The sequence below is a fragment of the Zingiber officinale genome, chromosome 8A (genome assembly GCF_018446385.1).
Source record: "Zingiber officinale cultivar Zhangliang chromosome 8A, Zo_v1.1, whole genome shotgun sequence".
Lineage (NCBI taxonomy): Eukaryota > Viridiplantae > Streptophyta > Magnoliopsida > Zingiberales > Zingiberaceae > Zingiber > Zingiber officinale.
The window spans coordinates 117,695,813-117,839,991 of NC_056000.1; the positions used below are offsets into that span (position 1 = coordinate 117,695,813).

Sequence of the window (144,179 nt, forward strand, 5' to 3'; positions counted from 1 at the left end):
ATAGGTTATGTATAATTTAATATTTTGGATTTTAGTGTACAAAAATTTAGGAACATAATAAGTTAGGTGGAAAGACATAGCGAATAAGAAAGATGACATGGGAAGGTAGTCGATAGGCTCGGTGTATTCGAGAGATGAAGAGGCGCAGAAGAGTACATCAATGGAGCGAGAAGGACTCATGCGGTGCATCCGAGAGACTAGAAGTTGGGAAGGAAACTTGCTCAAGGAGAAGGCCGAAGTTGGGTTTAGGTGAACTCAACTCTGGACGTTCGAAGCATCACCCAAGTAAGCGGAACGAAAAATGACCAATGCTGAAATTGACCATTTAAAGCGCCTCCAATGAATAGTATTCAAGGCGCCTCACATGTGACTAGATGCACCTCGAATGAACAGTAGCCGAGCGGCTTCAGATCAGTTGGAGGCGCCTTCGATGAAGCAGAACCATTGCGAAGTGGATAAGCATTGGAATCCAGCTAAGCAACATCCAAGAGGCACTTCCAATGAACTGAGAGTCCTCCATTTAGACAGATCAACTGAATGTTGCCAAATTCCATCTATTGGAGGCGCCCCAGTCAATCGAGGTGTCCCGAGTTGTCACGTCAGTAAAACAGTCATTTCGATCAGTGCACTATGAATAGTGTCCTGGAGTTAGGAGTTTAAAACACACTCAGTATTCATTTTATGTACTTCATTTTAGGTTTCAACTGTTATAAAGGACTTCTCCACCTTTGACATTATCGAAGGAGTTTTCTACCAATGCTTTTAATTATCTTGGATTAATAACTACCTAAGTTGTGAACAAGTAATAACTTTGCCCCCTTATTTCTTTTTTATGTTATTTTTTATCTAATTAATTAGTGTATCCTTGCTAGGTAAAAAAGGAAAAAAAAAATTAAATTTTAATTGCAGGTTGTCTATTCACCCCCCCCCCCTTCCTCTAGCCAGTCCACCCGATCTAACAAATGGTATCAGATCCCAACCGCTTTAGAAAGACTAACCGTCAACTAAAGCAACAAGGAGATGACTAGATCTAGCATGTTCTTACCAAAGTTCAAGGGGGAGTTCCCGCTTTGGAAACATGTATAGAGATATTTTTAAAACTAACTTTAATATTCTTTTAACAATTAAATATGATTTTGAAGTACCAAAGGACGAGAATGGAGAAGAAAAGGAAAGGCATCTGTGGAACACAAAGCAACAGACCGACTTTGTGGCCAACGAAAAAACCTAATTCCACTTTTTGAGTGTATTACCACCTCAAGAAGTCAACCAAATCGGTTTCTACAACTCCGTGAAAACACTCTGGGAAAAGTTTTTGGAGTTTCACGAAAGAACCTCGGAAACTAAGTTGGCTAAAATAGATGTGCTAAGGAACAAACTTAGCAACCTCCAATTGGAAAATGGAGAGTCAGTTGCTCAACTGCACTCAAAACTCAAGGAGTTGATCACCGAACTCATTAACCTTGGAGAAACAATGTCGAATTGGGATTCTCTCCGATATGCATTAAATGCACTTTCAAGAATCTCGGATTGGATATCGATAATAGACTCTTACTATATTTCTAAAGATCTTGAGGTAAATTCCTTAGAAAGTTTATTTTCAATTTTAGAATTACATTAATTTTGATGTACAAGACTGAGGAAAGAAAATAAGTCGAATCAGAACTTGGTATTGTAAGCCAAAAAGAATGAACCGAATTCGGAGTCTTCTCTCGATGAAGATGAAGAAGCATTTATGGCAAAAAAAATTTTTAAAATTTTTAAATCTAACAACTTTGATAAGAAAAAGCAACAAAGCTATCTCAGCGTAAGAGAACACTAAGTGCTACAACTACCAAGAAGAAGGGTATCAAAGATAACTATCCAAGATTAAAAATCAAAGGGTTAAGAAAGTCCAAACACAAGAACCTCAAAGCGATGTGGAGTAAATCGTAGTCATCTATGTCCGATAAAAAAGAATACATCGGACTAGCATTGATGGCTAGTCACCAAAAATCAGATGATGAAGACACCTTAACGGATAACATCAATGAAGGGAGAACATCCACTTATGAGTCTTACACAGTAAGTGAGGTACGACTCTTACCTTCCAACTAATTATATGATGTTATTAAAATGTTATCTAGAAGTCTATGTACAATTAGGACTAAATATATAAATTCAAAGAAAGATTATGCATACTTATTAGAACAATTTGATAAAATTTAAACTAAAAATACAAAATTAAAAGAATAAATGGGAAATTAAAATCAGAAAAAAAAATTGTATATTCAAATTCATACGCACGAGAACATAATTTTTGACTTTTTATTGAACTACATAGGTAAGTTTCTAAAATTACCATCACGTAGGGTAGTTTTAAAATTACCAAATCACGTATCCATTTCTAATTTTATCCTCATTAGTTGACTAATTTTTTAGATCAATCAAATCAATTTCGTTTGGTACAAAATCATCGAAATTTTGAGTAAATCAGTCGACTGATTTACTTTTTTTCATTTTTTTTTCAAAATTAATTTTAGATAAAATTGGTTGATGGACCAAACGATATCGGATTGATATGAAACTAGTTCTTATATATTCAGCTATCTCTCCTGATTATATCCATGCTCTCAAACGTCAATTTGGCATTTGCTACATCAGTCAATTTTGCTCAAAATTAGCTGTTGAACCAAATGACTTCGGATTGACATGAAACCAGTTTTTATGTATTCGTTTAACTCTTCTTATTATATCCCTGCTCTCAAATGTCAATTTAACTTAATAAATTGAGAGCGATGATTTTTTGAACATGAAAATGTTTGAAAAATTCAATTCATGTTAAAAAAATCGGCTGATAGACCAAATGATCTTCGATTGACATAAAACTAGTTTTTATGTATTTATCTATTTCTCTTGATCATATCCATGCCCTTAAACATCAATTTCACCCAATATATTAGGAGCAATGATTTTTTGAACATAAAAATATTTGAAAATTTCAATTCATTTTCAAAAAATCCGACAGATAGACCAAACGACCTCAGATTGATATAAAATTAGTTCATATATGTTCGTCTACCTCTCTTGATTATTTTTATATCCTCAAACATCAATTTGACTCAGTATATTAAGAGTAATGATTTTGAATATAAATTAATTTTTTAAAAATATTTTTATGTTAAAAAAATCATTGTTCTCAATAATTTGAGTTAAATTGACGTTTGAGGACATGAAAATAATTAGGAGATAGACAAATACATAAAAATTAGTTCATGTCAATCTGAGGTCGTTTGATCAATCAGCTAATGAACAGGTAAAATTGACTGATGGATCAAAGGATCTTAGATTGACATGATGTAGGACTGTAAATAAGGTAGGGGGTGAATAGCATTTTTCAAAAATCAAGAGTCAAAACAAATTATGCAGCAGAAAAGAACAGAGATGAAAAACAAATGCTAACACAGATGGTTTTACTAGGTTCAAAGCCTGTGACGACTCATACTCCAAGGTCCACACTCATCGAGTGCTTTCGTTGGGCAATCTACTAATAGTTTGAAAAGATACAATAATGAAGTACAAGGACTATATATGAAAGATTATCGGCAACAAAGAAAACTAAGTAAAGCTTGATGTCCGGTTGTCGATGGAGTGTTACAGCATCGTCGGAGCCTTTTTAAAGCAGTGCTCAGGAAGGAAAGTTATAGCAGATGATGTCCTGAAGCTGTTGGTTGAAGGCCCTTATATAGGGCCATTCCAAGCGCCTGGAACCCCGCCGAGCACATGGATCGTTGACGTGGGTTCGACCAATCGTCGCGCTATAACTCAGCTTAAAGATAACTTTTCTAGTCCGGGCACCTGGACAAACCCTAGGCGCCCAGACTGTCTATGTGCCTAGCAGGCCTCCCCGGCGAAGCTAGTTCAAGCACCCGGACTAGCTCCAGGCACCCAGACTATCCTTTTTCTCACTTCTCGTTCCTGCAAAAAAGAGTTAGTCTAGGCAAATAAAAATATATTTATCCTATAAAACAAAGTTAACATAACTCACCAAGATAGTAGTAATAATTAAATTTTGTCTCCTTGAGACCAGGATCTAGTTAGGGTCTCAACTTAGGTTTCCCAAATAAACCTAAGTTGGAGCGACGCCTACAGTTCTCTTAACCGAGAACGCGCCCTCACTGAATCTCTCCTCTAGTTGCTTACCTCCACTTACCAATACAGTCACTTGACTTGCCTTTTATCCACCAGGTCTTCCATCCAGTTGTCAAGTCTCGCGGACCCAACTGGAGTTCGACCGGTTGTCAAGTCCCGCCAACTCAACCAGACTTTCCGCCAGATATCGGGTTCCACAAACCTATCTGAACTTCACACCAGCTATCGGGTCTTGTGAACCTAGCTAGATTTCAGTCTGGTGTAAGGTCCTCCAAACTCATCAACTCCTGTGCACTTGGTAGAAATGTTAGACACACATCACATCTAACTTTAACCTATTTATCATATATCAAAACTAGATTATTAGTGTAACATGTACCAACACATGAAACTAGTTTCTATGTATTTGTCTACTTCTACTAATTATATTCATACTCTCAAATATCAATTTGACTTAATATGTTAAGAGCAATAATTTTTTGAACATGAATATATTTAAAAAATTTAATTCATGTTCAAAAAATCATTATTCTCAATATATTGAGTAAAATTGATATTTGAGATCATGGAAATAATCAGGAGAGGTAGACTCACATATCGGAACTGGTTTCATGTGGGGTCATTTGGTCCATCAATCGATTTTGGATAAAACCGATTGATGGACCAAATGACCTCGTACTACAAGAAAAAAGCCTAACAACAACGGTTTTTCATCGTTGTCATAGCCCCTTTAGAACTGTTGTTAAATGTTGTGTTGTTAAATGGGGTGCCCAAAGATAACAGTATTTAACCGTTGTCTTTGAAGGCAAAGACAACTGTTTTACAACAGTGAAAAATAGTTGTCTTTTCCTTCAAAGACAACAGTTTTTCACCGTTTGAGTGTGGGCTTTAATAACAAGGCCTTCAACAATAGTTTTAAACTACCTATGGCAACAGTAAAAAAATCATTATCTTTTTTTAGATAAAAAATTAAAAAAAATAATATACAATTTTTCAACATTATAAATCATTCAAAATACTAAATTTCAAAATAAAATTTATATACAATTTTCTAACATTCAGAAACAATATCTATAACATTCTAAATAAATTTCATAAGCAACCAACAAAATAATAACTAACAACACTACTAAAACAAAGGTAGAGCAACATAACACAAGATTTTTTACTTGGATGTCGATGAATAGGTGGCACTGCAGCTCCTAGTGCTCCTTAACTTGTTCTCTCCATTTTTTTGGCTTTTCGGTGTTTTTCCTAGTACTCTTGAGTACACCTGCTCAAATAAAGATATATATTACAAATTAGAAACCAAATTGTACATCAGATTCTAATTTCACTTCTTAAATGTTACATAATCATAAAAATCATTTGATCTAGTCATCTAACGGAAGTGCAAAAGGCGTTATCTATGTAACCTAAATGGTAACCTCTTTAAACAATATGGTAGCTCTTAAATTTCTTATGAAGCAGAATTTTCATTCGCCGTCACTGCATACAAAACTTCCATTATAAACCATGCAAACGTTATTTTTCCCAGTGATAAAGAAATATCAAATTCTAAAAGGGATAATTTAATGCAAACATTTCCACACACTTCATGTGATGCTAAGGAATAAGTCATACATTAAATTATAAAAGGGACCATTAAAGGAAAGAATGCCTTAAATTCCTAATCAAGTATCTTTTTATGTTGTGCACAGTGCAAATTAACTTAAAAACTCTTCAAGTTTCAATCTGTGCCCTAGTCAAGTTGTCATCAAGTTTGAATTCCTAATTCTTCCGGCGATAGACAAGTAACCAATGATAGACACTTACTTGCCACACACTTGGTTCATATTTCTCAATCAACCCAAGGTCTCAAAGGTGTGCTCAATCTCAAGAGAAACTAAGCAGTCATTTCCCCAGCAACCTAACTCGGTCTCAAAGGGGTGACTTGCTAGATTTCACTCACGACAACTGTTTTTTATATCCCTTATTCATTTTTTTTATATTTTTTCACACCTTTTTTTTTCATAAGTATTTGCATCGTACAAATCTTATTTACAAATGTACTTTTAGCACAAATTTTGGGATATTTTGTTTTTTCCAAATGAGCTTACATGAGTTGAGTCTCATCCAGTAACCAAAATGAAATTTGAGAAATCACCATGGAAACTAAGTACTAAACAAACAAGATGAATCATGACTATTTCAATGATATCAACCATTCAAGCATCAAGTATAGGTGTAGTGAAGATAAGATTCTTAAGGTCCAGCCAAAACTAAAACTTATCTCCATATGATACTTAGCTTATATCATGCTACCCAAGATAAAGAAAAGAGGTACGTTAAGCATACTACTAGCATCATTTACAACATCATAAATCTAGATAATAAACGTGCTAACATTTAATCTTGAAGACAAGAAAACATAAAAATGGAGTTTGATGTTCTCAAGATGTATGCCACAAAGAATCAAAACAAAATGCAAGACATAAGCAAAAACAAAAACAAACAAAGCAAATCAAATGCATCTAATGCATCCCCCCAGACTTAAACTTCTCATTGTCCCAATGAAAACTAAAAACAATGTGGAGGAGATTTTAAGAGAAGTTACTAAGTGATGAGCTCCAAATGGTTGACATTCATGTTTTTAAAGATACTCCTCCATCCAATACTCGCATTCCTCCACAACTTTGAATTCTACAATAATAAGATAGACAAGAAAAATTAAGTAGAGGATACATGTTTATTATAAAGAGAGAACTAAAGACATAAAAGAAAATAAGGAAAATGAACTTGGGTTGCCTCCCAAGAAGCCCTTGTTTAAGGTCATTAGCTCGACCACCTCATTAGATTCATCTAAATCTTGCTCTTGGAGGGGTAAGATATTTCAATACCCTCCTACCAAGGGCTCTTATTATAGAGGAAGCTTTCAATATAGGAGTTACAAAGTAAAGTATAACTCTCTCCATCTTCGTCTTCTTAAAAGTTTTTTCAGGTGGTCGAAGATGGTTCAGATTGAGCTTCCAATCATTAGCCCAAGTGAAATCTGTACATGCAAAGAAAGTACAAATCTCCCACAAACATATTAGATAAGATAGAGTTATAACCATATTAAGATAAGTAGAATAAGAAATAAAAATTGAATCACATCCAACAAACTCAATGATAGGTACCTCTATAAAATTTTTCAAAAGATCACAAGAAATATTAACCTTAATTTGCTGAGATATACCTGAAATTTCTAAACATGTAGATATGACTTCCTCTGAATCAAATGATGGTTCTGGCACTGGCTCAAGTGTTGATGATATCAATGATGGTGATTTTTGAGACTCTGTTATATCTACATGAGTCCCTACACATTGGTCCACAACATGCTCAATCTTTGCAACTCTTACAACATCTAAGGATTGTGTGGACAAAGGAGGTGATTCTTAAGATGCTGTTTTCACAACACAGCTCCCTACACATTCTTCCAAAACATCATCATCAACACATACATCAAAAAATAAACCAACATCTATATCCTCAATAGGAGAATCAATAACAAGAGGATCAATAACTTTACTTGCAGTTTTAAGTTGATCTACCACATCACATTTATCATCTGAAAGTTCAATGTCACTATAACACCCTATAAAATTTGGAGGTAGATCTGAAAACTTATTCACCACTGCATTATCAATAAAATCCTCATCTGAAGAGTCTTCATCTTCATATACCTTCAAAAATCTGCACTTAACCTTACCAGTGTCATAGAATTTTTTAAAGTCATTGTTCTCATTGACCCCCACTAACCTTTGTGGAAAAGGAACCCTTAGTGAAGGTCTTGGGAAAGGTACTTCTAATTTCTCATATTCCCTTTTAGCTTGTGGAGGAGATTCAACTTGCTTATCTTGTGTTGGTATAATCAATCGTTGAGGGAAAGGTACTTGTGGCATTTGGGAACCTCCTGGAATAATGGAACTGAGTTCATGTGGTCTTCTATTGTTCATCTCCTCAATTCTAAACATGTCCTTCTTCAGAAGTTCTTCATGATTTTTTCCAATTCTCAACCCAACATCGTCACACTTTTCACTAGATCTTGTCTGCGAAGGAGGGGGATCTTCTTTAAACCAATTTGAAACAATACTTTCAATCTTTGCCCCTAAATGTTTGAACTCCCCGTTCTGTGACTTGTGATTTTCAAAACTCATAGACGGTTGAGTTACAATTTGTTTGACAGACTCTATAGCATTTATGGTTTGCACTTCTTGAATGTTATGAGGGAAATTTCATCCAACTTATGTTTGACCATTCATGGAGGTTCAATGTCACTTGATCAATTAACATATATGCTTCATCTACACTTTTGTCCATAAAAGAACCTCCAGCTGATGAATCCAATAAACTCTTGTCTGAGAAAGAAATTCCCCCATAGAATATGTGCAGGATCAACCATTTTTCAAAACCATGATGAGGGCACTGTCTTAGAAGACTCTTGAATCTATTCCATGCTTCAAATAATGATTCTTCATATGCCTGAGCAAAATTTGTTATGCAATTCCTCATATACACTGTTCTGCTTGGAGGAAAAAAATGATTCAGAAATTGCTTCTCCAATTGTTCCCTGTTGGTGCAATCATGCCCTGGAAGTTTCAATGTGTTGACATTTATTTAAGTTTAGGTTAATACGGTGGAACTAACATGCATTGTGAGTTTGCAGGAGGAGTTTCTTGCAGGTCAGAAGACCAGATGCAAGAGAAGACCAAGAAGGTCGAGGACTGGATTCTTGGCAAAAAGAGTTCTTGCAGGTCAGAAGACCAGATGCAAGGCAAGAGAAGTCCAAGAAGGTCGGGGACCGGATTCTTGGCAAGAGAAACCTCCTGCAAGTCACAAGATTATGTGTGTGATAGGCTCACTGTCAGAGATCGACTGGAAAATCAATTCAGACATGGCTGTGCGACAAATTACCTCTGAATCGATCAGCCGATCGATTGAAGGTAAGGCAATCGATTGGCTGATCGATTGGTAAAGTTCTGCGCAGCACAGAATGCGTCTGGATCGATCAGCCGATCGATTCAAGGTACTGAATCGATCGGCCGATCGATCCGTGAACATTCTGTGCGAAGCACAGAATCATTCTGAATCGATCAGCCGATCGATTCAAGGGATTGAATCGATCGGCCGATCGATCCGTGAACATTCTGTGCGAAGCACAGAATCACTCTGAATCGATCAGCCGATCGATTCAAGTTATTGAATCGATCGGCCGATCGATTCACGCAGCTGTTAAATTCATGAGCAAGCGTTTGAATCGATTCAAACGCTGCCCCAATCGATCCAAGTCAAATAAAAGAATCTGCACCGTTGATCTTGACGCGATGGCTTCCAACGGATAGTTGTGAATCGATTGGAATATGACCTCAATCGATCCACGGCGACGGCGGCGTGAGAAACGGCTAGTTTTCTCAACGTATAAAGCACGGAAAGAAACGGGAAAACACATACAACAAACACTATACTGTTCCATTGCTCTCCAGGCTTTTTGAAAGCTCTCAAGTGATAAAGATTCAAAGCAAAGGGTCCAAGCTCCTCTCTACTACGTACTGAAATCTCACCTGCAAAGAAGAAGCTGGTTAAATCTTGTAATCCTTCTCTACTTCTTCTTTGTAGCTTTTGTGATATTTATTTTGAAGAAAAGGGAGAGGTGTATTTCTGTTAAGGTTTCTCCACCTTCGGTGTGATTCCGAGAAGGAGGGTTTTCGATAGTGAAAGAGTGTGAGTGGTGTGGATCCTTGGATTAGTCACCTCCTTGAGGAGGTGGATACCAAGTAAATAACGGTGTTAGCATTGCCTTCAGATTTCCGCTGTGCAAAACAAAGTTAATCAGAAAAAGAAGTGAGCCATTCACCCCCCCCCCTCTAGCTCAACCGATCCTAACATTCCCAACTTGTAATACTTTGAGGATGGAGAGAATATAACCAAGTCATTGCTTTATCCTTGATACTAAAAGGAAATGTCATCAATCGATCTGCATCTGCTGACACTCCTTCACATTTCACCATATCACAAATCTCTAAAAATGTTTCAAGATGCAGATAAGGACTTTCTGATACTTCTCCTCCAAATTTGTGATCTTGTATCATGAAAATTAACTCTGGGTCTAGTTGAAAACTTTCTGCTTCGATTTGAGGTTGCACAATGGGAGATAAAAATCTTGCAGAAAATGGTGTAGAAAAATTTCTCATGGGCATGCTTGACATGTTAGTGCTCAGGGATATTCAAGGGAAAAAAATTATAAAAAGAATCAAAGACAAGTAATAAAATGCAATATGAAAAGCAAGAAAGAAAATGTAGAATTTAAATTGTAAGCAAGAAAGTGCATAATGAAAATAAGAAAGAAAAGACAAAAGGAAAAAGGAAAATATCTAGAATAATTCATATACTAATCAACTAATGTGTTTATAAGTTCTTGTTATTCTTAAGGCCTTTACGACGTTTGATCTTCACATACACAAGAACAAGATTGCAAGATGTATTTACAAAAGAAAAAGAAGAAAGAAACTAAATCAAAAGAAAAACAGAGAAAAGTTAGACTAGAATGTTAGAAATAAAAAATGCAGAATTAGAATTGCAACAAAAAGAATTGAAAGGAATGTTATACAAGAAAGGAAAAACTTATGAAAACATAATTCTAAAGATTAGTTACAACTGTGCAAATGAAAAGAAAAGTTATGTTATGTTTAGGCTAACTCAATTGATAATCCCTAATGTTATAATGTAGTCCCCGGCAACGACGTCAAAAACTTGTTGACTCTCTGCAAGTGTACGGATATGCCGTAAGTAATAATAAAAGATATCGAATCCACAGGGACTGGAATAAGCACTAAAGATGTCTTAACGCGAGTAAGCTAAACAACCAATCAATTGATTTACAAAATCTAAGTGTAACTATGAAATGTAAACAAAGAAATGAAAGAATAAGAAACAAGAAATAGGGCAACAATAAAGGGTATGTTCTAGGAGTTTTGGTTTCGTTGTAAGGATTGTTCAATGTAAATGATCTACCAAATCTTATTCCTCAATTGTCCACCATTTGTAGAAGGTTGCCGGTTCTCTCTTGTAATAGATAACCGGCCTAGGATTGAAATCTATACCTAAATGTGATCAATTAGGAATGAACCTATGTTGTCCTTACACGGGCTTGCCTGTCACGTGCACCCCTGGGAAAATCAACATAGAATCCATCACTCCTCAACCGCATTAAGATATATATAAACACATACAATCTATCCTACCTTCTTGAAATACCTAATTTCCCCTTCAAGATTACCCCTCAAACATCCTTACACGGGCATGTTCCTGTCACGAACGCCCCTCGGAAAATCGAATGAGGTATTACCTCTACAAGATCCACAAGATATTCAAACATTCAATCAAGCATGGTAATTAAGTCCTAATCACAACAATCCACACAAGAAAGAATAAACACAAACATGACAAAATCATAGAAATAGGAAATTGACAAATCCACAAGAGTTTTACATCAAATCATCCTTACAATTACTCCCTCCATCCTAGAACAAGAAATCTACTCTATAAAACAAGGAAAGAAACCCCAAGACATGAAGATTACAAGCATTCTTACCCCTCAAATCCAAGAAAAGAGAAAAAGAAAACTTATCTACAAAGAAGAACGTCTTCGGATCCAATCCTTGCTTTCCTCGGAGTCGATTCGGTGAAGATCTGCCCTTAGATCGCCGGAAATCCCTCCAAGAATGGTAAGGAACGCCCCAATCTTGTTTCCCTACCAAAAGGGAGAAGATCCCCTTTGAAATGAAGAAGAAACCTTTATATAGAGGGGTAAAATCGAGCGCCACACGACCCCAGGACCTGGTCGTGTGTGGGACATGGCCTGGCTCACTCCCCTCTTTGCCTATCTCACACGACCGTGTGTGAGACACGACCATGTCTGGCTGTGCCACCACACTCCTTTCACGACCGTGTAGATCCACACGGCCTGCACTGCCTCTGGCTATGGAGGTCTTGCACAGGCCGTGTGAAGCACACGGCCAGGGCATTCTTGGCCTCTGGAATTGTTGCACGGGTCGTGTGTAGCACACGGCCAGGGCACTCTTCGGCTCTGGAGGGCTTACACGGTCGTGTAGTGTACACGGCCTGCCTTCCTCTGGCTTCTCATCTTGGCACGGTCGTGTGAGGTTCACACCGCCAAGGCCACTTCCTTTCCTGCTGCAATTACACGGGCAGTGATCCACACACGGCCTGGGAAACCCCCCTTGGCAAGGCCGTGTGAGGTACAAGAATGATGCCTTCCTCCTTTGCTTCGCTTGCAGATTTGACCTTGAACATGAAACCTTCACCAAATTCGACTCCTGTATACAGAAAATGCACAAAAGCAGATCTCCGAACAAAAGGAGTAAATATGCTAAAAGGAAAGTTGGAAGTACGAAAATACGTAGATAAAACATGTACAAAGTATGTGAATGTGCGTCAAAATATGCTAAACAAGTGTATACAATCTACGCACATCAGCAGGTGGAAACCCCTAGGGGGTGATAACCCTAGGTCATAGGGGGTGGTAACCCTACGTCCAAGGGGGTGTTAACCCTAGGTGCAAGGGGGTGGTAACCTTTAGTAGAAAGTCTTAGCAGATCGAAGGCTTTGGGAAAAAATCCTAGAATCGGAGACTCTAGGTTGAAATCCTGGTGTCGCGAACTGGGTGAAAGTCTGGACGGGTCATGGAGCGGACGTCCAGCATGAAGACCGGAAGCTTCAGACGCTGAGCAAAAGTCCAGTTAGTCTGGAGGATCAATCTGGCAACACGTAACTTCTCCTGAGAGGAGTAGGTGAGGACGCGTTCCCTGAAAAGGGAACAGTAGGCGTTTGGTTTGACTTAGAAGTCAAAACTGGACAGTCAGAGGCTGTCAAACTTTAGTTTTTATATATTATTTTATGTCTGGACTAACTTTATTTTGCAAAAAATAAAGGGCTGGAAAAAGCTAGTCCGGGCGCCCGGAAGGGGTCCGAGCACCCCGAGCTGGTCTAGGTGCCCGGAGTAGGTCCAGGTGCCCGGAGTCGGTCCAGACGCCCAGAACCCTAAAGTTATCGCTAAGTTGATGTGGTGCGCATAGAGTGACCGAGTCACATGGTCCAGGTGCTCGGAGGGGTTCGGGGCGTCCGTAACAGCCTATAAAAGCAACTTCGACCAGGAGCCTCAAAACAACACAACGAATGACTTCTACTTCTTCAAGTTGCTCAAAAGATGATCCGACAAAGCCGTAACTCGACTCCGACGACCGAAAGCTTTGAATTCTTTATTTTAAAATTGTCAGTATAATTTCCATTACTGCGCATTTAATCATTGTATTTGTAAATTTGTGAATTTATCGTGATTGCCCACCGAAAACACTCTTACGTGCAGGTCTTGGAGTAGGAGTCGCCATAAGATTTGAACCAAGTAAAATATTGGTATTCGCGTTGTATCTTTTTACTTTTCCACTGCGTATTTACTTAGGCTACGTTTGGTTGGGTGTAATGTAATCAAGCTTGTAATGTAATCAAATTTGTAATGTAATGTAATGTAATCTTGATTACATTACTATGTTTGGTAATATAATGTATGTAATCTTTGATTACAAGGGTGATTAAATTCTTTTGTTTGGTATCCATTATTTTTTATAAGGAATGTAATTCATATTATTATAAAATGACAAAAATATCCTGCGACTTCTATCGACGGGTCGTCGTACCTCTGTCGGAGCTTGCGTCCGGTGACCGATGAATGTCGGTCGGCGATGGCTGACGATCGGCGGCAGGTGACCGGCGACGATGACGGCGGTCGGCGATCAGCGGCGGCGGCGACCGACAACCGGCGGCGATGGCTATCGGCGACCGACGGCGGCGGCGGCCGGTGACCGATGGCGGCGGCGGTCGACGATCGACGGCGGCGGCGGCCGGTGACCGATGGCGGCGGCGGTCGACGATCGACGGCGGCGGCCGGCGACCAACGGCGGCGGCGACCGACGACCGACGGCGGCGGCGGTGACCGGTGACCGACGGCAGCGGCGGCCGACGACCGGTGACCGACAGCGGCGGTCGATGACCGGTGACCGGCGGCGGCCGACGGGCGGTAGACTAACTAGGGATATATTCGACATTCAAATTTTGGTTAAACAGTGACCTCGGAATATAATCAGATTACATAGTATTTGCTTTGTAATCCATATTACAAAATTTCACTACCTTTTGTAATCGAGATTACATTACATTACAGGTTTAAAGTTAAAACAAACAAAATAATCAGCCTTTTAATGTAATCTTGATTACATTACCTGGCAGATTACACCCTACCAAACGTACCCTTATAGTTTTATAAAATGAACGAATTAGCCACAAGTACTATTCACCCCCCTTCTCTAACGTTTTTCGATCCTATATTCTAGACTACAAATAATAAATATTTTTAAAGTGTATGATACACAACTAATAACATAAAAAGAGAATTGAAATTAATAACCTCTTAAAATTTACAGATACAGACTAAAAGGGAAATTATACATAAGCAACAAAGTATTCAGTTGAAGGCAAGTAAAGCAAGGAAATTCTTTTATAAAAAATTGAAATGCCCATCTAAATTTACCTACATGAAAGAGTTGATAAGGAACATATCAGAACAACATTACTACAAAAGAAAAACATCTATATTATGACTAAGATAAACAATTGTGCTCATAACCTTGGTTAATTGTGTATTACAAAGATCTTCCTAGCACTCTGGACGTTAATCAAGTTGCAAAGGTTGTTTTCCTTCAACATTATGTAGATAAGGCGGTGGCTGTGAAAGCGGCAAGGTGGCAGCCACCACGTGATTAGGCCACATGAGCGGTCGACGTCGCTTGTGAAGTCATTGCCTGATTAGGTCCCGCAAATGACCGTCGTGGTGCGATTAGGACACAACGGGTGCTATGGATTATAGGGTGAAGAAGAAGGTCAGAGAAGTGTTAGAGTGTATACTAAAAGTTTAACTTTTTGTATAAATATTTAAGAATCACATTAGTCAAATGTCTACATTTATACGAAATGTAGTTGCCCATTGAATTTATATTGAAGATAATATTGTGTGAGGAGACACACAGAAGTTCATGTTATCAGTTTCTTATAAATTATAAACAGTTATTTACAACCAAGATGGAATGAGACAAACTATTGAAGTGATTGTAGTGTAATTAGGTATTAATTTATCTTGACTAATAAATTACACTAATACACTCTGAGTGTATTGAACAGAACCATTTGAGGTACACTAAAATCATTCAAAGCATTCGAAAAGACTTTAATACTCTTTTCTTGGAGGCGTTGATTGAATAGACAGGATACTCTAGTCCGTAATTTATGGATCAGAGGATGATCCACTGATTATAATTAATGGATTATAATTGACTCTATCTATTTAAATAATTTGGTCCATTAAAATGGATTCAATTTATAAAATGAACTATCTTCTTATCTGTAAATTATGATCAGAAGATCGGCGCTGTTGATTGAGAAGGGAAAAGAATATCTAACGAAAAATAAATCATTCGAATAGAAAAGGAATAGCTAAGAATGGAAAAGAAAACCGCGGAAAGCTTGCAGGAAAAAAAACAAAAACAAAAACAAAGCCGGAGGCAGGCTGGCGGCCCAGCTCGTCACCGCCCGACAAGACGCTTTGCCACTCATTTGGTGCCTGAACATATCCGTAAAGGCCTGCATTGTGGTCGTAGTTGGATTTTGTCACAATGAATTCGTCGAACATTTGTAAGCCACTTCAATGCGACGCTGGCGCTCGAAATACTCTGCGGCAAGCTGATGCTCTTCGTCGCTGACTCGTTAAACCGCGAGCAATTTGTATCTATGGTTTGTCTCTTGCATCGACTCATACCAGATAATGCCAAGTCCATGGAGATCTTCGATTCACTCACTATCTTCATGGCAAAAGGACTTAACGCGACCATCGAGTTCGACTGGGCTCCGTTCCGGTGGAGTCCAATTCGGACAGCGCCGAGGTGCACAGAGTCAGAGACGAGATCGTCCGAGCGGGATTGACCCGGAAGCACGCGAGAAGCTGGCGAGGAGCCGACATATCGTCTTCAACGCCTACCTTTGGTGGATGAGCGGAACCAAGACCATGGTCCTGTATCTTTTCCGTTTTAATTCCTTCCAAAGTGTCCTTTTTTCCTCGCCGAGATCTTGATGTTCTCCATTAACGTCGATTTGTTGTCTGCCAGAGAGGGTTGTTCGAAGTTGACTACTAAGAAGGTGGCGGAGATGAAAACAGAGGAGGCCTACAGGCTCGCGCTGCGGTGGATGCGGAAATGGGTCGGGCAGAACGTGGACCCTCGCGGAAGCAGGACGTTCTTGGTCAGCATGTCACCTACTCATTCTCGGTCGGTAAGTTTGGAGCCTCGATCGTCTTACAACTTCATCTCGGTCAGTAACTTTGATTCATGTTGCAGCAGCAAGGAATGAGGAGGTGAAGCAGGGGGAACTGCTACGACGAGACAAGTCCAATCAGGGACCAACTGCACCCGGGAGGAATACGATAAAATATCTCATTAATTAACTAGTCTCATTAAATATTTACTCTCAAATATCCTCACTTTCACAATTAAATATTCCACCAATCAAATATTTATAGACCCACGAACATTTTATTAATTTATATTTAATTTTAAGAAAAATACAATACAAAACATATAAATTTAAGAAAAATATTATATCATACAAATACATATACATGTGCAAATCATATTAAATTAATAAAATACATAATGATAAACTACAATTAATAAAATAAACATGAAGCGTTTAAAATAAACTATAAAAATTAATTACATATTTAATTTTTTTAAGTTGTTCACATATCGCTAAATGATTTTGAGGTTATTCATCTGTCATACATCGTGCGTTCATTACGAGGAGTTGATGTCTTTGGATGAGTTGATCAACTTTCTTTTGTTATTATACTCTTTCAAATGTGTCATTGATTATTTCATAACCTGATTCAATTCATCAATTAAGCATACTCTTCCTTTACCTTGCCTCTTTACTGCCTTCTGTCCCATTGGACGAGATCAGATTTCTCTATCATATATATTAACAGTGATGTTAGGATTAAAATAGTCAGTATGTGCACCTAATGATTTTGATGTTCTTGCTTTCTTTGTAACCTGTCACTCTGAGGATTGAGGAGCATACATCAGACTATTTTCACGATACTTCACACATGTTCATATTGAAAAGTAGTTTTAAAAGTACTCTTGTATTCTTCATGAGCTCGCACCATCAAATCCTCATCACTTCATCCGCTTGGTCGATCATTATACCATTTATTGTAGATTCTATTGTGTCTATTTACTGTTGGATCGCGAAGGTCGGCTAGAAGGGAGGTTGAATAGCCTGAAAATAAAAAAACAAACCCTTCTCGAACTCTTAAACTAACACTTGCATAAATTAGCTAAACAGAAAGTAAATCAGAAAAGACGAGACACCAGATTTGACTTGGTTATAACCGGGGAGGTTGTTAATCCAAGGAAAATGATCGTACTAAAAACTTCTTCAGGCAGAGAAGCCTTATACAACGATGAAGAGCAAAAAACAGAAGCTTAACTACAGAGAAAACGTACAAGTGTAGAAAGAATGAATTGCTTGAGTTGATGAAAAGCTTCTGGACCAAGGCTATATTTATAGCCTTGGTCGGGGTGCCCCGAAGAGATTCTGGATGCCCTGGGGGATAAAACTTTATCCCCCAACGTTCAGATCGCGATTGACGCGATCTAGTCAAAAAGTCAACTCGGGGCACCCGAAAGGGGTCCGGGCGCCCCGGAGGGGTCCGAGCGCCCTGGCTGGAAAAGTCAACCCCGTTGGCTTTTTCCAGCGGGGGTCTTCTGCTCCGGCTCCGTTCGTCTCAGACCGAGTCTTCCGCTCGCTTGGGTGATCTCTATCATCCGGAATAGGGCTTACCCGAACCCAACTTCCGGTCTTCTCGAGCAGGCTTCCACTCCGGCTTCTTGTCCCTCGGAATCACTGCGTACTTCCTTCTCGTCCGCCAGTGTACTCATCCGCAGTCTTCGTCCCTCGGTCGCACCCCGTGCCGACCTTCTCGCTAGCTGCGTCTCTTGCTCCTCGAGCAGTCTTTCGCTCCGGCTTCTCGTCCCTCGGAACCACCGCACGCTTCTTTCTCGTTCGCCGGTATACTCTTCCGCAGCACCTCGTCCCTCGGACACATCGCATGTCGTCCTTCTCGCTAGTTGCGTCTTCCGCTCGACTACCTGTGCTCCTAAGCTCCTGCACACTTAGACACAAGGTTAAAAACACACAGGACCTAACTTAACTTGTTGATCACACCAAAACAACCTTGGGGTTCCAACAATCTCCCCCTTTTTGATGTGAGCAACCCAAGTTAAGATAGGGTAAAAATAGACATGAAAATAAACTAACTAAATTTGCAATTAAGTGCAAAAAGATAGAAAATTTAGATTTTGGTCTACCTCCCCCTAGACTTATACTTTTCTTTCTCTCCTTTTGATCACATAAAAAATGGGATTCCGAAAAAAATCTAAGGGTAAAAAAAAATTCTAACTTTCTTAAAAAAAATTCTAAGCTGAATAAATTCTAAATTAGAGAATTTGCAATAATTTTCAGCAATAATATTCTAAGTTAAAAAAAATATTTCTAAGTAAAACTTTAGGTACGAAAATTTTCTAAGGAAAAACTCTAAGTATAAAAAATTTCTAAATAAAGCTTTAAAAAATTCTGACTTAAGAAATTTTACAAAAAATTTGAAAATTATTCTAAGTAAAGGTTTTAAGCAAAAATTTCAGAAAAATGTTTAACTTTTATGTAAAAGTTTTATGCAAAAAAAAATAAAAAATGTTTAACGAACTTTTCAAGTTAATTAAACATTTTATTTCAATATTTTAACTTTCGGGTCGTAGCGAGATACTAGGCCTTCTTGGTTATTGGAGCAATAACCACTTCCTTAGACAAAACCTCATAAAGAAATTTTTAATGTCTAATTTTCTCACTGAAAGCTCTAAATTCGATTAAAGATTTAAGTTAAATAAGACTTAGGAACCTAATATAGGTTCTGACCTACTGGATTAACTAGGAAATTCTTAGGGACATTTTTCTTTGAAATAAGTCTAATCTGTCCCTTATGATATCGAAAATACCAATTTAAATCGTTGTATTTTTTAAAATATATTTTATTTGAACATGCATGATTTTTTAGACTATATATTTACATTTTCAAATTATTATTTTCTGATTTCAATTTTTCATTTTCTAATTTTGATTTGTCTAAATCTTCTAGAGGGCAAGATTTAGCTAGTATTACTTTAAAATTTTTATTTTATTTTTCTAATTTGCAGCAATCTTTTGCTAATAATTTAGTAAATTTAAAGAGTTTATCGGGAGGAAGAGATCGTACCTGACTTACCTTGTCGATCTCGTTGTCCGTGTCTCTCCCTAAAGTGCTGCTTTCTTCCGACATAGCTCCCCTTCATCGATGCTCTCGATGCTCATTTCGGAAGAGCTTGAATCACAATCGTCGTCTTGATGACTCGCCATTAGTGCAAGCCTGGAGAATGCATCGACTTCCGATTCGGACGACGTATCGTCCCACGTCGCCTTTAGGGCCTTATGCTTTTGGACAAGCTTCTTGCCTTTTTCTTTGTCCTTGTTCTTTAGCTTGGGGCAGTTGTCCTTGGTGTGCCCTTCTTCGTCGCAGTGGTAGCAGCGGATGGTCCTTTCCTTTTTTCCCTTACGGATGGTTAGATTTCCTAGATTTACAAAGATTCTTAAACCGTCTTACCACCATTACCATTTCCTCGTCGTCAAGAGAAGACTTCGACTCAGGTTCGTCTCTCGATGCTTTGAGGGCGACATTGTACTTAGGCTCCTTCGTACTTGCACATCTTGACTCATGCACTTCAAATGTCGAAAAGAATTCTTCTAATGAAATTTTCTCTAAATATTTCGAAATGTAAAAAGCATCTACTAGTGACGCCCATTTTGAATTTCTCGGAAAAGAATTTAACGCGTATCTTAGAGAATCTCGGTTATTTACCGTCTCTCCGAGATTCGAAAGTCCGGTGATGATTTCCTTTATCCTTGAGTGCAGATGTGCAACTGTCTCGTCTTCCCCAAGTTGTAGGCTGGTGAGTTGGTTGCAGAGTAGATCTCATTTTGCGAGTTTTTCTTCGGGTGTTCCTTCGTGCAGCTCAAGGAACTTCTCCCAAAGTTTCTTCGCGGAGTCGTAGTTATCGATCCGGTTGACTTCTTGTGGCAAAAGAATGGTTAGTAGATGATACTCAGCTTTGCCGTTTGCCACGTAGTCGGTCTGCTCCTTTTTCGTCCAGTGGTGTTTCTCCTTACCTTTTGGTGCTGTAAAACCAAATTCCATAATTAACATTAAATTGAAATCAGTTTTAAAGAATACCTGCATTCGCTTTTTCCAGCTAACGAATTCCCCTTCGAACTTCGGTGGGTAGATAGTTGGTCTAGCCATTATCTTTGCTTCGATTGGCGGTTAGTCTTCTTGAAGCGCTTTGGCTCTGATACCACTTGTTGGATCGCGACGGCCGGCTAGAAGGCGGGTTGAATAGCCTAAAAATAAAAAACAAACCCTTCTTGAACTCTTAAACTAACACTTGCATAAATTAGCTAAACAGAAAGTAAATCAGAAAAGACGAGGCACCAGATTTGACTTGGTTATAACCGGGGAGATTGTTAATCCAAGGAAAATGATCGTACTAAAAACTCCTTCAGGCGGAGAAGCCTCTTACAACGATGAAGCGCAGAAAACAGAAGCTTAACTACAGAGAAAGAGTATAAGTGTAGAAAGAATGAATTGCTTGAGTTGATAAAAAGCTTCTGGACCAAGGCTGTATTTATAGCCTTGGTCGGGGCGCCCCGAATGGATTCCAGACACCCTGAGTGGATAAAACTTTATCCCCCAACGTTTAGATCATGATTGACACGATCTGGTAAAAAAGTCAACTCCGGGCGCTCGGAAGGGTTCCGGGTGCCCCGGACTATTCCGGGCGCCCCGGTTGGAAAAGTCAACCTCGTTGACTTTTTCCTGCCCGGGTCTTCTGTTGGGTTCGTCGGACCGCGAAAACCGCTTTTTCACGTCGCGGAAACCCCGAGTCACCCAAAGCCATGGATCTCGTGCAAAGATTCGTAAACAAAATTATCGAAAAACCTTTTTCTTGTACGAGTTTGTAAAAACTTTAGATCTACACTAAAGTTAAGATCATTACCCTTGTAGCGAAGCCCTTCGCGTTCCCGCTTGTCCAAGATGTCGCCGAATCTCTAGTTGTCAAAGTAGACAACCTCTATATGTATCCACACGGACACAAGTAGAAGGAGATGACCAAAACACAAGGTGTGCTAGCACCAATGGAGTGTTCGGCCAAGGAATGGGAGAAGGAGAAGAGAGAGCACCCAAGGGAGAAGAAGAGTGAATCAAATCAATGAGAGGAAATTAAAAAAAAACCCATTAGCCATCAAGTGGCCAGCCACTCTAGGAGGTGTAACCCCCACATTAATTCCAATTAATGTGGAGACCATTAAGAGTTGTAACCCCCATGAGGTGGCACTCTAGGATGATGTGGATCAACACTATTGGTCCACATCTTGCCACCTCACTAAATGACATGGCAACAAGTGTAACCTCCTCATTTAATGTGGGTCGGCCACATTAAATGCTATGGAGTCTTGTAACCTCCATGAGGTGGCACACATTGATGATGTGGAGCAATCCTATTGGTCCACATCTTGCCAACTCACTAGTGATGTGGTAAAAAAGTCAAGTCAAACATGACTTTTTCTCTTCCTCTCAAATCAAGTCAAATTTGATCAAATCTCTCTCATGGTTGATCTAATCCAACCATATGATTCAAGCCAACTTAATATAATGAATCTAATTCATTAAATTAAGTTGATTTAATGAGTCATAATCTAAATTAGACTCATTGAATACATGAATCAACTTGAGTCCAAATCAATTAGCCCAATTTGGATTACTCTTAATCCAATATGATTCATCAAATGAATCTAATCCTCTTGGTTCATCATATGAACCAAATCTCCATCTAGTTATCCTTAGTGTGTGACCCTATAGGTTCTTGTAACGTTGGCAATGCCCTAAACCCATTTAGGAGCATAAGTAATGAGCGGTATCTAGCAACACATCATTACTACCCAAGTTACAAGAATGTCGATATCCGACATCACCTTGTGACTACCAATTGTGACTCCTCACAAAATATGTGGCATTGTCCTTCTATCCTAGACATCTAGATTGATCAATATGAGGCATAGTCCGTGTCATCCTCTAATCAATCTAAATCTTGAACTCCAAGTAGACTCACTCGATCAAATGAGCTCAACATCTCATGTTGACTCATTTGGGCATGGCCATGCACTTAGTGGTCTCACTCTATCAAGAATACCGATGTCGCTCCCGTCATATGGGAGGGATAGATCCCATCTACATTACTCACATCCCTCTACATAATTCGTTATATACCCAGTAATCGCCTTTATAGTCCACCCAGTTACGGGTGACGTTTGACGAAACCAAAGTACATAACTCCTTATGTAGGGATCCATGGTGACTTCAGGTCAAAGGACTAATAGTCATACTAATAGCCACATGAGAAAGTATATGACACTCATATAACGATCCATGATACTTTCTCATGGCGGGTCATTCAGTATACATTCTCTAATGCATACCCATGTATTCACTGATATCTCTATATACATGACTTGTGAGATCAAGTCATCGAGCTGACCTACATGCTAGTCTTATTGTATTAACATTGTCCCTGAATGTTAATACTCGACTAGGAATGATTTAGAGTAGTGTTCCCTATATCATCTCACTATCGATTCAACCAATCGATTGATATAGGTAAGAACCTTTCTACTCTAGGACGTTACTATACTTATTTTATCTGACACTAATACAAATAAGCATAATAATCAAAAACCAAATGCCTTAATATATATACATGAATGTGATATACATGAGTCCATACAATCATCAAATGATTGGCTCTAGGGCTCTAACTAACAATCTCCCACTAGCACTAGTGCCAATCAGTATAGGCTCTAAGGCCTAATGACCTAGTGTGACCATCATGCTTCCTCTGTGCCAAAGCCTTGGTCAAGGGATCTGCGATGTTAGCCTCTATAGGTACTCTGCAAATCTTCACATCTCCTCTATCGATAATCTCTCGAATGAAATGGAAACGTTGTAGAATTGTTGTGAACTCTGCCAGCTCATAGCACTACCATTCAAGCAAAACACGAACCTCGACTGTGATCTTTAATCATCCTGATCGGTCTGGAAGCTAGCATCACTGTAACCCTTTACAGCTAGCTTATCATTGCCTCCATATATCAAGAAATATTCTTTAGTCCTTCTTAAGTACTTAAGAATATTCTTGACCGTTATCCAGTGACTTTCACCTAGATCTGACTGGTATCTGCTAGTCATGCTCAAAGCATACGAGACATCAGGTCGAGTACATAGCATGCCGTACATGATCGATCCTATGGCTGAGGCATAAAGGATCTGATCCATGCGGTCTCTCTCCTCTCTAGAAGAGGGACCTTGAGTCTTCGAAAGACTCATGCCATGTGACATCGGCAGAAATCCCTTCTTGGAGTTCTGCATGGCAAACCGTAGGAGTACCTCATCAATGTATGTACTCTGACTTAGGCCAAGCAATCTCTATAGATCTGTATCCCAAGAATGCGGGATGCCTCACCTAAGTCCTTCATTGAGAAGCAACTCCCTAGCCAGGTCTTGACAGACTGAAGCATAGGGATGTCCTTCCCAATGAGTAGTATGTCATCCACATACAATATGAGGAAGACAACTATGTTTTCTACAACCTTCTTGTAGACACAAGGCTCATCTTCGTTCTTGATGAAACCAAACTGTTTGATCGCATCATCGAATCGAAGATTCCAGCTCCGAGAATGGCCTCTAGCCATTTCTTGGAATCTGGTCTCATCACAGCTTCCTGATAGGTGGTGGGCTCATCCTCTATGAACACAATGTCATCATGATCAGACAAGAGAAATGAGTATCTCTCAGGCTGACGACGTACCCCATCAGACCTGCGAAGAGGTATGTCTACTTGAACTGGTTGTTGTTCCTCAACTCCTTGTGGAACAATATCATCCACAACACTTTGTGGTTCCAGTTCAACTTCCATCGAGGCTCCAGTGCTATCGTTCGCATCTTGAACTTCTTCAAGATCAAAGGTACTCTCACTAGTCTTTCTAGAAACAAAGTCCCTTTCTAGAAAGACCCCAGTCTTTGCCACAACTACCTTGTGCTAACTGGGAATGTAGAAGTAATATCCCTTAGTTTCCTTGGGATATCCAATGAAATAGCACTTGTCGGATTTGGATCCTAACTTGTCTGAGACTTGACGTTGTACGTAAGCCTCACAACCCCAAATCCTCATGAAAGACACCTGGGCATCTCTCCCAGTCCATATCCTATATGGTGTCTTTATCACGGCCTTGGATGGAACTCGGTTGAGAATGAAAGCTGTCGTGTCTAGAGCATATCCCCATAGATATGTTGGAAGATCTATGTGACTCATCATAGATCGTACCATATCTAATAGGGTGCGATTCCTCCTTTCGGATACACCATTCCATTGTGGTGTTCCAGGAGAAGTGAGTTGGGATAGGATCCCACACTCAGCTAGATAATCACGAAACTCATGGCTTAAGTATTCACCACCTCGATCTGATCGAAGTATTTTAATACTCTTGCCAAGCTGGTTCTGTACTTCATTCTTGAATTCTTTGATCTTTTCAAAGGATTCAGATTTATGTGTCATCAGGTACACATAACCTTATCTACTGAAGTCATCAGTAAATGTGATGAAGTATCTATAACCGCCTCTAGCAGCGACATTGAAAGGGTCACATACATCACTATGTATGAGTCCTAACAAATCAGTCGCTCTCTCACTGTGCCCACTAAAGGGAGTCTTGGTTATCTTGCCTCGTAGGCATGACTCGCATATCTCATATGATTCAAAATCAAATGAGTCCAGCAAACCATCCTTATGGAGCTGGGATAAGCGCTTGTCATTTATATGACCTAAGCGACAGTGCCAGAGATAGGTTTGGTTCAAGTCGTTCGATTTGAACCTCTTGGTACTAATGTTATAGATAGGGCTCTCAAGGTCTAGAATGTAGAGTCCGTTTATCAGAGGTGCACTACAATAGAACATATCTTTTAAATAAACAGAACAACATTTGTCTTTTATTATAAAAGAGTATCCTTTCTTGTCTAAACAAGAAACTGAAACTATGTTCTTAGTTAATGCAGGCACATAACAACAATCGACTAACTCTAGTACAAGCCCAGAGGGCAGAGATAGAAAGTAAATCCCTACAGCAACAGCAGCAACCCGTGCTCCATTGCCTACTCGTAGGTCCACCTCGCCCTTTGTCAATGTCCTGCTATTTCTCAGCGCCTGCACATCAATACAAATGTGAGAAGCACATCCAGTATCTAATACCCAAGATGTAGAAATAGATAGATTGACTTCTATAACATATATACCTGAAGTGGAAGTCTCACTTCGCTTCTTCTTAAGATCCTCCAAGTATACCTTGCAGTTCCTCTTCCAGTGCCCGGTCTGACCGCAGTGGAAGCAGGTAGCATCCTTGGCGACCCCTCCTTTAGGCTTCAGTGCCTTGCCTTTGCCCTTGGTTTGGGACTTTCCCTTACCTTTGGGCTTGCCCTTGCCCTTGTGCTTCTGTACCATCAGAATGGGCTTAACCTTCTTAAGGTTAATCTCAGTAGTTCGTAACATACTAAGTAGCTCGGGCAGTGGCTTGTCAATCTCGTTCATGTTATAGTTGAGAACGAATTGACTATAGCTATCCGGCAAGGACTGCAAGATCAAGTCAGTGGCCAGCTCTTGGCCAAGTGGGAACCCCAGTCTTTGTAGGTTCTCTATGTACCCAATCATCTTGAGTACATAAGGACCTACGGGAGCCCCGTCGCACTGAAACAGTGCCTTAGAGATCTCAAATCTCTCATGCCTCGCTTGTCCCTGATATAGTTGGCGAAGATGCTCAACCATATCGTAAGCGCCCATCAACTCGTGTTGCTTCTGAAGCTCAGAGTTCATGGTCGCGAGCATTAGACAAGACACATCTAATGCGTCATCTTGATGCTTCTTGTAAGCATCCCGGTCAGCTCGCGTGGCAGTGGCAGGAGGAGCCTCCGGAATGGGCTGCTCCAGAACGTACAGTTTACGTTCCTGAGTGAGAACCATTCTCAAGTTCCTGTACCAGTCCAGGAAATTCGCTCCGTTGAGCTTGTCCTTCTCAAGGACAGATCGCAGGGAGAAGGAATTCGTGTTCGATGTCATGGTTATCTACAACAGAAAATTTGTAGAAATAAATATCATATTCTTTAAAAATCATTTAATTAGACTTTTAATTAAATGATGCTCCCACTGAATTCTATAATTCTTATGGGACAAGATCCACATCATATTAACCCTTGAGTTCGCTTTGGCTAATACGCCCAAGGCTTAGTATGATCGGTAGGTAACGATTACCAATTACATCTCTATGCAACTCTTGTTTATAGAATCAATATCCGCATTTATATTAAAACTCGAGTTAGCTTTGGCTAATATGCCCGAGAGTTAATATAAACGTGATTTTGTCCTACCTTTCCAACTATTGGAAGAATGCCTACAGTTGACTCGATCCAACCGAGTAACTAGGAATACTCAATCTAATTGAGTTTGTATTCACCCATGCGTTGATAGGCGGGACCAAGATTGTCCCTCCGTACCCTACCAAGATAATATGTATTGCTCTACTTTGGCAGATTCAACAATACATGTGATCGAGGTAGTGATAGGTATCACGGCACGGTTAGGCATTTAGAGTTGGTTCGATCTAGATCTAATCTAATCGAGAAGGATGCATCTTGTGCACGACTTAGATATAATCTAATCACAAGGGTGCATCATGTGCACGACTTAGATCTAATCTAATCGTTAAGGCACTAATTGATTAATTAATTATTAAACATGCATCAGATACATAACAATTAATTAATTAATCTATTTGTGATTTAGTCATGGCCCTACTACGATCTTCTCAAGCCAATGAGAAGATCGAATGGTCAACCTAGGGTCAATAGCTTCTCCAAGCTCCTCCCTTTGACCACCTTGTGTTGCTCGTGCCCGCCTCGGAACTCCGTCTCGTGTGGACCCTCCACCGCTCCAATTTATACATTACAATTTGAAACTCGAGTTACATTCGAGTCTAAATCTAATTTACAACCAGAATAAGAGAAAGGCACGACGCGCAGGCCGTGGGGGAAAAAAATAAAAATACAGCACACACAATCATATGACGGCACGCAGGCCGTATTATGAATTACAACACAAATACAATCTTATTAGGTATTTTCGGCCATGACTATCACAAATTAATATATAATTCAAAATTATATATTTTTCATAATTTTTATGTAATTTTAAAATAATTTTTACAATTTTTATGAGTAAAATTTCCCGGCGGTCCCGTTTAGCGATTTCGGGCGCAATCGCGGAACGGATCCCCTTGCGGGGCCCAGGGGCAGCGCCCCTACCCACGATCTAACCATCGCGAGGGTTCCTTTGCGATCCAACAGCACCTAAACCCGCTGTCCCAAAATGATTTGGGTCGAGACATTGCCGTTTCGGAAAAATCTTCCCGGCGGGTTCGTTTTTAGCGATTTCGGGTGCAATCGCGAAGCAAATTCCCTTGCGGGGTTAGGGGGAATGCCCCTACCCACGATCTAACCATCGTGAGTTGCTCCTTTACGATCTAATGGCACCCGACCCCGCTGTCCCAAACGGATTTGGGGCAAAACGAAGCCGTTTAAAAGAAAACTTTCCGGTAGCCAAGGCCTACAAGTGCCGAGACACTTGTGCTTCGCTTCTACGGAAAAATTACTCATAAAAACTCTAAAAACTCAATTTTTACAGAAAATCACAGAAGGTATATTTTTCATAAAAATACAAACGAACTCGTACAAGTCTTTGCACGTGGCTCTGATACCACTGTTGGGTTCGTCGGGCCGCGAAAACCGCTTTTTCGCGTCGCGGAAACCCCGAGTCACCCAAAGCCATGGATCTCGTGCAAAGATTCGTAAACAAAATTATCGAAAAACCTTTTTCTTGTACGAGTTTGTAAAAACTTTAGATCTACACTAAAGTTAAGATCATTACCCTTATAGCGAAGCCCTTCGCGTTCCCGCTTGTCCAAGATGTCGCCGGATCTCTAGTTGTCAAAGTAGACAACCTCTATATGTATCCACACGGACACAAGTAGAAGGAGATGACCAAAACACAAGGTGTGCTAGCACCAATGGAGTGTTCGGCCAAGGAATGGGAGAAGGAGAAGAGAGAGCACCCAAGGGAGAAGAAGAGTGAATCAAATCAATGAGAGGAAATTAAAAAAAACTCATTAGCCATCAAGTGGCCGGCCACTCTAGGAGGTGTAACCCCCACATTAATTCCAATTAATGTGGAGACCATTAAGAGTTGTAACCCCCATGAGGTGGCACTCTAGGATGATGTGGATCAACACTATTGGTCCACATCTTGCCACCTCACTAAATGACATGGCAACAAGTGTAACCTCCTCATTTAATGTGGGCCGGCCACATTAAATGCTATAGAGGCTTGTAACCTCCATGAGGTGGCACACATTGATGATGTGGAGCAATCCTATTGGTCCACATCTTGCCAACTCACTAGTGATGTGGCAAAAAAGTCAAGTCAAACATGACTTTTTCTCTTCCTCTCAAATCAAGTCAAACTTGATCAAATCTCTCTCATGGTTGATCTAATCCAACCATATGATTCAAGCCAACTTAATATAATGAATCTAATTCATTAAATTAAGTTGATTTAATGCAGTCGTAATCTAAATTAGACTCATTGAATACATGAATCAACTTGAGTCCAACTCAATTAGCCCAATTTGGATTACTCTTAATCCAATATGATTCATCAAATGAATCTAATCCTCTTGGTTCATCATATGAACCAAATCTCCATCTAATTGTCCTTAGTGTGTGACCCTATAGGTTCTTGTAACGTTGGCAATGCCCTAAACCCATTTAGGAGCATAAGTAATGAGCGGTATCTAGCAACACATCATTACTACCCAAGTTACAAGAATGTCGAGATCCGACATCACCTTGTGACTACCAATTGTGACTCCTCACAAAATATGTGACATTGTCCTTTTATCCTAGATATATAGATTGATCAATATGAGGCATAGTCTGTGTCATCCTCTAATCAATCTAAATCTTGAACTCCAAGTAGACTCACTCGATCAAATGAGCTCAACATCTCATGTTGACTCATTTGGGCATGGCCATGCACTTAGTGGTCTCACTCTATCAAGAATACCGATGTCGCTCCCGTCATATGGGAGGGATAGATCCCATCTACATCACTCACATCCCTCTACATAATTCGTTATATACCCAGTAATCGCCTTTATAGTCCACCCAGTTACGGGTGACGTTTGACGAAACCAAAGTACATAACTCCTTATGTAGGGATACATGGTGACTTCAGGTCAAAGGACTAATAGTCATACTAATAGCCACATGAGAAAGTATATGACACTTATATAACGATCCATGATATTTTCTCATGGCGGGACATTCAGTATACATTCTCTAATGCATACCCATGTGTCAGCTTGATATCTCTATATCCATGACTTGTGAGATCAAATCATCGAGCTGACCTACATGCTAGTCTTATTGTATTAACATTGTCCCTGAATGTTAATACTCGACTAGGAATGATTTAGAGTAGTGTTCACTATATCATCTCACTATCGATTCAACCAATCGATTGATATAGGTAAGAACCTTTCTACTCTAGGACGTTACTATACTTATTTTATCTGGCACTAATACAAATAAGCATAATAACCAAAAACCAAATGCCTTAATATATATACATAAATGTGATATACATGAGTCCATACAATCATCAAATGATTGGCTCTAGGGCTCTAACTAACATCTTTTGCTCCGGCTCCGTTCGCCTCAGACCGAGTCTTCCACTCGCTTGGGTGATCTCTGCCATCCGGAATAGGACTCACCCAAACCCAACTTTCGGTCTTCTCGAGCAGGCTTCCACTCCGGCTTCTCGTCCCTCGGAATTGCTACGTGATTCCTTTTCGTCCACCAGCATACTCATTCGCAGTCTTCGTCCCTTGGTCGCACCCCGTGCCGACCTTTTCACTAGCTGCGTCTCTTGCTCCTCGAACAGTCTTCCGCTCCGACTTCTCATCCTCCGGAACCAACACACGCTTCCTTCTCATCCCTCAGAACCACCGCACGCTTCTTTCTCGTCCGTCGGTGTACTCTTCCACAGCGCCTCATCCCTCGGACGTACCGCGTGTCATCCTTCTCGTTAGCTGCGTCTTCTGCTCGACTACCTGTGCGCCTAAGCTCCTGCACACTTAGACACAAGGTTAAAAACACACAGGACCTAACTTAACTTGTTGATAACACCAAAACAACATTGGGGTTCCAACATTTACGATCTTTTTCAGCGAAGCCCAATGTGATTTTGTTTTCTCCGTAGTTTTCTTTTTAGCTCGCTTATCTCAATTGGTATTGTACTATGTCACCACTCATTTCCAAAAAGACTCATTCTTCTGAGCATTACCAACTACTGAATCTTCACTCATAATTGTATAGGCCGCTGTAAGGAGCTTATCATCTGCTACTGTCCATATTGGTCGCTTGCTATGGTCTTCATCTGATCCGTTGCCCATCTCTGGTGCTCGATTGAGAATAATATTATCAGACCCTATTTCAGATGAGAATAGAGGAAATTGTGAATTGGGGACTGCATAAGGTATTTCTATACCTTTATCACTGTCAGTTGCATCAACACCGGCTCTTCTTGATTCATTTGATTGAATCTCTGGTGATCGAAGCAGATTAATTTCATGAGATGAGGCTTACATGAAATATTGACTACTCTGCCAATATTCTGGAGGATATGTATAAAACGGAGCTCGAGGGTCGTCACTCAAAGAATTTGGATAACTTTAGAAATTATGGTAATATGGTGGCGGGGTATGGAAAAGGTTGAAAATTTAGTGGGTGTTGAGTGGGAAATGGAAATTAAGGATTGAGGAAATTGGGACGAACTCGAGAACTTTCTTCATTAGAATTTTCATCGATATTTGGAGAGCTGAATAAATTCCTAAAATAATGACCGAAATTTTTATCATTTCACTCTAAATTGTTGGTAGACAATGAGTATGGAAGTGATGAAAATCGATGAAAGAAATGATGTATATATAGGGGGGAAAATGAACATTGCTCAACGTTCGGAAAAAAATGAACATTGCTCAACGTTCGGAAAAAAATGAACATTGATTAATGTTCGATTTTAATTTTAACGTTCAACATTTGATTTCTTTCCACGTTCGATTTCAATATTATCCAACGTTCGATTTCAATATTACCCAACATACAAAACATTAATTAATAAAATAAAATAAAATAAAATATGATAGCCCACCTATTGGTGGGCCTGACACAACGGAAAATCACCGGACACAAATTTGTGCTCGGTGATTTCCAATCACCCCTCAAATATCCTCCATAATGGGAAATATTTAAGGAGGGGGGATATTTGGAGAAATATCTTCTCCAAATATCTCCCATTGGAGATGCCCTAAGAGAAGAGCAAGTCATTCTGCCCCAATTTGGGCAGATGAAAAAAAACCCAATCCACAGACATATTTATAGATCCATCAGTTCATTATTTGATAACAAATAAATAGAGAAAAGGAAGTGTAATCTATATTTTCTCGTGAAATAAATCGTGTAAACTTTTCATGCGGAAAATTTTCCCTCATTTTTTTACATCCGCCCTCCTAAGTAAACAGGGCATGAATGATATTTTTTGGACCTAAAATTGGGTCGTTACGAATTGCACTCACTAACAAATATAGATCTCTGAACGAGATTCAATTTGATATATTACACGTCATGTGGTTCAATCTGAACCAAAAGTTATGATCTATTAAATTTAACTTAACATTCACATTATAACAACTACAGTTTTGTATCTTCGTAATTGCTACAACTCTGTAACAACTATGAACTAATAACTGCTACAATGTGTTGGGACACTCCGAAAGCTAGAGGGGGGTGATTACCTCCGTTCACTTTGTTGATAATAATTTACAGCGGAAAACTCGAAGCAAATGCTAACGCCTTGATTTACTTGATATCCACCTCAACGAGGTGACTAATCAAAGGATTCAACCCTTCCTCACATATTCACTATGAAATAACTCCTTTTCGGAAATACTCTGGATGTGAAAAAATCTCATACAAGCTCTTAACAAGAATACAATACAAACAAGAAGTAAAAACAATAATACAAATGAAAACCTTTTCTTGCTTGATCTCTCGTAACTTGCAAATACCTCTTGAATATTGGAAATGCAACAACACTTGTCTCAAAAAATCTTCAAGACCCGGTGACAATGGTAGAGATGATATCGGAGAGAAGAGTTTTAAGAGTTGCGTCAAAAACACCCTTTATTTGTTCGCTTTAAGGTTCCTAATAGATTGGGCTTACCATGCCGAATTCCTATTCAAACCTGTGCAATGGTCATATTCCCAATCGATTGGAGAGACTTAATCGATCAACTGATCAATCCAGAGCGCCTCTGTACTCTTGTTGAAAATTTCGAGATCGATTAGGCTCCTTCTCAATTGATTTAGCCTCTTTTCTGCATCATCGTGAGAAACCAGCCCCAATCGATCACTTGATCAATTGGAGTGACTTAATTGATCCATGGATCGATTCAGCCACGTTCTGTGCTCTCGCAAGAAGCACCTCCAATCGATCAACTAGCGTAGCCCCAATTGATTGGATCATTTATTGCTCGCGACACTTCCCCAATCGATTAATTGGACCATGGCTTAATCTATTTCTCAATAGATTTATCGACTTTGACTTGCCTAACCAAGTTTAAGATTTCCTTGCCCAACATCCGATCAACCTTGACCTGATGAGACATTGTCATCAAGTGTCCGGTCAATCTTTTGACATTCTTAGATTTTATCACCCCGTGACAAGTGTCCGGTCAACTTTGACTCACTTGTCGTCTCATGCCAAGTGTCTGGTCCTTCACAACCCACTTGGAGTTCGGAACACTAGATGTCCAGACAACCTTAACCCTTGTACTTGGACTTGTTGTCTTGTACTAAGTGTTCAGTTCTTTACGACCCACTTGGACTTCTGAACACCAGATGCCCGGTCAACTTTGACCCACTTAGATTCCACTGTTTGGCTTCACTCACCATGACTTCCTCACTGTCTAGCTTCACTCACTAGAACTTTTCACCACCTAGCTTCATTCATTAGGATTTTTCCACCTGCCTTCACTCACCAGGATTTCCCCACTATCTAGCTTCATCCACTATGACCTTTGACCTGACTTCACTTATCAAGATTTCCCATTGCCTAACTTCACTTACCAGGATTTTTTAGTTGACTTCACTTACCAAGACTTTTCCCACTGTCTAATTTCACTCACTAGAGTTTTTCTCATTTGCCTAACTTTACTCACTAAGACTTTTCACATGACTTGATTCACTAGGACTTTTCGCCACTCAATATTAACCAACTTAAATTCTCTTTCTTCTACCAACCTTTCCATTGATCTTATCATTGCTTAACTTTATTAGGACTTTCTCAATTAAATATTTAATTAATCTTGATCTACTTAATTTTTTATCAATCTTTTATCGTCAACTTCCCTAATATTGATTTTTTTTTTTTTTTAAAGAGAGAGAGTTTTTTTTTTAACAATGTTTTTTTGCCCCATTATAATACGGACCAGGTTTTTGATAAAAAATTAAAGTGAAGTGATACGTCAATGATTCCAAAAAATAAAGGTGGTCGATTTTTGCCCATTATAATAATAGTTAAATAAAATTATTTTCAGTATAAAAAATAATGATTGAATGTCCTGATTGTTTAAAAGAAAGAGAGTTTTTAGAGATTTTTAAATAAAAAAAATCAAGAGAATAGATTAAATAAACATGTAAAGCAAAATGGTGCGTTTTGGAGGGAACGCAAATTGGGCAATTCCGTTACGCGCCAAGTCCCGCACGTTTTACCCTCCCACTGTTTCACCGAATCACATAACCACACCCTTAAATTTAATAACAGGGCAGCTGCTGTCCCATCTCTCCGTATCGATTTATTTCGAAAGGCGAAAGTGCGGAACCCTTCGCACGCTGCTGCAGATGGCGAAACCCTACGATTCCGGCAGTTCCTCCGAGGGAACCCCATCGAACGGCTCGATCGCCTCCGAGGAGGAGGCCAGGAATGGAGCGGAAGCCAACATCGAGGAGGAGATCGACGAGGAGGAACTCGAGGCTGTCGCCAGAACGGCTGGCCCCGACGACGACGAGGCTAAGGATGACAGCGGCGAGGAGGACGCCAGGGAAGACGAGGACGATGGCGATGAGGATGGAGAGGAGGTAAGGTTTGGTTTGGTTGCTTGTGCGTTGGATTCTGATCGGTGCCACCGTGGGGTTTCCCATTACTATGGACCAGTGCATTTTATCACGGACCTGTGCTCGCTGTAAACAAAATGAACACATCTGAGTTTTGGCCATTCTCTCGTGCGCTTGATGTGGTTTCCTGCCGTTTACAACTGATTGCTTTACCCCAAGCTCTTTTGATTTATAAAATAGGCTAGGGTTGCAAAAGACATTATATTTACATTGTTTTTTAGGAAATGATTTTTTTTTCTTAAGATTTAGGGAGGGCTAGGTTCGTCTGGGCTTCTGATTGATGGAGGAAATTGAAGGCCGGAGCAGCTCATTTATTCTTGGAAAAGGAGGGCAGAGTGGGGGGAGCGAGCCAATGCATCAACGAATACATAGAGTCGGCAGATAGTCATGCCTACATGTGAATTAGCTTCTAAGGTCGAGCAGTCCTCATTTCACTACAGTGTTTTTGAAAGAATGCTGGGTTAGGCCAACCCGAATGGTGTGAGTTGCATGCAGGACACCTGCACATACAGTCATCATCCGACCCTCATCCAACTAGAGGGACTGAGAGATTGATAGAGTATAAAACTCTTCTTCAAGCTTTACACTATTTTGATCGTTCAGAGGGCAATCAGAGTCACTAAATGAATCCCTTTGTATCTTTTGGAGGTGCTGGTCCAATTTATATGTTTCTGATCTGGCGAGCTTAAACTATGTTTTAACACTTGGAATCAAGTAGAGTAGGGTTGCTAGGTTTATTATTATTGCTATCATATAGTTGTTTTTCTCTTTTTGAATTTCAATGGAATTTGTTTTGTTTTGGTAGAATTTTCTTCTATGCCTTTAGTTTATCACACTTCATGGGGTTGTAAGCATGCCTCATATATGATGACTTAAGCCATCATGTTCTTTTATCTCAAGGATGATGGAGTTCCTTTGGATCATATTGAATGGTTGCTTGACATTTCTGTAGGAAAATTCTGAAATTGGGAAGCGTGAAAGAGCCAGATTAAGAGAGATGCAACGGAAGAAAAAGCAGAAGATTCAAGAAATGCTTAATACACAAAATGCTGCTATTGATGCTGACATGGTTATTGTTCTTAAACAATTATTATAAATAATAATGCTTGCTATTGATTGCTTTCTACTACATCTTGATTCATTGATTGATATTTGATCAACTTCATGGCATGATTCTCTTTCAAGTTCCATCTTCTAGTAGATATAGTATCACAAGTAATGAAGAAAGACAGTTTCTTGTTTAAATGACAGTTTCCTCAATTGTAAGCCTTCACTGTACCATGAACAAAGTTAGAAATGCTGATAGCAATTTAAAAAAGATTATTAAATTATATTTAGAACATAACTATAGCTAAGAAAGCAATGAAGGAAATGGAAACACATAACATCACCTTTCAAGGTTTATAGTTAGGTACCAAGTTATGGTCTGGAAAAATGTGTTGCTAGGCATGTTGCTGCTTTTTTTGGTAATTGAGAATGTTATTCTTCTTGTCAGTTCGCGAATTTAGAATCTTGTCATTGAATTTGAATGTCTCTATGAAGAAAATGGAAATGTGACATTGTCTTCTAAGGTCATGGTTGTTAGTTTATCAGGTTACGGTTCGGAAAAATGAGTTGCTGGTGATATTTCTGTGTTTTTTTGGTAAACAAAAAAATTATTGCTTTTATTAGTCAAAACCTTGCAATTGAATTTAAATGTCCTGGTTACATGTTAAATTGCAAAAAAACAGATCGCACCATTTGTAGATTATTTGGTTGTCAAATTACTTCTAGTTTCATATGGAAATTTTTTTCTGGTTCAATTTTTTTGGAAATAGATGTGACTTCTTGCCGATGATGTTATCATGTACGAATTCACAAAAAAAAGAACCACATGGAACATGTCAAGGAACCTTGCTGATGTATCTTTCACATGCACATGTATTTCTGCTTTCCTACACGTTGATCTTTTTCCCTACTGCAATGAATCAGTGCACTATTTCACATTGCCTTTTATGATATCTAAGCACCTAACATATTTCCCAGAACAACAAGGGAAAAGGACGTTTGAAGTACTTGCTGCAACAGACTGAGATCTTTGCTCATTTTGCAAAGGGTGCCCAATCTGCATCAGAAAAGAAGCCAAGAGGAAGGTAAGCTGCAAGTTTTGAAACTCTTCATGACAAGGTTGTTGAAGTGAAGTAGAAGGAATACATACATTCTTCACTAGCCAATTTACGAATATAATCCTTTTGCTATATTACGTTTATGAGATTTATTATCATACTCAGTTGCTATTCAAAATACAATATAAGTTAGAAATTTGTTTAGTTGTATCTGTACTTGTGACTAGTTTTTATCCTTCCCATCTAGTTTGCCTTGGATTGTTGAGTTATTTGATTCCATGTTCTAGGGGTTCATGATTGACTAATATTAGTTTTATTGAAACATTTTTCTTGTTAAATTGTTGACACTCAAAACAAATTTTAAATTTGCCACTTCCACTCGTTCCACATTTTCTTACATGTGCATGTGATGAACTTATAAATTCGTTCTTGATTCTTTCATTTTAGCTGACTAGTGGAGTAATGGTTAGCAATTATGCATTTAGATTTTTCATTCCAACTGCATGGTATATTTTTAGTTTCAAGAAAACTACGTGGCTTAATTGGACTATCTGTTCACCTTCAATGGTTTGTCTAATTTTGCTTTTATGTCAACTTAAGTTAATGGCTGCTGCTTGTTATTCTATTGGCTAACAATTTGCCATGTTGGACTTAATTCTAACTATAAGCCTTAAGATTTATTTTAGACTTTAGCAACAATTAAGTTTTGATTGATATATGTATCATTATTCTTTATGTAAGAAGACTTAAATTTATCAACCATTCGTTAGAAAATTTTCATATATATATATATATGTATGTATGTATGTATTTTACAATCGTGCTCACAAGTGCACAATTTATTACACTTGTTTATCTAAGATTAAGAGGCAAATTTTCATTTCAATTGATTCTTCTATGGTTCTACCTATGCTTCACAAACAGCTTTTGATTATAACTGCTCTCATGATCTATTGAACTATATTTAAATTGTTTATTTCCTCTACTATTTATGAGATAAAAAACTATGGACATATGCAACACTGCCTTGTGAATTTGTAATGATTCCAGCAGTCCCCCCCCCCCCCCCCCCCTTAAAAAGTTCTCATGATCTCTTGTTACATAGCTAGTGCTGTTCATGGTATTTAATGGTCTGAAGAAATCATTACTGCTCCTACTACCCAAATATGAACTATGCAGACTGTTTGACTATTATTTATTCAGAAAGGTCTCTAGTACTAATTTTGTATTTCTGTGATTTCTGATGCAAAAATTAGATTAAAATGAAGAATTAGCTCTCAATACCAGTTGAGTTATATGCCTGCAAACTTATGCTAAAATTCATATGTGGCCTCTTGTGACTAGCTTTTTGAACTATCTGTAGAATGAAAATTAATTACCTAAACTAGATCCTGAATATGATTGGCTTTAGTGGCCATAATATGTATTTATCCTGAGCAATATAGAAACTGCATAACATTTTGTTAAAGCTGCTGAATTTGCTCTTGAATATATATTCAAATTTACTTGTGGAATCCCAATTGAATCCCATATTAGCTAAACTTGTTATTGCATTTTGTTATTATGGAATATTTTAAACTTAACTCTTTTCTGGGTAGATTTCCCATCTTCATAATTTGTTTGTCTTGTAAAAAAGTTGTAATTAGTTCCCCACTTTTCAGGGGGCGTCATGCATCTAAAATAACAGAGGAAGAAGAAGATGAAGAGTACCTTAAGGAGGAAGAGGATGCTCTTTCAGGTGCCGGAGGGACCCGTTTGGTCACACAACCATCTTGTAAGATATTTGCTCTGCTGAGATCTTTTTCTTATTAAGTCCATGTTGTCATTCTTGTTATTTTATTACTTCATATATATATATATATATATATATATATATATCAGAAAACAATAATCTATATTATAAAATGATAATAGTAATATAAATTCAATTTTATTACTTTATATAATAAAGGCAATAGTTTTTAATATATCTTTTAGTTATTTCTTCTATATTAATAAAATATGATAATATTTGAGATTTTAAAATATTATGTTATTATATAAAAACAACAATAATATGATATATTAAATGTAGTAATAGTAATAATAAAAATAATAATAACAGCAACAACAACAATAATTATTATATGAAATCGCTGATAATATGATTAAGCTAATTAAATCTACTATAATTATTTGTATTATTTATTTTGCTATTTCATGAATATAAAACAATTCAGTTATTGGCTATATTGATAGTCTATTGTCTCAGGAGCAAGATTTGGTTTAAACTCAACAATAGTATTTGACGAAAGCATCCATTTGTAATATCTCAGATTTTAGTTTATTTAATCGGTTATTTTTACTGATTAGCATATGATGTAAATTTTGACCTTCAATGTTCATCCTTTAACTACTTCTGCAGGTATACAAGGAAAAATGAGAGATTATCAGCTTGCTGGATTGAATTGGCTAATAAGATTGTATGAAAATGGGATTAATGGAATTCTAGCTGATGAAATGGTACTGCAAAGGAAATATTTTATAATCTTGATCTTAGTTTATATCCACTTATTTTGGAGCATTTGCTTTGTTTTTATATTGAAAGTATATAGCCAACAATCTATATTCCTTTTGTTAGGGTCTTGGAAAGACATTGCAAACCATCTCTTTACTTGGCTATTTGCATGAATTTAGAGGAATTACCGGTCCTCACATGGTGGTAGCACCAAAATCTACTCTCGGCAACTGGATGAGGGAGATTCGGCGATTCTGTCCTGTTCTGTCCCCTGTAAAATTTCTTGGGGATCCTGAAGAAAGAGTCAGTCAATTGCCTAAACATGTTTCTCTAATTTCTGCAGATGTCGTTTCATTTTCTAGCTGCAAGAAACTGTGTGGGTATATTTTTAATTTGTTTGTGCTATTTGACAGAGACATATTCGTGAAAATTTGTTGGTGGCTGGGAAGTTTGATGTGTGCGTAACTAGTTTTGAAATGGCTATCAAAGAAAAGAATGCTTTAAGACGGTTTAGTTGGCGCTATGTGATCATTGATGAAGCTCATCGGATAAAGAATGAAAATTCCCTTCTTTCTAAAACAATGAGACTTTATAATACTAATTACCGCCTTCTTATCACTGGAACACCACTTCAGGTAATCAATTATTTTCTTTTGGCTTAGTATAGTGAGAGGGATTCCTTAAAGCTTGGTGGTTGTCATTATTATCATCATCAATCCATGTTTGTTCCAATTATTTGGGATTGAGCACATGGATCTTATTCCTCTGCAAGGCTAAATCACTTGTAATATGTAAATCAATTAAGTCATTTTTTAAAGAATATATTGGTTCATATTTCATATTGCTTCTTTTCTTTCATCCTCCAATCTTTTTAATCTAGTTTACATTTTTAGGTGTGTGAATTTTGGACGTTCATTTTTGTTACTTTAGCTCTTGTTAATATTTTATGTATTTATTAAAACTGAAATGTGCAAATGTTTATTTCATTTGTAATATATCCAGAAAGATAGATGTTAACTATCATCAAAATAAAAAAGTATGATGGTTTTTATTTTTTCTAAATTGTTGGGACACTGTCATACTTGTGACTAAAAGGAATTGTATGGATTGATGTTCAAAACATTAGTTCAATAATCTGATGTATGATTAGCAATTGTTCCTTTGTGCAGAACAATCTGCATGAGCTTTGGGCTCTTCTTAATTTTCTGCTTCCTGAGATATTTAGTTCTTCTGAAACTTTTGATGAATGGTTCCAAATATCTGGAGACAATGATCAACAAGAGGTTGTTCAACAACTTCACAAGGTGTGTTTTCATATATCCATTAATGACAAATCAAGATTATGCTACTTCTGATCTATGTATATGTAAATGTGGGAGCATTTCTTCACTTACAGGTTCTTCGCCCATTTCTTCTGAGAAGATTAAAATCCGATGTTGAAAAGGGTTTGCCACCAAAAAAGGAAACTATACTCAAGGTAGGAATGTCACAAATGCAAAAGCATTATTACCGGGCTTTGCTACAAAAGGATTTGGAGGTCATTAATGCTGGAGGGGAGCGCAAGCGTCTTTTGAACATCGCTATGCAATTGCGAAAATGTTGCAATCATCCATATCTATTCCAAGGTGCAGAACCTGGACCACCTTATACAACTGGAGAACATCTTATTACAAATGCAGGTAACTCCAAATTCTTTTAAGGTATTTTTACCTCAGTTGAAGTATGATAATTTTACTATAGTGATAATTCCTTGTTTTCTGAACATATAGTTGTTTTTGCAGGAAAAATGGTCCTGTTAGATAAACTGTTGCCTAAACTGAAGGAACGAGATTCTAGAGTTCTAATATTTTCACAGGTTTATATCAATTGGGTCTTCAGTTTATCATTTGGAATTACATGCAAAGCCTGCTATTTTCACTTTTAATCTATTTGAAACTTGTGATATTTAATCTTTGTTGTTTACATATCTTGTTTGTCATAATCAAACTGTTTTTTTCCAACTTGTTTCATATATAGCTGCCCAGTATTTGCTTCTAATGCTTGTTATTTACGTATCTTGTTTCTCATAATCAGATTTTTTCCTCTAAATTGTTTCATACATATCTGCCCAGTCTTACTTGCAGTAGAAGGTAACATATTAGTGTTTTATTGATTTAACACAACTGTTTGTGTTGTAATTTAGATGACTAGACTTCTGGACATACTGGAAGATTACTTGCTATATCGTGGTTACCAATATTGCCGGATTGATGGGAATACTGGGGGAGAAGAACGGGATGCTTCAATTGAAACATTTAATCAACCTGGAAGCCAAAAGTTCATTTTCTTGCTTTCTACAAGAGCTGGTGGATTGGGAATTAATCTTGCTACTGCAGATGTTGTCATTCTCTATGATAGTGACTGGTATTCCTCTTCCATTATGTGAATCCTGTTGCTACATTTATGCTCATCACTAAATTGTTATGGATACCTCTACTAGGAATCCACAAGTTGATTTGCAAGCACAGGATCGTGCTCATAGAATTGGGCAAAAGAAAGAAGTTCAAGTGTTCCGTTTCTGTACTGAGGTATCATAATATTTCAGTTTAGTTTAACAGTTTAACGATGTTTTTGAATCATTTGACATATCTAAAATGCAGTTTGCAATTGAGGAGAAAGTGATAGAGAGAGCATACAAGAAGCTTGCACTTGATGCCTTGGTTATTCAACAAGGACGATTAGCAGAACAGAAAAGTAATGATTTTTTCAAAGAGCTTACTAATGTGGTTCAAGCAATTTATCCATTATCTATCAGTTTTTTTGTTTCTAATCAATAACTTCCTCGATGCAGCTGTTAATAAAGATGAACTTCTACAAATGGTTAGATTTGGTGCTGAAATGGTTTTTAGCTCCAAGGACAGTACAATAACTGATGAGGATATCGATCGTATCATAGCTAAAGGAGAAGAAGCGACTGCTGAACTTGATGTGAAAATGAAAAAGTTTACAGAGGATGCGATAAAGTTTAAGATGGATGACAGTATGCTGATTCCTTTCTGATAGCAATTCCTAGATATTTCCTTGGATGACTTATGTAATTTCTGTTTTTTGTTACAGCTGCTGACTTGTATGATTTTGATGATGAGAAGGTATGTGTGGACTTTGAAGTATACCTAGCTTCAGTTTTATTGGACTGACAATCAAATTTGCTGATTAAGGATGATAACAAGGTTGATTTCAAAAAAATAGTTGCTGATAACTGGGTTGAGCCATCCAGGAGGGAAAGAAAACGAAAGTAAGATGTAATAGTGTTTGCAATTTTGTACATTGGTTGAAGTCATTGTGTCTAATGTGCTACTTTTGATGTTTAGTTATTCTGATGCTGATTATTTCAAGCAAGCAATGCGGCAAGGTGCTCCTACAAAATCTAAAGAGCCACGCATTCCCCGTATGCCTCAATTGTAAGTTAGCTGATCTTACATGCTCACTTATGTATATGGTGCTATCTATCTCAGTAAATTTTGTTCTTGTAACATTTCAGGCACGATTTTCAGTTTTTCAACACTCAGAGGTTGAGTGAGTTGTATGAGAAAGAAGTTCGATATCTCATGGTGTGTTCCTCTTGTTTTTCTTTATTCCAAATCACTAAAAACTGTTGATGTAAGTTTTAATTACTCAAATAATATAAATAATCACCTAAGCTAAGGATCCTCAAGTGTAAATATAACCTTTTGGTTATTTATAATTTTGACATGACATTCATTTTTTTCCTGCATTTTTTTTTCTATTTTTTTGTAACAAGGTTATTAATGCTGTTGCTGTTGTTTCCTTCTAATTTCAGCAATCTCATCAAAAGAATCAGTTAAAAGATACAATAGCCGATGAAGAGGAACCTGAAGGTACTAGAATTAATTTGCACATGTATACTTGATTGATTGATTAATTAAATAAATTTGGTCATGTTGTGGGCGAAACAGATTTAGGAGATCCATTGACTGCAGAGGAACAAGCAGAGAAGGACCAACTGCTTGAAGAGGTGAGTTCATTAGGCAATACTTATGCATATAGTGCCCATCCTTGTTATATAATTTTCCTTTTTAGGGCTTTTCATCTTGGACAAGGAAAGACTTCAATGCTTTCACTCGAGCATGCGAGAAGTATGGCCGGAATGATATAAAGAGTATAGCATCAGAAATGGAGGGGAAAACAGAAGAAGAGGTGGAAAGATATGCCGATGTCTTTAGACAGAGATACAAAGAATTAAATGGTATTTTCCCCTCAACCCACTTCTCTTCGGTCTATGCAGCATCACAATTCTGAGTGCCTCTATTTATTTTTGAATTTTCAGACTATGATCGCATTATTAAGATCATTGAGAGAGGTGAGGCAAGAATCTCACGAAAGGAAGAGATAATGAGAGCAATTGGCAAGAAGTTGGATCGTTATAAGAACCCTTGGTTGGAGCTGAAGATTCAGTATGGCCAAAATAAAGGAAAACTGTATAATGAAGAATGTGATCGTTTCATGGTAATTAATCTCTCTCAGGGCTTTCCAATTGAAACTTATACTTTCACATCTTGACCTTTTGTGTTAATTATTTTAGTTGTGCATGGTACACAAACTTGGTTATGGCAACTGGGACGAGCTCAAGGCAGCATTCCGTACCTCACCCTTGTTTCGGTTCGATTGGTTTGTCAAGTCTCGAACGACTCAGGAACTTGCCAGACGCTGTGATACCCTTATACGTCTAGTGGAGAAAGAAAACCAAGAATTCGATGAGCGGGAAAGACAAGCACGGAAAGATAAAAAGCTCTCTAGGGTACTCAAATGATTTTGTTCTTCTGATTGTGTCGACTCATGGCTCTTGCAATTGTTTTGGTCTAATAATTGTCTTCTGTTTCAATGCCTTTTCAGACACCAACAAAGCGGTCGTCATCAAAGGGCCCGACTATGGAGACTCCTGCTCTGACTTCCTTCAAAAAGAGAAAACAATCATCCATGGATGACTACATGAGCTCGGTAAGCTGCTAAAATATATACAAATCGCTACCTTATGACTGGTTGTGGGAATAGGACTTTAATGTGCCCCTTTTGATTTTGTTTAGGGGAGGCGGCGGCGATGAGGCTGTGCTAATCTTATTTTGGAGCATGATGCAGCTGCAAACATTTTGTCAATGTGAGAATGGCATATCGATCAGCAGCTTAAGATGGGTAGAAAACATATTTATCCCCCAAGAAGAAAAACGAAATATGTATGCTAATTTGTATCTTGGCATTTTCGTTCCTTTGCCTCTGCTGAGGCATGAACGTGATGGCATTCCACTATTTTGCCATCTAGTGGGTGTTGGAATGCATTGTTTTTAAATTCAGATATTTAACTTTGTTAACCGATTAATCTTAGTGATGGGTCCTGTTTCACGTAAGTTTTTATAATCTGCTACGGTAAATCTTTAAGCGTCTTGTTGTTTAGTAGTTAATGTTTTAGATTTTTTTATTCCACCGGAGGAAATCATGTTTTGTTGAAGTTGAGATTTGACCTGGGTGTTTGGGAACGGTGAATGCGTGTTGACCGCGAGCGGTGCCATTAACGGTGAATGCGTCTTGTAGGAAGGAAAAGAAGAAGAAGAGAGGCAGAGGTGAAGGTAAAAAATGAGTTGGCCTTGTGGATCCTTGCAGTCGTGAGTAAGGTTGGCCGCGAGCGAGATTGTTAGTGTGAGGTCGTCGATGAATATATAAAAAAAATCAAAAATATTTATGATGAATCTTAAATTTCACTATTTATTATTTTATAATAGATAAATGGATGGATCCATTTGTGCTGTGATTGTTCTGTTTGCCAATCCACCAAAATTCATTAAGAAACAAAAATAGTTTAAAAAAATAAAGGCAATGCTGAGGCCCTGAGACCAATAGGTCTCGGATTCTATTCTGCTTAGTTCGGATAATTTCCTAATTTATTTAGGTATATTTAGATTACGTTGGGTTCTTTTTTAGAAATAAAAATATATGAATCATAATATTATGAAATGAGAAATGAAAATAGGAATCATAATATTATAGAATGAGAATAGGTATAAGTATTATCATTCTTAAAAATAATATTTGATTAGTTGAATATTTTCTATCGAAATGAATTTAAATTTTCTTTTTTACCCTTAGAGAAAAATAAGAGAAAAAATTAGATATGCGAGAACGTTGAATGTGAGAGAGAAAATATGATAAGAGAGAATGATGAAAGAAAAGTGTGATGAGAGAGAAAATAAGATAAAAAGGAATAAAAAAAGAGAAAGTTGAGAAAGTGTGATGAGAGAAAATGAGTAAGGAGAATGTGATGAGAGAGAGCATGGTGAGAGAGGATGAGGAGAGAAAATGTGATGAGAGAGAAAGTATAATAGGAGAGAATAGAGAGATAATAAGTGTGATGAGAAAAAAATGAGGATAGAGAGTGTGATGGAAGAAAATTAAGGAGAGAGAAAGCATAATGAGAGAAAAAGTATGATAAGAAAAAAAAAGATCAAAGAGAGTGTGATGGGAGAGAAAACATGGTGGCAAAAGGCGAATACGCTCGCCCCCAGCACCCTCGCCAACTTGTCCCAGGGCCAACACGATGATAGGAGAGAAAGAGAGAAAAATATGATAAGAGAAATGAGGAGAGAGAGTGTAATGGGAGAGATTAAAGAGAGAGTGTTGGTGCAATATCCTTTGGGTCAAGGTTGACCTGGTTGACTAAGCTTGAGAAGGCTCAGACTTGAGTCTTGATGTTTGAATTTCGATGTTTGACAATACACGGAAACTGACAATACATGGAGATTCCAGGTGCAATCGTTCATTTAAGGAGATTGTTGGTACAATTCTCCTCTGGTCAAGGTTGACCAGTTAGATGTGAAGAAGAGTCAGGTAGGTCAAGACTGACTGGATACATGGTTGGGAAGTCCTAGTGAGTGAAGCCAGACAGTTGGAAAATCATGGTGAGTGAAGTCAGGTGAAAGACCTATTGAGTAAAGCTAGGCAGTATGAAAATCCTAGTGAGTGAACCTAGGTGAAGGTCCAGGTGAGTGAAGCCAGACACGTGGAAATCCAAGTGGGTTAAGGTTGATCGGACACCTGGTATGGAGAAGTCCAAGTAGGTCAAAGGGTTGACCAAATACTTGGCACGAGGAGAAAAGTCCAAGTGGGTCAAAGGGATTGATCATACACTTGGTGAGGAAGTCTTAGCAGGTCGAGGGTGACCAGATGCTAGGCATGACGTCCCAACAGTTCATGGTTGACCAGATGTTGGGTTTTAGGGGCTTAGGACTTGATTATGGCAAATCAAGTTGGATCAATCAATCAACTGATTGATTGAATCATGCCCAATCGATTGGTTGATCGATTGGGCTGTGTCCCGCGACAAATCCTTCTCTAAATCGATCAGTGGATCGATTGGGAAGTTGACGTCGTCGCACAGAAGCCCTCCCAATTGATCACCTGATCGATTGGGAGCCTCCAATCGATTGGGTGATCGACTGGGAGCCTGGAAATCGCGCAAGACATGTGAATCAATTGGACAATTGATTCAAGCAATTTTCAAGAGCACAGAGGCGCTTTGGATTGGTCAAGTGATCGGTCCAAAGCCTCCCCAATCGATTGAGAGCAATACAATCGATTGGGATCCGACCGTTGGCGCTGGATAAAGTCGTTACGAGCGTCTTCTTCAGCACAACTTCGCCTGATTCTTCTCCGATTCTTAGCAACTTCTCCACAGGGACTCACGCCAGTTCTTGAAGCATTCTTGGAGCAAAGATTGTTGTCCTTCCAAGATCAAGAGGTGCTCAACACAAGAAGAAGCTAGGGTTAGGGTTTATGCTGTAAATCTTGTAAGATCTTACTTGTATTTGCTTCCCTTTCTTTCTTCTTGTACTGGGAGTGTTGTAAGGCTTCTCCTCCTTCGGTAGTTACCGTAAAGGAATATTTTCATAGTGGAGAGTATGTGTCGTGTGTGAATTCTTGGATTAGTCACCTCTTCTTGAGGTGAATATCAAGTAAATCATTCGTGTTAGCGTTGTATTTTTATTTCTTGTATTTTCCGTTGCCTATCATCACCAAGAAGCAAGACGACAAGCGCGACGAGCTATTCACCCCTCCCCCCTTCTAGCACATTTCAACCCTAACAAGTGGTATCAGAGCGAGGTCGCTTTTCATCGGAAGGGGCAACAAAGCTAGAGGGTGAAGAAGTTGAAGCAAATTCAAAAGTCGAAGACTTCATTAAAAGGCTCAACTTCAAGATGGAATTCCGAGATGGACTCGGATTCGACACAGGGGTGCCTCCACCATTCACAATGACGAGCTTTGATTCTTGGAAATCAAGAATCGAAAATTTCTTGATGATGGAGATAGAGCAATGATTTGCTCTAATGGAAGACTTCGAAGCTCCAAGAAATTCAAAAGGCAAGATCCTCAAGAAGAGTAAATGAAGCCAAGAGCAAATTCAAAGGAGCGAGGCAAATGACAAAGTGACCAAGCTATTGGTCAATTTATTGCCAAGCAATATTTTGGCTCGAATTGGAGAATTTAAGGATGTCAAGGAGCTTTGGAGAAAATTGGCAAAGATTCATGAGATCCCCTCCACTATACCAAATCAAGAAGAATCCAAAGAAGGTGACTCATTGGAGCAAGACCAAGAGGAGGAGGATTCCGAGGTTGAGAGATGCTCAACTTCCGAAGAAGAGGTCCAAGAAGCTTCATCTTCAAAGGAATGCAACCAAAAGAGCAAGGAAGGAGCATATTCCTTGTTCAATGTACAAGATGAAGATGAAGAACCCTCCACCTCTAGGATTGAGGGAGAGAGACCTTCATTGACACCGGATCAAGAAGAAGGAGAAGATTCTGCATCCGGGTCAAGTGGAGAAGAAGATGATGCATCCTCCAAAAATCAAGAGGCATCAAATGGAGGATCAAGTGACATCCCTACACATGAAGGTATAATTATTTCAATTAAAAATAAAAATCATATTGTTTTCTTTGAGTGTAGGGAATATGGACATTATAAGAGCAAGTGCCTAAAATTGGCCAAGAAGAAGAGTTAAGTGACACCTGAGGGCAAGGAGAAGCCCAAAGAGACCGTGCCCACAACAAAGAAGAGCAAGGAGCACATTGTGTGTTTCTTGTGTCATCAAAAAGGACATTATCGGAGCCAATGTCCAAAGGGGAAGAAGGCGGTCAAAGTCAAGGGAGGAAGCACAAGTCAAGGGGGAGCTTCCAAGGTAAAACCCAAGGTATCATTTATTGAGTCTATCCCCTTAACTCATGGTAAAAAGCATGCAAATTCTAGTTTATATCATTTTAATGTTATTTACCATAAAAATAGGAAACATGATAGCATGAAGAAAAATCATGTAGCTTATCATGCTAAAACCACACCTAAGGTTAGTAAGATAGTTAGATAACAACTTAGGCAATAACACTAAGAACCTTAGGTATAAACCTAAACCTAAAAATGCTCAAAGATTTAATGAAAAACCAAAATCTAGGGATTTATGGAAAGAAAATCAAATCTTGAGGTAAAGACTTTATAAAATGGAAAAGACCCTAAAAAGGATGGGAAATATCCTAAAAGGGCAAAATGAGCAAAACCTAGGTCTAGGAGTACAAAAGTCATCCAAGGGTTATAGAGGTTTGGGATACAAACCTAAAATCAAAAAGGATGTGTCTTCTTATCATAGAGTTCCATATAGCTATGGAACAAGTCTAGGTCTAGTGGTCAAGTCAAAAATACTAGAGAAGTTATCCCTAAGAGTATTTTTGCGATAAATGTGACTAAAAACTTCAAAGAAGTCTAAGAAAGTCACTAAGAAGGTCACAAGGGAAACAATCCCTAGAGTTGACTTAGAAAAGGTGACCAAGGCTTCTAAAAAGCTTAACAAGGTCATTAGGAAGGTATCTAGGAAAGTTATCTCTAGTGAGTACCTAGAGCATCCAAGGAGCATCAATAGGTTTTGGGTTCCTAGGAGCATTTTCTCTACCCCTTAGATGGGTTAGAGAGTGTCAACTCTAATTGAAAGGGCAGTTAACCCAACTTTGATGAAGTTGACACTTGGAGAGCATTTTCAAGGATATTATTAACTTTTGAAAATGAAATGGATTTTCTTTTACTCCTTAAAAGAGTAAAATGTGTCATAATTTGAAAATTTTGATTTTATTTTAAATTGACACAAATCGGGAAAATATAATAAATACCAAGTTAGGTTTTTGGTATTTTCTTAAGGATTTAAAGGCAAATCTTATCCTTAATTTAAAAATTTAAAGTTATTACTTTTTGAAAGAGTAAAGTGTGTCAAACATTGAGGAATATACTTAATTTTAATTGTCACAATTTAATCATGGGTTAAAGAAATGTCAATTTGGATTTTGGTATTTTCATGAATAGATAAGGGGCAATCTAGGTTAATTTTAAGTTTAGCTAAGGATTTAAGGACACTTAGATAGATAATCTAGGTACTTTATTTAAGCTAAACTACCATGCTTTGTTTGCCCATCACATGCCATGACATCATTTTTGCATTCATGTTTCATTATGAAAAATATAAAAATACCATGTCATGTCATACATACATCATGTAGTTCTAGCGAATTTTTCTTTTGAAAATTATTTATTTTGATGTATGCCATAGCACATCATGCATTATTTTTAATTCCTTGTAATTAAGGACAAATGACATTTACTAACAAGTAACATCCTTGGTAAATGTTCAAAATTCTTAAAATGCCTAGATAGAAATGCATGATCCCTAGTTTAGGGTAAAACCAAACTTTACATCTTACAAAGACTTATAAGGTAACTTGTATGTGTTTTAGTGCATATTAGATACAAGTGAGATGTTAGGATGATGAACAAAACTTAAGATGTTGATTTAGTGCATCTAATTGAGTTTTGGATTCAGCAAAACACATAGTTATGTGTTTTCCAATCATTGGGAAAGCTAATGTATAAGTCATGTGCATTGAGCCTAAAGAATATGGTTGGATATTGGTTTTGAAAATCATTTTAAAATGCTTTTGGAAACCTTGGTGAAGACTATCTTTTGATAGTAATCATCATTGAAAAGTTAAACACAAACTTGAAGAAAACACTAAAGTTTTTACAATTTTTCAAGTTTGTATCAATTTTTAAAAATAGGAAGTATTTTCATAGAAAACTATTTTTCCTTGATAGTATATACCCTAAGTAATGTCTACACAAATTTTCATGATTTTTTAGAATTTTGTAGAATTTTTGGGGAGTTTCTAAAGTTCGCTGAAATTAACCTTCAGAAAATCAATGCTTCAATTGATCACCTGATTGATTGAAGTGTCTCAATCGATCGGGCGATCGATTGAGAAAGTGTTTTATGCGAACAAAAACTCAGTGGATCGATCCACACTGCTTCAATCGATCTATTGATCGATTGAAGTGCTGAATTTGGATGGGAAAGTTTGTTTTTAGCATTTTAGACCATGTTGAGTCTAGGTAACCATTCCTAACCCTTCAAAACACATTTGTTTACATTTAGGGGGAGTGTTCATGATGAAAATAAAATTGGATTAGTTAAGGAAGACTAAGTAGAAGTTTAGGTTGAGGTTTAGTTTCATTATTGAATTTTTGAACCTTAAAACTTCTAAATTTGGGTCTCCTAAAGATTTAGGAATTCCAAGTCATTGTTGGTGCAATGACAGAAGTTATGTGCATGTCTTTAGGGGGAATTACTCTTTAAGGACATGAAAATTTATTTTCCAACACCATTGAAGGTGGTTAAACCTTCATTTTGAAAAACAATGCTCAAGGTTGAGCATTGAAGAGCAATGGAGAGTGGATATCTTCATTGTGGGGTTATGGATGCTCTAGGATGAGCATCATAACGTGGAATAGTGCTCCAGGGTGAGCATTTAATACAGTGAAGGGTATGAGACCTTCTTTGTTGGATTGGTTAGCGCTCAAGGGTGAGCGTTGAAGATAATAAAGGGTATGAGACTTTCATTATGATGTTGTGAACAACAAGTGAAATTATGAACAACCGTGTAAGTAATTCAGGGGGAGAGTTCTTTTTGATGTGTGCTCATAGGGGGAGAATGTAGGGTTTAAGTTAAGTCTTCATTACCTAAAGAGGGAGTTTGCCCTCTAGGAAAGGGGGAGAATGAAGGAAACTCATTCATGCCTTGCCATGAAACAAAGTTGAGGCTATGGGATTACCCTAACTTAAAGATATTGTCAAACATCAAAAAGGGGGAGATTGTTGGTGCAATATCCTTTGAGTCAAGGTTGACTTGGTTGACTAAGCTTGAGAAGGCTCAAACTTGAGTCTTGATGTTTGAGTTTCGATGTTTGACAATACATTGAGATTGTAGGTGCAATCGTTCATTTGGGGGAGATTATTGGTACAATTCTCCTCTGGTCAAGGTTGACCAGTTAGATGTGAAGAATAGTCAGGCAGGTCAAGACTAACCGGATACTTGGCTGGGAAGTCCTGGTGAGTGAAACCAGGCAGTATGAAAGTCTTGGTGAGTGAAGTCAGGTAGTATGAAAGTCCTGGTGAGTGAAGCCAGACAGATGGGAAATCCTAGTGAGTGAAGCAAGGCGAAAGTCCTGGTGAGTGAAGCCAGGCAGTTGGGAAATCCTGGTGAGTGAAGCCAGGTGAAAGACCTAGTGAGTGAAGCTAGGTAGAGGAGAAGTCCTGGTGAGTGAAGACAGGCAGTTGGAAAATCCTAGTGAATGAAGCCAGGTGAAAGACCTAGTATGTGAAGTTAGGCAGTATGAAAATCCTAGTGAGTGAACCTAGGTGAAGGTCCTGGTGAGTGAAGCCAGGCACGTGGATTTCCAAGTAGGTCAAGGTTGACCGGACACCTGGTATAGAAAAGTCCAAGTAGGTTAAAGGGTTGACCGGATACTTGGCACGAGGAGAAAAGTCCAAGTGGGTCAAAGGGATTAACCGGACACTTGGTGAGGAAGTCCTAGTAGGTCGAGGGTGACCAGATGCTAGGCATGATGCCCCAACAGGTCATGGTTGACCAGATGTTGGGTTTTAGGGGCTTGAGACTTGATTATGACAAATCAAGTTGGATAATCGATCGATTGAATCATGCTCAATCGATCGGTTGATCGATTGGACTATGTCCCGTGACAAATCCTTCTCCCAATCGATCAGTGGATCGATTGGGAAGTTGACGCCGTCGCACAGAAACCCTCCCAATCGATCACCCGATCGATTGGGAGCCTCCAATCGATCGGGTGATCAACTGGGAGCCTGGAAATCGCGCAAGACATGTGAATCGATTCAAGCAATTTCCAAGAGCACAGAGGCGCTTTGGATCGATCAAGCGATAGATCCAAAGCCTCCCCAATCGATTGAGAGCAATACAATCGATTGGGATCCGACCGTTGGCACTGGATAAAGCCGTTACGAGCGTCTTCTTCAGCATGACTTCGCTTGATTCTTCTCCGATTCTCATCAACTTCTCCACAGGGACTCACGCCAGTTCTTGAAGCATTCTTGGAGCAAAGATTGTTGTCATTCCAAGATCAAGGAGGCGCTCAACACAAGAAGAAGAAGCTAGGGTTATGGTTTATGCTGTAAATCTTGTAAGATCTTACTTGTATTTGTTTCTCTTTCTTTCTTCTTGTACTGGGAGTGTTGTAAGGCTTCTCCGTCTTCGGTAGTTATCGTAAAGGAGTGTTTTCATAGTGGAGAGTGTGTGTCGTGTGTGGATCATTGGATTAGTTACCTCTTCTTGAGGTGGATATCAAGTAAATCATTCGTGTTAGCGTTGTATTTTTGTTTCTTGTATTTTTTGCTGCCTATCATCACCAAGAAGCAAGACGACGAGTGCGACGAACTATTCACCCCCAGCACATTCCGATCCTAACAGAGAGAACACATGATAAAAGAGAAAGTATGATAAGAAAATATGATAAAAGAGAGTATGATGAGAGAGAAATAGTATGACAATGAGAGCTGCTTTTCCCACCCCCGCTGACACCCTTCCCTCCCCGGGCCCACCATAAAATTCAATTATATTTACCATTCTATCCTTTTCCTTATTCCTCTCATTCACGTTTCTTTTATTTAATTTTTTTAAGTTTTGCTTTTTAAACTAATTTTAGTTTTTATCAGTTTTATTTTTTAATAATTTTTTTATTATTTATTGAGTGGCAGTGCTTTTACCACCTCCACGTTTTATTTTGTTTTGTTTTATTTTATTGTTTTTTGTTTTTTTAATCAGTTTTTTTATAATTTTAATTCTTTTTAATTCTTTTATTATATATTTATAATCTTTTATTTATTTTTTAATCGTAGATTTTCACACACACTCCCTTCTCAGTCCCATCATATTATTTACCTTTATATCATTTTTTTAAGTATTTTTTCGACAAAGAAATCATGCTTTTTTTATATTCGTAATATGAGATTGGATCTTTTATCCCCAATTTTCTCTGTCCTCCTATCATACTCGTCATCTCAAGCCCACTTCCAGCGGCCTCTGGTCGTCACCCCGACCAGAACTATACCCTAGGGGAAGGTGAACCCCAAGGGGTTGCTATCAGGGCGATCGACGTCGAAATTTAAACAGGGACTCATATCACCGACAAAGGAAAGTTTACTTAAATCCGGCCGAATTTCGGGATTGATCGTGTCGATGGCGACCATATTCACCTTCCCCTTAGGATATAGTTTTAATCGGGGTGGCGACCGAAGGCCGCCGGCGGTGCCACCGACGATGGGCTGGGGCAATGAGTGGAATACGGGGACAGGTGATATTGAGATAGAGGATTCGATATCTTATAATCTTTATTTTTTTTTAATAATAAAATTTAGGAATTATTATTTATAAAAAATTTGAAAGTAAAATATGGATAAAAAATAAAAAAAATAATGAAAAAAATAATAAACAAAATTTACTTAAAAAAATAAAATTAAGGAAGTAAATAAAATTGAAAAAAATAAACGGTAAACTAAAGAAAGTAAATAAAATTGGAAAAAAATAAAATAATTTGTTATTTTAAAGGAAAGGGCAAAAAAGTCATTTAACAAAGGAGAGAGAGGGGGGTGGGCTGTCAGAGGGGGTGGGAAAAGCAATTTACTATGACAATAAAGGATGAGGAGAGAGAAAGTATAATTAGAGAGAAACTATGATGGGAGAGAATGGAGAGAGAGAAAGTGTGATGAAAGAAAATAACTAGTGATAGTGTATGATGAGAGAGATTTAGGAGAGAGAAAATATGATGAGAGAGTAAATGCGATAATAGAATGAGGAGAAAGAAAATATAACAAGAAAGAATAAAGAGAAAAAAAAATGATGTTAAATAAAAATTGAATAAATATATTAAACATATTTTGATCTAAAAATTAATTCTCATTCTTATTTCTATCAAAACTTAAGAGAGGAATTGAGTTTAATCCGAATCCATATTTTTAAATTTCATTTTAAAATTTTAATTTTATTCCCATCAATTAAATATAAAATTTAGAAATAAATTTATTTTTTCCATTTCTAAACCCCTAAATTAAAAGTAAGCACCTCTGGAGTCAAAGCTCAGGTCCCGTCAGACAATGCGCTCAACTCAAGTCTTCTGTTCTCTTTGGTTGTAATATGAGTAAATATTGTACTTGTATCCTAAAAAAATAAAACAAATAGAATGCTCACAAAAAATTTATATATATTTTTTGAAATAACGATTGAGAAAAATTTATCTCAGCGTAACATTAAAAAAATAAAAACAAAAATTAATTTAGAAAGTTTTTATTTAATTTAAATTTAAATTTAAGCTGCATGGCATAATAATATTATTTCCATATAACCGTTAATTTGAGTAGAACTAATATTATTTTCATTTAACCATTCAATATAAGTTGACTAAGTAATTTATCTCCCTTTATATAATCTAAGGATAAATTATAAGGGATATCTAACATGAGTGTAATCATCTTTTATTATAATATTATCAGGACTATAAATGAACTAAATATTCATAAACAAATTTAGTATTTAATTTGATAAGAGTTTATTTATGTTCATTCAATATACACAACATCGATTAAATAAATAAGTTTGAATAACTCGTCAAACTAATTATAAAAAAAATTAAACATATATGTGTTCAGTTCTTTAATATTTATGAATAATATTCATAAATAAAATTCATGAATAATATTCATAAATAAAATTCATGAATAATATTCATAAATAATATTTATGAATCATAATTATTAATAAAATTCTTATCAACATCTAAATAAATAAAAATTTAAATTAAAATAAATAAATAAATTTAAATGATTAAATTCGATCAAATAAATAAAAGTTTCAATCATTTTATAAATTTAATTCATTTTAAACTCCATTCTCACTTAGTTAGATTACTTTATCAAATAAATTTAAACCTCCTAAAACTTGCCTCTGACTTGTTTACAGCTATTTCCGTTAGTTTTTTTTTCCATCAAAGAATAATGAAAAAGTAACATTGAAAAAATTTATCATGTTTTTCTTCCTAAAAATAGGATCCTCTACTTTTGTAAGTTATCCTACGATCATGATTTCTCTAAGTCATGAAGCAACGGTCAGATCCCTTCTCATGAGCAAGAGCCCTTCAAAAACCCCTGCTACGGTTCTCTTCCTCTGCCGCTCCTCGCCGCCTCCAGTGTTACGAGTGCGCCGAAGCCGACGATATCGGACAAGGTACGGAAGCCATTGCCTTTCTTTCCTCGCCGTCATGGATTCCTCCTTTGCCCCTCTCTTCTCGATGATCTTCCACTTTAATTTTCTTTTGGCGTCCTATGCCTTAATGATGTTTGTTTCGTAGTCGTGGAATCTGAACCTTTTTGTCTATTCGAGATGTTCTGTTTCGCTAAGATTTCATCTTGCATATGCGGCCCCCTTGTACTTGTTCTTCTACTGCGTTGTTTTCTCGTATGTAATCAATCTTTTTGATTTGGTGATGCAGGTTGGTGCTGTTGCGATGTTAGTGTTGTTTGAAACCCCTGCGGGGTTTGCCTTGTTCAAGGTTTTGGATGAAGGAAAGCTCGACAAGGTCGAGGTATGGATGGGCGTGTTCGGTGTTCCTAATTGAAGTTGCAGATTTTGTCTAGGAGAATGTGTTGACATACACGCTTTATCTTTATGTTTTACCATTTTCCATCTGCTATTTCAGGATTTATGGAAGGAGTTCACAAGTGCAGAGTCAGCTAGAAAGGTCACTCGCTATATTGCTTTTTCTCCCTGACTGTAAATGTTCACTACTGATTAGGTTCTTTCCTACTTTGTCGGGAATGCCCATTATGGAACGAATGGTTTCACCTGGGGAGCTAATTTCTGTCTTAGAGCACTTTAGATAGTTCAAGTGGCTGGATCGTGTTTGTTATTCAGTTCTTTTTCTGTTGCCATAATGAGTTTTTGAAATAATTTCCCTTCTTTTTGCCAGATTGTGAAGCTGCAAGCTTTTAATAAATTTGAGAACACTTCGGATGCATTATCTGCTGCAACCTTATTGATTGATAGCAAGCCCAGCAAAGGCCTGAGGAAGTTTTTACGTGCTCATTGTGATGGTGAAACCTTGGCTGTGGCTGACTCAAAACTTGGCAATGCAATAAAGGATAAATTGGTTAGCTAATTAAAGAGCTTAATCATGTTTGGCATACTAGTTTTACAATCTGAGTTTTGCATTCTATGGTCTGTAGAAAATTGATTGTCTTCACAACAATGCTGTGATGGAGCTGATGAGGGGGCTCAGGAACCAGCTGACGGAACTCATTTCTGGGTTAGCTGTACAAGATTTAGCTCCAATGAGCTTGGGATTGTCACACAGCTTATCCAGATACAAGCTAAAATTCAGCCCTGATAAGGTTACTCCTACTACTTTGTAGCTTATGATTTAATGTGGTCTGGGTATGTTCTTCAATTGCTTTTCTACTTCAATTCCTAGCAAATATATTAATGCTGAATACAATAACATCACCTATGAGGAATAGATTTGTATAAAACACACCTCTGTTTTTAATATCTCATTTGGTTTACATTCTTGATTTTCTTGGCAGGTTTAACTTAACTGAAACTCAATTTATAAAGAAATACAGAATTTTGTGCATGTATAATTCGATCCACCTCTTGTAAACTGAAACTTTTCAAAATCTTGTGATTATAAAGAAAGTTTGTTCTGACATCTGTTTAGGTTGATACAATGATAATCCAAGCTATTGGTTTGTTGGATGATTTAGACAAAGAGCTCAATACCTATGCCATGAGAGTTCGGGAATGGTATGGATGGCATTTTCCAGAGCTTGCTAAAATTGTACAAGACAATATTCAATATGCAAAAGCAGTTAAGTTGATGGGCAACCGTACAAATGCTGTTTCACTTGATTTTTCTGAGGTAAAACATGAGCTCTCTAGCACAATTACTGAAGGAAATTGTGTTGTTTCCACTGCAAATAATTTCATGTTCATGTTGACAGATACTGTCCGATGAGACTGAAACAGAGCTGAAAGAAGCAGCAGTGATATCGATGGGAACTGAAGTTAGTGATTTAGACTTGGTTAACATTAAGGAACTCTGTGATCAGGTGCTAGCTCTTTCAGAGTATAGAGCTCAGCTTTATGACTACCTGAAAAGTAGAATGAACACAATTGCACCTAATTTGACTGCTCTTGTTGGGGAGCTGGTTGGAGCACGCCTTATTGCTCATGGTGGTAGTTTACTGAATCTAGCGAAGCAACCTGGAAGCACAGTTCAGATTCTTGGTGCTGAAAAGGTATGCCTTCTATTTTTTTTTTTTATCTCACTTTCAAAAATGCTTGCCTCAGTGTAATCATCGATGTGATAGATGTGAGAGAAACTATGATGAATAGTGTGAGTTTGGTGGGTGTTGTGGTATTCTTGATGGATGATGTATTTGAACACTTGTTCAGCAAAGTATGGTTTCAATTATTCTAGGTTGGATTAAAATACTGATTGATCATTTATGCTTTATGTGACTTCACAAATGGTTGCTTTCAGAATAATTTTTGGTGGCAATAAGCTTGTTTTCTTCTGTAATTGTTGAGTTTGGTTTTATTTAGTAGGAGATAAGTTGCTACTCTTTTGATATCTCTCCCAATTCTTTGAGTTATCTGTAATATTTACCTATTGTTGCTGGTTTGTTCCACGTGTAGTTTAATTGTTTACAGTAGGAATGGATCTATAATGACTATTCTTAAGACGCAAGATGTGAAGCTCTATGAATCAGGAGGAGAACCTTTAATGTGGTTTCTCTTCCTAGATTTGCATGTCTAATTATTAAGGCAGAGAACTAAATTTTACTCCTTTGAGGCAAGGACATTGTGCATGATTCTCCCAATAGTCCTGCATATCTTGGAATGGGTCATATGTTCCAAATTTTCCTTCGGGAGTTTTAGGCTTTTAGTGAAAATGAACAATAAATAAAGTGAACACTGAAATATTTGTCTTATGGTCACACAGTCTCATTGTGGCATATGCATTCTTTCCTATCTTATGCACACAGTTTAATGACCATTTTGTTCATCTGCATTCGATTGTTACAGCTATCATTTCCATTCAATTTTGCAGGGGTTGATCCTTAAATGCATGATTGTCTCCACTGTCTTTGTTAGAGGAATTGCTTATAATTTTAAGTTGGTTATTTCTACCGTCTTTGAATTTTCCTTTTTGTGTTGACCTGGTTAATAATGGTTGTTTGGTGACATGCAGGCATTGTTTAGAGCTTTAAAGACAAAACATGCTACACCAAAGTATGGCCTTATTTTCCATGCATCATTAGTTGGTCAGGCAGCTCCAAAAATCAAAGGGAAAATATCTCGTTCTCTTGCTGCCAAGACCGCGTTGGCTATTCGGTATGATGCTCTTGGTGATGGTCAAGACAATAGTATGGGATTGGAGAATCGGGCCAAGGTAAAAAATTATAAAGGATCTCATTCCTCGGACAAACACATGGAGCATGCATTGACATTTCTAAAATTATTGAATAGCTTGAAGCACGCCTTAGGGTCCTTGAGGGCAGAGAGTTGGGTCATTCTGCTGGCTCAACCAAAGGGAAGCCCAAGATTGAATTCTATGATAAAGATCGAAAGAGGGGTGCAGGGGCCTTGATCACTCCGGCAAAGGTATGGATGGTCTTACTACCTTCACATTTATCAATGTATCTCTTTCATACTACATGATACGTTTCTTATGTATATAGATTGGCCTTCTTGATGTTTTTTGTCAGAAATGTTGAGGAGTGTTTTTGAAAATTGTTGCTGCAAATCTTATCTGTGTGTCTTTCTCAATGTAGACATACAATTCCTCAGCTGATCTTGTCCTCAGTCAAGCAACTGACCCTACTCCAACGAAGCCTGCTAGTGAACAGGAAGCAGCACTTCCAAAGAAGAGGAAGCGCCAGGAAACAGAGCCAACTCCCACTGAGAAATCAACAGATGAGGCTCTTGCAAACCAGGCCAAGGATGAGGGAGAGAAGAGAAAGAAGAAGAGGAAGAAGTTGACTGAGGTAGAGAACAGTGATTCACCAATTTCCAGAGACGAAGCAGAAGAGCAAGTTAAAAAGAAGAAGAAAAAGAAAGCTAAGGTAGAGAACACTGACTCGCCAATTGGTGGTCCAACTTCCAGAGACGAAGCGGAAGGGCAAGTTAAAAAGAAGAAAAAGAAGGATTCAAAGCAGGAAGCTGAGTTACTGCACCATCCACCACTCGAAGAGGAGCCAAGCAAAAAGGAAAAGAAGAAAAAACATGTTGAGGAAGAGCAGGCACCCGGTGATACGATTCAAAAGAAAAAGGAAAAGAAGAAAAAAGACAAAGCAGGACACTAAACCTTTTCATTTTTGTTCCAAGCAGCGGATATGCCTAGTGAAACATTTCTGTAAATCGTTCCTTCTTTACATTTGTCATGCCGTCTTATCTGTGACATTGTCTTTCACTTTGGTCTGCGATATACAAACAAAGACCTCATAGCGAGCCATGAATTTCAGTTCTTCGGTGAAAGAGTGCCATTCCTTTCGACTCATGATTCGGTGCCCGCTATACTGTTTGATTCTTAGTTGAAGAATCTGCCTAACTGCATTCATCTTTCTTGCAGTGGCATCAGGGCACTGCAGTGTAAGGTGGAGTACTGAGGAAGGTAAAAATAGATGTTTGTTCTGGTGGTGGTCTTAATGTTCACTATTTTGTACTACATATGAAATAATTGATAAGATTAAATTTCATCTCTTTTTTGTTTCTCTTCTGGTCGGTGGTTGGTTTGGTCCTGCCAAAGATTTTTTTATCGGTCAGGATAAATTTCACCAAGATAAATCAAGAAACGCTAAACCATCTCTTAGTTTAGTATCATTGTATGGAAACATACTGGTTTGCGTATGGATCAGTTCGTTTTTTTTTTATTATTGCCTAGTCCAGACGGCGATTAGAAAAGCAACCAAATCAAGAGGAAAGCTTTTAAAGTCTAACGCCAACTTGTTCCTTCTTCCCTCCCTTCTCGTGGAGCTTTCGATGCTCATGGCGAGGCGCAACGATAGCAACCCTTTCGAGGAGGAAGAGGACGTCAATCCCTTCGCGGTGAGTCACTCCTCCATTTACACCTCCCTTTTCTGTTCTTTCACTCGGTAAGATTGTTGTGATGTCTGATTGTGTCTTTGTCGTGGAGGTTTTCTCTTCCACTAGAAGCATTTGGTGGCTTAGTCTAAGAATTTCGGTATTCAGGCTTGAAAAGGCACGTTTTTTACTATGTTTTTTTTGGTCTTTTCAGTACGATATGAATATGTTATTCTTAAGCTATTAAACGTTTCTGGGTTAACTTATTTGGTGAATAGAGGAAACGTTGAATCACATAAGAAATACTTCAGCGTCCATTAAACATTTACATAGATGAGTGTTGCCTTCTAAACTTCGCAATCTAGTTATGATGTTTGTTCTTGAAGGCATTGGTCTCTTGTATACTCTATGAAATTAAACAATGGTTATTAAGTGGAGTCTTAATCTTTGTAGCTAGGAGAGTTAATAACAGTTTTTAGTATGTTTTATTTGTATTTCGAGACTCAATCCCACTAAAAAATACAGCAATAAAAGCTTAAATACCACTTTGATTGTCCCCCACTAATGATTAGTCTCTAAGTCTGGTATTTAACTTCTATACTGTCAATAGTCTAGTCTCGTAAACTAGAATCTCGAAAGAATTGCTTGAACCAAAGAGTAAATAAATATAAGTACTTTCTGTTCAAGACTATTTTATCTTGTATGACATCCTATGCTCAATTATTGTTTTAAGGGAGATGCAAAGTCATCTATGCAACTCAAAGGATCTTTACTGACTGCAGAATCCACCAAGTATTCCTCCTGTGTCAAATTCCAGGCTTTTGCCGCTTCCTTCAAAACCTGCTGGTTTCTACAATGACTATGGAGCCACCATTGATATTCCTCTAGATACATTGAATGTAAGTGCAAATTTCAGAGTACTGTATTCTTAATGAAAGAGACATACAAATAAGTAAACCTTGTGAACCTGTAAACAGAGTTCTTTTGACAAGGACAAAAACTTATTAGGCTAAGAGCTCAAAGGTGCTTCTGTGCATTTCAATATGTAGTTGATGCATGAAAAAGTCATTTTGTCATTGTTATGTAGAGTTGCAGTAACATTTGTTCTAAAGATTCAACTTCTTGATGTCATAATCTATTCTGGTCTGTTGTATCTTTGCATGCTTTGTTAGTGTATGCTTTTGTTATGCTTTCATAACTGTGTTTTCATATAGGCTCTGAAGAAAAAGGAGAAGGAACTTAAAATCAAGGCAGAACAACTAAATAAGAGGGAAACGGTATGTTTATGATCTAAATGCTGACATGCGAGACTCATAGTTAGGCTGAAACCTCATGTTAAGTGATCATCTGTCTTTGTTGCATCTTATTGTCATTTGTGCTGTGTGGCAATTCATTCTGTCATTCCTCTTTATTTTTGCCTATTTTAAATGAATCATGAAACTTACTGGCTACATGGATATGTTAGGGAGGTCCCATGGACTTAGTGTTGGCAACTGTTGTTTCTTCGATAACAATTTTTTGTATATCCGTCTAATTCGATTTTATTTTATAGGAACTTAAACGCAGAGAAGAGGCAGCAGTTCACGGTAGGACCTTCATGGAATCTAGTTTTCTAATTTTTGACATGCTCATGTTATATTATATTTTCATTTATCTAATAACCTCATTATTAGTGATTAAAGCTAATGCCTCTTTGTTTTTATTCCCAGCTGGTATTGTGATAGAGGAAAAGAACTGGCCACCATTTTTTCCTATTATACATCATGATATTGCTAGTGAGATACCTATCCACGTGCAGCAATTGCAGTATGTTGCATTTGCATCATTACTAGGTATGTCTTGGAAAGAATCTAAATAAAGTGGAGAGTCTCAGATAATCCACTCTTCTTAGTAATGACTAATGAGGTATAACTGGGCTGGGAACTTCATCCAGTTTTTTTACTTCTACAATAAATAACATTTATGGATTCAGATTAAGCTTTCCAATGTGGAATTTTGAAGGGTTGGTTGCATGCCTCTTTTGGAATTTTATGGCAGTTACAGCAGCCTGGATCGGGGGTGAAGGTGCTAAGTATTTGATGTTGTTGGATGTATAACTTACTTTTTTTACAAAAGTGATTTTATTTAACCATGATGAAGCTGATTTTGCTTGCTTTGTGGCTAGGCGTGAAGATCTGGTTCCTTGCCATCATCTACTTTATTTCCGGTGTTCTTGGAGCTTATTTCTTATGGTATAGACCTCTTTATCGCGCAATGAGGTACTTATCAATTGAGGATCGATTGACTATCTATGAATTAAAAATGTTACATGTCATGCTCATGTTTTCCCATCTTCTACTAAGAATTCTGTATTGTAAATTGTTCTTTTGTTGGATTTAATTCCAGCACAACACTAGGTAGGGCTGTAAATGAACCAACCGTTCATGAACAAGCTTGGTGTTCGGCTTGGTAAGAGCTTGTTTATGTTCGTTCAATATACATAAGATTAATTAAACAAACAAGCTTGAACAACTTGTTAAGCTAAACAAACAAGCTTGAACATATATGTGTTCAGCTCGTTAACGTTCGTGAACAACGTTTATTGTGGCAAAAGGAGAATACGCTCGCTTCCAGCGCCCCCGCCAACCCGTCCCAGGGCCAACATGGAGGAGGTAAATCACGGGCGGCTACTAGCCTTTGGAATAGTGACTAGCACATAAAAAAAAACTGTATTAGTAAACTTTTTATAGTGACCGATACCACCGCCGAAACGACCCCTTATCAGAAACCCCCGAGGGGATTTTTGGATGAACGGTACCATTTAATTGATAAGAGCCTGCGTAGGGGGGTGCTCGAACCTGACACCTCAGTCAAAAGGTACAACGTCATAACCAGAGTCGTGAACAACGTTTATGAACAATATTCACGAACCATATTCATTAATAAAAAAACTCTTTTCAATATGCTAAATAAACAATAAAATAAAATAAAATAAATAAATTTAAATTATCAAACTCAATAATCAATCAAACAACTAAAAGTTTCAAACAATCAAACAAGCTTGAATTGAAAGCTTGATAACATCTAAATGTATCAATCTCGAACCAAACTCAAGCCAAGCTCGAACCAAGCTTGAATTGAGAGCTTGATAATATCTAAATGAACCAAGCTCAAGTCAAGTTTCAAACAAGCTCAAGCTCATAAAAAATAAACCAAGCCAAGCTTGAATACTTATTTCAAAAGATTGGTTCATTTTAAGCTCGGCTCGGCTCGGCTACCTTATCAAACAAGCTTGAACACCCCAAAGCTCGGCTCGACTTGGCTTGTTTACAACCCTAACACTAGGGACTATTTTGATTACCTTCAACTAAGAAAATTTTTCCTCTTCTCTCTCTTTCTCTAGTGCAAATGCATTTGGTTGCTTGTTCATTTAAGCTTTATAAGCTACAAATATGAGTGCAGCTTAAAATGGACATATATCATATTTTTACCATGCAAGTAGCATCAAAACTAATATTAAATATACTATAAATTGATTTGTTTTTTTGAATTTGTTATTTGTATGGAAATATTTTTTTTTTGCTTGTCTGTTTCACAATGTTGTAAAATAAGTATTAATAAAATCAGTTCAAAATATCTAATAGTTTTAGACAAAATATGTATCTAAAGACAAATTATTGTAATGAATTTGAATCTGTTGTTATTTTACTAGCATTATTGCAGCTATAATTCATTTGCAACCAACCAAACAACACTGTTGCAAATGTAATTTGCATCATTTTCATTGTTATAGAATTTAAAACACTTACATGGACTTTGCAATGGATCATGTAGGACTGAAAGTGCTTTGAGCTATGGATGGTTTTTCTTGTTTTATCTGGTATGCTCTTTCTCACTGTTTGCATATTCATTATTATGGTGCTGTTTTATCAGCAAGATATAGATTCCTTAATGCATCTAGTAACTTATCTTTGCCGCAGCTACATATAGCATTTGTTGTTTATGCAGCTGTGGCTCCTCCAATTATCTTTAAGGGAAAATATCTGGCGTAAGCTTCTTTTTACTTTGTTTACTTTTTGTTCTTCTGATTGAGGCTAAGAACTAGTTCATATTCTTGTAATGAACTTGGAAATACTATCTTAGATGCTTATGTTACACTTACATTCACTAATTGTAGTACTGATCTTGTAAACCGATAGTAGGATCAGCACATTAGTTGACTTGATTAACATGAATAACATTCTGATCTTAGATTTCATTCTGATTATATGTAGGTGGATAAATCAGTTGAAACAAAGAGTATATCGGTCTAATAATTTCTTATGTGTTGAAGCTGAATGCTATTGATAGGACTATCATTTTACTCCTAAGGAATTCTCCTTTGTGTGTCTGTTGCAGAGGAATCCTTGCCGCGGTGGATGTCATTGGTGATCATGTTATTGTCGGGGTCAGTTCTAAATTATTCTGAAGATGCACCCGCACTATTCATTTACTGATTCTGAAGATGCGATCATGTTATTGTCGGCTCATTGTTGAAATGCTGTATCGAGCCGGCTTCTCTTTATATTTGTTATTTTTCTTCTAACCATGGATTCTTCCATTTTCTTGCAGATCTTCTACTTCATTGGTTTTGGAATGTTCTGCCTAGAATCATTAGTCAGCATCTGGGTCCTTAAGGTAATACCCTCCTTAATCCGTATTATGTGTCGCTCAGTTCTCTGTTTCAGCCTAAACTATGTGTCGCGATTAACATGTTGATTTTACAGAGATGCTAGAAAACATCGAGAAACACTTTTGGTGCATGATTGTTGTTTGTAATGCTTGTAGCAAGTAAACATGTATTTCCGAGGGGGCGGTCAAGCTGCAGAGATGAGACGGGAGGCAGCACGAAGTGCCAAGAGAGCAGCGATATGATCGATGGACGGACTTTGCGGGTAACCGACAACGAGAAATGTGATAACGATCGGGCAAAATTTCAAATCTTTTATGTTCAATTTTCAGTTATTAAACTGTACTTTGTGTGATCTATTGTAGTTTTCAGTTCTAAATGTGTTCTATCGAATCATCGTCACCTCTGCTGTTCAATTGAGCCTAAAAAGTAGGGAACTTGGGCCGAATGGGCTCTCGCGCTTTGTGCTTTGATGCCAGAGGAGACAGAGAAAAAAACTAAACGGTCGAGAGGATGACGAAGGAAACTAAGCAGCAACGACCCCAACAATGGCGATGACACGGACGACTGAAACCTTGTGACATCGCCAGTTCCAATGCCAATCTCCAGCTATAAGTCTCGTCCGCATTTCCATAGCCATCAACCGACGAGGAGGAGGAGGAGCTCAACCGGTAGCTATGCACCTTCAAAATGGCTATCGGCTCGACACCTCCATCGACATCCCCAAGCCGGCGGGCTTCGCCGGCCTGCACTTCTCGGAGCTGATCTACACCGTGACGAAGAAGCAGAAGGTGGAGGAGCATTGGGTGTCGCAGGATGTGGATCTGCTGCATCGGATAACCGGCCACGCGCCCAAGGGGCGCGTGACCGCCGTGATGGGACCCAGCGGCGCCGGCAAGTCCACCTTCCTCGACGCCCTCGCGGGCCGCATCGCCAGCGGCAGCCTCCAGGGGAAGGTGACCTTGGACGGCCGTGAGATTCACCCCAGCCTGATGAAGCACGTCTCCGCCTACGTGATGCAGGACGACCGGCTCTTCCCCATGCTCACCGTCTACGAGACGCTCACGTTCGCCGCCGACTTCCGCCTCGGCTCCATCCCCATCCAGGAGAAGAAGGAGAGGGTGGAGAGGCTCATCGAGCAACTAGGGTTGACGGTATGCCAAGTTTTTTTCCAGTCAGTCAATCAGTCGAACAACTTCCGTTCCGAGTCCATGAACTTCACAAATCGAGCATGCTCTCCTTGCAGTGGTCCAGGAACACTTACATCGGCGACGAGGGGACGCGCGGGGTGTCGGGGGGCGAGCGGCGGCGGGTGTCGATCGGGGTGGATATCATCCACAAGCCGGCGCTGCTGTTCCTGGACGAACCCACCTCGGGGCTCGACTCCACCAGCGCCCACAGCGTGATCGAGCGGGTTCATAACATCGCCCGCGACGGGAGCACCGTCATCCTCACCATCCACCAGCCGTCGAACCGCATCCAGTTGCTGCTCGACCATCTCATCATCCTAGCCCGCGGGCAGCTCATGTACATGGGCGCGCCGCCGGACGTTGGCGCCCACCTCGGCCGCATGGGACGCAAGGTCCCCAAGGGCGAGAGCGCCGTCGAGCACCTTCTGGACGTGATCCAGGAGTACGACCAGTCGGAGTACGGCGTGGCGGCTCTAGCCGAGTTCTGCCTCACCGGGCTGAAGCCGCCGCGCATCTCTGACGAGGCATACTTCTCCATCTCCAACGTGCGACAGGCAGGGGCAAAGGAGGAAGAGTCGGTTGCTGGTGGAAGCGGAGTCCATCGCGGAGGCAATGAGTTCGATCATAGCTTGCGAAGCCTCTGGGCCTCCGGCCGGTCACCCTGGAGCGACAGCCATGGCGGCAGCGCTATAATGGACGCGCTTCGCCTTACGCCCTCTCGGCCACGGAGGCCGCCGCATCCGCCTAACAAGTGAGTCTTCTCCCGCAAATCACAAACTAATTTGCGGAGATGATTTCGAGCTAATTCCATTGCCAATTGTCGTCCGATGTAGCCTCTCGCCGGCATACTACTTCTCGAAGGAGATCATGTCGAGCACGCCGACGCCCCACAGCAGCGACTACACGGTGAACGAGGACGACTACCTAACGCCAAACTTCTTCGACGGCGGCGGCGGGCGGCACGAGGCGGCCCGACCCAAGTTCGCGAACTCGTACCCGGTGGAGATTTGGGTGCTGATGCGGCGCAACTTCACGAACATCCGGCGCACCCCGGAGCTGTTCCTGTCCCGGCAGATGGTGCTGACGGTGATGGGGATCATGATGGCTACCATGTTCACGCATCCTAAGGACACGCCGCAGGGCGTGGCGGAACGCCTCAGCTTCTTCATCTTCACCGTCTGCCTCTTCTTCTTCTCCTCCAACGATGCCGTGCCGGCGTTCATCCAGGAGCGGTTCATCTTCGTGCGGGAGACTTCCCACAACGCGTACCGCGCCTCCTCCTACGCGCTCGCCGGCCTCATCACCTACCTACCCTTCCTCCTCCTGCAGGCGGCCACGTACGCCGTGATCGTGTGGTGGGCGCTCAGGCTGCACGGCAGCTTCGCCTACTTCCTCCTCGTGCTCTACGCGTCGCTGCTGGCCACCAACTCCTTCGTCGTTTTCGTCAGCTCGGTGGTGCCCAATTTCATTCTGGGCTACGCGGCGGTCATCGCCTTCACGGCGCTCTTCTTCCTCTTCTGCGGCTACTTCCTCAGCAGCAGCAGCATCCCGCGGGGATGGAAGTGGATGAACATCATCTCCACGATGAAGTACCCGTACGAGGGATTCCTCATGAACGAGTTCGTCAGGGACCGGGTGTTCTACCACAACCCGCTGAACCAGACGCTGCCAGTAACCGGCGCCGACATCCTGCGGCAGATGTCGATCAGCCGAGAGGAGGTGCAGAAGTGGCGGATGGTGCTGTACCTGGTGGGGTGGGCGGTCATCTACCGCCTGTTCTTCTACTTGGTCCTGCGCTTCGGATCCAAGAACCAGAGGTCGTGATCATGGTTCACAGAACGCAAGATCGATTTGGGTAGAATCGGATCGGTCGGGTGGGATCGGATAGTAAATTAAACAATCCTACCAAAAATCTTTTAATTGTATGGTACATTATTAATAATTTAAAAAATATATTTAAAAATATTGTTTATATATAAATAAATTAATAATATAATCTAAATAATAATAATAATAAATAAAAGATAAAAATAATCTAAATTATAAAATAATTTAAAAGATAATAAAAAATTAAAAATCTTTTTGTGTCTTAAAAGACTTTAAATAACAAGCTGTTATGAGTTTTTTAACTATAGATTTCTAACAGACTATGATTTAATATATTCACAATTTTATCGTGACCCATAGATATATATTATATATATAGTCACAAAATCTATCCAAGCACCACTCTTAAAATAAAAAAATCTTTTTGAGTATTTAAATAATTTTGAATGGCCTTTTGATTTTACTCAAATTTAATTCTATTACAGTAGTTTTTATTAAAGTCGCTGCACATAATAGTTTTATTATAATATAAAGTAATTTGACCATAATTACTTACAATTATCAACAGTGAAAATAAGATTACTTTTAAAATAAAAATAAAATAGACCACATAATTTTGACCTTTATTTTTTGGAAAAAAAAATAAAGAAAAATAATAGAGTTGTAATCGGTGCGGTGATAAATTAATAAATATATCAATAGCCAACAAAAGGCCGCGCTAATTTCTCCCTCGAGCGTCTTCCGCCCTCCGGTCTCCTCGTTTCCTCGCTTCCTCCCTAACCCGAAGTTCAACACGCCAGAGGAGGAAGAAGCATCGAGGATAGAGAAATTGCTCGTCGCAATCCTCCATTCGGCCGTCTTCGTCCACAAAAGAGCTCCTTTTCCTTCCGCTCAGCTCTCATTTTGTCACAAAGTTCGTCCTTGGAGGCCAGTCAGCCAACCAAAAGGGGGGCAGAGAGGCCTCAGGCAAGGAACGAGATCCCTTGCGTTCCACCTCAATGACATGCTAGGCCTCGGTGTTTGTTGAATTTTGGCACATTTCGTGGTTTGGATTTCTTCTTTAGGGTTTGGGGATGCCTCTCCTTTTCGGTAATTCGAGCCGTGCGTTATAGGTTTGGATCTTTTGCGCCTTCACGGAAGAGAAAGAATCCATCTTTGGCGCCTTTTGATTCCTAGTTAGGCGTTCAGGCGTTGGTCGTCTCCAGTTGCGGATTTCTGATGCTTTCTTTCTGGCATTGGCCTTTTGGAATCTATCCATTCAACAGGAGAACATCGAAATAATATTTATGAAAAGTGACCATATGGTTTTATCATACGATAGCTCAAGCTTATGATTCTGCGTGATTAGTATCTATCCATTCACGGGTAACTTCAGATGATTCTTGGTTCTGGACATTAGGATCATGACTGAGAGATTTCTTACTTCAAGGAAGGACGTCAACTGATCTTCTGTGTAAGGCATAGGTGATATTCTGAGAGCTATTCGGCAAGGACAAACTTATGTCATGAGAATGGTAGCATATATGTACAGGCTGTATCAGAGAGATGATGGCCTTAAGCAGGAATGGTATGATTGTTGGATGTATGATTTTGTTTCTGGTTATTGTTCCACAACTGTCAGCAGGGAGACAATTACAGTTCTTCAGTTTGACTCATTATATGGTAAGAAGAAGGCTTCAATGCCATTTTCATGTTTCTATGATTCATATTCTTTGTTGAATTATAACTAGAATTATAGTTTAGAAAGCATAGCTCTTCTATAAACTTTAACTTGATATGATGATGATGCTTCATTGTGAAGAAGTTTGTTGTCTATCAATTTATGATTTTCTAGTTTTTTGTCTGGAAACGGTATAAGCTGTCAGTCAGCATGTCATCTTGAAACTTCATCTATAGTTAATATGTCTCATTTGAGCTACCATTAAGCCACATCATATTTGTTTTGTCCTTTAAAATTAATTATAAACTCTAGTTGACATCTAGTCATTGTGTGCTTGGATTATTGTCAATAGATTAGAAGTATAGTTAGGCGAGGTGCGGTCTGTGTGCTTCAAATCAATTACAGTGTGTACCTTCAACAAGCCACTATAACTATTCAGGGATATTGTTTATGTGGACATACAAGTAACTATTCAGGGATATTCTACACTAATATCATATCTGTGTGCCATTTAATTTTCTCTGTTGGTAATTATTTACATTTGAGAATTGGATTTCTCCTACAATCAAAACCCAGAAGGAATCTTCAGGATTTTTTCAGCCCCTGATAACAAAAAGAGATGCCAGTTGTGTGACATCCATCTCAATGAATGTGTCATATGATTTTCTACTGATCCAATAATCTCACTATAGATATTTGATGCTGATGATTTACAATTATGACAGATAGAAAAAATGTTGCTTGATTGTGGTCTGCAATTGGAAGATATAAATGAGATTATTAACAATTGTCGATTACCTCTTTTGGAGGCCTTTGTCAAAGATTCTAAGCATATCTATGTAAAAGCTCGTTCACCGACAGGAGATGCCCAAGATGAAGCTGCAACTTCTCTATGTTCACATCTTCCACACTATCTTGAAAGTTTGAGAAAACAGAGCCACCAAGCTCTTAGTTCACTAGAAGAGAATGGCTATAAGAACTTGTATTCTTGTTATCTTGGCCACTTACTTGGACATCCTTCAAGACGGAATCTTTCTGGTCAATCTGCAACAGCCGGTGCACCTGTTTCTCATGCTTCAGCTGCATCACCATATACTGCAAATGGATTTGATCCATTGCCTTCCCCTCCCCCAGTTCCTGCAAGGAGACAAACTCCTGATGTACTTCCAACTCATGGTCACATATCCTCTTCATCAAAATTTAGCATGAGTGCAGAAGAAAATTTGCCACCAGAGACACAAGAGACCATCAACGAGACCATTTTTCTTGCAGTTGTTTTAAGCGTAACTGGGACATCTTTTTTTGCAGTAATTCTCTTCATCATATATTACAAATGCCGTAAGAAAAAGATTTTTTTACGTTCTAGCTTAAGAGATGACAGTCCACTCCTAAGTCATAGTTTGAGTGACCTCTCTGGTATGGAAGTTCATTTGCTTTGTACTTTTGGCTGTGACCACAAAGCTCAACGGCTGATTTCTTTTTATTATGGTTCCAGGTTCTCCACAAAGCCCTACAAGCTTAGTAAGCTTAAAAGGGAAGAATAAGTTGGAAGTTTCATCCCATAAATCCGAACCAAAACATGATAATGCTTCCTTGAATGTTGACTCAACTGAAGACTCAAGATTTTCCAATTCATTAATAGATCCCTCTAGTGTGCCTACAAATGTACCTTCACAACTTCCACAAACTCAAGAAGGGCAGCCATCACCACCACAATCACTTGCACCTCCATCTACTACAGCTGTAACCCAGCAACCTCCACAAACTCCTCCACCACCACCACCACCACCACCTCCACCATCACCTTCTGGTCATCCACCACCACCACCACCACCTTCTGGTCATCCACCACCACCACCACCACAACCACCACCTAGTGGTCATCCACCATCGCCACCACAACCACCACCGCCACCACCTTCTGGTCATCCACCATCACCACCACAACCACCACCTTCTGGTCATCCACCATCACCACCACAACCACCACCTTCTGGTCATCCACCATCACCACCACAACCACCACCACCACAACCACCACCACCTTCTGGTCATCCACCACCACCACCACCACCACCATCACCTTCTGGTCATCCACCACCACCACCACCACCTTCCGGTATTCCACCACCTCCTGGATTTCCACAATGTCAAGGACATCCACAAGGTCCATCTGAACAATCCCCTCCGCGAGCTTCAGGACCTCCACAACCTCCAGGACCTCCACAACCTCCAGGACCTCCACCACTGCCTGCAGTGGCTCCTCCAGTTCAAAAGGACGATCCAGTTGCTAGGTCGCCGCCACCACCACCACCACCCAACAAAAAAGTTGGTACCCCTTCGCCTCCACCAAACTCTTCTACTGCTCCCCTTCCACCACCCCCAAACGCAAGAGTGCCACGGCCAGCCCCACTTGGACTAAAACATACTTCATCAAGCAACCAAGCACCAAAAACAAAATTGAAGCCATTCTTTTGGGATAAAGTTCATGCAAACTCTGATCAATCAATGGTGTGGGACCAGCTTCAGTCTGGTTCTTTCCAGTATGCTCCTTGGTAACTTATGTTTTGATCCTTCGTGTAATCTTATACTGATGTTTCATATTTAGGTTTGATGAAGAGATGATTGAAAGTCTATTTGGCTATACACCTGTTAATAACTCGAAAATTGTTGGGAAGGAGTTATCATCAAAGGTCCCCGTTCAGTTTGCTCGAATACTTGATGCCAAGAAATCCCAAAATTTGGCAATTTCATTGAAGGCTCTGAATGTGAAAATAGTAGTAGTCCGTGGTGCGCTCTTGGAAGGAGGTACACTTGAAATTAAATAGAAAATTGTCTTCAAGAACATTTTATGCCAATGTATAGGTACATTTTGCACCTGGTTTAGTGTTTATGAGGCTGGTAGGGATTTATACTTTAACTAGCTTTGAATAATAAATAAAATCCTCCTACAACAAAATTTTCTTGAGCAATTTGGATCTGTTGAAAAAATTTGTCCTCTTATGGTGGTGACTTGCAAAGCTTGAATTTGTTTTTTTTTTTTGAAAAATTGTTTGTTCGTTTGCTTGGTAAGATGAATGCATGGGGCTATTAGAAGACAAAAGTAATGATATCTGGAGAGCAAGTAAAATTTCACTAGATGATAATATGAAAGAGAATCAGTTGACATAGAATGGGCGTTTTCAAAGTCAATAATGGATTTATAGTTAGCACAGTTGAATGGATTATAGTGGAAGTTGAAAGGGGTAGAGGGAATTAGAGTAGTTAAATTAGATAGACTTGAAACATATTCTACATATAAACTTTTGGCAACTTTTTTTTGTGTGTCCGTGCAAATGTGTGTATGTGTGATAAACAATCTTTTCTATAGTCCTTGAATCTGTGCTTTCTGAAGTCAAAGTTTGTCTTTGACCTACAGCCCTAGCATGATGTTTTTGGCTGCCGAAATACATATTTCAACACCCAAAATGCCTGCAATGAAGTGACACAAATGTTTTTGATTCCCTTTATTAACCATTTCCCTAAGATCACTTCTTCTATTCTTACATCTTTTCATTTGATTTTTTGCTCTTGTGAATTATCTTTCACCTTGTACAGACTATAACTTGAATGTTCTCTTTTTAACCTTACAAGGTTTTTGACATGTACCTTAAAAATTTGAACTTTGTTATCCATTGTGATGCGTTATCTGTTTTTTTTTTCTAAAGAAGGAAATGAGCTTTCTGTGGAGTTACTCCAAACATTGCTCAAGATGGCTCCTACAGTTGATGAAGAGCTGAAGCTTCGATTGTATACAGGAGATCCCTCTGAACTTGCTTTAGCAGAACAGTTCTTGAAGGCTTTACTGGAAATTCCTTTTGCTTTCCAACGAGTAGATGTACTACTTTTCAAGGCTTCTCTGCCAGAAGATGTTTTAAATGTCAAGCAGTCATTCTCTATACTAGAGGTAATATCTCTTGTACTATTCAGATGTCATATTACAAAATAGTTGTTTGTTGAATCCCAAGATTGCCTAGAGCAACATGACCAGGTGAAGATACATAAAAAAAAAAAACTTAGTATATGTGCTTATACTCATGTTGAACATGTATATATCGGTAAACTTGTATTGGAGAATTCTTTAACTAAACTTCAGTTTGGTTACATTCAATGATGACCTTGAACCACACAAAATGACATCCTTTTGCGTCTGCTATGCTTTTGAAGTTTTATTACATGTGTGTGATAACTAAGTTTCCAAAAATGCTTCAAGGAGATATTGGATATAAGCTATAATATGTCTACCTCTATTATTTCATTAATGCAATTATTTTTTTTAGTTTTCTCATTTAGTTGTTTGTAGTAGGGCTGCAAATGAGTCGAGCCGAGCTTGAGCTTGGGTCGACTCGAGCGAGTTTCTGAATTTGAGCTCGAGCTCGAGCTCGGCTCGACCATTTAATCATGGGTTCGAGCTCGGTTCGAAAACAGTGAACTTAAATGTAAAAACAAGTGTGCACAAGCTGGGATTCGAACCTTCAACCTCTAACAATCTTATGAAACACTCTAGCCACAAACACCTCCTCAACTTATTACTTAACTTTAAAGTAGTAATTATTTTAAATATTAAAATATTAAATTAGCCGAGCTCAAACAGGCTCGACGAGCCTTCGAGCTAGTATTAAATGGGCTCGAGATTGGCTCGAATATTAAACGAGCCGGCTCGAGCTCGAGTCGAGCTCGGTCAACTCCGAGCTCAAGTCGAGCTTTGACCGAGCAGCTCGTGAACGGCTTGACTCATTTACACCCCTAGTTTGTAGTACTTTATAAGGTTGCTTGTCTTGATACAAATATTTTAGTATGTTAATCTATCATTTTTGCTAGCTTATATGACTTAATGATGTTTATGCTAGTGTTTATAAACTTGTAAAGCTACCATTATTTGTGCTTATCATTCCTTCTATTAAAATTTAACAACAAATTTTCAAACACGCAAACCTTTGGTTTTTCTTTACAGTCGTGGTTATGTTCCATAGTTGAGCAGTATCAGTCAATCGTCTAATGAGTTTCTTTTCATCAGTGAAATTATAAAAATAAACTTAAAAGACTTCTCAAGAATACCACTCATGTTGATTATATCATCATATAATTGTTTTTTCCTACTTATCTATTACTATTTGTATAGGTCATTCGAATCACATGTTCTTTTTTTTTTACCCCATCTATTATTTTCAGATGGCTTGTGGAGAGTTAAAAAATAATCGTCTGTTCTTGAAGCTATTAGAAGCTGTTCTTAAAACTGGCAATCGTATGAATGATGGTACCTTCCGTGGGGGAGCACAAGCATTCAAGCTCGATACACTCTTGAAGCTTTCAGATGTCAAAGGAACTGATGGCAAGACAACACTGTTGCATTTTGTTGTCCAAGAGATAATCCGATCAGAAGGGGTGCGTGCTGTTCGCCAGGCAAGGGAGCGAAGTGGGAGCATCTCTAGTGTCCATTCCAGCGATCTTTCTGATGATTCACTCCACGAATCCGAAGACTACTTCCGTAAACTTGGTCTCAAAGTTGTTTCAGGCGTCGGAGATGAACTTCAAAATGTCAAGAAAGCTGCAGGTCTGGACGCTGATGCATTGACATCGTTGGTAGCAAGCCTTAACCACAGATTATCAAAGACGAAGGAATTCCTAAATACAAGCATGAAGAGTCTCGAGGAAGAAAGTGGGTTTCATAACACGCTAAAGAAGTTCTCCTCGGAGGTTGAAACTGAAATCACTTTCATTTCAGAGGAGGACAAGAGAATAAGATCTTTGGTGAAGAAAACCATCGACTTTTTCCATGGGAATTCAGCCAAGGACGAGGGGCTACGATTGTTTGTAATCGTACGAGACTTTCTTCTGATTTTGGAAAAGGCATGCAAAGAAGTTAGAGAAACACCAAGGAAAGTGAAGCAGCCAGCTCCGACTCGTGAAAACTCGTCGTCATCACCCATGCCCAGTCCAAAGCTGCTGCTTTTTCCGGCGATCAAAGATCGACGTGTGGACGGTAGTTCTAGCTCAGATTCCTCGAACGATGAAAGTTGATTGCCCGACCTCAATTTGAAAAAAGGTAACATTTGATTTGCAGTGTGCATACCAACCTTTAGTTATTCTTTCATGATTGAAAAACCATTCTTTAACTGGATCTCGCCATTAGTTTTCTTAAGCACTGGCACAGGATGCTGGAAACTACCACCTTTTGGAAGACGCTGGCATTGCTTAACGATCAACATCCGTTACGATCCAGAAGCAAAATCTAGGTCGCAGAACGTTGAAGAACCACATCTGCATGCCTATGTGCGGTCATCGACCCCATGGCATATTGGAAGCAAAACTAGAAACACACTGAATTTTGTTCTTGAGCCTAGCAGTTTGTGCATGTCTAAAAGTGTTAGTTTGCAAGATTTTTGAATCATTTGTATGATACACGTGATGGAGGACTGGCGTTTTTGTTTCATGCCATCGGCCTTTGTTGGCACTGCTGTGTACCATGTAAGCAATGTCAGAGCTAAGTGATGAACATGGTTTAGATACGTTGCTGCTCTTCTTTTTGTGTTCTTGGGAAAGGTCAATAGGCTATTTTCTCTCTCTCTCTCTTCATATTATCATCGAACATCATTCCATTTTTTTTCTAAAAATGTTAGATTTTTTTTTAAAAATTAATATTGCTTAATATTATATTATAAAAATATAATTGTTACAAATATATTTAAGAAAAAAATAAAATAAAACCGAGGTACAAGTGGTAGATAGTGTCATCGGCCATGATCACACCATTCACCCTCACTCCCTCAAAGCAATGGTACGATAACATGCCCCCGCGGGCTGGATCAACCGGTTAAGACGTGACATCCTTGTACAATAAATTGTAGGGTCGAAGGTCCACGGATGTGCACTGGATGAATAATCTGGGCCGGCTGTGTTAAATTCCGGAGACACCATGTTTTAATCGGGCCAGTATTCACCGCTGATTTACTTCTTCCTAGGATTTCTGTGGGATCAGGCCTAGGGGGCCGTTGGGCGGCGGGACCTACCTTTTTGCACAATGGTACGATAACAGAGTGTTTTCTCATCTTTCGTGTTGGACGGATTATCTTTTTGTCACGTGATAACAGTGTGTTTTCCAGGATGAGTCACAGTTTTAACAATTTAAGGGATGAATTCTTTTCAATGATGATTGACCTGAAAACGCTAGAGTAATGAATCTCCATAAAATGGTTTTCATAGCGAACCGAAAGCTCAGAACTCCAAATCTCTCCGTCTCTGCTCGAGAGGCCGGTGCTGATCCGTGGGAGGAGGAAGGGAAGATGTGGTGCTACGTGGGGAAGGCCACCAAGTTCTTCTTCTTCGTGGTGGTTGTGCTGCTGGTGGTGGGCCTCGTCCTGGGTTTCGGCCTCCTTGGCTGTACTGGGTCGAACAGCAGCAGCCACGTGCATGGAGGCTGCGACGGCCGCAGCTGCCAGCCCGCCTTCCCCCAACAGGTTCCGGCCACGGCTTCCCAGCCGCCGCTACTCAGTCCGCCGAATCCCGCCGCCGTAACCCTGCTGCCCGGCTCGGTCTAGCGTAGCTGGAGGCCGGAGCAGAAGTCCTACAACTGCATTTGCTTTGCTTATTTAGTTGTTCTTGAATCTTGAGGCTTCAGTTTTTTTTAAATATTCTTTAATATTTTATTAATAATTATTTAATGAAATAATAATTCAGAAGGGTAAATATTCCTGTCTTTAAAAGAATCAATTCCTAAATTATAACATTTTAAACAATATTTCAATTTAATTATCGAGGAAAAAACAGCTTACAATGTAACAAAATAAATAAATAAATAAATAAATAAATAAATAAAGTAGCTAAAAACAAATAGATAGAGTATCCATCCATAGGTTTGTTTGATTGGTTGTAGTTTGAGCAATATTATTGATCTGGTGGTAAGGTGGGACCCTCCCGGCAGGAGGTTAGAGTGGTCAACGTCCTAGGCAGGCGTCCGAGCAGGTGAACTACCTTCTCGATCAGCAAGAAGAGCAGTCGGGCCGACACTTCAACAACTCCCGACGCTTATAAAGCTCAAGTAGGGAGGTACGAAGGCCGAGTAGCCGTCCCGCTCGGCTAAACAATATATGCAACCTCGACTCGGCAGACAAGGCTCCCTCACCCGATGGGGGACCCCGGATAGCAGAGCATTGGCCGAGCGGATGTTCGGCTAGGCCATTGCATCACCCGGACGGTAGACCGGTCGAGCGGTTTTCCTGCTCGGTAGACCGATCGAGCGGCACTCCCGCTTAGCCCAATAAAAGACAAAAGGAGCAGTTGACGATATCTCCCTACGGACCAGTGTCATTGACAGGCAGCATGGTCAGGTAGAGAATCGTACGGTGGAAGCTTCCACTGCGACGTCAGGGATATACTCGGGCTGTTAAGGTTGTTAGGATGTATACTAAAAGCCTAGCTTTTGGTATAAAATATTTATCTAGAAATAAGAATCACATTGGTCAAATGTCTACATTTGTGATAAATGTAGTTGTTCAATTAATTTATATTGTAGATAACATGGTGTGTGGTGTCACACATAGAAGATCATGTTATCAGTACCTTATAAATTATAAACAGTAGCTCACGACCATGATGGAAAGGAATAAACCATTGGAAGATCGTAGTGTAATTAGGTGTTAATTTATTTTAACTATATAATTACACTAGTACACTAAGAGTGTATTGAGTAGGACCATTAGAGGTCGTTTCTTTTATACTGACTTTATAAAGAAACAAAGACCTCAGTTATTATGGAAGTGTGTGCTCTTAATCCTAATATAATAACAAGCACATATATTTGATATTTATTTCTTTAATTTATCAATGGGTGAGATTTAGTTCGATAAATCAATAAGCCCGATAAGTTGGGAAATGATATCACTTATAGTGTGTGTTGTTGATTATAGAAGGAAACTGTGTCATAGTAATCTAGGTTAAGAATGTCCCCAAGAGGAGCTCATAAGGATTGCCATGTTAAACCTTGCAGGTGGACTTAGTCCGACATGACGATGAAGTTGAGTGGTACTACTCTTGGAGCTAGATATTAATTAAGTGAGTTGTCAGTAACTTACTTAATTAGTGGACATTTGTTATCTTAAACACAGGGAGACTGACACACTCATAATAAGAAGGAGCCCAAAATGTAATTTGGGATTGGTGCGGTAGTTCAATAATAGTTCTTTAGTGGAATGAATTATTATTGATAAAATTAAGTTGTGTGTTCGGGGCGAACACGGGATGCTTAATTTTATCGGGAGACCAAAAACCAATTCCTCCTCTCGGTCCCTATCGTAGCCTCTAGTATATAGAGATTTATACCCACCGCATACCCACCTTCTTACCCATCCAATGGGGCCGGCCAAGCTAGCTTGGAACCCAAGCTAGGGCCGGCCAAGACCAAGTAGATGAGCCATGTAGGTGGCCGTCCAAAGCTTGGGTCCCAAGCTTAGGTTGTCGGCCACTAGAATATTAAAAAGGATTTTTATTAAAATTATTTCTTATGTGGATATCATGATTTTAAAATAGAGTTTAAAAATTAAAAATTTCCTTTTATACCTTTCTACAAAAGATTAAGAGAAGAAATTAATCTCTTTCCTTATTTGTAGTTTAAAAGGATGGTTTTAATTTTTGGTAAAAACTTTCCTTATTTGTAAATCATCTACATGTTTAAAAAAGAGTTTAAAATTTAAAATCTTTCCTTATTTGTTGATTAAAAGAAGATTTTAAATTTTAAGAAAACTTTCCTTTTTAATCATGTTCATGATTTAAAAGAGAGTTTAAAATTAAATATTCTCTTTTATAAGTTTCTACAAAAGATTAAGAAAAGATTTGATATCTTTCCTTATTTGTATATTAAAAGAGATTTTAATTTATAGAGATAACTTTCTTTTTATCGACATGTTTAAAAGAAAGATTTTAATTTATTAAATTTTCTTTTTATAAACCAATCATAAAGTGATAAAAATTATTGGAGAAATTTTTATAAATTTCCGGAAGCAAATAATGAAGTTTTAATTAGTGTTTAAAATTTTATTTGCTTGGAGATATTATTTGTTATGGCCGACCATTGAAATTTGAAAAGAGAAAATTGTTTTAATTAAATAAATTTTTCTTTTCAATGACAAAAGAATTAAGGAAGTTTTTATTAAATTTTCCTTATTTGCCAAGACCAAGGATTATAAAAGAGAGGGTAGAGGAGGCTTCAAGGTAAAGGACTCTATTCTATTTTCTCCCTCTTTTCCTTGGTGTGGTGGCCGACCCTTCCCTTTCTCTTCTCTCCTCTTGTTGTGGCCGAAATCTATCATCTCTTGGAGCTTGGAGGATGTGGCCGGATCAAGGAAGGAGAAGAAGGAGAGAAAGCATACATCCCTTGGAGCTTGGTTGGTGGAAAATTCTTCATCTTTTGAAAGTTCTTGTGCTTGGCCGAAACTTGAAGGAAGAAGGAAGAAGGTGCCTAGGTGGTTCTCATCTCGGAAGATCGTTGCCCACACAACGTCCGAGGTTAGAAGAGGAATACGGTAGAAGATCAAGAGGTCTTTCTAAAAGGTATAACTAGTAATTTTTCTTTCCGCATCATACTAGTTATTTTTGGAAATAATACTAAATACAAGAGGCATACGATTCTAGTGTTTCGAATTTGTTTTCGATATAGTGTTCTTTTGTTTTTTTTCCTTGTGATTTGATTGTTCTTTTCGGTTGACCTAAAGTTATTTTAGGAAATTAAATATTAGCTTTTCTTAAAAGGTTTTGTCTAGTCGGTGGTGGTTGCTCCCATATCCAAGAAGGCCATGTGCCTCGCCACGTCAGTACTGGGAATTAATTTTGGAAATTAATATTTAATGGAATTAATAACTTAGGTGATTTGGATCAAACGTGTTAAGTTCCGCAGGAGATCCAAGTCAAAACATAAAAGAACAAATAGATTAAGTTTTGGATCAAACGTGTTAAGTTCCGCAGGCGATCCAAAATTTAATTTAAAAGAACACATGGTAGCTAGGAAAAGGTTCAGACCTTTGTACAAAATTTTTGTACAGTGGAACCTCTAGGTTTTCCGAGTAGCAACCAACAATTGGTATCAGAGCTAGGGTTTTGCCTCTGTGTATTTGGTATTAGTTTAATTATGCACATGCTATACATAATTTAGGCAGGATAATAGTAGGATGTGCTAATTTTGTGGATGCAGGATCCAACTATTATGGCTTATAGTTATTATGTGTGTGATTGGACCCTTGGACATGTCAAGGGAATTTTATTGTGTGTGCATGATTGTATTATAAAATACAGCAGGAGCTGTATTTAGTTTTATTAGGATTTTATTTTTTGATCTAGTTACATGTACATTCCTTTTATGGAATATAGGATCGATGGATGTAAATTTTATTTTATGTTCGATCTAGTTTACATGTACATTCCTTCGAGGAATATAGGATCGAAAAATGTAAATTTCTATTTATGTCGCGGATCGAATCTTGCAAGGCGTGGAACCTTTTGAGGACCAGAGGCGCAGCGGAACAAGGAGCAAGATGGATGTGACAACTAGACCCAGTGGCGGTGGCCAAAGATGACAGCAGCTAGGGTTGGCGACACACGGAGGACAGCAATAGATAAAAGCCATAATAGTTGAAAATTAATTTTTCTATTTATTGCTTTTTATGCTGTGACTGTGTGTGCTTGTTAGTATGCATGTTAAGTAGACTAGCATAGTCAAAATTCCTCACTTTAAATAACTAAGTGGGAGAGGGATTTATTTTTAAATAAATTCCGCGGTCTCCATTACTCGTTTATAAGTGATGCAACAAGCTTGCGCATTGGCTATGAGTGCCTTCCTCCATATCGGATGAGCTTGTTTGCGGATCACTAGATTAAACTTCCATTTTGGATGACTATAGGAAGTTAATTAAGAGCATGTGATCTTCCCCATCGGAAGGGGCATAATCTTATTAACGGACTTAGTGTCAAGTAATGGTATACACTTAGACACGTCTAATAGTATCCTCCCTATCGGAGCCACTGCTATTATTTGTGTGACCAAAGAAAACCAACTATTAATTTGTCAAATAAATAGGTTGACAAGATAATAAAATTAAAAACCCCTCTTACAAATGTTTGATTTTGTATACATCCACACTATCGTGACATACAAAATTCACGGTGTTTGAGGTAATTTTATTTGTCATAAAGATTTATTGACAAGATAATTAATGGGTAAAACCCTTCTCTTACAAATGTTTAAATTTTGTATACGTCCACACTATCGTGGCATGCAAAATTCATGGTGTTTGAGGTGTTGGTGAATTTAAATAATATTGTTTGAGGAATCAATGTTATTTTAAATTCAAAAAGGTTTTGACCAAATATTTGATCAAAGACAGATCAACTATTAATTTTATTCGTCATAAAGTAAAGTTGGCGAGATAATAAAATTAATGAATAAAATCTCCTCTTCGATTTTGTATACGTTCACACTATCGTGGCATACAAAATTCATGGGGGTTTTAAGGAGTTGATCTTGACAAAATATTTTTGTGATTCTTAGGATTTAAAATGTTTGTCAATTCCCTAGTAGTCATACTATAGAAAAGACTTAGTAGTCCCAATTGTAATGATTGGAAATAGGACTTGGACATTAAGGTAGACTGTCTTCTTAGAATTAAGAACAATATAGGTGTATTTAATTCATTAGTTGAAACATGTTTAGTGGTGTTATCTACCATAACCTGGAGTGTAGATACAGATGCCATTAATCATGTCCGCAATTCATTGCAGGGTTCCAGGAAACCCGACAACTAAATGAAAATTAAAACACCGTCCACATGGGCACTACTGTAAAAATGGTAGCTGTTGCAGTGGGAGATACTTATCTTTTGATAAGAATAAAACATGGCTTTTTGAGTAATTGTCTTTACGCACCAAGTTTAGAAAGAACTAGTTTTCAGTTTCTAAACTATTCAAAGAACTTGATATTCTGTCTCTTTTAATAACAAAGTTGTTATTAAGAAAAAGAGGGAAGTTATTTGTTCTGATACGTTGGTTGGCAATTTATACATCCAATAACTCTCATGATGCAACAAATGGAAATTAGTAACACATCTTCTAACTTTAAGAGAAAGTAACCTTCGGAAATGAACCAATTATATCTTTGACATCTAAGGCTAGGTTATATTAACTTGAGTAGGATTCATTGGTAGCTGATGAACTTTTGGGTTCATTAGCAGTGGAAATCTTTCCAACCTGTGAGTCTTACTTGGAAGGAAAAATAACCAAGAAGCTTTTAAGTCTAAGGGGTAAGGAGTCAAAGATATGTTGAAATTGGTTCATTCTGATTTGTGTGATCCTATTACTATCCAGACAAGAGGTATTGAATATTTCGTCTATTTTATAGACAACTATTCAAGATACAAATAAATTTACTTAATGTACCGCAAGACTAAGTACTTTGATTAGTTCAAAGAGTACAAGGCTGATGCGGAGAAATGTTAAAGTAAAAGTCACTATGGTAAGATCGTAGTGGCAAGTACCTCTTGGGAGAATTTAGGAGTCACTTATCAGAAGTAGAGATTCAATCCCAACTAACTGCACCTGGTACACCCCAACAGAATGGTGTAGAAAAAGGAAGGTATAGGACTCTTATGGAAATAAGTAGATTGATGAGTTATTTAGAATATTACCAAAATCATTTTAAGGATATACTCTGGAAACGGAAGTGAATATAGTACCTTCCAAAGACAGAACTCTCTACTCATATAGAATTGCTGAATAGGCGTAAGCCTATTTCGAAGCATATTCGGATTCGGGTAGTCCAGCACATATGTAGAAGAGAGACAATGATAAGTTGGACAGTAATTCACTTGTTTGTGGGTTATCCTAGAGAAATGAAAGTAGGTTTATAGTCTTAAAAATCAGAAGGTCATTGTTAGCATCAATAATCGATTTTTAGAAAAGGACTATGTAATAAACCATGTGCCCATAAGAAAATTTGTTCTTAAGGAAATAATAAAAGACATGTCTAATCTAGTACCAACTGTACAAGATGAGATACCACAAGGAAACTGCAACACGTATCACAAATGATACACAATTACAGAAAGTGCCTTGTCGTAGTGGGAGGGTTGTTAGGCAACCTAAAAGGATTCATATTTTGGGAGAGTTTTTGGACTCGATCCCTGGAGGACATGAACCTGATCTCCAGACATATGACGAAGCACTCCAAGATAAAGATGCAGCATCTTGGCAAAGAGTAATGAATAATAGAATTAGAATGTATATATTCTAATAAAATCTGGAAGCTTGTAGAACCACCAAATGGTGTAAAAGCCTTTGGGTGTAAAAAGGTCTATAATAGGAAAAGAGGGATAGACAGGAAGGTAGAAACTTTCAAAGCAAGGCTTGATGAAAAAGGAAACTTTTTCACTGGTAGCTATGCTTAAGTCTATCCGGATTCTTTTATCTATTTGGCAAGTGGATGTCAAGACAACATTCTTTAATGGAAGTCTTGAAGAAAGCATCCATATAAAGCAACCAGAAGGGTTCATTGCAAAGGGCTAAGAGCATCTTGTCTATGGACTGAGGCAAAGCTTCAAGGTCTTGGAACATCCGGTTTATCAAAGTAATCCAGACCTATGGATTTATTTAGTAACCGGATAAGTCTTGTGTATACAAAAGGTGTGATGGAAACGTGGTGGTATTTCTTGTACTATACGTAGATAACATTTTTGGTAGTTGGAAACAATATCAAAATGTTGTCAGAAGTAAGGGTATGGTTGTCCAAACAATTCGATATAAAGGACTTGGGAGAATGTATATATTCTTGAGATCAAAGTAATAAGGGATCACAAGAAAAGAATATTTTACTTATCCCAAGCTTCATATATCGGAAAAATCCTTGCTCGTTTTAAGCATGCAGAACTCTAAGAAAGGTTTCTTACCTTTTAGGCATAGAGTAGCTTTATCTAAAGAGATGTCTCCGAAGACATTAAAGGAGATAAAGGACATGAAGGCAGTTCCTTATGCTTCGGCAGCTAGACAACCTAATGTATGCTATGCATGAGATCAGAAATCTGTTTTGCCAAGGGCATAGTTAGCAGATATCAAAGTAACCCTAGACAAGGACATTGGACTGCAGTAAAGCATATATTAAAAGTACCTTAGAGGCATTAGAGATTATATGCTAGCTTACAAGGCAGTTAATTTGGTTCCTGTAGGTTGCACGGATTTTGACTTCCAATCGGATAGGGACAATAATAAGTCGACCTCGGGGTTTTGAGTTTACTTTAGGAGGAAAAGTCATAACTATGGAAGAGTGATAAGCATAGGTGTTTTTCTGGACTCCACCATAGAAGCTGAGTATATGGCAAGCCTCTGAGGTAGCCATAAAAGTTGAATGACTTAAATAACCTCAAGATAGACTTAGATATGATTTCTAGTTTGTCCAAAGATGATTACAATTTATTGTAATAATAATGGTGCAGTAGCAAACTCGAAGAAACCATGAGTCTATAAGGCAAGTAAACACAATAGAGCGCAAGTACTACCCAATACGAGAAATTGTATAACGAGGAGAAGTTGTTGCCGCCTAGATTGCATCAGATGATAACCTAAGGTCCTTCAGGAAAGAGCTTTTTGAAAGGCATGGGAATCAGATGTATGGCAGCAGATATGACAGCTTAGTCTTTTAGTATAAGTGGGAGATTGTTAGGATGTATACTAAAATCCTAGCTTTTGGTATAAAACATTTATCTAGAAATAAGAATCACATTGGTCAAATGTCTACATTTGTGATAAATATAGTTGTTCAATTAATTTATATTATAGATAACATGGTGTGTGGTGTCACACACAGAAGATCATGTTATCAGTACCTTATAAATTATAAACAGTAGCTCACGACCATGATGGAAAGGAATAAACCATTGGAAGGTCGTAGTGTAATTAGGTGTTAGTTTATCTTAACTATATAATTACACTAGTACACTAAGAGTGTATTGAGTAGGACCATTAGAGGTCGTTTCTTTTATACTGACTTTATAAAGAAACAAAGACCTCAGTTATTATGGAAGTGTGTGCTCTTAATCCTAATATAATAACAAGCACATATATTTGATATTTATTTCTTTAATTTATCAATGGGTGAGATTTAGTTCGATAAATCAATAAGCCCGATAAGTTGGGAAATGATATCACTTATAGTGTGTGTTGTTGATTATAGAAGAAAACTGTGTCCTAGTAATCTAGGTTGAGAATGTCCCCAAGAGGAGCTCATAAGGATTGTCATGTTAAACCCTGCAGGTGGACTTAGTCCGACATGACGATGAAGTTGAGTGGTACTACTCTTGGAGCTAGATATTAATTAAGTGAGTTGTCAGTAACTTACTTAATTAGTGGACATTTGTTATCTTAAACACAAGGAGACTGACACACTCATAATAAGAAGGAACCCAAAATGTAATTTGGGATTGGTGTGGTAGTTCAATAATAGTTCTTTAGTGGAATGAATTATTATTGATAAAATTAAGTTGTGTGTTCGGGGCGAACACGGGATGCTTAATTTTATCGGGAGACCAAAAACCAATTCCTCCTCTCGGTCCCTATCGCAGCCTCTAGTATATAGAGATTTATATCCACCGCATACCCACCTTCTTACCCATCCAATGGGGCCGGCCAAGCTAGCTTGGAACCCAAGCTAGGGTCGGCCAAGACCAAGTGGATGAGCCATGTAGGTGGCCGGCCAAAGCTTGGGTCCCAAGCTTAGGTGGTCGGCCACTAGAATATTAAAAAGGATTTTTATTAAAATTATTTCTTATGTGGATATCATGATTTTAAAAGAGAGTTTAAAAATTAAAAATTTCCTTTTATACCTTTCTGCAAAAGATTAAGAGAAGAGATTAATCTTTTTCCTTATTTGTAGTTTAAAAGGATGGTTTTAATTTTTGGTAAAAACTTTCCTTATTTGTAAATCGTCTACATGTTTAAAAAAGAGTTTAAAATTTGAAATATTTTCTTATTTGTTGATTAAAGGAGGATTTTAAATTTTAAGAAAACTTTCCTTTTTAATCATGTTCATGATTTAAAAGAGAGTTTAAAATTAAATATTCTCTTTTATAAGTTTCTACAAAAGATTAAGAAAAGATTTGATATCTTTCCTTATTTGTAGATTAAAAGAGATTTTAATTTATAGAGATAACTTTCTTTTTATCCACATGTTTAAAAGAAAGATTTTAATTTATTAAATTTCCTTTTTATAAACCAATCATGAAGGGATAAAAATTATTGGAGAAATTTTTATAAATTTCCGGAAGCAAATAAGGAAGTTTTAATTAGTGTTTAAAATTTTATTTGCTTGGAGATATTATTTGTTATGGCCGACCATTGAAATTTGAAAAGAGAAAATTGTTTTAATTAAATAAATTTTTCTTTTCAATGACAAAAGAATTAAGGAAGTTTTTATTAAATTTTCCTTATTTGCCAAGACCAAGGATTATAAAAGAGAGGGTAGAGGAGGCTTCAAGGTAAAGGACTCTATTCTATTTTCTCCCTCTTTTCCTTGGTGTGGTGGCCGACCCTTCCCTTTCTCTTCTCTCCTCTTGTTGTGGCCGAAATCTATCATCTCTTGGAGCTTGGAGGATGTGGCCGGATCAAGGAAGGAGAAGAAGGAGAGAAAGCATACATCCCTTGGAGCTTGGTTGGTGGAAAATTCTTCATCTTTTGAAAGTTCTTGTGCTTGGCCGAAACTTGAAGGAAGAAGGAAGAAGGTGCCTAGGTGGTTCTCATCTCGGAAGATCGTTGCCCACACAACGTCCGAGGTTAGAAGAGGAATACGGTAGAAGATCAAGAGGTCTTTCTAAAAGGTATAACTAGTAATTTTTCTTTCCGCATCATACTAGTTATTTTTGGAAATAATACTAAATACAAGAGGCATACGATTCTAGTGTTTCGAATTTGTTTTCGATATAGTGTTCTTTTGTTTTTTTTCCTTGTGATTTGATTGTTCTTTTCGGTTGACCTAAAGTTATTTTAGGAAATTAAATATTAGCTTTTCTTAAAAGGTTTTGTCTAGTCGGTGGTGGTTGCTCCCATATCCAAGAAGGTCATGTGCCTCGCCACTTCAGTACTGGGAACCAATTTTGGAAATTAATATTTAATGGAATTAATAACTTAGGTGATTTGGATCAAACGTGTTAAGTTCCGCAGGAGATCCAAGTCAAAACCTAAAAGAACAAATAGATTAAGTTTTGGATCAAACGTGTTAAGTTCCGCAGGCGATCCAAAATTTAATTTAAAAGAACACATGGTAGCTAGGAAAAGGTTCAGACCTTTGTACAAAATTTTTGTACAGTGGAACCTCTAGGTTTTCCGAGTAGCAACCAACAAAGGTATGACGTCAGACACGCTTTTCGGATACTTCCTTTCCAGGTATACTTCGGGAAGCGTGCATCCCTTGAGAAGCATGCATGCGCCTCCCGGGAGCCCTATATAAGGACCCCTAGATTTCGACGGAGGTATGTGTCACTACTGTAGCTACAGTTACGCTTCTCCTTATTCTCCACTTCTTTCTTTATTCTTCATTCGCTTGCCAGTGACTGACTTGAGCATCGGAGGGCCATCGCCGGGGAACCCCTCCCTGGCTAGGTACTAACGACTTGTGGTTGTAGGCTCAGCTCGTTAGAGGTCCACGTCTTCATTCAGCATCCAGTCAGCGTGAGCGCCACCCTCCCAGTGTTCGTCGACTCACTCTCGGACAGGATCAAATTTGGCGCCGTCTGTGGGAACTCACCTGAATCCGAGCGAAGGAGATGGAAGAAGCTGGACGTCTCCACACAGTGACGCTCACTCTAGAGGAACTTGATGCGCTCATTCAAGTATGAGTGGCAAAGATAGCCGAGCAGCAGCAGCAGAAGGCACTAGCCAACCGGCTGGCGCAATAAGCGACATCGGCCTCGGGAGGCCAGGCGGTGCACGAGGACCGGCCGGAGCAACTCTCCATGTGGGGACAGAACAAAATGCCGACTGGGACTCCATGAGAGGTTCCGCCAGCGCCTATTCCGTTTCACCGGGACCAAGGCTCCTGTGGAGGGCAGCCGGGTGGTCGGTCGCTAGCGAGGAAGATTCTTTTGGCCGGGTATTTCTGACCGACTCTATAGGAAGACGCCGCTCGGACAGTAGCTAATTGTCTGTCCTGCCAGAAGTACCACCACCTCTCCCATCGGCCGACTGAAGAGATGAAGGCTTCCACTGTGTCGTGCTCGTTCAACTAGTGGGGCATGGATATTGTGGGACCCTTCCCTATGGCGATCGGTTAGCAAAAATTTTTGCTCGTCGCGGTAGACTACTTCTCTAATTGGGTTGAAGCCGAGCCGCTGGCGAAAATAACCGAGCAGATGGTCCAAAAGTTCATCTGACAGCATATCATCTGTCGGTTTGACATTCCGCGTTGACTAGTCTCAGATAATGGTAGACAGTTCGTCGGACGGAAACTCAAGGAGTGGTGCGAGGAGTATGGCATCCAGCAGGCCTTCACCTCCGTAGCGTACCCTCAGAGCAACGGGCAGGTTGAAGTCGCCAATCGAGAGATCTTGCGGATTTACGAGTTCAGCTCGACCACATCGGGAGGAGCTAGGTGGATGAACTCCCCGACGTGTTATGGGCAATCCGCATGACCCCTAAGGAAGCACGGGGGTAACCCCATTCCACCTGGTGTACGACGGTGAAGCGATCGCCCTGATTGAGATCGGAGTCTAATCCAATCAAACACAACATTACGACGAAGACAACGCCGAACGGATGTAACGCCCGCCCCTCCTGCTAGTAGAGACGGGGTTACTTTCTACATACATACGTACATGAATTTCATAAAAAGAAACAGCGGAAGTAATTATTTTCTTTTCATTTAAAACACAACTAATCATACGAGCATGCTTAGCATAGTTATGAACTTAGAGAGAGTCATAATCCATTTCTAACATAAGCATAAGTAAAGTGATCATGCAAGACATCAACATGAATTAAGCAAAGTTCATATCAATCCTAAATCAACGTAAGCAGGTCTTTCTTTCTTAGCCAAGCCACCACCACACACATCTCCTGCCCCTCCTGCTGCTCCTTTAGTTCATCCATCCTTTACCTTTATTTGTGGTACAAGGAAAATAACTATAAGCACACAAGGCTTAGTGAGATTCTTTCCTACTCACAAATAAAACATGTCATAGCAAAATCATACAACATATAGCATGGACACATGAGCATCTAACCAACATATCATGCAAGAGTATCATATCACATTTTAACATAGCATAAGAGAGAACATTATATCATACCATATCATAGCAGAAAAGAACATCATGTCATGTCATATCATCAAAGAAACATCATGTCATATCATGTCATAACACAACTGAAGAGATCATATCATATCATAACGTAAAGTAAGCATCATGACATATCATATCATAGCATAAAGAACATCACATCATAGCATAAAGAATATCATATCATATCACATCATAACATAATCATGTATGCAATGAAAAATGTCCTTTAAAACATGAGTAATATCATGTGCAAGATGCTTTTAAAAATAAAACATATCATATAATACTTGAACATAATATCATCATGAGGGCCCGACTTATACCACATACATACATAAATGCGCGCAATCCCTAGGACAGGGTAGCTATCCCCAAACCTACTAGGGATCTAGGTCCGTTCATAGTTCGTCGACCTAGGGGCGTACTAAGGAGCCCATCCCTTTACTAGACCCATTCATAGTCCGTCGGTCTAGGGGCGCTTATGGAGCCCACCCTTGGTACAAACCATACAAAGTAAAATAACATGTCATATAATCATAGTATATCATATTCATGTCATTCATAGCATATAATGTTCATGTCATTCATCATTCATCATGTTCATGTCATTCATAACTTAACTTAGCATGAAGAGTGCTCTTAGTCCCACTTGATAGGGAAGCAACTCTTAGGCCTTTCACTTAGCATATCATAAAGAGTGCTCTTAGTCCCAACAAGTAGGGAAGCAACTCTTAGGCCTTTCACTTAGCATATCATAAACATACGTGCTTGAGCATATAGCACATCATAGGAGACATTTTAAATGCATGATTCATAAGCGTACATAGATGAACATATATCATATCATGGGAACATAATCATGCATGGAACATAAGTTAATATCTCCTAATTCATATAATGGCATGTGAAGCACATAATGAGTCATAATTGGGTCTCAATCATCAACCTATCATAGGTGGCCGAACCATGTAAGGAATCACCTAGGTTGAAAGCAACATACAAGCATATGAACCCTAAACCAATTTCATATCATTTATCATAAGGAACATCATGAGCATTTTTAGTTTAGGTTCTAAGCTTCCTAGGTCTACAAACATGTTGTGGCCGAAACATACAAGGCCTAAACCTAGGTTACAAATAGCATATAAACATGTGAACCTTAAACCAATTCCATATTGTTTATCATAAAAAACATCATGAGCATTTTTGGTTTAGGTTCTAAGCTTCCTAGGTCTACAAACCAAGATGTGGCCGAAAGTCATGAAGTGTGAAATTAAGTTCTAAACCAAAGACAAGCATAAGAATATCATGTTATCTTCATATCATATCATAGGGAAAAACATGAGCATGTTAGGGTTGAGTTTAAGCTTGTCTAGCCATTTTAATCCTAACTTGGCCGAAAGTTCCAAGCATGAATACCTAGTTATAACCAACATAAAATTCATAAGTACATCAAGTTATCTTCCTACCATATCATGAGGAAGATCATGAGTAAGTTGGATTTGTGTTTAAATTTTTCTAGGCTTTTTAAACTTGTCATGGCCGAAACCCTAAGGTGGGGTTCATCTAATTCCATGTAACATACAAGCATGAAACACCAAGGAAATATTCATATCATGTCATAAGAAAAATCATAAACATGTTAGATTTGAGTTTAAGCTTTCCTAGGCTTTTAAACTTGGCATGACCGAAACCCTAAGGTGAGGTTCATCTAATTCCAAGTAACATACAAACATGAAACACCAAGAAAATATTCATATCATGTCATTAGAAAAATCATAAACATGTTAGATTTGAATTTAAACTTTCCTAGGCTTTTAAACTTGGCATGGCAGAAACCCTAAGGTGAGGTCATCTAATTCCAAGTAACATACAAACATGAAACACCAAGAAAATATTCATATCATGTCATTAGAAAAATCATAAACATGTTAGATTTGAATTTAAACTTTCCTAGGCTTTTAAACTTGGCATGGCCGAAACCCTAAGGTGAGGTTCATCTAATTCCAAGTAACATACAAACATGAAACACCAAGGAAATATTCATATCATGTCATTAGAAAAAAAAATCATAAACATGTTAGATTTGAATTTAAACTTTCCTAGGCTTTTAAACTTGTCATGGCCGAAAGTTGTAAGAAAACTTCCTAGGTTTTTAGGCCATTTAAATCTATGGAAAAATCATGAGCTACTTGTACCACATGTGAGGGAATACTCACATCCTTTCGCTTGTGGTTCCTAATGAAAATGGTACCCTTGTGAGGAGGAAGAAGAGAGCTCCTCCTTCTAGCACTCCATTTTTCTTCTCTTGCTTGGAAGGGGTAGATCTTGAAGGTTCCTTCTTGTGGATTAGTATTCTTAGGAAGAAAGACCTTAGGTGGATTTCGAAATTAGGAGAGGGAGAGCTCTAGGTTTCGGCAATGGTGAGGAAGGGAAAAGAAAGAAGAAAATGAAATCCCTTTCTTTCTTTCTTCTTTATGCTAAGTGGGAGGAAGAAACAAAGATGAACTTTGCCTTCCCTTTCTCCTTAACTCATTCATATCATTCCCTAATGAGAATATGTCCCCATTCATCCCCTTAATTTCTTCAAATCCTATCTCCTCTTCATTCCCATGAAAATGGAAGGGAGAAGAAGAGAAAGACAATTGTCTTTTTGCTTGTTCTTAATCAAGAGAAGGAGAAGAAAGCTACTTGATATTTTCTTGTTTCCTTCTTGATTCTGTCCGAACGATGAATCAACGGACGCTGGGCACGTGGTGCTCTCCAAACTGCTGATGTAGATCTTCAACCGGTCGTGCGGACCTCCGACGAACCTGCAAGGAAATCGGGCCGGGAAGGGGTTCCCGGCGGCGATCCTCCGACGCTCAAGTCAGGCAAGTGGACAACAAAGAGGTGGCTTCGAATATCAAAGAACGCGTACCTCAGGCGAAGTGTGAGGCCCTCTATATAGAGCTGTGAAGAGGTTCACGCACACATACCAAGGTGAATACGTGTCTTCTGTCCATACCTTAGTATGGACTTGTCAGAAGAGCTTACCTGACACCATACTGCTATAGTTTGAGCACCTCCTTGATGGGACAGAAGAGCCTTCCATTGTATGATTCTGCGTATGGCCTGGTTGTTGAACATGCCTATTGTCAGAGAATGTTCCTTTGTCCTTTTGTCTCTTCTCTCCCCACGCCGAGCGTCCAGCCGCTCGGCAGTCCCATCACGTCCGACCGGACGCAGGTACTGGTCCGCTCGGGATATTCCTGGTCGTGTGCTCGGCTGAGACTATTCCTTCACATTGCTGCTTTATGTCTCTGCCGAGCAGACCACCCGCTCGGCCTAGTGACCTTGTTCACCATGAGCGTCGGAAACCCGCTTCCCCATCGGGTTATCTTTGATTCCGCTCGGACCCGTTCGACCCGTTCGGCCGGCTGACTCGACCCTTCTGACTCTTGACTCCTGCGTGTCGTTGACCCTTTGCCTATGAGGGCCCCATGGCCTTATCGCCGGTTCACTTGCCTCCCCTTCAAGTCTAGTCGAAGGAGGCGATAAGTCCGACTGACTGGACCCCCGGTTTGACATAGTAACAACGCTCGGACGGTCTGTGGAATGCTTATCCGTTCGGCTTACATTCGTCATCACGCCCGTTCGGTGATGTCAACGGATGGACGGTCAAAACTGGTGCCTTTGGGATCCCCTCGGAATGCGTGTCAAATCTGCCCCATTAAGGCAGAGCACGCGCGCTGCCCGCGGTAATGGAGCTCATTAAATGCACCCCATGCGGTAGCGCCACGTGGCATCTCTAATGCCGTCAGCGTACGGCGGCGACGTTACCTCCGATGGGACAACCGCTGTTTGAAATGGACGGTTAGATATGGGCATTGATCCTCGTGACCTGCATCCAACGGCTGAGGCCACTTGGGCCAATCCTTATAAAGTCCTCTCCTTCTCCTCCGCCGCGTTCCTGCTTTCGCGTGTTCCACAACTCTCCCTCCGGTGACCTTGTTTCTCTGCGTCTAGGCGATCTCCAGCGCCCTTGCAACCCATTTTTCCGATCGTCTTCGTCCTTGTAAGCTCAGTTCTCCTGTTATTCCATCATTCCTTTGCATCGTTCTTTAGCAGTTCCTCCTTCTGCCGTCTGTTTTCTCGCTTCTTTCCGTCTTTTATCGCGTTTACTCTTCCGACCATGTCGAGCACTTCACAACCGTCGGCCTCCGCTCCTGGTCTTTGGTATACAGCCACGGAGAGTCGGTTTGATGAAGAAGACGCACTACACCTCATGCGTACTTATGAATTCCCCACTGACCTTGAAATAATATTAGCCACTCCTTCCGATCGGCCCAATAACCCGCCGTCCGACACTGTTTGCTTTTCCTGGGATCAATTTTTGGCCGGCCTACGGTTTCCCCTACATCGCTTCATTTTGCAAGTATGTAATTACTTCCGCCTCCCGCTCGGCCAACTCGTCCCGAACTCCATTAGGCTACTGTTCGGGGTGGTGATTCTGTTTAAGCTGAACGATATCCCTCTGGATCCCAAAATCTTTCATTACTTCTACTATCCAAAATAGTCCGAGTGGGGCACCTTCATTTTCCAAACTAGGATTGGTTTTGTTATTTTTAGCAATATGCCGAGCTCCAACAAGCACTGGAAGGAATACTTTTTCTATGTGCGCTTCCCCGAGCTGCCGACTTTCCGAACAAAGTGGCAGACCGCGGTGCCGACCCAACCAGAGCTCGGCAAATACAAGAGCGATCCAGCCTACCTCCATGCAGCCAACCGCCTGGTCGGTCAATGATACAACATTGATAAGCTGATACTTAAGGGAGTGATGTACTTGTTCGGCTTATCTCCTGTTCAGGCTGGCATTCCCTGCAGCATGGGTAAGGATTACTCTTTACCTTTCTCCTTTGCTCTAACTGATTTATTTTTCTTTTCCGCAGCGGAGATCATGTGGCGTGCTAAAGCCACCGAGCGCCTGAAGTTGAGAGCCGCTGAGATTGAGGCGGCCTCGGGGGCTGAAGGGACACAGTCCGCCCCTGAAGTATCAGTCGCTAGGGCCCCCGTGCACGAAGCCGTTGGTGACGCTACTTCATCTGCCCCGGTCGAGGCGGAGATTCTCCAAATTGACGACGTTCCACTGAGGACCCGGAAGAAACGCCGGGCGGACCCACCTCCACCCTCGGTTCCTTCTGGTGAACAGCTTTCGGAGCGGAGTGGTATTCCTCCCGAGCGGGAAGAAGGGGGCTCCGACGTCCGTTGAGGCGCTCTCCTCGGAGCGAACACTTTCCCAGCTTGGCTTGCCCGTGGCGATCCCCGAAGTGGAACCAACTGATTCCCTCCCCCGCACCCGCCGTCGCCTTAGGCGCTTGGGTGAAATTTCTACTATTGGGGGGCCTTCCGATCAGGCAGCTGAGACCCAGGATGATCCGAGTGGCCTTCGGGTGATCAAGACCGTTATGCGCTTTCCCTCAGAGGAATATCTTTTGGCGGCCGATCGACCGGCTAGCCCCGAGCAACAAATTACCCTAACAGGACATCTTGCCAAAGTTTGGGGGGATGCCCGGATTCGCGTCGCGCTCATGACTCCCAGTCAGTTGGGAGACAGCAATCTACAGCAGGCCACTGAGGTATGTTCTTTCTCCCTTGGTGTTCCTTTTCAACCAACCTTTGCCATCTCTTTTTCTGCGCAGACCTGGGTGGAACAGATTGCAATTAGCAATCGCCTGGCTGAGCTGGAAAACGAGCTGAAAAAGCTCAAACTCTCGGGGGAAGTCAGGGGCAGTCATCCGCCGAGCTGGAGAAGACTAAAAAGCTTTTGGAATCCGAGCGGCAGAAGTCTTCTGAGCTGACGGCGGAGGTAGCTCGGCTTGAAGCTGTGGTTAAGAAGCGTGACCATGACATAAAGCTTGCGACAAACCGAAAGCTTCAGGCCATCTCAGACTTGGATATTATGAAGGTGGAGAACCGGGGGTTGGATCAACGCGTCAAGGAGTTGGGCACTCTCTTGTCCACCGAACGGGAGGGTCGCGCGGCCAATCAGGCTAAATTTGAAGGGGATTTGAAAGATCTCCAAGCCGCCCTTGACGCTTCCCGAGCCACGCTCAAAGAATATCAAGACGGGGAGCCTGGCCGGTCGGCTGAAGTGCGGAAAGCTTTCGCCCGCTCAGACGAGTTCGGTGAAAAGTTCAGCGACAAGCTGTCTCTAACTTTTGAAGAGGCTATCAAGGTGGTGGTTGATTATTTGAAGATTAAGGGCCATCTACCCGCCGAGCTGTCCGTCCCCCCAGAAGATCTGGCTGTCATGATGGGCTCTATCCTCGACGCCCTTTTTAATTTCGATGAATGAGGAGTATTTGATCCATTTTTTGTATGTCGCCGTTCGGTGCAAATACTCTTGCTATTACTTCTTTTGTCTGTCTGCCATTCGACGTAAGTGAACTCTGTTTTTTGTTTGTTATTTGATTGCTCGACCAGTATTCATCCTTAACCTTTGTTTCGGCCAGAATTTTCTCACGCTAAGTATTCTTTATAAGGGAGCAGTTCGACCGTAATATTCTCGCCTTAATAGCAGGACCTGTTACTAGTCGACACTTACAACCGGGTCGTACCATGCGAAAAGCTATCCGTCTGGATGGTTTATAGATGCCGGTTCGTCTCTCGATTTTTAACGTTGGAGCTCGACGGTCTTCCGGCCGGAGGGTTTATAGACGCCGGTTCGTCTCTCGATTTTTAACGTCGGAGCTCGACGGTCTTCCGCTCGGAGGGTTTATAGTCGCCGGCTCAACTCTCGATTTTTAACGTCGGAGCTCGACGGTCTTCCGCTTGGAGGGTTTATAGTCGCCGGCTCGACTCTCGATTTTTAACGTCGGAGCTCGACGGTCCTCCGCTCGGAGGGTTTATAGTCGCCGGCTTGACTCTCGATTTTTAACGTCGGAGCTCGACGGTCTTCCGCTCGGAGGGTTTATAGTCGCCGGCTCGACTCTCGATTTTTAACGTTGGAGCTCGACGACCTTCCGCTCGGAGGGTTTATAGTCGCCGGCTCGACTCTCGATTTTTAACGTCGGAGCTCGACGGCCTTCCGCTCGGAGGGTTTATAGTCGCCGGCTCGACTCTCGATTTTTAATGTCGGAGCTCGACGACCTTTAAGGCTAATTTTAACATTGCCATTCGGCGGAGATCTTTGCCATCTTATATCATTTTGCTTCCTGCATTACAAGGACATAGGTGACTAAAACATATATAAAATTACATCAACGCACCTCTCACCCAGCTCGGTGCGGCTGGAGATGATTCGCGCTCCATGGTCGATCCAGCCGCCGTCCGTCTTCATCTTCCAAATAATAAGCACCCGAGCGGAGCTTCTCGATGAATTTGAAGGGGCCCGCCCAAGGAGTCTCCAGCTTGCCAACGTCGCCGACCGGCTTTACTTTCTTCTAGACAAGGTCGCCAACTTGGAATGCTCTGGGGATTACGCGCCGATTGTAGTTTTGCTTCATCCGTTGCCGGTACGCCATCAGCCGGACGGACGCCTTGGCTCACTCTTCATCGACCAAATCCAGCTCCATGTTCCTCCGCTCGGCGTTATCATCATCATAATTCTAGATCCGGACGGACTCGACCCCGACTTCGATCGGAACAACCGCTTCACCGCCATACACCAAATGGAAAGGCATGACGCCCGTTCCTTCCTTTGGGGTCGTGCGGATGGCCCATAAGACTCCTGGCAGCTCGTCCACCCAGCTTCCTCCCATGTGGTCCAATCGGGCTCGAAGAATTCTAAGGATTTCTCTATTGGTTACTTCCGCTTGGCTGATGCTTTGTGGATACGCCACGGAAGTAAAGTGTTGTTCAATGCCATAACTTTTGCACCAGTCTTCGAGCTGCTTCCCCGCAAACTGTCGTCCGTTATCAGATACGAGCCGACGAGGGATGCCGAAACGATAAATTATATGCTGCCAGATAAACTTCTTGATCATCTGCTCGGTGATCTTGGCTAGTGGTTCGGTCTCCACCCATTTAGAAAAATAGTCGACAGCCACCAGTAGAAACTTCCGCTGACCGGTCGCCATAGGAAATGGACCCACAATATCCATTCCCCACTGGTCGAACGGACAGGATACGGTAGTTGCTTTCATTTCCTCCGCCGGTCGGTGGGAGAAGTTATGATACTTATGGCAGGAAAGGCACGTCGCGAAGGTCCGAGCGGCGTCTTCTTGCAAGGTTGGCCAGAAGTATCTGGCCAACAAGATCTTCTTAGCCAACGATCGTTCGCCCGGATGCCCTCCGCACGATCCTTGATGCACTTCTTAGAGGATGTATGCCGCGTCTTCCGAGCTCACACATTTCAAAAGCGTGTGGGAGAAAACCTTCTTGTAGAGTTGGTCTCCAATGAGCGTGAACCGACCGACTCTCCTCCTTAATTGCTAGGTTGCTTCCCGATCATATGGTGTTGCCCCCGACCGAAGAAATTCTATGAAGGCCGTCCTCCAATCGCTCGGAAACTCGAGGCCCTCCATCCGGTCGGCGTGTGCCACCAAAGATACTTGTTCAATTGGCTGCTGGATGACGACCGACGTTATTGAGCTTGCTAGTTTGGCTAACTCATCTGCCGCCTGGTTTTCCGCTCGGGGTATCTTTTGGATAACGACTTCTCTGAAGTTGGCCTTGAGCTTTTCGAAAGCTTCAGCGTAGAGTTTGAACCGAGCGTTGTTAATCTCAAAAGTGCCAGAGAGCTGCTGAGCGGCCAACTGAGAATCTGAATGCAGCATCACCCGACCGACCCCCACATGCCGGGCGGCCTGCAATCCGGCTATGAGCGCCTCATACTTCGCTTCATTATTGGTGGCTCTGTAATCCAGCCGGACGGATAAGTGCATCCTTTCTTCTGGGGGAGAGAGTAGTAGCACGCCAATCCCGCTCCCGAGCCGAGTGGATGATCCGTCCACAAATATTTTCCACATAGCTTCGGGCTCTGGCCTTTGTACTTCGGTGATAAAATCTGCCAAGGACTGCGCCTTTATCGCCGAGCGGGGTTGATACTGAATGTCAAATTCGCTCAACTCCGTGGTCCATTTAATGAGCCGTCCGGACGCTTCTGGATTCAACAGCACTCTTCCCAATGGGCTATTCGTCCGGACGATGATAGTATGGGCCATGAAATAGGGATGGAGGCGCCGAGCGGCGAGGACCAAAGCTAAAGCCAGCTTCTCGAGTCCGGTGTAGCGAGATTCTGCGTCCTTTAAAATATGACTTAAGAAATACACGGGTTCTTCTCCGCTCGCCCTCACTAATGCCGAGCCTACTGCTTGCTTGGTTGAAGATAAGTAAATGCAGAGCAGCTCACCCACAGCTGGCTTGGCTAGCACGGGTAAAGAGTTCAGATATGTCTTCAATTCTTCAAACGCCCGATCGCACTCCTCATCCCAATGGAACTTGGTAGCCTTGCGCAAAATTTTGAAAAACGGGAGACTCCGATCGACCGTCTTCGAGATGAATCTGGACAATGCTGTTATCCGACCGATCAAGCGCTGTACTTCCCTCAGATTTCTTGGGGGCGGCATATCTTGTAATGCTTTCACCTTGCTGGGATTCGCCTCGATGCCCCGCTCGGTCACTATGTAATCCAAGAAACGCCCGCCCTTTGCTCCGAACAGACACTTCTGAGGGTTCAGCTTAACTCCATACTTTCTCAGCATTCGGAAAGTCTCCTCCATGTCTTTGAAGAGATCGGCCGATCGGACGGACTTGATGAGGATATCGTCCACGTATACTTCCAAATTGCGTCCGATCTGCTCCTTGAACACTTTGTTCATCAAGCGCTGGTAAGTTGCTCCCGCGTTCTTCAGTCCGAACGGTATCACATTGTAGCAGTACGTGCCGTCGGCTGTAACGAAGCTAACCTTCTCAGGCGAGCGACACTTGATGGTAGCCCTGATAGGCGTCGAGCATGCATATCAACTCGCAGCCGGCTGTGGAGTCCACCAGTTGATCAATTCGGGGTAAAGGATAAAAATCCTTTGGGCATGCTTTGTTGAGATCCCAGAAATCGATGCAAACTCTCCACTTGTTGCCTGACTTGGAGACTAGTACCACGTTTGCCAGCCAGCTTGGGAACTGAACCTCGCGTATGTGGCAGGCCTCCAGGAGATTTTTGACTTCCGCTCGGATGATGGCATTTTGTTCGGCGCTAAAGTCCCTCTTCCTTTGCTTCACTGGCCGAGCGTCCGGTCGGACATGTAGCTCATGCTGCGCTATACTTGGTGAAATCCCGGGCAACTCATGTGTCGACCAAACGAAGACATCACAGTTTTTCTGGAGACATTTGATTACTCCCTTTATCTGGCTCGCCTCCAGATCGGCCACAATGAATGTGGTGGCCTCCGCTCGGGTCGGGTGAATCTGCACTTCCTCTTTTTCTTCATACACCAAAGAGGATGGTTTTTCAGTTATGGCATTTACCTCGATCCGGGGTGCCTTCCGAGCGGAATTGGCTTCAGCTCTGACCATCTCGACGTAGCATCGCCGAGCTGCCAGCTGGTCTCCTCGTACTTCTCCCACTTTATCTTCCACCGAGAACTTGATTTTCTGGTGGAAGGTGGAGACGACCGCTCGGAACTCGCTGAGCGCCGGTCGCCCCAAAATGACGTTGTATGCTGAAGGAGAGTCGACCACGACGAAGTTGGCAGTCCGCGTCCTTCTGAGCGGCTCTTCTCCCAGCGAAATAGCCAGTCGGACTTGTCTGACCAGCAGAACTTCATTGCCCGTAAACCCATAGAGGGGGGTTGTCATGGGCAGCAGCTCGGCTCGATCAATTTGTAGTTGGTCGAAGGCCTTTTTGAATATAATATTGACCGAGCTTCCTGTATCAATGAAAATGCGGTGAATAGTGTAGTTGGCTATTACCTCTTTGATGAGGAGAGCGTCGTCATGTGGCACTTCGACTCCCTCCAAGTCCCTGGGCTCGAAACTGATTTCGGGCCCACACGCCCGCTCTTGGCTGCAGCCGACCGCATGGATCTGAAGCTGTCTTACGCTCGCCTTCCTTGCTCTGTTGGAGTCTCCACCGGTCGGCCCCCCAGCAATGATGTTGATTTCGCCTCGAGAAGTGTTACTTCTATTTTCTTCTTCCCGAGCGGATGACCTAGGCTGCTCCCTAGACCTCCGGGGATTATCCTCATGCCTCGGAGTATGATGCCGCTCGGGAGTCTGTCTATGCCGCCTGTCGGGTATCATCCGATCGGCTTCGCGAGGGCGTTGTCGCCTGTCGGATGATGGCGATCGACGGTGGCCACCTCGGGGCACGGGGTGGGCGATCAAGGGAAGACTTCGACAGTCTCTTGTATTATGCGTGTCTGTCCGGTGAAATGAGCAAAACATTGGGGTCCATACCTTCTTTTTAGGTTTGGGCCGCTCGGCAGACACTTCTTAAATGGCGTGGGATCTTGCATGTTGCTGGGGGCGGGATGCTTCAGCTCGCGGTCCTCTGGGCGGCTGATGAGCAGTGTGTGGCTTCCGCTCGGCGGGGGGCGCCCGCTCGGTTGGAGTTTCCTTCCTTCGGGCCGCTTGGGCTTCCTCCACATTGATGTATTCATTGGCTCACTGTAGCATATGATCGTAGTCTCGGGGCGGCTTCCGAATGAGCGAGCGGAAGAAATCACCGTCCACGAGGCCTTGCGTAAATGCGTTCATCATTGTCTCTGAGGTGGCCATTGGAATGTCCATGGCCACCTGGTTGAATCGCTGGATATAAGCTCTGAGCGGCTCTCTGGGCTCTTGCTTGATGGCGAACAGGCTAACACTTGTCTTCTGATAACGCTGACTGCTTGCAAAGTGGTGGAGGAAGGCCATGCGGAAGTCTTTGAAACTTGTGATGGATCCGTCCGGCAGCCTCCGAAACCACCGTTGAGCCGATCCCGAGAGGGTGGTAAGGAAAACCCGACACTTCACTCCATCGGTGTATTGATGAAGGGTAGCTGTGTTGTCAAACTTACCCAAATGATCGTCCGGGTCGGTGGTTCCGTTGTATTCACCGATTGCCGGGGGCACATAGTGCTTTGGCAGAGGGTCCCGCAGGATGGCCTCTGAGAATTGACGGTTGATCCGCTCGGGGGAGGCGTCCGCCCGAGAGACCTTGCCTTTTCTGTTGTCTCGTATTGGTACTTCATCCGATGAAGATCCTCGATCACGATTAACTACTGCGGCTTCAGGAGGCGTGCGGAATAGGGCTCGATGAAATGGAACCGTGGCATGCGGTGCTTCCTCTCGGCCCCCTGATGCTGATGTCGCTTGCTGCTCAATCCGCTCGGCTTGCGACTTCTGCCTTTGTTGTTCCATAAGCTTAGCTGCTCTTGTCTCGATCAGAGCGTCGAGCTCCTCGGTGGAGAGCATCACCGAATGCGGTCGTCCAGCTTCATCCATTGCTTCCGATCGGATGCAGGAGCGTTCCCACAGACGGCGCCAAATTGATCCTGTCCGAACGATGAATCAACGGACGCTGGGCACGTGGTGCTCTCCAAACTGCTGATGTAGATCTTCGACCGGTCGTGCGGACCTCCGACGAACCTGCAACGAAATCGGGTCGGGAAGGGGTTCCCGGCGACGATCCTCCGACGCTCAAGTCAGGCAAGTGGACAACAAAGAGGTGGCTTCGAATATCAAAGAATGCGTACCTCAGGCGAAGTGTGAGGCCCTTTATATAGAGCTGTGAAGAGGCTCATGCACACATACCGAGGTGAATACATGTCCTCTGTCCATACCTCAGTATGGGCTTGTCAGAAGAGCTTACCTGACACCATACTGCTACAGTCTGAGCACCTCCTTGATGGGACAGAAGAGCCTTCCATTGTACGATTCTGCGTATGGCCTGGTTGTTGAACATGCTTGTTGTCAGAGAATGTTCCTTTGTCCTTTTGTCTCTTCTCTCCCAACGCCGAGCGTCCAGCCGCTCGGCAGTCCCATCACGTCCGACCGGACGCAGGTACTGGTCCGCTCGGGATATTCCTGGTCGTGTGCTCGGCTGAGACTATTCCTTCACATTGCTGATTTATGTCTCTGCCGAGCGGACCACCTGCTCGGCCTAGTGATAACCATGATTTTGCTACATTATTTTAATTCATAATGCATGTTTTTATTGGACTATTCACAGCATAATCTTACATTTAGATTGCATTTCATAATTTGCATGTGATCTTGGACTTAATTATAAATTAACCTATTTTCATGGTATTTTGGTACTAATATTTGTTTATTATTTTGTAGGCATCAAAAGGGTCATGGACCCGATCAGATCCGACCACATTTGAGCTTAAATTTAGGGCAAAATGAGGCGATCACATCTTGGAGCTATTTGGACCGTTCATCTTCAATCAAGCAGATCTGAGCCATCCGTGGAGGATCTGGTCCATCCGAGCTACAAGGAAGCACATCACAACCATAGATGAAGATACAAGGGTTTTGATCCATATCTGAGATGTCTCCACCGTTGATCAAGCCCTGAAAGATTTGGACCGTCCGATCAAAACTGAGGAGGTTTAAAAGCTTCGCGTGAGAAGCTACAGTCGGGCTCGGTCGCGATTTTCGTCTACAGTTCTTCGTCTTCTCCGTCGCAGCGCCGAGTTCCCATTCCTCAATTCCAGATCCAGATGCCAGCGATCTTCACCGTCGGCAATCTATGAGCTGACGGCGATCATTGTCCGAGGTCATAGAAGCGGCAGGGGCGTTTTCCAGTCCGCGCAGTTGATGTTCTATCCATTTTCGTGATTCGGATGCAGGGGCGTTCTCCGATCCGCGATTTACATCATCAACGGAGCTATAAGGGTGTTCTCTGAGGCTTCGATCATACTCTCGTTCTCCATTCCATCCGCAACTCCAGAATCGATCTGATCAATCGATTGGTGTCGCAAATTCCAGAACACAGCGCTGTTTCCTTGTGCATTGTAAACTCCAGCCGATTGTGAGCTATATGGGCGTTCTCTGAGGCTATGAACGATCGGTTAGATTAGTTGGAAGTTCGAGATCTGTTGCTGATTGCCACAAGGGCGTTCTCTGAGGCAATTCTGTTGACAGCAGGATGAAGAAGGCTTGCGGCGAGGTTTTGGGTTTGTGGAATGCCATAGATTAGGTTTTCTTTATCTTGTCCTTGAATTGTTCATCACTTTGCTCAGATCTATGATCTGATTCTTTTCTTTGCAATTTTCGTTTGAATTCTTGGCTTTGCTATCAAATTTCCTTTTGATTTCTGTAATCCAAACCCCAATTCAGCTACTTGGTGTTTTGTTTGAAATTCATTTCTGATTTCTTCATGTTAACTCTGATTTGTTTCTTTAGATTGCTGCAATTGTTAGATACTAACTATTATTTAGATACTAACTAGTGTTTAGATGCTAATTAGTGTTTAACTAATGTCTAGTTTTGAATATTCATGTTACTAACTTGGTTTTGCTTATTTAGTTTTAATTCTTAAATGTGTGATCAAACTCTTGCTTAAGATATCAGAGTTTATTGATTGGGATTAAGTTTGAATGTTGGATAATTCACTTGAGTTTTTAATTGTTTACCTCCATAATATGTTGTTGTTGTTAGTTAGTGAGAATTGAAGACTTAGTGAGTGGATTAAGTGTTGAATTTAATTGTGATAGAGATTGAAATATAATTTCTGAATTTAGCAAGTGAATTAAGCTCATGATGTTCAAAGGGTAATCGATCTTGTTGATGGAGAAATCAATTTGAATCAATTCTAGAATTTGCACACATTCACTAGTATACCTTGGAAAAAATACGACTTGGGACTCCATACTACATCTCTTATTTTTAGTTTTGAAATGTTCCAATATTAATTAATTTGATGCACCACGTGACATGTAATATGGTTGACACCACCTAGCGACCTTGTTCACCATGAGCGTCGGAAACCCGCCTCCCCATCGGGTTATCTTTGATTCCGCTCGGACCCGTTCGACCCGTTCGACCGGCTGACCCGACCCTTCTGACTCTTGACTCCTACGTGTCGTTGACCCTTTGCCTATGAGGGCCCCATGGCCTTATCGCCGGATCACTTCTCTTAACCATATTCTTACTTTATCTAAAATTTCCATCCCCTTTTCAACAATAATCCATAATGGCCTAGTGGTCATTCTATAACTCCTAAAGGTTGCCATTTAATAAAAAGGTTCAAGGTTCAATTCTTGACTTCACCTCTTTTCTTTTTATACCTTTTTGGTTTTATCTCCCTTTTTATTCTACAAAAACAAAGGATACTCACATATGTATAACTACTAGTTTTCGTGGGTGTTACAGCGGAGGCTTCTGGAGCTGGACTTTGTAGATGAGACGCGCGATAAAGCAACCGTTCGGTTGATGGCTTATAGGCAGAGGATGAGACAGAACTACAACTGACGAGTGATTCCGAGATCGTTCTAGGTCTGCAACCTTGTGTGGAAGAAGGTGAAGCCAGTCGGCGACGTCACTAAGTTAGAAGCTCCGTGGGTCGGACCTTTCAAAGTCGTGGAGAAACTCCGCTCGGGTGCCTACTACCTAGAGGATCAGGACAGGCGGCAACTAGAATGTCCCTGGAGCGCGAACCATCTCCAGCCGTATCGAGCTGGATGAAAGGTGCGCCAATGTAATTGAGGTTACTCTCCATTTTTCCTGTTTCCGTTGGATGCAGGATTGGAATGAAAGAAGAAGGGTTACCAAAATTCTCGTCGAGCGGCGACGTTAAACCATGTCTCCATCAGCGGTCGAGCGGCGACCTTAAACCCCGATTTTCACCAAATCGTCGAGCAGTGACATTAAACCCATGTCTCTATCAGCGGTCGAGCGGCGACCTTAAACCCCGGTCTTCACTAAATCGTTGAGCGACGACGTTAAACCCACGTCTCCATCGACGGTCGAGCGGCGACCTTGAACCCCGGTCTTCACCAAATCGTTGAGCGGCGACGTTAAACCTATGTCTCCATTGGCGGTCAAACGACGACCTTAAACCCTGGTCTTCACCAAATCGTCGAGCGACGACGTTAAACCCATGTCTCCATCGGTGGTCGAGCAACGACCTTAAACCCCGATCTTCACCAAATCATTGAGCGGCGACATTAAACCCATGTCTCCATCAGCGGTCGAGCGGCGACCTTAAACCCCGGTCTTCACCAAATCTTCGAGCGGCAACATTAAACCCATGTCTCAATTGACGGTCGAGCGACGACCTTAAATCCTGGTCTTCGCCAAATCATCGAGCGGCGACGTTAAACCCATGTCTCCATTGGCGGTTGAGCAGTGACCTTAAACCCCGGTCTTCACCAAACCGTCGAGCATCGACGTTAAACCCCAGAGTCGAATGACGACTATAAACCCCCGAGTTGATCGACGACCTTAAACCCAAGAGGTATGATCCTAGAGAATGTACCAATAACAAAGGAATGATTGTAGCAGCCGATCGGGACTATACAGTCGGACACTAGTAAAAAGACAACATATGGAGAAAGATTACAAAAGGATTTCATTGATAGCAAATCAAACATTGCCGAACGACAAGAGTACATCAGAGCTTACCAAAAATATTTTCTACAGACCCCTCGCTCACTCAATATAATTGAAGGGTTCGTCGGGAATGGACTCGAGGAGTTGGATACGATTAACATCATTGTCAGACAAGGCCTCTGAGACGTGGCCGTTCGCCTTTAGCTGGCTGAGCGTCACATCAATGGGCAACTCGAACGATCGGACAATCTGATTGGTCGCCTTTACCAGAAATTGGTCCGAGCAGAGGTACTGTTGCCTCAGGACCGCGAAGTGGCCTGGTTCAACCTCCTGATAGGTTTTCAGTGCAGCACGGGAGGCCTCCAGTTCCTCTTCAAGGTGCTTTGCTTGATCTTGAAGTTCAACCTCCTTAGCCGAATGACTCTCTTGCTCGGCAACCAATAGGCTCTCTGCATTATTGAGCTTCTCGGCCGATTGATGAGCCTCTTGGTTCTTCTGTTCCAGGTTGGCAATGACCCGCTGTTTCCTTTTGGAAGCCAGTTCTAGTTTCCGGTCGTAGGTCTTCAGTTGCGCCTCGATCTGGCCCAGCCTACTAGCCTATTCGGTCGACTTCTGCTGCTCCGCCGCAAGAAGTTGTTGGGCCTTGTCCAGGTTGGCCTTCAGGCGAGCGATCGATGGCCCCTGGGAAGAGGAAGCTTCTCTGGAAATCTTGAGCTTCTTCAGCTCGTCCTCCACTTGAGCCAGCCACTGGCATATGGCGATGTTCTCCACCTAGAACTGCAAGCAAGCATTAGTGCCGATCGGAGGTAACTCGTGAATTGATAGTTGAGAATACTAATCCCGGTGGCCATTTCCAGATGACTATCGTCAAGCGCGCCGGGGGTTTCACCGCCACTCGTGCCCTTGTCTCCTCCTAGATACGGGCGAGCCGACCATGGATATAGACTTGATGCTGAGGAGAGCTGGGCTGGTCGCCCGACGCTAGAAGGTCCTCTGTCGGAAGGTGAAGCGTGGCGGTGATGGATCGTCGCCCGGTCGGTGCCGATTGAGCGAAGGCTGTCGGGTCGGAAGCTTGGGCAGGGGGAACTGGAAGGATGGCAGACCGTGTTATCTTCTGCCTAGCCGGAGGCAAGGAAGCGATAGGCCGAACGACGAGTGGCTCTAGTAGCTCAGCCAAAGATGGAGTCTGATCGGAAGAAGTAACCTCCACTATTGTAGGAGCAACTGGAGAGGAGGTGCCTCCCCCCGCAGAGGCTTGTACGACCGAGGTGGCGGAGCGGGAAGGTGCATCCGTTCGGCGCCTTTTTCGAGTGAGCGATACGTCATCGCCCGAGGAGCCTGAGCCTTCAGTACGGACAATGGGTGGCACTTCTCGGACTGGGCGCGGGTCGGTCGCTCCTCCTACGTCGGGCGTCCGTTCGACGGTCCCCTCACCCACAGTTGGGGTCTCACCAACCGTACCCTCCTGTGAGCCGACGGGAGTCAAGACGAGCCGTTCCATCTCCTTGACTGCGTCAATCTCGGCATGCTTGACCTTCATTATGCCAACTGGCCGAGCGTGCATCATGATGTCAACTGCAAGAGAAGAAAAGAATCAATTAGATTCAAGGGAAGAAGGTTGAGAAATTTCATACCTAGGCTGCTCGGGAGCTTCGTTCGGATTGGACTCAGCCTGAACACGTACATCACACCCTCCGACAGCAACTTATGGATATTGAACTTCAGGCCGGCCAGCATGTTTGTAGCATGAAGGTAGTCCGGTCGGGTCTTGTACTTCTCCAAATCAGGTTGAGTAGGAAGCCCGACCTGCCATCTGGTCCGGAAGTTTGGCCGCTCGGGGAGTCTCAAGAAGAAAAAGTACTCATTCCAGTGTTTGTTGGAGGAGGACATTTTGTCAAAGAAGACCATACCAATATGAGATTGGAATAGGTAAGTGCCCAGCTCGGACTGTTTGGGGTAATAAAAGTAGTGGAAGACCTGAGGGATCAGTGGAATGTTGTGCACTCGGAACAACACTACCACGCCGCACAACAGGTGAAAGGAATTGGGAACGAGCTGGGCGAGCGGGACACGAAAGTAGTTGCAAACCTCGGTTATGAAGGGCTAGATAGGAAACCGAAGACCGACCACGAATTGGTCTCGGAAAAAATAGACCGTGCCCACCGGCGGGTCATTGGGCCGGTCAGACGGGAAGGCTAGGACTATTTCGTGGTCATAGGGGATGTCAAAGGCGTTTATCAGACTCGCGGCGTCGCCCGCGTCGAACCGAGTCTCCATTGTAGCATACCAGAGATCGGGAGCGGGGTTGGACAGTTGCGAAGAGCTCGCCATTGTCGGGAAACGAAAAGGCAAGAGGTATGAGGAGAAAGATGGCCGGAAAACACAGAAAACTAGAAAGGATGGTGGCAGAAAAGGAGCAGCGGGAAAGCAGCAATGGAGAGGGAGAGGGAGAGGGAGAGGGAAAGCTTACGAGAGGAAAGCTTACGAGAGGGAAAGCTTACGAGAGGGAGAGGACCACCGCGAGGAGCTGGGGATCGCCGCAGCAAAGAGCCAAGGTTCGCCGGAGCAAGCAAGTGCACAGTCGTCGGAGCAAGCAAACACACAAATCGCCGGAGCACACAGCAGGCACAGAAGCCGACACCTTGACTTTATAAAGAATAGCTCGGCCGACCAGAGCCGTCTGATCTAGGGCATAAAAGTCAAAGCGCACATCCAGCTGTTGAATTCAAACTGCCAAATGTCACATCAGCAGCTGCCACCTTGGACATGCGGTGGCTGCGGCAGCGACGCGTGGCACCCTCCCACAAGGCAGCATTTAATGGGCGTGGGCGCGTGCTCGGCCTTAATGGAGCTGATTTGCGCATCTTCCGAGGAGATTCGGGCGACATCAGCATTAATCGCCCGGCTCGCGCCCCTCCGGGAACGATGAGGAAAAAAATACCCAAGTACAAGGGCTCAATTTGCTGATTGGAGGATAAGGATCAGTCCTACAAGGGCCGAGCGAGATTCAACCCATCCAATGGTTGATCGACCCATCAGTTGCCAGACTAGTCCAGTCAGTCGGACTTGCATCCTCCTTCGATTAGATTTGAGGGGGAGGCACGTGATCCGGTGGTAAGGTGGGGCCCTTCCGGCAGGAGGTCAGAGTGGTCAATGTCCTAGGCAGGCATCCGAGCGGGTGAACTACCTTTCCGATCAGCAGGAAGAGCAGCCGGGCCGACACTTCGACAGCTCGGTCAGACACCGAGCTTCCGACGCTCATAAAGCTCAAGGAGGGAGGTATGAAGGCTGAGCGGCCGCCCCGCTCCGCTAAACAATAGATGCAACCTCGACTCGGCAAACAGGGCTCCCTCGCCCGATGGGGGGAGTCGGATAACAGAGCATTGACCGAGTGGATGCTCGACCCGGCCATTGCATCACCCAGACGGTAGACCGGCTGAGCGGCTCTCCCGCTCAGTAGACTGGCCGAGCGACTCTCCCGCTTAGCCCAATAAAAGACAAAAGGAGCAGTTGTCGATATTTCCCTGAGGACCAGTGTCATTGACAAGCAGCATGGTCGGCGGTATGGTCAGACAGAGAATCGTACGGTGGAAGCTTCCACTGTGACGTCAGTGATATGCTCGGGCTGTTAAGGTATGACGTCAGACACACTTTTCGGATACATCCTTTCCAAGTATTCTTCGGGAAGCGTGCACACCTTGGGAAGTGTGCTCGCGCCTCCCGGGAGCCCTATATAAGGACCCCCAGGTTCGACAGAGGTATGTTTACTACTGTAGCTACAGTTACGTTGCTCCTTATTCTCCACTTCGTTCTTCATTCTTCATTCACTTGTCGGTGACTGATTGAGCGTCGGAGGGCTATCGCTGGGGAACCCCTCCCTGACTCGACACTAACGACTTGTGGTTGCAGGCTTAGCTCGTTGGAGGTTCACGTCTTCATTCAACATTCAGTCAGCGTGAGCGCCATCCTTCTAGTGTCCGTCGACTCACTCTCGGACAGGATCAATTATGATAAATTTGGATGATTGGATTTTCCGTTATAAATACTTTTAAATTTATCCGGATAGTTAGTAAGAAATTTTATAGAGTGATCAAATTAATCAGCCTTAAGACTGCATACCGAGAAATTGATCAATTTTTTTCTCTCTTAATCTTTAGTTTTCGCTTTCTTCCGCTGAAGTAAACAGATTACAAAGGCCTATTTATTCGAAGAGATGGAAACAAGAATTAAAAAGGGATGAGATAGCATGGGCGTGGATAAATATTGGTTAGTCCTTGTTTACTCCAAAGGATAAAGAATTAAAGATAATAGAGGGGTGAAGAATATAAAGATCAATGATTTATTTATCTAGACTGCTTAGCTTGGTCTATCGACTTTCTTTATTTGACTAGATCATCAAACTCACTCAGCCTATAAAAGTTACTCTAGTCACTTGGCCTAATTAAATCGCTTAGACAGTTTGCTTAACACTCATCCACTCTAATGCCCTATGAAAACAAAAATCATAGAAATTTTTTCTTATTTATTTAGTAAAAAAATAAATTATTTTTATTTCGTTTGATTGCTAGGACAAGTAGAAAGTTAGAGGGGGAGTGAATAATTTTATCTGAACTTGACTAGCAACGAAAAATTTAAAGCAATATTAACACCTTCGTTTTACTTGGTATCTACCTTCTTGAAGTGACTAATCCAAAGATTTACTCCTCATTCTCATAGATGTACTATAAAAACCTCATTCATAGAGATGGAAAAGTCTCATACAACCTCAAATACGAGAATATAACTAAGAAATGTAAACAATGTTACAATATAAATCGACCTTAAATACGAGAATACAACAAAGAAACGTAAACAATGTTACAATAGAAATCGAAATGACTTTTCAACATGAACCTTTCTTTGCTTGCTCTTTTCTTTCTTTCGATTACTTCTTGGTAGTAGAAAATGCAACATCATTTCTTCTCTAAACACCCAAGAACTAGTCAAAACAAATCTTATTTCAAATCTTCGTGAAACCCCTTTTCTTGAGTTCGACGCTTCTTGATCAATTGGCTTACTCTAATCGATTGGCATATTAACTTGACCGTTTAAAACTTATAGAACGTTTATTTCTTACCCATCTAATCAATTGGTGAGCCATACCAATCTATTTGACAGCTTCTAATCAATTGCCTTGTTCTCATGAGAATCTTTCAATTGATTTCCCAATCGATTTCAGCATCTACTGTGCTCTCGCGAACAAGTTTCAACCGATTACCCTAATCGATTGGTGAAGTCTGAATCGATTGCCCTAATCGATTCCAAGCCCTTTTGTTCTCACATGAAAACTCCCTTAATCGATTGCCCTAATCAATTAATATAAGGTCTAATAGATTAGCCAATCGATTCAGAGCCTTACTATGCTTCGAGAAAACCCATCAACCTAATCGATTGGAACATATCCCAATCGATTATGCAATTTGACTAATTGATTCGCGCATCTTCTATTCGTGAGACACACTGCTCAATCGATTACCCTAATCGATTAATTTGGGTCAATCAATTACCCTAATTAATTGCCCAACTCTAACTCTCTTAATCCGAGTTTTGAGTTCTTTTTCCCAAATCTTGGTCAACCTTGACTTGTTGGGACTTACTTACCAAGAGTCTAGTTAACTTTTGATCCACTTGGACTTTTCCCCTTACTTAACTCTGCTAGGACTTCTACTGCCTAGTCTCCAACTAGATCTTCACTGCCTAACCTTGCTATAACTTCCATTGCCTAGTCTCTAACTAGATCTTTACTGCCTAACCCTGCTAGAACTTTCATTGCCTAGTTCCCAACTAGGTCTTTCACTGCCTAGTTCCGTTAGGACTTCCACTGCCTAGTTCCAAAGTAGGTCTTCACTGCCTAGTTCTGTTAGGATTTCCACTATCTAGCTTCAATCACTAGGGCTTTTCCATTGCTTAACATACAGTTAGGACTTTCATTGCCTAGCTTCACTCACTAGTACTTTTCTCTTGCCTAATCTCCAGTTAGGACTTCTACTGCATAGCTTTACTTACTAGGGTTTTTCGTTGCCTAACCTTTGGTTATGACTTCCACTATTTAGCTTCACTTACTAGTGTTTTTTTTATTGCTTAACCTCTAGTTAGGACTTCTTATTGCCTAATATCTAATTAGGACTTTTCGTTGCTTAACCTCCAGTTAGGATTTCTTAGACAAGTATCCGGTCCTCCCTTGACCTACTTCACTTCTTTCTCACATATTGTCAAACATTGAAACTCAAGCTCGAGCCAACTTGAACTTAATCAAATTGGTTAACTTTGATCCAAGGACGATTGCACTAACATTGATTACTTAATGAATAAATGGATTTATGAATTCATCTATGAATTATTTTTTATTTTTATTTTATCCAAATCAAGCGGAAAATAATTTTCTTCCTTGAAAATGCAAGTCAAATTTCTCTCATTCGCGATCAGCTTCATGTGATGGCGTACAATGGCCCCGTGCAACCATGACTTTGTGTGATCATGGATGACATGCCTATTCGATCGTGGTCGGTGGCCCCACTCGAGGTCACCTCGTGAGATTGGTCATGGGGCCGTTGTAAGACCTTAACTGCACAACTATGATCTTCTTCTTCTCTTTTTTTTCCTCCCCTTCTATGTCGAATTTTTTTCTCTTTTCCCTTTTCCTTTTTTTTTTTTGCCTTTCACTAGGCATTTTTTTTTCCATTTTGAATTCCTTTCCCTCCCCATTTTCCTCCTGGGAGGATGTAAGAAAAGGAGGTGAACTGGATTTTGGATGTGGATGGGTGGACTAAGTAAAAAAAAATTATAAAACTAACTATTGTGTAATAAATTTAATATTAATTTTTTTGATAAAAACTTTTCGGCTTTTTACTAAACGAGCGACCACGTTTTTTTATTCATCGAAAAGAGTACCCTAGTTTCAAAACTACCAAAAAGAGTACTAAAAATAGTATTATTCCCTTCTTACCCCTCCGACTAACCTCCTAAATCTCCCCTCTCTCGTCGTTTTCCAATGCATCCCCTCTCTCCAAGATTAAAAAGAGTCTAATATTTTCCCATATCAAGCCAGAGCCTGATATGTTTCATATTAGGCCCAGCGTGGACTTGATATTTTCTATATTAGGCCCAGTGTGAATAGGGCTGTAAATGAACCAAGCGTTCGTGAACAAGTTTGGTGTTCGGCTTGGTAAGAGCTTGTTTATGTTCGTTCAATATACATAAGATTAATTAAACAAACAAGCTTGAACAGCTTGTTAAGCTAAACAAACAAGTTTGAACACATATGTGTTCAGCTCGTTAACGTTCGTGAACAACGTTCGTGAACAATGTTCACGAACCATATTTATTAATAAAACTCTTTCAATATGCTAAATAAATAATAAAATAAAATAAATAAATTTAAATTATCAATCTTAATAACTAATCAAACAATTAAAAGTTTCAAACAATCAAACAAGCTTGAATTGAGAGCTTGATAACATCTAAACGAACCAAGCTCAAACCAAGCTCAAGCCAAGCTCGAACCAAGCTCAAGCCAAGCTCGAACCAAGCCCAAGCCAAGCTCAAGCCAAGCTTGAATTGAGAGCTTGATAACATCTAAACGAACCAAGCTCAAGCCAAGCTTCAAACAAGCTCAAGCTCATAAAAAATAAACCAAGCCAAGCTTGAACACTCATTTCAAAAGCTTGGTTCATTTTAAGCTCGGCTCGGCTCGGCTCGATTATCTTATCAAACAAGCTTGAACACCCCAAAGCTCGGCTCGGCTCGGCTCGTTTACAGCCCTAAGTGTGAACCTGATATTTTCTAACAATAGGCCTAACATGGGCCTAATATTCTTACTATTGGACCATATCAGGCTCACACTGGGCCTGATATTTGTAGGAGGATCGGTGACCAGCTAGAAGGGGGGATGGATAGACGGTGCCCCCAATAATTCGATTCCTACATATTTGTTAGTGCGCAAGCGAAAATACAATAATACAAATACAAATATGAAAGCTAAAGACAAAGAAGAAATGCAAACCAATACACGTCGATGTAACGTGGTTCAAAGATTAGGGCTCCTACTCCATGATTGTTCGTAAGGTGAACGATCCCTATCCGTCGGTGGATTAGCTCCCGACAAACTTTGGCTATCTCAAGCTTCCTTGTGGGTGGAGAAACCTCACTACAACTCCATCCAAGACCTCTTGGATTACACAAGCACTTGAGAACTCTTATGACTACTAATTAAGCTTTAACCAAGTCTAATTTCGTTACCTTGTTTGGCCATCCCAAGCTTCTTCTTATAGAGCTTGGAAGAAAGCAGCCTTGCTATTTTACCATTACCAGTCGACTGATTCTTGCACCAATCGACTGGTGCCAGCCCAACGACTCTTTACCAGTGGACTGGTCCATGGACCAGTCGACTGATCCCAGCTATTTTGGGCACAGAAACTATCTGTGCTCACCTCCAATTGACAGATCCCAGTACCAGTTGATTGGTACAACCCTAAAACTAGGGTTCCCTTTCCCGAGTACATTTCTCTCACACTCGGACCCTCATGAGTCACTTGACTCTTCTTCTTCGCAGCTTTGACCTCTTGCCTTCAAGCTTACTTCCTTTGGCTCTCGTCCCTCGGATGCATCCAAGCCCGTGGCTCGTCCCAATGCCATTCTTCGCGCATGCCTCGAAGTGCGCTTCCCTCGGCTCTTGTTCTTGCCGCCTTGTCCATGATCCCTTGGATGCTCCATCCTTCACCGAACCTGAAGCCATCAAGCCGAGTCGTATGTGTATCCTATATACCTCCACACTCACATACACATATCAAATAACGAGAATAATCCTAACTTAAACCCTTTGCCCAAACACCAAAATATATGGTCGCACGGACCATTGGGATTGCTCCAACAATCTTCCCCTTTTTGATGTTTGACAATACATTTAAGTTAGGGAAAACAAATAACAAATAAACATGCTAATAACAAATGGACTTACGTTACTAAGGCTACACACTTGGACTTAGGTCACCGAATGGACTTACGTTGCCAAGGTTATACATTTGGACTTACACCGCCGAATGGACTTACGTTGCTAAGGCTATACACTTGGACTTACACCGCCGAATGGACTTACATTTCTAAGGCTATACACTTGGACTTACACCACCGATACAAAATGTAAACATGCATTGGAACCTATCACAAAGCTCCCCCTACACCTAAACTCCCGAATGAGCTAGGATTTTCCCACAAGGATTTTTAAGAACCTATCACAAGGCTCCCCTTACGCAAAGACACTAAAGGTTTTTCCAACTAAATCTTACTCTGCCCCTTTGCCTAATATTCAAAAATCTCCCCAACAATATCCTAATTGTTGAAAACTTGTCATTCAAACTGACCCTAAACTCATGTATTTATCCCCTATGGATCCCATACATCTAAACGAGTTGACACGGTCAAAATCAGCGCTGAAAATACTTTCAGGCTGGTATCAGTTGACTGCCCCCAAGTACCAGTCGATTGATCCCTTCGACACAACCTTACAGAAGTATTCTATGGTCGAAAAAAATACTGTTATCAGTCGACTGGAAACTGCACTAGTCGACTGGTACCCTTTTCCAGCCTTTTTCAACATTTCTGACCAAATTTCAGAAATGTATAAAAAATTTCACAAACATCCAAAAATCTCTAAATTTTATGGGGAGGTCTGTTTTACCCATGTCTACTTGAGAAAAATACATTACAAAATGTATCTATCACCAATCCCAAGATTAACATAAAATCCAAAATTAGCTAAATGGTTCAATTGAACCTTGACCTAAAGTCCTAATTTTGACTTCCTCTTGATGTATTTGCTCATACTAAACCACAATGCATCCATAGTATTGGTTTATATGACATCTATTCATTTAAAACCAATTATCATGCAATATGATCCCAAATGTTATATTTCCTTGCGTGAAACACAACCCAATGTGTGTCAATTCCCTAAGTTTGAGACTCAAGTCCGTCTCCAAATCATTTGGCACACTTCATGGCTCTTCTAGACTCCCAAGTAAAACTCACTTGAGATCCAATTACCATGGGTCCCAAATTGACTCTTTGAACTTTCCCTAGAGCTCTTAACCTTGGTCACCTCCTTAGGTGACTCATCCACAATTGCTAGGCCACATCGGTACACCTCCGGTGATACTTGGCCTACAAACCTAATCTTTTTAACCTTAGACACCTTGTCCTTGGTTAATTTCTTCTTACCATTAAATGACTTTCCCTTACCATTTATTGACTTCTCCTTATTATAGTCATATGCAATCCTAGCACAAGACTTTCCCTTAGTCTTGGAGACACTAGATCGATATTTCAAATCCGATCTATCATTGTTGGATCTTTGGCTACCAACACCATACTTAACCCTCTAGATCCAATATTGAATCTATCTAGGGTTTTCACCAATTGATCAAGCTTTGCCTTCAAAGCTTGATTTTCCCTTTCTTGGTCCCTAACCCTAGAGTTGATTTGTCCACATTGGACATTCCTAGACCTACCCTTTTTAGGCATGTGCCTCCCATTCTTGGGATTAATGCCTTGGTTTTTCTTAGGTCTATCATTTCTAGATTTATCATGCATAGGTCTCCTAGGGTTATCTCTAACATTTACGCTATTCCTATCATGATATCTAAATCCAAAATTTTGCATGGGTAAATAATAAAAATTATTTCTAGCATGCATGGGAGTATAAGAATTTGAATTTGAATTTGAATTGCACTTCAAATTAGGATATACCTCCCTTACCCTTGAAGCTCCCCCTTGATTTGAGCTCCTCTTCTTCTTCTCCCACTTCTTTAGATGTGATAACTTCTTAATCTCCCCCTTCTTGGGGCATTTGGTGTAGTAGTGACTCTTCTCCCCACATGTAAATAATCTAATGTGCTTCTTTTCCTTCTTCTTCCTACAACTCAAATTAGATTCTAAAGGAATTGAATTGAGTTTAGAAGTTATCTCTTTCTTACTCAATGGACACCTACTCTTGTAGTGTCCATTTTCATTGCACCTGAAGCAAATGATGCGGTACTTTGACTTTACTTTGGTGGAGATGCTCACTAAGTTGGTTTCCAAGACTTCTTCTTCTTCACTTGTTTTGGAATCTTCTTCAATTCTTAAGGATGTCGATGATACTTCCTCATCCTCCTTCTTCTTCTCGGATGTTGAGCATGGCTCAACTTCCGGTTGCTCCACCTCCTCTCCTTGAGCAATTAAATCCATTTCCTTGGACTCTTCTTCTTCTTGTGTAGGCATAAGTTCTTTGCCTAGAACTTTCTTTACTTTTCTCCACAAATCGTGGGCATTCTCGTATTCACCTACATCACTTATCACATTAGGTAGAAAAATATCAATTAAAATCGATATTACCTTATTATTTTATTTTGATCGTGAGGTTTGCTCCTCCGTCTAATGACATGGTCGGAGCTTTTTCCCTTTCTTGTCATTTGGGCCTTCGAACGACTCCTTGACTACCATCATGGTGTCCCAATCTATGTCGAAGAAGACCTCCATCTTCATTATCCAATAGCTGATGTCCCATAGGCCTTCGCCTTCAAACTTATGCGGTTCAATCAAGCCGGTTATCCTTGCTTCCTCATCGGTTAGTCCGAAGGAGAGCGCCCTTGCTCTGATACCAATTGTAGGAGGATCGATGGCTGGCTAGAAGGGCAAGTTGGATAGACGACACCCCCAATAATTCGCTTCCTATGTATTTGTTAGTGCGCAAGCGGAAATACATAATACAAAAACAAATACGAAAGCTAAAGACAAAGAAGAAATGCAAACCAATACATGTCGATATAACGTGGTTCAGAGATTAGAGCTCCTACTCTACGGCTGTCTGTAAAGTGGACGATCCCTATCCGTCGGTGGATTAGCCCTCGATAAACTCTGGCTATCTCAAGTCTTCTTGTGGGTGGAGAATCCTCACCACAACTCCAACCAAGACCTCTTGGATTACATAAGCACTTGAGAACTCTTGTGACTACTAATTAGACTTTAACTAAGTCTAATTTTGTCACCTTGGTCGGCCATCCCAAGCGCCTTATTATAGAGCTTAGAAGAAAACAACCTTACTATTTTACCATGACCAATCGACTGGTCCTAGCACCAGTTGACTGGTGTCATCCCAACGGCGCTCCAACGACTCTTTACCAGTTGATTGGTCCATGGACCAGTCGACTGATCCCAGCCGTTTCAGGCACATAAGCTCTCTATGCTCACCCCTAGTCGACTGATCTTAGTACCAGTCGATTGGTACAACCCTGAAACTAAGGTTCCCTTTTCCAAGTACATTTCTCTCTCACTCGGACCCTCATAACTCACTTGACTCTTCTTCTTCGCAGTTTTGACTTCTTGCCTTCAAGCTTGCTTCCTTCGGCTCTCGTCCCTCGGATGCATCCAAGCCCGCGGTTCCTCCCAATGCCATCTTTCGTGTATGCCTCAAAGTGTGCTTCCCTCGGCTCTTGTCCTTGCCGCATTGTCCACGGTCCCTTGAATGCTCCATCCTTTACTGATCCCGAAGCAATCAAGCTGAGTCGTATGTGTATCCTACAAACCTGCACACTCACATATACATATCAAATAATGAGGGTAATCCTAACTTAAACCCTTTGCCTAAACACTAAAACACATGGTCGCACGGACCATTGGGATTACTCCAACAATATTTTCCTATATCAGGCTCACCAGGGGATGCATTGGAAAATAGCGCATCGAGAGAGGGGATTTAGGAGGTTGGCAGGAGGGGTAGGAAGGGAATAACACTATTTTTGGTGCTCACTTTTGATAGTTTTGATATGAAAAATATCAAGCCCACGCTAGGCTTGATATTGGACCATATCAGGCCCACACTGGGCTTGATAGTTTCTCATATCAGGCCCACTAGGGGATGCATTGGAAAACAATGTCTGGAGAGAGGAGATTTAGGAGGTTGGTAGAAGGGGTAAGAAGGGAATAACACTTTTTTGGTAGTTTTGAAACTAGGATGCTCTTTTTGGTAAATAAGAAAACATGACCGCTTCTTTTGGTAAAAGGTCGAAAACTTTTTTTATAATAGATAATAAAAAAATTATTTGGGCCCCAAGATCCAAACATAGCCTAAGAGTATAAACAAGTCGAGTTAAGTTAAATTTAATTGTGTTTAAGCTTGTTGATTTATGTATCATGGTTATTTAGGTCTGTTTATTAAACATTTTATTGAGTTCGAGCCGAACTCATGTATGGTTTAAAATTTTAATCGAGCTCAACTACTAATATTGTATTTATACAAACAATATATAATTATTCACTATTATTTTTCATTCACACCGGTATGCTAAATATCATAGATGATCAAACCATTAGTCAATTAATTATCCGATGTGCCCGCTCTCCAGATGTCATCGATGAAGAGAATGAGGAGGACTTGAAACATACTTCAATAGAAGGTTAGAATAACATCGGGGAGAGATCTCGACAAGCTACTCTGACTCTCAAGTTAGAGTTTTCTTGAGGTGTAAAAGCCAACGGAACAAGGAGAAGATCGAAGATGAGAGCTTAGAGTAACTGACCAGAGTGTGTGAGAGAGTCCCCTTTGCACTTACCTCTGGAGGCCGTTGGTCGTGGGCGGCTGGCCGAGCTGACGGGTGCCAAGCCGGGGGCGGCCTTCGATCGCCTGCCCTGATCCAAACTACAATCTGGATGGAAATGTGACAAAAAGTGGACCAGGAGAGGACTTGGAAAAAGTGGACCAAAAGATTTGCTCTCCATCTTCTAGGAAAAATGACCTCATCAATGAGTATTTAATATGGATCTGATCCAAGAACGAAAGAGGTAATGACATCAATGTTGAATGACCTTGAAGATAAACAAAGTAGGTGACTGAGGTCGAGACAAGGAGAATATCAGTGACTTAGGTTGAGACATGGGTGATGATGAGTGATGTGGATATAGGTGAAGGGTGGGGGGGAAGGAGGGCATTTGAGTCTTTTGGTTTGTTAGGGCTTGAGGAGAAAAGAGGATGCACTGTAGCACGCAAGGGCGGCGGCGTTTTTCTCCCGGCTTTCGCCGCCAATAGGAATGAGGAGGAGGCTTTTCTTCCTCCTTCCCACGCTTCTCACCGGCGTAAGCACCGACCGTCAGCCACCCCCTCTTCTCCTCTCCCTCTCCTCACCGTGCCGCCACCTTTCCTCTCGACGCCGGCCAACCTTTCTCGCGCCTGCTCCCCCGCGTGACACCGCCGCTGGAGAGACCTGCTACTGCCCTTCTCCTCCTTGCCGGCGCCGATGCCGACTGCCACCTCTTCTCCTCTCTCGCTCCTCCTTGTGACTCTACCACTGGGCTGATTCGCCACTACTGCTCCTCTCCTCCTTTTCCCTGCGGACTCCGCCTCTCGTCCTCCTTGCGATGTCGTCGCCAACACAACCGCTTCGCTGCCTCCCTTCTCGTTGGCAACACACGTGCTTGTTCCTCATGTCGGCAACCCTCTGATGCTCCACTCCTCCTTGGCGTTTGGAGAGGCTGTTGCCACCCCTAGTCCTTGCGCAACCGCCACCTCCAGCGGCAACCAACGGCAGCCGTCGGTCGACCGCACAGCCTCCCTCCGCACGTTGATAGCCCAAACGCTGCCTCCGTGCTACCTCCCTCTCCCTCGGTCTTCGGTGGCCAAATGCAGCCTCAATCCGGATTCTGCGGGTCCCCTAGCACCGAGCTTTCCACCATTATCGTTGTCACTGATTTGATTGTGTTCCGTTCCCGTTGTGGTCCGACCTTCGTGCCATTGCCTTGTTCTAGCTTTATGTGTTATTGTATGTCAGCGTGTGACCTATTGTTATCCCGGGCCTGCGTGCCGATCCCGTGTCCCGACCTGCGTGCCGATTGCCGATCTTGTGTCCCGGCCTGCGTGCTGATCTCGTGTCCCGACTTGTGTGCCGATCTCGTGTCCCGACCTGCATGCCGATCTCGTGTCCTGACTTGCGTGCCGATCTCATGTACACCGGCCTGCATGCCGATCTCGTGTCCTGGCTTGCGTGCCGATCTCGTGTTCCGACCTGCATGCCGATCTCGTGTCCTGGCTTGCGTGCCGATCTCGTGTTCCGGCCTGCATGCCGATCTCGTGTCCCGGCTTACGTGCCGATCTCGTGCCCCGGCCTGCGTGTCGATCTCGCTTCCCAGTCTGCGTATCGTCTTTCGGATCCAGGCCGCATTCGGCTCCGTGCTGCTAGACCCAGCTCCACATCCGGTTCTGAGTCACCTGTGTTAGGACCAAAAGTAGCTAGAGGGGGGGGGGGGTGAATAGCTCGTCGCGTGCTCGTTGCTCGGTGTTGCTTGTTTCTTCAAGAATGCGCAGCGGAAAATACATAAACAAACACAAACACGCTAACACTAGGAGTTTACTTGGTATCCACCTCCAACGGAGATGACTAATCCAAGGATCCACACTACGCACGCACCCTCCACTATGAAAACACTCCTTTTCGGTAACTACCGAGGGCGGAGAAGCCCTACAAGACTCTCAGTACAAGAAGAAGAAAGGGTAGTAAAGAATAAGCAAAAGCTTACAAGAAATGCAGTAAAAACCCTAGCTTCTTCTTCTTCTCGTTGCAAATCGCCTCTTGACTTGGATGAACCTCCAAGAACTTTCAAGAACTGGCGGTGAGGAGCTTAGAGAGTGTTGGGGAGGAGCTGTGTTGAATCTGGAATGAATCGGTGAAGTTCTCCCGAAGGAATCGCACGCCAACAACTATAAACGATGCCAACGGTCAAATCCCAATCGATTGGATTGCTCCCAATCGATCGGGGAGGCTTTGGATCGATCCACGGATCGATCCAGAGCGCCTCTGTGCTCTGGAAACATGCTTGGATCGATCCACGGATCGATCCAGCGCTTATCGCGCGAAGCAGCAGCGTCCCAATCGATCCACTGATCGATTGGGACCTCTGGATCGATCCACGGATCGATCCAGAGGGGTTCTGTTCGCGGGGACTCACCGGATCGATCGGCGGATCGATCCAAATCTTCTGGATCGATCCACTGATCGATCCACGGATCGATCCAAACCTGCTGGATCAATCCACGGATCAATCCAAACCTGCTGGATCAATCCACGGATCAATCCAAACCTTGGTTTTTGCCCAAAACCAAGTCCAAAGCCCCCTAAACCAACATCTAGTCAACCATGACTTGTTGGTACATAAGACCTAGCATCCGGTCACCCTTGACCAGCTAGGACTCTCTCACCAAGTGTCTGGTCAATCCCTTTGACCCACTTGGACTTTTCTCTTCTTGCCAAGTATCCGGTCAGTCCCTCTGACCTACTTGGACTTTTCTTTCTCGTGCCAAGTATCCGGTCAATCCCTTTGACCTACTTGGATTCTCACCCGATGTCTGATCAACCTTGACCCATCTGGATTTCTCTTGCCTGGCTTCACTCACCAGGACTTTTCCAATTGCCTAGCTTCACTCACTAGGTCTTTCACCTGGCTTCACTCACCAGGATTTTCCTCCTGCCTAGCTTCACTCACTAGGACTTCCCAATTGCCTAGCTTCACTCACTAGGTCTTTCACCTGGCTTCACTCACTAGGATTTTCCTCCTGCCTAGCTTCCCAGCTAGGACTTCCCAGTCAAGTATCCGGTCATCCTTGACCTACTTGACTCTTCTTCAATCAACCTTGCATTGTCAAACATCGAAACCCAAACCAAGACTCAAGCTTGGTCAACCAGGTCAACCTTGACCTGAGGGATGTTGCACCAACAATCTCCCCCTTTTTGATGTTTGACAATACCAACACTATCACTTACAATACCACATGTAAGTTAGGCTAATCCCATAGCCTAAACCTTCTTCATGCCACTAGGTAATGAATACATAAGTTAAGCCCTTCATTCTCCCCCTAAGAGGGCAAACTCCCTCTAGGTAATGAAAGCCTAACTTACTCCCTTTCATTCTCCCCCTATTGGCACACATCAAACCATCTTTGAGCACACATCAACCCGTGCCTCAATTTTGGGCACTCTTCAACAAATGCCCCATTGTTGAAAACTCTCCCCCTGAAGAGTTGCTCATCGTTGTTCACAACTTCACTCGTTGTGACCAACACGATAATGAAGGCCCCATACCCTTCATTAACCTTAACCCTACATTCTCCCCCAATGTAGGCAAATGCCCATCCTTGAGCATTATCCACTTGAAGTCACTTGAACAATGAGGATATCCACTCCCCATTAAAGTTCAAACGCTCAACCTTGAGCATATTCTTAACGGAAGGTTGACCACCTTCCAAGGTTCATGAAAAATAATTTTCATGTCTTTAAAGAGTCCCTCCCCCTAAAGACATGGTGGTAACTTCTGTCATTGCACCAACAATGACTTGGAATCCCCAAAACTTTAGGAAACCCAATTTTAGAAGTTTTGAGGTTCAAATATTCAAAATTTGAAATAAACCTCAACCTAAACTTCAACTTAGCCTTCCTTAACCAATCCATCCTTGTTTTCCACACGAAAACACTCTTTTTATGTATACAAATGTATTTTCAGGGGTTTGGAATGGTTACCTAGACTAAAATAGCTTTAGAGTGCTGAAATCAGGCCTTCCCAGCCAAAATCAGCATCCTGGATCGATTGAAGTTGGGTTTCAATCGATTCAGCCTATCTGAATCGATCCACTGATCGATTCAGGATGTGTGGATCGATCGGCTGATCGATCCAGCGAGCTTCTGCTCACGAGAATTACCTTATGAATCGATCCACGGATCGATTCAGGCACTCCAATCGATCCATGGATCGATTGGAACTCTGATAGTTGCTGAATTTCAAATTCAGCCAACTTCAGAAACCCCTAGAAAATTCTACAAAAATCTAAAAATCATGAAATTTCGTGTAGACATTATTTAGGGCATACTTTATCATGGAAAAATAGTTTTCTATGAAAATACATCATATTTTCAAAGATTGACACAAACTTGAAAACTTGCAAAAACTTTAGTATTTTCTTCAAGTTTGTGTATAACTATTCAACGGTGATTACTATCAAAAGATAGCCTTCACCAAGGTTTTCCAAAATTATTTTTAAAACATGTTCAAAACCAATATCCCACCATGTTCCTTGGGCTTAATGCACATGACTTGTACATTAGCTTTCCCAATGATGGGAAAACACATAACTATGTGTTTTGATGAACCTAAAACTCAAAAGAATGCACTAAATCAACATCTTGAGTTTTGTTCATCTTCCTAACATCTCACTTGTATCTAATGTATACTAAAACACGTACAAGTCACCTTATAGTCTTTGTGAGATGTGAGATTTTGGTTTTGCCCTAATCTAGGGATCATGCATATCTATCTAGGCATTCTAGAGATATTAGACATTCACCTAGGATGTCACTTGTCAATACTTGTTGTTAAATGCCATTCGTCCTTAATTACAAGGAATTAAACTTAATGCATGATTATGTTATGGCATACATCAAAAGAAAATAATTTTCAAAAGAAAATATCCTATTACTACATGATGTATGAATGTCATGACATGGTATTTTTGGATTTTTCATAATAAAACAATGAAGTCAAAAATAGACATGATGTCATGACATATGATGGGCAAACAATCATGGCAAGGTTTAGCATAAATAAAATATACCTAGATTACCTATCTAAATATCCTTAATCACTTAGCTAAACTCAAAATATACCACTTGTTTTAACTTAAAATGATACCACTTGTTTTAATTTAAAACATTAAACCTAGATTGCCCTAAATGCTTCAAAGAAATGCCAAAACCTAAATTGACATTTCTTATTTCTCTTGATTTGTTTATGCCACTTAATAATTAAACATATCCTCAAATGTTGGCATATTTCATTTTTCCACAAGAGTAGCACTAAGAAAATACCAAAGTCCCAACTTGGTATTTCTTATACTTTTCTAATTTGTGCCATTTTAAGATAAAATCAATTTTTCCACCAATAGACACATGTTACTCTTTCAATGAGTAAATAATAGTTCCATTTCATTTTCAAAGGTTAACAAAAACCTTGAAAATGCTCCTTGAGTGTCAATTTCCTCAAAGTTGGGTTAACTACCCTTCTAATCGGAGTTGACACTCTCTAACCCATCTATGGGGTAGAGAAGATGCTCCTAGGAACCCAACACCTATTGGTGCTCCTTGGATGCTCTAGGTATTCACTAGGGATAACTTCCCTAGATACCTTCCTAGTGACCTTGTTTGGCTTCTTGGAAGCCTTGGTCACACTTTCTAGGTCAACTCTAGGGATAACCTCCCTTGTGACCTTGTTTGTGACTTTCTTAGACTTCTTAGAAGTCTTAGTCACATTTATTGCAAAAATACTCTTAGGGATGACTTCCCTAGTATTTTTAGCTTGACCACTAGACCTAGGGTTTATTCCATAACTATATGGAACTCTATGGTAAGAGGACACATCCTTCTTAGCCTTTGGTTTGTATCCCAAACCTCTATGGCCATTGGATGACTTTTGTACCCCTAAACCTAGGTTATGCTCATTTTGCCCTAATAGGATATTTTCCATCCTTTTTAGGGTCTTTTCCATTTTATCAAGTCTTGACCTCAAGACTTGATTTTCTATCACTAAGTCCTTAGTTTTTGGTTTTCCATTAAGTTCATGAGCATTTTTGTGTCTAGGCTTGTAGCTATAATCCTTAGAGTTCTTGCCTAGACTTTTACCTACATTCCTAGCCTTAGGTGTAGTAGTTTTAGCATGAAAAGCTATATGTTTTTCTTTAACGCTATCATGCTTTCTATTTTCATGGTAAATAGCATTAAAATGATAAAAATTAGAACTAGCATGCTTTTTACCATGATGTAAAGGGGTAGGCTCAATAAAAGTTACCGTCCTTTTTACCTTAGAAGCTCCCCCTTGACTTGAGCTCCCTCCTTGAGCCTTGACCATCTTCTTCCCCTTAGGGCATTGACTCCGGTAATGCCCCTTTTGATTGCAAGAGAAGCACACAATGTGCTCCTTGCTCTTCTTTGTTCCGGGAATGGTCTCCTTTGGCTTCTCCTTGCCCTTTTGTGCCACTTGACCCTTCTTCTTGGCCAAGTTTGGACACTTGCTCTTGTAGTGCCCATGTTCCCTACATTCAAAACATATAATATGATTTTTATTATTAATTGAACTATTTTTACCTTCTTGTGTAGGGATGACACTTGCTCCTCCATTTGATATTTCTTGAATGTCGGAGGTGGCACCATCTTCTTCTTCTTCACTTGACCCGGATGTAGAAACTTCTCCTTCTTCTTGATCCGGTGTCACCAAGGATTGCTCCCCCTCAATCCTAGAGGTGGAGGCTTCATCATCTTGAATATGAAACAAGGAGTATACTCCCTCCTTGTTCCCTTCGGTGCATTCCCTTGAGGATGAAGCTTCCTGGATTTCCTCTTCTTCGGAGGTTGAGCATCTCTCAATCTCGGAGTCCTCCTCTTGGTCTTGCTCCAAAGAGTCACCCTCTCTGGATTCTTCATGATCTTGTGCAGTGGAGGGGATCTCTTCATGAAGCTTGGCCAATTTGCTCCATAATTCCTTTGCATCTTCAAATTCTCCAATTTTGCAAAGGATGGTGCTTGGCAATAAATTGACCAAAAGCTTGGTCACTTTGTCATTGGCCTCGCACCTTTGGACTTGCTCCGGGCTCCATTTGCTTTTCTTTAGAACTTTGCCCTTTGAATTTCTTGGAGCCTTGAAGCCTTCCATTAGAGCAAACCATTGCTCTATCTCCATCATAAGAAAATTTTCGATTCTTGATTTCCAAGAATCGAAACTCGTAGAAGTGTATGGTGGAGCCACCCTTGTGTCAAATCCAAGCCCATCTTGGAATTGCATCTTGAAGTTGAGCTTGATAAAGTCTTGAACTTGAAGAATTTGCTCCAACTTCTTCACCCTCTAGCTTTTCTTGATATGCTTGACCCTTCCGGCGATGATTCCGGTGAAGAGCGGCCTTGCTCTGATACCACTTGTTAGGACCAAAAGTAGCTAGAGGGGGGGGGGGGGGGGAATAGCTCGTCGCGTGCTCGTTGCTCGGTGTTGCTTGTTTCTTCAAGAATGCGCAGCGGAAAATACATAAACAAACACAAACACGCTAACACTAGGAGTTTACTTGGTATCCACCTCCAACGGAGATGACTAATCCAAGGATCCACACTACGCACGCACCCTCCACTATGAAAACACTCCTTTTCGGTAACTACCGAGGGCGGAGAAGCCCTACAAGACTCTCAGTACAAGAAGAAGAAAGGGTAGTAAAGAATAAGCAAAAGCTTACAAGAAATGCAGTAAAAACCCTAGCTTCTTCTTCTTCTCGTTGCAACTCGCCTCTTGACTTGGATGAACCTCCAAGAACTTTCAAGAACTGGCGGTGAGGAGCTTAGAGAGTGTTGGGGAGGAGCTGTGTTGAATCTGGAATGAATCGGTGAAGTTCTCCCGAAGGAATCGCACGCCAACAGCTATAAACGATGCCAACGGTCAAATCCCAATCGATTGGATTGCTCCCAATCGATCGGGGAGGCTTTGGATCGATCCACGGATCGATCCAGAGCGCCTCTGTGCTCTGGAAACATGCCTGGATCGATCCACGGATCGATCCAGTGCTTATCGCGCGAAGCAGCAGCGTCCCAATCGATCCACTGATCGATTGGGACCTCTGGATCGATCCACGGATCGATCCAGAGGGGTTCTGTTCGCGGGGACTCACCGGATCGATCGGCGGATCGATCCAAATCTTCTGGATCGATCCACTGATCGATCCAGATCTTCTGGATCGATCCACGGATCGATCCAAACCTGCTGGATCAATCCACGGATCAATCCAAACCTGCTGGATCAATCCACGGATCAATCCAAACCTGCTGGATCAATCCACGGATCAATCCAAACCTTGGTTTTTGCCCAAAACCAAGTCCAAAGCCCCCTAAACCAACATCTAGTCAACCATGACTTGTTGGTACATAAGACCTAGCATCCGGTCACCCTTGACCAGCTAGGACTCTCTCACAAAGTGTCTGGTCAATCCCTTTGATCCACTTGGACTTTTCTCTTCTTGCCAAGTATCCGGCAGTCCCTCTGACCTACTTGGACTTTTCTTTCTCGTGCCAAGTATCCGGTCAATCCCTTTGACCTACTTGGACTCTCACTAGATGTCTGATCAACCTTGACCCATCTGGATTTCTCTTGCCTGGCTTCACTCACCAGGACTTTTCCAATTGCCTAGCTTCACTCACTAGGTCTTTCACCTGGCTTCACTCACCAGGATTTTCCTCCTGCCTAGCTTCACTCACTAGGTCTTTCACCTGGCTTCACTCACCAGGATTTTCCTCCTACCTAGCTTCACTCACTAGGACTTCCCAGTCAAGTATCCGGTCATCCTTGACCTACTTGACTCTTCTTCAATCAACCTTGCATTGTCAAACATCGAAACCCAAACCAAGACTCAAGCTTGGTCAACCAGGTCAACCTTGACCTGAGGGATGTTGCACCAACAACCTGCTCTTCCAGGTCACGACAACTCGAGCAACGTCCCATCCGAGGGCGCCCCCTGGGGCAGGGTACGTTTTTTGTACTCATCCCTTATTTATTTCATTATTATATTATTAGCCTGTTACTCATATGTTCGTTGGATCCGCCTCGAGCCTCAGGGTACCATGGACCGGGGGGATCCGGTCGCTGGCTGCAGGGTAGCGTTGACTAGAGGACTTCTGAAAACTTGGTCAACACAGAAGCCATCTCAGCACACCCCCTCTGGGACATCGCGACTCGGTCAACATTCCATCCACCTCACTCGACGGTCCATCCGACTCAGATTCCAGATAGGATCAATGAGATTTGAGATTGAGACAGAGCGAATGTCGACAACTGAGATAGAGACATGGATGATGTTGGGATCTAAGACTAAAATAGAGTATGTGTCGGTGACCGAGGCCAAGACATGAATGAGCTGGAATCTGAGATTGAAACAAAGCAGATGTCGGCGATTGAGGTCGAGACATGGATGATGTCGGGATCTGAAACTTGAACAGAGTGGATGTCGTCGATTGAGGGTGAGACATGGATGAATATGAGACTGAGACAGAGAGGATGTTCACAACTGAGATTGAAACATCGACGATATCGGGATTTGACGCTAAAACTAAGCGTATGTCGGTAATTGAGGCCGAGACATGGATGAGTAGGAATCTGAAATTGAAATAGAATGGAGGTCGGCGACTGAGATCGAGACATGGATGATGCCGGGATTTAAAAGTGAAACTGAGCGGATATCAACGATTGAGAATGAGACATGTATGATATCAAAATTTGAGACGGAGACAAAGAAGATGACTGACACGGATAATGAGATCTAAGTTTTAGTAATTGCGTTATCTCCGGATATATTTCTTGGGATGAGTGCACTGATCACTTTCGACCAAACCAGACTCTCATATGAGCTAAGTCCAAATTCCCTTTGGGCCACGTCTAACTCATCTTAATTTTAACTAACAACTCAGTACGATCAATAAAAATACGGGTCACGTGAAAGCTGTAGAATTCCACCCCATCACATACTATTTTTAATAATTAAATTTTATATAAGTTAATTAATATAAGTTTATTCATAAATTTTCACAAACATTGATATTAACGAACCAAATTTATTTATTTATTTAATATATTTTTACAATTGAGTGAACATAAACTATCTTTATAGTAATTGAACACTAAATTAATTTGTTGATCAATGTTTTAATTAGCATGTCTAATTTACTCGACACAAATCAGTTGACTCTAACGTTTTATAGTAAAAAATAATTATATTAATTTCATATGTTTCTCATAATTTATTTTTGAATTATATAAAGATAGATAAATTATAAAATTAAATTCTAGTCTATCGTCAAATTAATAAAGGATGGAAGGAATTTTTTTCATACCTCCATTAAAAATTGATCTCTTATTTCATGTTATCGGTTTTTTTTTTCCGATAATATACCTCCATTAAAAATTGATCTTTTATTTTATTATAATTATTTCGGAAGATGACTCGACCAAACTCATTTGTTGCCCAGGTTAGTTCATGCAAATCATTTAGTCTGCATGGTTTGTCCGGGAGTGAATCAATAAGACTGACAAACTAAGGACCCTACGACTAAATTTTTCTCAACAATTTTTTTTTAAATAACATCTTAACATATTTTCCATCCAAATAATCCAAATTCGAGCAAAATTTTAAAGATAGAGATTGTCAATTGAATTCTAAATTTTTAGATAAATTTTTTTTTAAAAAAATCCTTTAATTTAGATTATTAAACTGAAATATGATAGCTGACACCATCAATTTATATATTATATTTGATAAAAATATTTAAAGACAATGAAAATATAATTTTTAGAAACTGTCTCAATCTTTTAGAGGATGATTTCTCTAATGTCGTCGAACCAATTGAAATTATTTATATTTAATTAAAATTATTTTAACTTGAGTAAAGTCAATTCAAAATTATTATAATAATTATGGACAATAACTACTCCAACAATATCGATTTTATTTTAATTAAATTGATTAAAAAATATTTCCATATATAATATTTCATATATAATAATAAATATGACTAAATTAGAATAATTTTAGGTAGTTACTTTAGCACTTTGTATAATATAAATCATTTCAGAATTTGCCATATTATCTGAAAGAGAGATAAATCATAAAAAAAAAAAATTTATCAATACATTTGGTACATGTTCTATTGCAGCAACACTTTGTACAAATAATTTTTATTTTTTAATTTGTACTTTTATAATTTTTTAAATCAAAATATATTTGTATTTTTTTAAGAATTAAAGTTTTTTTTCTTCTTAACATATTAATACTTTGTAAAAAAAAATCTAAATTTTTACATAAAAGTTTTTAAAATTTGTTCTTAGATTTAGATGATTAAACTGAAAGATGATATAGTTGACACCGTCAATTTTATATTAATTATTATATTGGGTCAAAAATATTTAAAAGACAATGAAAATATATATATATATTTTTAATTATCTGAAACGGTCTGGAACGGCTTCCTATAAATACTTTCCATGGCATCCCTCCTACAAAGCGAGCGCTTCGATCTTTTGGAGCAGGATTTCGCCTCGCCCTCCGTCATCAACTCGATCGATCGCGAAAATGCTCTGCTCCGCCATGGCTTCTTCTTTCCCGGCCATTGCTGCTGCCGCGCATCTAAGACCTTCGGTGGCTCGTATGCCGAGATCTGGTGTTGGTCCTCGAGTTCCCTTCTTGTGCGAGGTGGTCCGGAGTTCCCTTTCCGCTCGTAAGCCCCTTTACCTAACCCCAAACCGAGTTCTGTGCTCTGCAAAGCCTCGAGGCCCCTTCTCGGAGACCAGGGCGCACGAGGCGAGCAGGAACGACGCCGTCCCGCTCAGCAGCAAGGAGGAGAGCCGATCGGCGGCGGCGCAGAAGCTCAAGATCGGATTTTACTTCGCGACGTGGTGGGCGCTGAACGTGGTGTTCAACATCTACAATAAGAAGGTCCTCAACGCCTTCCCCTACCCTTGGCTGACCTCCACGCTCTCCCTCGCCGCCGGCTCCCTCATAATGCTCGCCTTCTGGGCAGCTAGGGTTACCGAACCGCCCAAGACCGACTTGGGCTTCTGGAAATCCCTAATTCCGGTAAGCAAAAAAATTGAGTTTTTTTTCCTATTCACCGATTCTTCCTTATCGATTCCTTTCCCCAATCGATTGCAGGTGGCCGTGGCGCACACCATCGGGCATGTAGCAGCCACAGTGAGCATGTCGAAGGTAGCCGTGTCGTTCACGCACATAATCAAGAGCGGGGAGCCAGCTTTCACAGTTCTGGTATCAAGGTTTCTCCTTGGAGAAGCTTTCCCTCTGTCGGTTTATCTCTCGCTTCTGCCGATTATCGGTGGCTGCGCCTTGTCTGCCCTAACGGAGCTCAATTTTAACATCACGGGTATGACTCTAACAAACAGAGTGTTCTTTCAATCTCATAGCTTTGATTCATGCTCGTTCGCATCGATTACAGGTTTCATGGGCGCAATGATATCGAATCTTGCGTTTGTATTCAGAAACATCTTCTCAAAGAGAGGAATGACTGGGAAGTCTGTCAGCGGGATGAACTACTACGCCTGCCTCTCTCTGTTATCCCTGGTGATACTCACACCATTTGCAATTGCTGTGGAAGGTCCCAAGGTTTGGGCAGCTGGTTGGCAGAAGGCCATCACAGAGATTGGTCCTCATTTTGTTTGGTAAGCTTGTTTGTCCTGTGTTCAAATTAATTTTGTTCTTCGAATTGGTTTCGCTCTTTTGCATGCAACAACTTTTCTGGAGCAGGTGGGTGGTAGCACAGAGTGTGTTCTATCATTTGTACAACCAGGTTTCCTACATGTCGTTGGATGAAATCTCTCCCTTGACATTTAGCGTGGGAAACACCATGAAACGGATATCTGTTATCGTCTCCTCCATCATCATCTTCCGCACGCCCATCCAGCCCGTCAATGCCCTCGGCGCGGGCATTGCCATACTCGGAACCTTTCTTTATTCTCAGGTAACACGCGCGCTTCTTCTTGAATGAGCTAGCGAACTTTGTCTGATAGTGATTAATTCATATAATCTTATCTCGCCTATGGTGTTGCAGGCGAAGCTGTGAAGAGGATCGGAGGTGATTAGAGTGTGCGTTTCCAGCGCCATGGATGGGAGATGAATCATGGTCGCAGCAGCATTCTTTTTGCCGTTGATATATAGGAGGAAATTAATAGTTCATAGTCGTTTTTATTTCTTATCCATTGTGTCCATATGCTATTCTTCAAAACTTTAATTAATGATTGATTTTTTTCCCACCATTTCTTCACCGTTTTGATGGGTTCCAGCTTACTTTTTGGATTATAGTGTTTAAAATTAAAAATTTTAGGTGCTCATGGGGTATATTATATATATTTAAGATTTAGGGATTAGGTTATAATAAGTTTAAACTAATAAGATTTTTTCTCTAAAGTTCATGCTTTCCTTTTAGGTTATAATGTTCAATATAAAAAATTTTATGTGCTCACGGGATAAATTATATGTATTTAGGATGTTTTAAGAATTTTTTTATTTTTAAAAATAAAAAATATAGTCATGGCGACAGGATCAAATCCAGATGCCCCGATCAAAAAATTTTGAAAACTAAAAATTGAATTGAGACGAGCTTCGAAAAATTTATTGCGGACCGTTCCACAGTGAGTTGCGGATGGAGTCACGCTTGGGGAGTTGACATATCTTCTCTCTCTATATAAGATTTTCTTACCCTACTTATCTTATGACGCTCACCTTGTTTGCACTATGATTATGATAAATCTAGTTAGTTTCATTGACCAACCTAGAGGGTGACGATCCGACCTCACAGAATTTTTCTACCGACTACTGGGATAAATCAGAAAGCGTGTGAGGCGGGTAGCCCAGAAGCCTAACATTCATTTGTTGCGCGCTCTATTTGGAGAAAAAATTTCTACAAATACGCCATAACTGAGAATTGAACCACGAGTATCTGGGTGAGAACCTGAATGTCCTACCGTGGTATCATAGTGTTGGTGCAATCGATCTTTAGGATTTCGATATTTGACAATATCCCTAAGTTTGGTCAATTTGACCAAGGGTTGATCTAAACAGGACTTGATGTTTGAAAGAGAGAAGTCTAGTCAGGACTAGATGACTAGCAAAGGTGAGTTCTAACCAAAGGATAGACAGGTGAGAAGTCTACTAAGTGACTAGTCCTAACTGGAGGTTAGACAAAGTGGAAGTCCTGGTGAGTGAAGTCGGGCCCTAGTGAGTGAAGTTAGGTAGTGAAAGTCCTGGTGAGTGAAACCAGACCCTAGTGAGTTAAGCTAGGTGGTGGAAGTCCTAGTGAGTGAAGCCAGGGCCTAGTGAGTGAAACTAGGTAGTGGAAGTCCTGGTGAGTGAAGCTAGGTAGTGGAATTCTTGGTGAGTGAAGCCAAACCCTAGTGAGTGAAGCTAGGTGGTGGAAGTCCTGGTGAGTCAAGCCAGGCAATGGAAGTCCTAGTAAGTGAAGCTGGGCAGCCCTAGGGGAGGTAACCCTAGGTTATATGTGATCGACTGGTTTTTGGTCGACCGTGTGTGGTCGACCGGACCAGCGAATCTTGAAATTTGTTAACACTGTCTTACTTTGCTGTTTTATCTATTGTGCTAACTCAGTATTGCAGGGAAGTCTAGTTAGGTTAATGGGCCGATCGGATAGCTGGCATGAAGTCCATTCAGGTCAACGGGCTGACCGGATGTCTGGCAAGACGGTAAGTTAAGGTAAGTCACTGGAGGAGAGTGACTTTGTGAGGATGCATTCCTTGTTTGAGGGAACAGTAGGCGTCGATCCAACTTAGATCCATTTGGGAAATCTAAGTTGAGATCTTGACCAGATTCTGGTCTCAAGGAGACAGAATCTAATTACTACTCTTTTTGTTATACTGTGCTAACTTTGTTTTGTAGGATAATATAATTTTTATTAGCTCGGAGTAACCTTTTCTTATAGGAAAAAGAGTTGATGGAAAAGGGGGGTTCAGGCGACCGGAAGGGATTCAGGCGCTCGGAGCTGGTCCAAGCACCTGAAACTCTGGGTCCTGGAGCTCCACGAAGGCATCTCAGATGCGCTAGTGAGGCGTGACATCCTCCGGACTCTGGATGCTCGGCAGGGATCCCTGTGCCCAGAACTGCTTATATAAGCAGTCTTCCACCAAGAGCCAAACACAACTTCTTCTACGATTTCTCTCTTACGCGCTGCTCCAAAGACGCTCTTACGATGCTGCAAATCTCCTCCGACAACCTGCGACTCAGTTTCATTTTCCTTGTTGTCGGTATTTTTTATAGTTCGTGTACTAAATTGTGTAATACTTTTTGCGAATTATTAGTTATTGCCCAACGAAAGCACTCTCACGTGCGGACCTTGGAGTAGGAGTCGACGAAAGCTCCGAACCAAGTAAAATTGGTTTGTTAGCGTTGCTTCAATTTTTTCTCTTTCGCTGCGTACTCGATTTAATTTGCGATTTTCGACGATCGCTATTCACCCCCTCTAGTGAACTTTACAATCCAACAAGTGATATCAAAGCGAGTACCGCTTTGAATTGGTGCAATCACCAATCAGGCAAAGGGGGTCTTTTTTAAAAGAAAAATTATATATCGTTTGCGTTTAAAAATTATTCTTACGACTTTCATTTTTCCCTCCAATTTTTTTTTTTAAATTCACCTCAATTTTTTCACTATTAGTTAGAATTGACAAAATAACTCTTCTAGTAAAATTTGTCATAATATTTTTTATTATTTTATTAAGTTTTTTGGTGAAATACTTTCAATTCTTTATTTCTTACACTACTTACCCCAAGACAAAGTCTTAGAAATCGCTTCTTGTCTATCATTTTTTGCAAGTGTATCAATATCTCATCAAGAAGGACGGAGCATCCATGAACCACCGCCATATGAGATATATGAGATGCACGAATTCAATTTGTGGAGGATGCAGATGGAAATTTTCATTTTTATGAACGACTTCGATGGTGGCACAACATTGAGACGATCAACCCAGAACTCGGAAGCAAACAAAAAAGTAATAAAGTTTGTTTCAGATTTACTACCTAACAAAGTTACATGCAGGATAGGAAAGGTCAAGGATGCCCACGAGTTTTGGACCTGTCTGACCAAGCTTCACAATGAGCCTTTGGAGTTAGAGAATCAAGTCAAAATTGAATCCAAACTCGAGTCAGATCCAACGGAGAAGTCTACTGAATTAGGGGATGCACTTAAGGTTAGCATAATTTATTAAAATACCCCTTGTCAGTAGTAGTTTAAATAATCTGCATGATAATTTAGATAAGTATGGAATTATCCCAAGTATGGTACATGATAATCTAAATTTACATGATTTAATTTTGAAACTATAAAATAATCTAGATTATGATCAACTCAATCAAGACTTTAATTAAATCAACATTAACCTTGACTTGGTCAAACAGAACAATGACCAAATCAATTCAAATAATTTAATTAATTTAGAAAATTTAAAATTAAGTAAAAATTCAAAAATAATTAATTCAAACATTAAAATAAATTTGAATTTAAAACTTAAAAAATGAGAAAATAAATTTCGATAAAATCAATAAATACCTTAATAAAGTATTTAATAATCTAGACAATATCAATATAGAAAATTCTATCCAAAATCAAGATAATTTAATTAATAAAAAATTAAATTTTAAAGATAAGACTAATATAATAAATTCAGCTAATAATATAAACTTAAAAAATAAAGAAAATATAAGGATAAATTCAAATAATTTAATAAAACCAAAAACAAATTTAATAAATTCAAAATTAAATATTAAAAAAATTCAAAATTAAATAAAAAAAATAAAAAATTAACAATTAATAAAAAATTAAGAGAAAAACCTTTAAAAAAATATAATTCAAACAATTTAATCAATTAGAATTTAAAATTAATAAAAATTTAAATACTAAAAATAATCTTAACTTAATAAAATTAAGATTAAAAGAAAATTTAAATATTAAATACATTCCTTTAAAGAAGGAAAATTTGATCAATTTAATTAATTCAAAATAAAAAATTTAAATTTAAATTACAAATTAAACATTAAAATCTTAACTAAAATTAACTTTAATTATACAAAAATTTGAAAAGGAAAATCAATAATTCAGGGGAGACTCCAAATTAGTTGGCACCTCCAAATAATAGATTACTCGACTGGGTAATTAGGACTAGCTTAAATAGGGACAACAGTTTAACTTGACAAACAGTACTAGTGAAATTTTAGATGATAGTAGGTTTGGGAAGCTCTGTCTATGCATGTTTAGGAAGATATGGCTTCAACCTGGTGTATTTAGTTTAGTGGAACTAATTGAAGCTACTACTAAATTCAGTGGATGAGACTATTTGAAAAACCTTGAAAGCATGGTTACTCTAATGATGTCCAGGTGACTTACCAGAGTCCAGAAGTTTATCCAAAGAATGTCTGTTTGCTGAGCCCAAAGCTAAACCTGAATTTAACACAAAGTTAAACCAAACTCTGAAAATAAATTTAACTCATCTCACAAAATTATAGGATTCCCTAATTGAAAACGTAGATTGAGTGAGATGACTAAGGATTAAATTAAATTAAATTAAAATTCAATTCAATTAAAATTAAATTAAATTAAGTTTCAATTAAAATTTAAATTAAATTCAATTAAATTAAAATTAAAATTAAAATTAAAATTAAAATTAAAATTAAAATTAAAATTAACTTAACAAAAAATTAACTTAAATTAAAATTAAAATTAAATTAACTAAAAATTAACTTAACTAAAAATTAACTTAAATTAAAATTAACTTAAATTAAAATTAACTTAACTAAAAATTAATTTAAATTAAATTTAAATTAACTTAACTAAAAATTAACTTAAATTAAAATTAAAATTAATTTAACTAAAAATTAAATTAACTAAAAATTAACTTAAATTAAAATTAAAATTAAAATTAACTTAACTAAAAATTAACTTAAAATAAATTAAAATTAAGTTAACTAAAAATTAATTTGAATTAAAGTTAAAATTAACTTAACTAAAAATTAACTTAAATTAAAATTAAAATTAACTTAAGTAAAAATTAAATTAAAATTAGCTTAACTAAAAATTAAATTAACTAAAAATTAACTTAAATTAAAATTAACTTAACTATAAATTAACTTAAATTAAAATTAACATAACTAAAAATTAACATAAATTAAATTAAAATTAACTTAACTAAAAATTAAAATTTAAATTAAATTAACTAAAAATTAAATTAACTAAAAATTAACTTAACTAAAAATTAACTTAAATTAATCAAAATTAACTTAAAATTCATCTTAAATTAAATAAATTTAAATTAAATTAAAATTCAACTTAAATTAAATTAACTTAAATTAACTTAAAATTCAACTTAAACTTAAAATTTAAAATTAAAGTTAAACCTAAACTTAAAATTAAAATTAAAACTTTATATTAAATTAAAACTTAAATTAAATTAAACTTTAACTTAAATTAAAACTTAAACTTAAATTAAAATTTTGAATTAAATTAAATCTCCAGCTCAAACTTCATACCCTAAATACTTAATCTAATCATTTTTTTAAAATAAAATTATCACCCAATTAAATTAAACTCTAAAATCAAAACTGAATTAAACATATGATAATTAACATAATACTTATTTTAAAAATTATTTTTTTAAAAAAATATCCTTTTAAAAATTATTTTAAAAATCTTTTAATTTTTTAAAAAATCTTTTACAAATTATTTAAAAATTTTTAAAAATTATTAAAAAAACCTTTTAAAAATTATTTGAAAATTGTTTTTACGACTTAGGCACTTAATTTGAAACTTAATTAATAAACAATTAAATAAATCAAAATTGAATTAACTTAAACTTTATTAAATAATTAATAAGTAAATAATTAAAACTTAATTGTTTAGTCTAACCTTATTTAAGAACTTAGGTTGACTTGATAGTACCTTAATTTAGTCTAATTAAAACATTAACTTTACTCTAAGTTTGTGAGATATGTTAAATTAAATAGTAGGGGTTATGAGAAAAATAACCTTATTGAAATTTAGGAGAATTTTTAGGTATTTTTTGGGATTTAATCGAAAATCGTACAGTATAGTTTTAGGGGATGAATAATTTAAGTGGGAAGCCTATTATGTAATCACCGTTAAGAGGGAGTTGATAAATGATTAACTTAAGGGTGCATTTGGTTCGGGGTTATTCTTGATACCTTGGTTATCCATCCAAGGTTATCAACAAAAATCTTGTTTGGTTTAGGTATTCGATGATTCCCGAGTAATGTTCCATACCCGACACGTCAACAAAAGGGTCATGCAACCCGGAATCGGAAAACCTCAGAAAACTAAGGTTTTTCTTGATTCCGGGGTTAACGAATTTTTTTTACCAAAAATACCCTCCGATAAGAAAAAACATGGAAAAAAGAGAAAAAATGTAAAAAAAAATAAAAAAATGTTTAAAAAATTTTAAAATTTTAAAAAATAAATAATTTTTAAAAATAAAAAATTATTAAAAAATATAAATTTTTTAAAAAATAAAAATTTAAAAAAAATTAAATTTTTTTTAAAAAAATTTTAAAAAAAATTTTAAAAATTTAAAAAAATTAAAAATTAAAAAATTTTAAAAAAATTTAAAAATAAAAAAAAATGCATAAAAATTTTAAAAATAAAATAAATAAATAAAAATTAAAATTTAAAAAATGTAAAAAAATATAAATATAAATAATATAAAAACATTAAAAAAAATAAAAAAAACACATAAAAAAGTAAAAAAATATACAAGAAAAAGAAAAGTAAAAAAACATTAAAAAATAAATAATAATAATAATAATAATAATAATAATAATAATAATAATATGTATAATTGATTTTGTAACTGAGGGTAATACGGTAAAATATTAAACTAAGGTATTCATTAAAACTTTCAAACAAACAAGTTTTTGTTGCATTACCTAGTTTGAACCAAACAACATTTGGTTATGTTTTATTCCCCATAACCTTGGTTATGTGATTACCTGGTAATCACATAACCAAGGTTATACATGATAACTTGAACCAAACGCACCCTAAGAGTCAATCAAATGAACCCTAGATTTTTATAGGATGCTACAGTGACCTAACAAAGCAAAAACGCCGTTCCTGTCCTCACTCCATCTCCCGAATTCGCCGTCTGACCCCCTACCCTGACGCGTTCCTCCGCACCCGATCGATCCAGCGCCGCTCCATCGGACGCTTGCGGAAGCAGCCGAACTCCTCTACTCCTCACCTGAAGCTCACTGGTTACTCCCCACTCCAAATCGATGCTCCGCGCGAGTCGATCTTCGGCCAGGGGAAGGGTCTGAGCCCTAGTGTTGCGGGAGTTGGTTGCGATTGTCGTTCCAGAGGGGCTGTCTTTGTCCCTTGTATCCTAATATGAGTTTTCCTTATCAACTTCCTACCTTCCCAAACTCTTCAGCCGCTTGTGGTGGTCTCCATCACAGAGGGAGCTGTTACACTGTGGTAAGGTAAGACATTTTGATTTCGGGTCCTAGGTTTTTAGAGCTCGGGATTGCGATTTCAGTTTGGGATGTAGGTAATGCTAACTGGGGTGGTTGTTCTTGGCAGTGGCTAGCAGTGGTTTCGTTATAGCTTCAGCCGTGAATTTCTAGCAGCATTAACATTCGGCTAGCAATTTTCCGGCAGCCATCCCTCTTGGCAGTAGGTCAACAGGGAAGATCTTGTGATAGGGTAAGATGATTGAAAGGCAATTTCTGTTTTAGTTTAATTTGAATCGATACAAGTAAGATTAGGGATAATTGATCCAGGTGGTTATTCGAAATGATTGAGATTAAACATTGGATCTAATTTAAGCTACGAGTTAGATCCGATTTATTTTAGTTAACCAAGATTAAGGAATGAACTAGGGTTTCTTGGTTAAATAGAAATTTTGATTTAACCATTAGATACATATGAAAGTGAATTGATTATATGCATGTTGTTACAGGACCTTGATTTATGACGAGTCGCTTGATGTGGAGATAATATTCAGGATGTGATATATTTGAGGCGGGTACTTCTTATTTTGTCTCTTTAATTATTTGACCTCAGTGCATAAGTTATATTTGAATAAATGTTGTGTTTACCTTGACTCCACTCGTAATATTTTCTTATGTTTGATACTTTATCCACGCGACCTTCAAGATGTTCAATTTGATATCTATACAGTCTCACATTGCTATCCCTGATACTTAGCAGATACTAGATACCAAGTTTATTTGCTTTGACTACTGTTTACTTATGTTTCTTGTTGAGCATGCGGCTTCATGTAGCATACCTGATTTCTGTATATATATATATATATATATATATATATATATATATATATATATATATATATATATATAGTGACTGTTGCATTTTACGTATCATGTCATTACATGCATGCCGACAAGCATGTCTCCCTTGTGGTTGAGAGGGTCATTGGCCAGGGCCGCACACTCGACCACTTTTGGATAGTGGTAGCTGGAGTGTGCTGCTTGTCCTATCGTGCTCCCACTCGCTCACTCATGGGTAGTGATAGCCGGAGTTGTGAGTAGCAGAGACCCTCGTCGCAGATATAGCTAGTTAGCACTACAACAAAAACCCTCATAGACATCGGTGGAACAACAACGATTTTAAGCAAAAACCGATGTCTTTGAGTATTTTACATCGATTTTTCCAAAAACGGTGTCTATGAGCGTAGATTTTTGCTCATAGACATCGGTTATTTAGCCGATGTCTATGAGCGCCTTTTTTTTGTTAATAGACACCGGTTTTAACAGCGGGTTTTAAAACCCGGTGTTAATGAATAAAAAAAAATAATTTAATTTTTCCACTAGCCAAAATTTACAACACTTCACAAAGTTCTCTCCAAACCTAAATCAATATCGCGCCCCTTCTCTCAGCCTAAACCTAAACCCTCTCAGCCTCATCTCCCTCTTCCCCTTCGATCGGATCGACGCCCCTTCCTTCTTCCCCTTCGATCGACGCCCCTTCCTGGATCGACGCCCCGCCTCCTCGTCCGATCCTCTCTTCCTCCTCCTCCTTCCTCTCTTCGCTCTTCCCGGCTAAGGTAGGGATCGACGAGATCCGAACAGCGAGAGCACACCCACGACCACCATGGCACGGTTGGTCGGCAACGTGAGGGAATCCGAAGGAAGAGAGAACGGCACCGAGATCCAGGAGCTCGTACACAGAAGGGACATCGACTTACTTCCTCCTATCCCTCCCCTCCCGCTATCTCCCCTTCTGCGCCAGATCTACCTCTCCGGCAATCACAACCTCACCTTCGTCGGCGCCCTTCCGACGGCTCCCCCTTTGCCGCCACCTGGAGGGGGAGCGGTGGTTCGAGGGGGAGCGGTGGTTCGAGGGGGAGGGGTTACGACGGCTCCCCCTTTGCCTCGCCGCCGTTGATGCCCACTCGTCGTCTTCTTTCCACCGTTTGCCACTTCCCGGAGTCGTACTCTCTTCGCTGGTCTGAGCGGTCCCAAGCCCTCGCCTCCGCCTACAGAAGAAGAGACGATCTCAAGGGTGTGTTCGATATTTTAAGTACATCTCGATTTTAGACTCCCATAGATTTGCCGCTTAATGTTTGTATCATTTCTTTTTCCCTTTTTTCTTGTCCATCCCAACGGCGGAGCTAAAGGGCTAAGTTTCTCGTTGGCTCCAAGTATCCTGGGCTGAAATTGGAGGATTCTGGTGTTTGAGGGTTAAGAAATTTGTAAATTTTTATGCTGAAATTTTCTTGTTTTGGAATCCTAATTCGAATGGACAGATCTTGGGTTTTTAACAAGGGCAATGAAATTAATCGCATTTTTTATTTCACATTTTTTTTTCTTTTTTTTTTCTTAATGATGCGAAGAGGAGCTTTACGCCCAGAAGAACCAATGAGCCCATCGTGTGAACGAGAATGGAGGAACCAGGCAATATAATGAAAGAAAATATACATTTGCAGCACTGTTGATAAATATAGGGAGAGTTTTTGATCCATGTCTTAGAAGGTTGACTTTTATGACAATCTTTGTATTGGATGAAGCTTTGGTACATTATAGAACATCCACGGAAAGTTCTAATCCATGGCTTGGTAGGTTGACTATTAAGGCAGTGTTTTTATGATCTAACTTTAGTACATTAGACACCTGCAGAGAGTTTAGACGTAAATCTCGCACAGTATGATTTGTTGTTGATTTTTATTCCTAATTTCCTTTGGGTTGATATCATCATCTAATGCACAGATTAATGTCATGCCAACTTCTGTGCTGAAATCACTATGCTATGTCCATCACTTGAGTTTTCCAGTGTAGTCTAGCACATTTATGGGGAAAATAATGTTAGGACCAAAAGTAGCTAGAGGTGACTAAACAGCGGAAAATACAGAAACAAATACACAACGCTAACACGGTTGGTTTTACTTGGTATCCACCTCACAAGAGGTGACTAATCCAAGGATCCACACCAACACACACA

The 144,179-nt window shown here is 40.2% G+C and overlaps 6 protein-coding genes and 1 non-coding gene across 10 annotated transcripts; all 7 read left to right on the forward strand.

Moving 5' to 3' along the window:
* Positions 1 to 8,563: 8,563 nt before the first annotated feature.
* On the forward strand, positions 8,564 to 8,669 carry LOC122013115. The gene has a single exon (XR_006120456.1). It is a non-coding gene; the product is annotated as a small nucleolar RNA R71 (small nucleolar RNA).
* A 25,789-nt stretch (positions 8,670 to 34,458) lies between these two features.
* LOC122010046 (ISWI chromatin-remodeling complex ATPase CHR11-like) lies at positions 34,459 to 44,817 on the forward strand. Its single transcript, XM_042566416.1, has 25 exons — positions 34,459 to 34,777; positions 35,766 to 35,882; positions 36,839 to 36,945; positions 38,580 to 38,692; positions 39,323 to 39,420; positions 39,539 to 39,718; positions 39,829 to 40,050; positions 40,585 to 40,719; positions 40,812 to 41,094; positions 41,197 to 41,270; positions 41,598 to 41,818; positions 41,895 to 41,982; positions 42,055 to 42,148; positions 42,246 to 42,434; positions 42,512 to 42,543; positions 42,613 to 42,689; positions 42,766 to 42,855; positions 42,936 to 43,005; positions 43,236 to 43,293; positions 43,372 to 43,430; positions 43,496 to 43,661; positions 43,743 to 43,921; positions 43,998 to 44,213; positions 44,309 to 44,413; positions 44,500 to 44,817. Exons 1-25 carry the CDS (start codon positions 34,541 to 34,543, stop codon positions 44,515 to 44,517), a joined length of 3,228 nt encoding a protein of 1,075 aa, XP_042422350.1. The 5' UTR covers positions 34,459 to 34,540; the 3' UTR covers positions 44,518 to 44,817.
* An 11,165-nt stretch (positions 44,818 to 55,982) lies between these two features.
* Positions 55,983 to 60,616, forward strand: LOC122010047 (probable nucleolar protein 5-2). Its single transcript, XM_042566417.1, has 10 exons — positions 55,983 to 56,080; positions 56,346 to 56,438; positions 56,553 to 56,594; positions 56,823 to 57,002; positions 57,079 to 57,243; positions 57,570 to 57,770; positions 57,853 to 58,149; positions 59,106 to 59,306; positions 59,384 to 59,518; positions 59,689 to 60,616. The coding sequence occupies exons 2-10, from the start codon at positions 56,361 to 56,363 to the stop codon at positions 60,217 to 60,219; spliced, it is 1,830 nt and encodes a 609-aa protein (XP_042422351.1). The 5' UTR covers positions 55,983 to 56,080; positions 56,346 to 56,360; the 3' UTR covers positions 60,220 to 60,616.
* Positions 60,617 to 60,769: 153 nt separating this feature from the next.
* On the forward strand, positions 60,770 to 65,883 carry LOC122010050 (secretory carrier-associated membrane protein 2-like). Its single transcript, XM_042566423.1, has 12 exons — positions 60,770 to 60,961; positions 61,720 to 61,836; positions 62,152 to 62,214; positions 62,490 to 62,523; positions 62,647 to 62,769; positions 62,939 to 63,001; positions 63,102 to 63,195; positions 64,751 to 64,796; positions 64,897 to 64,964; positions 65,315 to 65,363; positions 65,528 to 65,593; positions 65,744 to 65,883. The coding sequence occupies exons 1-12, from the start codon at positions 60,896 to 60,898 to the stop codon at positions 65,828 to 65,830; spliced, it is 876 nt and encodes a 291-aa protein (XP_042422357.1). The 5' UTR covers positions 60,770 to 60,895; the 3' UTR covers positions 65,831 to 65,883.
* Positions 65,884 to 65,986: 103 nt separating this feature from the next.
* Positions 65,987 to 68,701, forward strand: LOC122010049 (ABC transporter G family member STR2-like). The gene is made up of 3 exons (XM_042566422.1): positions 65,987 to 66,739; positions 66,832 to 67,526; positions 67,609 to 68,701. Exons 1-3 carry the CDS (start codon positions 66,263 to 66,265, stop codon positions 68,597 to 68,599), a joined length of 2,163 nt encoding a protein of 720 aa, XP_042422356.1. The 5' UTR covers positions 65,987 to 66,262; the 3' UTR covers positions 68,600 to 68,701.
* Positions 68,702 to 69,298: 597 nt separating this feature from the next.
* Positions 69,299 to 76,810, forward strand: LOC122010048 (formin-like protein 3). Of its 4 annotated transcripts, none has more exons than XM_042566419.1 (7): positions 69,299 to 70,264; positions 70,988 to 71,678; positions 71,758 to 72,805; positions 72,871 to 73,070; positions 73,970 to 74,208; positions 75,474 to 76,347; positions 76,456 to 76,810. In XM_042566419.1, the coding sequence occupies exons 1-6, from the start codon at positions 70,148 to 70,150 to the stop codon at positions 76,320 to 76,322; spliced, it is 3,144 nt and encodes a 1,047-aa protein (XP_042422353.1). In that variant the 5' UTR covers positions 69,299 to 70,147; the 3' UTR covers positions 76,323 to 76,347; positions 76,456 to 76,810. The 4 variants fall into 4 exon arrangements, with proteins under 4 accessions (XP_042422353.1, XP_042422355.1, XP_042422354.1 ...); XM_042566421.1 differs by having other exon boundaries at positions 75,516 to 76,347; positions 76,435 to 76,810; XM_042566420.1 differs by having other exon boundaries at positions 73,973 to 74,208; positions 76,435 to 76,810.
* Positions 76,811 to 132,217: 55,407 nt separating this feature from the next.
* Positions 132,218 to 133,692, forward strand: LOC122011156 (glucose-6-phosphate/phosphate translocator 1, chloroplastic-like). Its single transcript, XM_042567578.1, has 4 exons — positions 132,218 to 132,770; positions 132,846 to 133,071; positions 133,144 to 133,366; positions 133,452 to 133,692. Exons 1-4 carry the CDS (start codon positions 132,267 to 132,269, stop codon positions 133,690 to 133,692), a joined length of 1,194 nt encoding a protein of 397 aa, XP_042423512.1. The 5' UTR covers positions 132,218 to 132,266.
* The last annotated feature ends 10,487 nt before the right edge of the window (positions 133,693 to 144,179 follow it).

Bases quoted from the DNA above. Each gene is read 5' to 3' on its own strand.
- LOC122010046 (XM_042566416.1), top strand. From the start codon at position 34,541: ATGGCGAAACCCTACGATTCCGGCAGTTCCTCCGAGGGAACCCCATCG. The intron at 41,271-41,597 runs GTTTATATCAAT...GTTGTAATTTAG, and splicing joins GAGTTCTAATATTTTCACAG to ATGACTAGACTTCTGGACAT. The intron at 43,294-43,371 runs GTACTAGAATTA...TGGGCGAAACAG, and splicing joins CGATGAAGAGGAACCTGAAG to ATTTAGGAGATCCATTGACT.
- LOC122010047 (XM_042566417.1), top strand. From the start codon at position 56,361: ATGTTAGTGTTGTTTGAAACCCCTGCGGGGTTTGCCTTGTTCAAGGTT. The intron at 57,244-57,569 runs GTTACTCCTACT...ACATCTGTTTAG, and splicing joins TAAAATTCAGCCCTGATAAG to GTTGATACAATGATAATCCA. The intron at 59,519-59,688 runs GTATGGATGGTC...TTCTCAATGTAG, and splicing joins CCTTGATCACTCCGGCAAAG to ACATACAATTCCTCAGCTGA.
- LOC122010050 (XM_042566423.1), top strand. From the start codon at position 60,896: ATGCTCATGGCGAGGCGCAACGATAGCAACCCTTTCGAGGAGGAAGAG. The intron at 60,962-61,719 runs GTGAGTCACTCC...TACTGACTGCAG, and splicing joins AGGACGTCAATCCCTTCGCG to AATCCACCAAGTATTCCTCC. The intron at 64,797-64,896 runs GTATGCTCTTTC...TCTTTGCCGCAG, and splicing joins GGTTTTTCTTGTTTTATCTG to CTACATATAGCATTTGTTGT.
- LOC122010049 (XM_042566422.1), top strand. From the start codon at position 66,263: ATGCACCTTCAAAATGGCTATCGGCTCGACACCTCCATCGACATCCCC. The intron at 66,740-66,831 runs GTATGCCAAGTT...CTCTCCTTGCAG, and splicing joins TCGAGCAACTAGGGTTGACG to TGGTCCAGGAACACTTACAT. The intron at 67,527-67,608 runs GTGAGTCTTCTC...CGTCCGATGTAG, and splicing joins CCGCCGCATCCGCCTAACAA to CCTCTCGCCGGCATACTACT.
- LOC122010048 (XM_042566419.1), top strand. From the start codon at position 70,148: ATGATGGCCTTAAGCAGGAATGGTATGATTGTTGGATGTATGATTTTG. The intron at 71,679-71,757 runs GTATGGAAGTTC...TTATGGTTCCAG, and splicing joins TAGTTTGAGTGACCTCTCTG to GTTCTCCACAAAGCCCTACA. The intron at 73,071-73,969 runs GTACACTTGAAA...TTTTTTCTAAAG, and splicing joins TGGTGCGCTCTTGGAAGGAG to AAGGAAATGAGCTTTCTGTG.
- LOC122011156 (XM_042567578.1), top strand. From the start codon at position 132,267: ATGCTCTGCTCCGCCATGGCTTCTTCTTTCCCGGCCATTGCTGCTGCC. The intron at 132,771-132,845 runs GTAAGCAAAAAA...AATCGATTGCAG, and splicing joins TCTGGAAATCCCTAATTCCG to GTGGCCGTGGCGCACACCAT. The intron at 133,367-133,451 runs GTAAGCTTGTTT...TTTCTGGAGCAG, and splicing joins ATTGGTCCTCATTTTGTTTG to GTGGGTGGTAGCACAGAGTG.